The sequence below is a fragment of the Carex rostrata genome, chromosome 14, assembly GCF_964058835.1.
Source record: "Carex rostrata chromosome 14, lpCarRost1.2, whole genome shotgun sequence".
NCBI lineage: Eukaryota > Viridiplantae > Streptophyta > Magnoliopsida > Poales > Cyperaceae > Carex > Carex rostrata.
Window position 1 is genome coordinate 9,043,222 of NC_135931.1, and position 143,027 is coordinate 9,186,248.

The window sequence follows — 143,027 nt, forward strand, 5'->3', positions numbered from 1 at the left end:
CTGTGCCTGTACAGGTAGGATCTGCAGGAGCACGCTTTGCAAGGCGCTCTCTTTTGTGTGCGTTTTGGTGGCCCCCAAGGGCTTGAGAACTGGTGAATACACGCGAGCAGTAGCGACATGAAAAAGTCTTTTGATCGGACGGTTCGGGAGGTGGAGAAGCTGGAGGAGTGGGTGCTGCCACAGGAATGGCTGCACCGATTGACCCTAGTAGATCAAGTTCTAAGACTGGAGGTGCAACTGCACCTTCTTGTGTCTCTTCTTGTTTTCGCTGCTCCTTTTCTGTTGTGTTGTATTTGTCATCTCGCTCAGGTGTGAGAGAGATTGTTGATGTCTCTGAAATTGTGTTGGCTTCCATTATGAGATGTTAATTGAGAGTTGGAGACAGAGAGATGGAAAGAGAGAAAGTGAGTTTGAGTTTGAGGGGTTGTGATGAAGAGTTTATAGGGAGATAAGACCGACAGCGAAAGGGAGACATGCATAAAAGGAAAGGAATAAATGCAAATTTACTGAATTGGAAGAGGTGACCCGGTTTGGCGGTTTAAATTGTTGTTCTATTTGTAAAGGAGAGAGATTTAAGGTTTTGAAAAAGGATAGTACGACAGAAGGGATTAATCTCTGCCTTTCTTTCTCAATTTGTTTCTCTCTCTCTTATTTAAGACATGCTATGTATGCAAGATTTAGCAAATTTTAAGGAGAAGTATACATGGAATATGATTGAAAGGGAAAAGATTTTAAGTTACTATAACAAAGCATTTATTGCAGATCGATATACATGATACTTCAATGCATGAATGCCAGCATGCGTTAGAGAGGTTATTTTCTCCCTTTCCTTTTTCTGTGTTCTCACCTATGGCCGGAGTTTGAACTCTTTATTAGATCAAGTTCAAATTTCAAATTAACCTTTTATCTGGAGTATTAATTACATATTTGCCTACAGACATTATGTTTGTATGTATGGAGTTGTGCAATGCAAATTAATTAATCTGTACATTTGGCACCGGCTGTAAATTAATATTAGGGTTCAGTGATATATAATTAAATCGAGAGTTCAAATCAACTCTTGTTGTTGAGAATAAATTACCACTAGCTTCCATGCTAGTGATGTTGTTATGATGTATGGAGCTTTATATAGTGATAAGTAATATGCATCTTCCTATATATTCAGAATGACAATTAAATTTCGTACCATTTTGGACGTTGGCTCTTGAAATTACTGATTTAAACAAAGGTAAAATTTAAATAAATTCTTGGAAGTGACAATGATATATCTGCAGGTATCTAATGCACCTTGTGTTATGTTTTTCCTTGTTGTTTTCTTATTCTTCTTTTCTTTCATTGATACAGGCAAATCCACTCTGGCTTTTCCTTTTCCTTGGGACAACGTAAATCGGAACGAAACATATGAGTGAGGATATGGTAGTATCCATATAGCGTGGATTGGTTCGTACTACAGATTAATATTTTTGTTTTTAAAATTCTAACGGTCGATCCGAACCATGAACATATACTTGTAAACTAAAGTTTACATTTTTCTTAGAATCTTTTTACTATTTTTTTAGATGGACAGAAAGTCACTTAATCTGAAAATTCTGAAGTGTTTTTGTCTAGAATTTTCTAATCAATTGATTTTCTGTCCATCTAAAAAAATAGTAAAAAGATTTTAAATTATGTAAAATTTAGTTTATAAATAATAATGTGAAGACTATGTTGAACTTGGATTGATTGATAAGACTTTTAAATCAAAATTTTGAGTTCATAGCGTGGGCCAATACGCAATATATGTAGTTCGCTGAAATAAAACAAGTTCTGCCAACGGGTCCAGCCCAATCTATTAACCCAACAACCAATTTATGAAGTCAAATTTGGTTCGAACCTCTTGCTTTGGTTAAGAATGAACCCAACCCAATTACAATTTTTTTCCTTTTTTTTTCCTTTTTTGATAACAGTGGCACTATTCAACTTGCAGCTGGTACAGGGAGTCCATTATGCTAATAAGCCATCTTTTGCTGGTACGGCCCTCATCTTAGTGCTACAGCTTTGGTGCACCGTCATTTCTGCACTTGAAACTCCCTCCTTGAAAAGTACAGCTTCATTACACCATTTTTATAACGGTGGAGCTTTGGTACACCATCTTTTATACTCACATGCAATCTTCTGTCAGTCCAGGTCCCAATTTTCAACTTTGGCGTGTCACCTTTCTGCTGGGATGTCCATCTTTTTTTCTTTTTCTTGTTTCTTCTGGTATGATCCCAATCTTCAAATGGTACATCATGGTACACCTGATCTTCAACAGTTGGCCACCCTCATGTTTTATGCTGCTTTCTTATTCACTGATTTGGGTACTGGCTTCTCCTTAAGGATTAATAGCTATTAATGTTAAGAGGTAGGCTTCCACGGCAAAAAGTTACTGAAATGCCCTGTTAGCCAAGTGTTGTGACTTGTGAGAGAACAGGTAGAATATATATCTTAAAAATCATCCCTGTATCAGGAGCCAGTCACCAATAGAATTCTAGATATAAATAGAGTTATTATTGTTATTGGTATCATTATGAACATTAGTTCTTGGGTACTTGGGTCACAGAGCAGTGATTGTTTGGGTTTTCCCAGAAAATTGGATCAAAAAATTCTATTGTTGCTCCAAACATACCAGATAATAGCATAAAGTAGAAGTCCCAACCAAATTACTTCTAGAAAAGCTGTCGGTAAACTAATTCATTTCATTAATTGGATTAGGCAATACCGACTCTTCTCAAGTACATGTTACATTCCATTTAATAGCTTGTTTCTCAGGTCTTCCTCTGCACAACCCAAGAGATGAAAATCTGAGATAGGTTTCACTAAAAGCACTCTCCAAACAAGATGTTGTTCCAGATTTAGAAGTTGTGCCGTCTCTGGCCCACCAAGCACCACTTTGCTCAATTAAAGAACTTCAGACCAGAATTCAGAAGCATTTTTACCCCTAGAGTTCTGGCTCCCAAGCAAATGAGCCCAAAACTTCAGACCAGTACCGACTTAAAGTCGCCCAGTTCTGGCTCATAGAACTTAATTCATGTTAAGAACCTCCCTAACTCCAGGTCTTAAGTATCAATATTTTTACAAACTCTCTACCTATTTACAAACATATTTTATTTTTCTTCATCTACCCCTGTAATGCACTAGTTATTTTATAAGAACCATACCAGCAGCTAGATGTTCAAAAAAATGATTAGATATATGAATGACAGATCAACTGATTATATCAACAGTCTCACAGTTGACAAGATGTATTGAAACAGATGGATCGTTATGTACAAAGCCAGAAGGTCAGAATAAACAACATATATCATCTTATCGACTTTCAGATTTAAAAAAGGAAAGAAAATGAAGAATGAAAAGTGAATATTAATCTAGTCTATCGGCAAATATCAACATAAAGGCCAGGATTAAGCCTCTGCTTATAGGCAAATAGCCACAATGTTTTTTGAAAAAAAGAAGAAGAAGAAAACAAGAAGTGTGATTACTTCTTAGTGCTGCTTTCACATATTAACTGTTTTTGGGGCCAGGAATCTGCTCTGCTGGTTTAGAGGGAGAGGAAGACTTAGGCGATTGGTTTTTTTCATGTACGATTTCTTTCACGACCTCCTCTATTGCATCTAACCGCTCCATAACCTTTGACAGCTTTTTGTCAGAATCTTTTTCAATGGATTCCAGCTCAGCCAGCTTTGCCTTTCGTTCTTCCTCAGCCTTTTTCTTGTTCTTTGCTTCTATCTCCTGATTTTTAATCCAAAAGACAAAAGACGATACCTCAATGTATAAATGTTATAAAGCCTACTTCCTCAATTTTTGAATGTATAAATGTCATAAAAATAATAAATAGGAGATTGGTTGCAAATTCCAATTATACAAGTTTCTTTCTTTTTTATTTTCTATATCCACACATTTGTTTATTTTTATCTCATAGATTGAGGCTCTAGATCACATCCTGCCTGCAATAAAGTATAACCAAAGGAGGCTTAAAGACATCTGTACCGCAGCGGTATCTAAATTGATGACATGGATGTTATATTATCCAGATTATTGCAAAGAACCGCAGCACTTCATCCAAAATAAACATACAAGTACGCAAGGACAGAACTTCCATTTTTTATGTTTATTTGGTAATTAATTGACAAAAAAATGCCGTAAGCAAAAAAGTGTTAAGGCAATTTGGATACATTACCTCCTCAAATTTTTTCATGTCCTGCCGTGCATATTGAGCCACGAAATACACCGCTACCCCCAAAAAGAGCAGTGCAAATTAATACAGGTTCTTCATAGAGAAAATAATTATCCATAAATCACACTAAGCAAGTAACGTACCTAAAGAAGGTAGGCAAGCGAAGAAAAATTGCACCAAATGGAAATCAAGCCTGCCATTGAAAGAGAAAACAATAAACAATAAAACACTTCTACTTAACTGCACAAGAGGTGAAACAGATCATTAAGGGTTATTATCAAGTTCATTGCATAACTGAGGCCAAAGAACGAAAAATATACTGCTGGAAATTGAGGTCTTCTTGCACAATCAGGTCCACCGCTGGTATACACTGCGACAGCCTAGTCCTGTACTGGTATGTACCAGCACCCGGTAGTTTACTGGTTTCTCCTAAGACTATATTACTTGCTCTATAATCCTAAAGTATAATACTTAGTCATAAAGAATCAGCCTTAAACCTTAAACCCTAAACCCAAAAGAAAATAGTAAATTCCATAAGTTTTACCCAAATTTCTTGCGCTTGGGAGGGGCGGTAAAGAGAATCTTGGCAGCTTTCATGAAATCAAGGTTTTCAAGCTGGTTGTAAGCATCTCTCCTCGCCTCCGCCTCTGTCATTGCCCCATTCGTGCCACCTTCATCGCCTCCGGCGCCACTGTTTCCGACATCGGAGCGAGAGGAGGAGGAAGAGAGGAGGCGGAAGGGGGGAGAATAGACAAGTTGGCGAGGCTGGTATGAGAGGAGGCGAGAGAAGGTCGTACGAGGTCGTGAGAGTATCATGGTTTGGTTATTTAGTGCAGATCGTAGGGGTTGAATGAGGCGGATTGAGTGGCAGAGATCATGGTGGCGGGACGGAGCGACGAACGAGTAAAAAGTGCGGGGGGAGGTAGAAGAAAAATAATTCTCTACTATTATTATTTATTTTAATTACAGTAGGGGTGGCAAAAAAGCTCGTAGCTCGTGGATCGATCGTGACTCCCATCTGGCTCGCTCGCTAACAACCCGTTTGTTAATGGACCGAGCTATTAACGAGCCACCTCATCACTAGCTCGACTCAAAATTAACAAGTTTGAGCTAAGGCCTAGCTCGCTCGCGAGCTGGCGAGCCAGCTCGGTCCAAGTATGAATTTATATATTGGTATAAATTTGTGTGAATTTAGTATGCATGAATTTATTTTGTGAACTGTGTTTGTATGAATTTGAAGATTTAGTAATTTAATATGTATGAATTTAGTTACAAACTTAATTTATGACAGTTGACTTTATAATATAGTATCTAAAACATTTGGGCTTTTGGCCCACGAGCTTTCACGAGCTGGCTCGGCTCGCTCGTTGTCAAAATAAGTGAGCCATGAGCCACTATTTCAGCTCGGATCCAAATGTTAGCTAGCTCATGACTCGCTCGTTGCTAAAACGAGCGAACCATGAACTTGGTCTAGCTCGGACTGAGCCGGCTCGTTGCCAGCCCTAAATTACAGTATTACACTGTAACCAAACAATATTAGTTTTGTAATGAAGCTGATGGATTTCCCCCACTTATTTCCAAAAAATATATATATACAGAGGAGGGATCTGAGTTACAACATTTTTTGAGTTACAACAAGCATTTTCTATATTTTGAAAGTCCAAATCGTCGATCCAAACCGTTAGATGTGATCTCTACAATAAAATATGCTCAGAGACCAAATTTTATATTTTTTGGAATTTTTTTACTATTTATTAAGATGGATACAAAATTCAATGGTTTGAATTTGACTAGTTTTTGTACCCATCTTAATAAATAATAAAAAAATTCCAAAAAAATGTAAAATTTGGTCTCCAAGCACATTTTATTGTAGAGATCACATCTAATGGTTTGGATTGACGATTTGGACTTTCAAAATGTAGAAAATACTTGTTATAACTTGTTGTAACTCAAAAATTATTGTAACTTGATCCCTTCTCATATATATATTACAATATTACACTGACACTTTAATTATGTGGAAGTTTTTAAGCTTATTAAGTCTTACTTTAAAATTCATCAAATTAATTTTAAAGAAAATATTTTAATTGTTGAAATCGATTTATTAACAGATAATTATTTACATATAAAATTTGTATTTTTTTTAATTAATTTAGTATAAAGTTAAGTGGTCAAACATAATTTTTTTTATCACTCGATTGTATACTAAATTATTCAAAAATTAATAAATTTGATATATAAACACATTGTTAGCAAAAAAAAGATTTTTTTTAACAGTTTAGATTCATTATTTGAAATTAATTTATATATTTTAAAATTATACTCACCAAAAAATTGATAACATAAAAACATCCTTATTTTGCTCCGAATTTGAATATGTACACGTCAACCTTTCGTTCTTTCAATACTTGACAGACTGTAATCATTATACTTATTTAAATCGAGGAGGATTCAAATGCCTCCATTTTCTATGCCTCTATTTTTAAAACATTGATAGCTCAAAATTTTAAACTTAAAAGTCAAAATAAAATCGTTGGATATGATCTATATCATTTTATCTATGCACGTGTAAAAAATACACTAATGTTGTTTTGTTTTGATTGTCATCAAGAGCTTATAAAAAACACACTAATGTGGATAATTTCTAAACATTAATTTTTCAACGTATCTATTCACATTTAAACAAAATGAACGTATGATGAAAGCACAAAAAATAGAGGTATTTGTACCTTCTCTTTTTAAATCAGATGTGATATTTCATTCCATATAGGACCAACTAATTTGTGTTTGTACATTTGATTGCTTTACTGGTTTTTATCACTTGTGCCTCGGATTGTGGTGGTGTATTAGTGTGTGTGGTACCAGTCTGAGTTTACCAGTGTGATTTTTGGTTTAAAGAATTATGATTTTAAATTTTGCTAGCATGTTCACGTAATCACGTCTGTACTGCAAACTGAATTAGAAAAAAGTGACGCGCGTGGCTGAAGTAAAATTGATGCATACCAACAGAGTTTTTTCTAGAAAAATTCAAAAAGTTTATTGTGTTTCTCTTAGTTTACAGTCATTAAGTTGTAAAAAAAAAAAATTTTAAAGTAATATACCTGAACTATATAATTTTCTAATAAAAAAAACTAATTATATATATAGATTCACGGTTAGAGGAAAAAGCAATTAGAAGAAGGACATACATGATTGAAAAATTAGCCAATAAATATTTTAACTCAGACTTCCTAAGATGCGATGATATAAAAAAAAAATATTAGCCATAGTCGTGTCTCTTTTTGAAAGATTGGCCAAGGACGGGAGCGAATAAGAAGATATTCAATTTGGCTACAAACAATTGAAAATGACAAAATGAAAGCGTTAAGACATCGCTTCTGGAAATTCATTTTCATTTTCTGCCACTCGGGCGGAAAAGAAAAAAAAATGAAAATTGCCTTCGTAATCCGAATGCGCTTCTTTAATCAAATATAAAACAAAATACACAAACCTACAGGGATACCAAACATACCTAAAGTAAGTAACTAATAAGATGGATTATTATTTTATACACTTTCACAAGCAATATAAGGCCCAAAAAGGCATTACTGGGCTCGGAAGGCTGGGCCGATTTACCCAGCCCTTTTGGTATAGGGTTTGTCAACCGCTAGGTGTCATTATCGATTCCGTCTTTTTTTTTTTTTTTTTTTTTTCTAGTATAAATACCCCAGGCCTGCCTCGTTTTTAGATTTTAGGGTTTTTAGCGCGCCGCCGGGAGACGAGACGCAACAGGAGCGAAGATGGTTTGCGCTTTCTCTCTCTCTCTCGCTCCTTTGCATTCTTTGTTGAAATTTACAAATCTGATGATTTGTCTTTTCTTTGAATATTGTCCTGAACGAAAAATTACAGCCGTCGCACAAGACATTTAGGATTAAGAAGAAGCTTGCGAAGAAGATGAGGCAGAATCGCCCCATCCCGCACTGGATCCGCATGCGCACCGATAACACCATCAGGTACTTTATTTGATCTAGTTTTCGTTCTAATCTCAGGCCTTCATATGATACTTTTTGTGAAATTGAACTTTGCATCACCTTCCTTGCGAAGTTTTCCACTACATCTATAATATTTTTATTTTAGTCTTTCATCATCCGGTGCCATAGGTTGCGGGTTACTAGTCTAATGTTCTTATCACTTAGTTGTCGAGCTATCCCTCTGAACGAACAACTGACTGTCATTACTTTGATTCGTATTGCAACGGAATTAGATTATCTCTTGGTACTGCAGCACAATGCAGATGGGTACAGATTTATCAATTTTCAGTATGCAGACCTCCATTTAGTCACAATCAATGTAGTGCATAGGTTGCGGGTTACTAGTCTAATGTTCTTATCACTTAGTTGTCGAGCTATCCCTCTGAACGAACAACTGACTGTCATTACTTTGATTCGTATTGCAACGGAATTAGATTATCTCTTGGTACTGCATCACAATGCAGATGGGTACAGATTTATCAATTTTCAGTATGCAGACCTCCATTTAGTCACAATCAATGTAGTGCATAGGTTGCGGGTTACTAGTCTAATGTTATTATCACTTAGTTGTCGAGCTATCCCTCTGAATGAACAACTGACTGTCATTACTTTGATTCTTATTGCAACGGAATTAGATTATCTCTTGGTACTGCAGCACAATGCAGATGGGTACAGACTAATCAATTTTCAGTATGCAGACCTCAATTTAGTCACAATCAATGTAGTGCGATCATGAAAGTATCAGTATCTTGTGCATAGATAATGAAGTTTTCCTTCTTGGTTTCATTACAGGTACAATGCTAAGCGCAGGCATTGGCGCCGCACCAAGCTTGGGTTTTGAGGTGACGGTTGGATTGAAGCTGTTAGGTCTAGATTTCATGTTGGTTTACTTTTGTTTAGTCTCAGCAAATTCCTGTTAGAACTTGATAGTTTTGAATCAGGATGTCTGGACTATATTTGCTGGATGCCTCATGAGACATGCTGTTTTGTATCCTATAATTTTTGGCTTACCAAGATTTTTGTTCACTTTTCAAACGAGATAATCTATTAATTTTGTTAGATTATTATGTTTCATGTTGAATAGTATCTTTCCCTCGTCAGGACCTAATATTTATTTAGTCAGAGTAATCCAAATTTATTTAGTTACCATCGTAATATTTCAAAATTCTGACCTTACCAGGGCTTTTGTGAAAATTCCGAAGTTACCATCGAGAATCAATTTGACTAGAATCCAGGATTCTACTCGTATTGAATCTGTGTAAAATCCATGACTATTTCTATTACTTCATCAATTTCGGCTTGACGTTTATTTTCAACTGGTTCTATGCCGATTGAATCTGAGTAGAAGCCTGGTAAGGTCAGAATTTTGAAATGTTAAGATAAGATGATAGTGAAGAAGATCCATGTATGTTGCAGAATTGTAAAGAATATGAATTGTAATCTAGCACACCTTATCAGTCAAAAATACATGAACAAGAACCATTCACTTTGCATAGTTATTACGAGTGGTTAGATGTTATTTATTTTCTCAAGTGAGAGTAACTTGACTACTATACTCGTGACTAGTGCAAATGGGTTTGGAGGATGTGATAACATCGATGAAGAAAAGAGGCCAGTAAAAGCGCTTCTCTATGACAAGTATTATGCTGTACAGATCAGGGATATAATGGTCCTAAAAGAATCTAAATTTGCTCTAAGGAGGGCCTTAAGGCTGTGCTCCACAGGACCACAAATTCATACCCTCCGATTCGGGGTGTAGACAGAGTAATACAGGTGCGTTCTTCTTCCTTGGTCTTTTGTCTCCTTCCTCTACGCGACAAGGAGAGTGAAATGTTGAGGAGGGAGAGGGGCTGGCTTAAGAAGGGTCTTAAGGAGGTGCGTTTAATCCAATGTAAAGGGGTGATGTTGGGTTCATTTTAGATGGATTAAACCCTGAAGGAAGGGTTGTCGAACACGTACCTACATCTTAATGCAACTTGAACAACATCTCCCATAGACGATGAAAATGTTTGTTGATGCGGTAGTAATTTAGCTACTTCCGATATAATTCGTATTGCTTATTGATCCTCGAGGCCAATGTATTCTCTTGGATGAAAAAAATTAGAAAAATTCACATGAGAAGGGGGTGATGGAAATATCTTATTCATAAAATTGCCGAAATAACGAAGACTATGAAATAAATTATCCAGAAATTGTTTTTTAATCCATCAATTTGTCAAGTCACATTAACATAACTTTGTTGCTGTAATTTTGTAACATGATTTTTACATGCATGGCGTGGGCACATAACAAGCACTAATTAAGTAACGAATACTAATATCCATTAGACTGCAAGCCCAAAGCTGGAGTTGAAAGATGTTGATCAAAATAAGTTTCTCTATAAAATGTTGCTACTGAAGTAAGATCAAAAAGCAACAAAAGAAGTCTCTTGATATTAAAGGTTACTACAGCAACAGTCACCTCCGAAGGGCAATGATCTCTAACCATAGATAACAGAGTAACTTAAAAAAATGTTATCCTTTTCCCTTAATATACACAAAAAAAAAAAAAAAAAACACTACTTGAGATACCCAACACAGACATAGAAACCTTTACATTTTTGTCCAGAGATAAAGTTTACCACCTCCAGCACATGCAAGATGACCCTCTTTATAGGGATGGGTTGCAAACACGCAAGGGATATTTGTCATGTATTCACTTCGGAGAGGGGTTGTGATATTATCCTCTATTGAAATTACATCTACTGCTCTCTGCATGTTTCCTATGAACATATAAGAGTCATTCCAGCCCCATATTGCCCTGTAACAAAAAACAAAGAGCAAATGTTGTTTCAAACAAAATCAACTTAGGATACAGATTTCGTAATTGCACTCGTTAGCATCCAGTAGTATTTTATGAAATTGATCACATTAATGGGGATCGTAACTAGTGTTTTGGATGGAAAATAGTTTTAAGTCTTATTAAAGCTCAACTTGATCAATTAAGTGCAAGTAAACAAGCAAACAAGAAAAAATAATGAAATGAGATCAGCAGCGAATCAGTGCCAATTTCAGTAATGCAGGCCTTATCAACCATATAATACAAGTCATGGTCGATTCCAAATTTTGCCTTTTTAGTTTTACTTTGAGTGGTCTGCACCAATGCACACCTGAATTTTGATAACCAGCGTCCTGTTTGATTGTTATGCACAATTATAGATGAGTATTCAAATTGGGGACCACTCTGAATACGAACAGTGTCATCCAAACTGCAAAAGGAAAAGAAACAAACTGAGTGATGATAGGTATTAGAAATATTGTCAAGGCATAGCACATCCAGTATTAGAGCATTCTATAGTACATATGGGTGTATCTTACATATATAAAAATCAAATCTCTATAGGTTTGCATATCAATTATAGCCTTAGATCGTATATTATTGTAGATTACACCCAATATATGTCAGTATTTGCACAATTTTATCCACAACCACAATTAATTGCAAACACTTCTTGATTTAATCACCAAATGTGTAACTAATTACTCTTTTATCTTTTTAGTTCAAGTAAATCACTTCATTCCAATTTACTCAAAACTGGAAACCTAACATTTTGATTCGGAGGTTGGTAATTTTATCTACTACAAAAATTCATATTGCAAGCATACCTAGTTGAAACTATGCTATTCCCAGTTGGTGAGAAATAGGCTGAATGCACGGCTCTATTGTGTGATACTTCCCTAATAGACTTCGGCTTGTCTTTATCTATACATCTCAAGTCCCATATTCGCACAAAGTTATCTGATGAACTAGTAGCAATCAAATTCGAATTCTCTGGATGAAAATCAATGGTGTTGACCCTTTGTTCGTGCAATTCCCACTCGTAAATAATTTTACCAGCTCTTTCATCAAAAGATTTTACCTGTTTCAATGTATGAAAGAGGACTGAGATTTTCTTATGCTGGTTTCAGCATGTCCAAGGACTCCTGATAGTTCCAGCTAAGATGACAGCATAAAGGTAAAATCATCCATTATACAAAGTACTTGCAAAAATAATCACTATCGTTTCTATTGGCAAAGAACACAGGTGATCAAAGTTAATTTTCCTCTTATTCAATCACTTTCCTTCTGTTTACTTCTGTCTTATTCTTTTATCATATTTCTATGAAAATAACCTATTCAACAACATGAAGACCAAAACAGGTAATGGTATTGTATAACAAGTAAGAAAAGAAAGTACTTTATGAAAAGACAAGTTTATAGATAGAGAGAATATATCATCAGATTACTAAATCACTGTTTGCAGTGCAAAGCTAGTATTGGCTTCAGTTCACCAAGGTAGTCTTAGAGTTTAACTCAAATTTATTGGACAGGCTTCAAAATGACGAGTCCAAACTGTTCAGACCAACCCACATGGAATGATGTGTTTACATCCAAGTATGCAAGTTTATTTAGTATATACTATGAGGTCAAATGGTCAAAATATGACAAGAAAAATAAATGCATCAAAATTAACTACAAAACCCTTTTTTTTAGCTTGACTTTATACTAAGAGTAAGGCTTAGGTGCTATGGATAGCATAAGGCCTTCCGTACTATTGCCTGAAAAACCTATCGTATAAACTTCAAACTTCGATCTAAGTAGCTCACTAAATCGGTTATATAATGAACTTGTAGAATACCAATTTTTACTATTTTTGGAAAAAATTGCTATTTGTTTTATCTATGAAAGATGGCAAAAAATGGCCTAAAATATTGGCAATTTTTTTTAATATTTAAGCCATTTTTTGCCATCTTTCATAAATCAAGAAAATAGTAAAAAAAAAAAAAAAAAAAAAAATAGTAAAAATTGTTATTCTGCAAGTTCATTATATAACCAATTTACTAAGCTACTTAGATCGATGTTTGAAGTTTATACGATAGGTTTTTGAGGCAATAGCACGAAAGGCCTTATGCTATCCATAGCACCTAAGCCTTACTCTTATTATACTAAATAAACTAAAAAATTTACAAATTTTAATGTAAATGCATCCCTAGTGAAGTGGACCGGTTCTATAATACTTTGGATTTATCATTTGAAGCCAATCAGATGGATTTCGTGGTAAATCTCCCATACCACATGGTGAGCTTCTTGTGTTAGCTTCACTCTTGTTTGCAACTAAAAGAAATTGCAAATGTCCTCTCAGACAAGGAAAAGAACCCGACTAATAATTTCTGTATTTCTATTTTTCAGAATTAGTCACATAGAAACAATAAAATGGCTGCCTAACCGTGCCCCTCTCGCCTAGAAAGAGAGAATTGTTATCATGTGGTGATTGAGAGAGCGAGAATATGGAGTCATCGGAAGAGTGGATTATTTCGAACATCTCTTTTTCCATGTCCACCAGACAGAGATCTCCATCATAGCATGAACTGTAAATCTGCATTTAAAATCGGGAAAATCCAGTATCATTGGGTATTAAGATGGTAGTACAGTGTTCACATCTCAACAAATTAGCACTCTGTTACTTTTGTTTTTCTTGGCTATAAGGGCTTGTGGCATTTAACACCTAACCCGGTGATATATTGAGAGAAATATAATGATTTTATAAATGAGAAGATGCTAAACTAGAAGAATAACAATTTAAATTCTATTTTGACAGGTTTTTCTTGAACACATTAATGAGAAGATGCAGACAGTAGACATGCTTGGCTAAAGGATGAATCAAATTGGGAACAACCGAACAAGGGCACATGGGACTATTAGACCTGGAAAAACACCAACTGAGATAATTCATTAGAAATGAAACCAGGCCCAAAGCTGAATCAAAATCAACCAGCAGGTGATAATTCTGATGATCCCAATCCAATCTTTACTGGAGCAATTCATAACCAACAGAACAAAACCTATTGATCCATAACCTACAGGTTGTACCTGGCACAAAAGCAAAACCTGAGGCAGCCAGAAAAATAACCTGAAAGTGCCAGTAAAAAAAACTGGCTATGGCACAGAATGAACTTGTTAAGATCAGAACCTCAATAACCCAATTCCTGAAGCAGAAAATTACCAGAAAGAAAAGAACTTCAACTAAATCTGAATTACATAAATTAACCAGAACCAAATTATCCAAGAGACGAAATTAACCTGAACCCAATGTTACACGTTCCTGAAAATAAACTGACTACACAAGGGATACAATTGACCCAGACCAGATTTGACTTGCATAGAACCCGCCACACCCTGCCATTGTAGCAATGGATTACATGCTATTATAAGGTTTTGTGACGATAACAAAGACGCAAAAATATGTTTATCTTTAACATTAATAACTTACCTTTCTGACTGAAGAAGGGTGAACTGAAATCCCAGAAACTGGACTTCTATGAGGAAAAAACTTAAAAAGCCCATCTGAAACCCCTTCTCCATCTTCTCTGTTACGATCCGCATCCCAAATTCCCAAGTAACCTTGCTTGTTCCCTGATATGACAATCGACCTACTTAAAACAGGCAAAAAACTTACAACCATGATCCTCTCTCCCACCACCTTTCTCACATTTTCCTTTTTCAAGCGCAGCTCGACTCTTGCATCCAAACTCAAATCGACCTCTTTTTTAATATTTCTGAGTTCTGTCCTCTCTCCAGCCCAACATGTCGTCTCTACCAGAGGCCTGTACGAGCCAGAATCTACAAATGCATCTGTGAAAGAAAACTGACCGGTGGGGACCCGTGGGAAAGAAGGAGAGGTACGAGTAGAAGTTGAGGTTGAGTCAGGAGGAGGAAGGCCGCGAGAGCGAAGGGACCGGCGCAGCGTGGTTAAAGGAGGGTTCGGTTTTTTAGTGCGCTTATTTATCGGGTTTTTGTTTGCTTTGGGAGGGGACAGAAGGGAGGCGAGTTGAGATTTCTGGTGGAGGATAGAAGCTATCCTCTCTCTGTTGCGTTTTATGTTCTCTTGGCGCTGCTGTTCGTAGTCTAAACCCATGGCCTTGGTTTTCTTGGGAGGCGCCATTGACGGTGGTGCGAGTCAGAAAGAGAGAAGAAGAGGGAGACAGGAATATGTAACGAATCCGTATCCTCTGAGATGTAACAGCGGTGAGAGATCGAACCGCGAGAGGAGTTGAATTTCTCTGCCCTAATTTCTGTGTGTTTATGTGTTGCCAACAGAGGTCGAGAACAGCAGGAGATCAGTGTGGATGGGAAAAGTTATAACAAAAACTGGAGCACGGAAGCATGACTACTCCCGATGTATTTATCAATTGACTAATTGAGAGTTGAGACCGTCTAAAACATCTGTGTCAGAGAAATGGTTCATAGACCGTACGCAACGATCCTGATCTAACAAGTCCTGAAATCATATAATATGGCGGGAACAGGTGGGCGGGAACGGAGAGCGGATAGATTATTTGAGACATTTATGTATCTTAATATTTGATGATTTAAGTATTTATTTATAAAAAAAATTATTTACAGTAAATTTATTTAATTTATTAACATCCTTATTTATTGATTGAATCAATTAACAAATGCATATTAATATTAATAAAGAATAAAAGGACAGTTTTTTTTTTTTTGGAACCGAATATGTTTTTAAAACATGCTCATTGAGTCTATCCGTTGGCAGCACTTCATAAAATGGACGAAATATTCTGACCTTGATTGAGTCTATCCGTTCAATTATGACCATTGATATCATTCTATCTTACAAGTAATGCATCTACGTGCAAAAATTTAAAATTTTAAAATTAATTTTGTATAGTCAAGTGGTAAAAAAGTTCAAAAAATAAATGCATTAAAATTAATTTATAAACTTTCTAATTTTGACTACTTGACTTTATACTAAATTAATTTTAAATTTTAAAATTTTCGCATGTAAACGCATCACTCGTAAGGTAGAAAGGTATCAACGGTTCAGATTTGTCGTTTGAAGTCAATCTAATATATTTTAGAGTGAGTTCACAAAGAGGCTTGGTGAACTTAAGAACACCCTAGTTCTACTCAACGTTCTCGACTTCTTTCTTAAGTTCACCAAGCTTTTTTGTGAACTCTAAAACGTATTATATTGACTTCAAAAGACGAATCCGAACTGTTGAAACTCCTTTAACCTTACGAGTGATGCAGTTAAATGTGAAAATTTTAAATTTTGGAATTAGTTTTGTATAGAGTCTGAGGGTATGTTTGGTTGCAACATTATAATAGCTAGAATAGCAAAATTGGTGTTTGTCTTATTAGAATAGTTTGATTCCGAATAGCTTGTTCTCATTGCAACTAAACATACCCTCAAGTGGTTAAAAATATATTCAAAAAATTAATTTTCACATGTAGACACATCACTCGTGATATAAATGAGTTCAATGATTCAAATTTGTCGTTTGAAGTCAATCCAATAAGTTTTTTTGATGGTTGGCGGCAAAGTGCCGCCAATAGCTTTATTGATATTAATAAAAAAGAGTGATAATTACATAAATACTTTTAGAAAAAGAGAGAGATATACAAAAAATCTCCAATAAGTTTTAGAGTTGAGTTCACAAAAAAGATTTGATAAACTTAAGAACACCTAGTTATACTCATATTAGATTTTGGACAAATTTATAGTTCAAAGGAGCTTGGTTGCAAGACAAATTTATAGTTCGTGGTTGCTCAAGATAGACTCAACTCTAGTTTGAGCTCGGATCGCTCGATAAGATTTGGGTCAACTCAAACTCGAAATCATTTTATTTTTGTTTGCTTGAGCTCGACTCGAAAAACTCGATATCTAATTATATTATTAAACCAAAATATCTAGCCATTAATATAAGACACTGTACTTAATTAAAAAGTAAATCAAATATAATTTTTTCCAAACTTCATTATTATACATGTTGATTAGTTTTTTTTTTTTTTGGAAATCTTTACTGATGCAGTCAAGTGTTAATTAAAATCCACTGTTTTGAACTTTACGTTCCTCCTGATTAATACCGTTCCCACCCGGTACCCTTAAATACCTGGTACCTCCTATGGATAAATTGAAACCCGCTAACCCTCAATTAAAGGATCCAGATCCACTAACAAAATTAAAAGATTACAATCTATCAACAGAACTCCTCCCACAGCGCACACTCCTCCACTATCCTGTTCGCCAGCACCCAAGGCGGCACCATCTCTCCCCGGAAAATCTTGCTGTTTCTGTGCTTCCAGATATGCCAGCACGAACAGACTATACATGTTGATTAGTTAAAGGTTATACGAAACAAAATATTAATAAATGAGCTGGTGTTGAATTCAAGTTCGATATGACATTAAATTAGCTCAAACTCGATTGATTTCTGGCTCGACTTAACAATTGCGTTAGAGATCCGAATCCAGTGATCCGGGATACACATCCGACTATGGTTATTGTGCAAGTTCTACCCTTTCTTATTCTCTTTTCATTCCTGTCTGTTTTAAGCTTGTACAGCCTTACCAGAAAAGGCTATATCTCCAACGTTACCCTGTACCTATACAACTTTTCCTTTCTACACCCATTCCAACGGCTCTAGGCTATATGCTTTCTCTATTAATATTTATTGTAGACTACATTGTAATTCTGACAAATACTCAATAAAGCAATTAATCAATTCAATCATGTAAATTTAATACTGGTATCAGCGCTGGGATTGATCCCAAATCAAAGAAATCAAGAAATTTGCAAAATTTGCTCTTAAAAAAGACCAGTAACAACTCTTTTTAGTCGATGAAAAGTATCCATGCAAGAATAGTGATTTCTAACATTGCCGAACGACTTTTTTTTTTTTTTTTTTTTTTTTTTTGAGAAAGTGGGTGAATCCCACCGATTTTATTAAGAAACCAATATTGTTCAAATGCTGAGAGGCTCCAACTAGCTAGAGCTTTACAGCATGTTTTACATTGCCGAACGACTTAAAAAGAATAATAATAAAAACCATTCAAGGTTGCTACTGCTACAGTCACCTCCAAAGGCCAATGATCACTAACTATAGCTACGAAGAAAACTGAAAGGTTGTATTTTTCCCTTAATATACAAAAACAACCACTAAAAATTTTGAACTTGAGATATACCCAATTACACAAACACATAGGAAGCCTTTACATTTTTGTTCAGAGATAAAGTTTAGGACCTGCAGCACATGCAAGATGCCCCTCTTTATAGGGATGGGCAGCAAACCGGCAAGGGATATTTGTCGGGTACTCACTTTGGAGGGGAGTTGTGATATTATCCTCTGTTGAGATTACATCTACCGCTCTCTGCGTGTTTCCTATGAACATGTAAGAGTCATTCCAGCCCCATATTGCCCTGTAACAAAAAACAAAGGGCGGATGTTGTTTCAATCAAAATCAACTTAGGAAACAGATTTTGTGATTGTACTCACTAATTTCCAATTTTATTTTAAAATTGACCACTTTAGTGGGGATCTTAACTAGTGTTTTGGATAGAAGTTGTTCTAAGATTTAATATTAAGCCCAAACTGATAAATTAAATGCAAGTAAACAGGCAAAAAAGAAAAAAAATAATGAAATGGGTTCAGCAAAGAACTAGTGCTAATGTCATGGTTGATTACAAATTTTGCTTGGAGCTCATCTGCACCAATGCATACCTGAAAGATGGTAACATGCGTCCTCCTGTCTGATTGTTATGCTTAATTATAGACAAGTGTTCAAAATGGGACCACTCAGAATACGAACAGTGTTATCAATACTGCAAAGGAAAAGAAACAGAGTGATAATAGGTGTTAGAAATATTGTCAAGGCAGAGCACAGCCAGTAATAGAGCATTATGCAGCAAATATGAGAGGGGGGGGGGGGGGGGGGGGTATCTCGCTTGTATAAAAATCAAATTTCTGTAGGTTTGAATATCAATTATATTGCTTACTATTACATATTACACCCAATATTTGTCTGTATTAATGCAATTTTATTAACAACCAAATTAATCCCAATACTTATTGGTTTAATCACCAAATGAGTAATTATGAACTCAAGACACTAAAATACTCTTATTTTGTTAGCTCAAATCCCTTCATTTCATTTTACTCAAAACTATAGAACTAACATTTTGAACCAGACGTTGGTAGTTTTATCTACTACAAAAATTCATATCGCAAACACACCTAGTTGAAACTATACCATTCCCAGTTGGTGAGAAATAGGCTAAATGCACGGCTCCATTGTGTGCTACTTCCTTCAGAGACTTCGGCTTGACTTTATCTATACATCTCAAGTCCCATGTTCGCACAAATCCATCTGTTGAACTAGTAGCAAGCGTACTTGAATTCTCCGGGTGAAAATCAATAGTGTTAACCATTTGGTCATGCAATTCCCACTCGTAAATAATTCTACCGGCTCTTTCATCAAAAGATTTTATCTGTTTCATTGTATGAAATAGGACATGAGATTTTATTATGTTGATTCCAGCCAATGGCCAATGGTCTCTGATAGTTCCAACTGAGAGAAAGGCATAAAGGTAAAATCATCCATTATACAAAGAACTTGCAAAAGAAATATATTATCGCTACTATTGGCAAAGAACACTGGAAAAAAATATGACCATCTATCCTGTAATGCAACCAGTTAGAAATTTTAACTCATCTAGAGCCAATGTTGATGGAAGTTTATTTTCCTCTTATCCAAGTACTCTCCTTCTGATTCCTTCTGTATTACTTTTTTATCACATTTATATGAAAATAACCAATCCAAAACATGAAGACCAAAACAAGCAATGGTATTGTACAACAAGCAAGACAGAAAGTTTCTCAAGAATAGTCTACATATAGAATGAATATTTCATCAGAATATTGAAGCACTGCTTGCAGTGTAAAGCAAGGGCGAGCTTAAGCTCACCAAGGTGGTTCCAGAGTGTAACCCAAAAATGTATTGGGCTGCAAAACGGCAAATCCAAACTATTCAGACTAACACACTTGCGAGTTTGTAATTTACCCGTTGATTTAGTATAAATTGTAAGGTCAAATACAAAAAGGATGAATTTATTTTTGAAAATTATGTTAAAGCAACAATATGATAATCAAATACTGCATGTACCCTCTTATTCTGATTCCCAAAGTACTCAAACTCAACCTCATTGTGAGCAGAACGTAGACAGAGTTGGGTAAAGGATGAATAAAATTGAGAACGATGGCACGTGAGACTATTAGAGATGGAAAAATCTAACACCAATTGAGATACATTAGAAACAAAACCAGACCCAGATGTGAATCAGAATCAACCAGGAGGTGATTATTCTGATCAACCCAATCCAGCCTTAACTGGAACAATTCATAACCAATAGAACAATTACCTACCGATCCATAACCTGCAAGTTGTACCTGGTCCTCCCATGAAAGCAAAACCTGAGGCCTGAAAAATAACCTGATATTACCAGTAAAACAAACACAACTATTGACACAAAATGAACTTGCTAAGATCACAAACTAACACAGAGAAACACCAAAAAGAAAAGAATTTAAACTAAATCTGAATGTACATAAAATTACCAGAACCAAATTCTGGGTTTCTATTTTTGTAGGGGTTGGGGTGGGGAGGGGGGAGCAATGTATGAAAGAGACCAACATCAAGGGTATAATGGGAAAAAAAAGATTCTGAGTATACTTAATTGTGGATAATTAAATAGAAAAAAATAAACATAGTTAAGGGGTATATTAGACATAATGAAGAGTGCAAGGGTAATTAAGAAACCAAAGAAGTTTTAGAGGGTAAATAGAAAATTAACCCTAAAAAAAAGGTGATTTCTAAAATTAGGGAAAATATTTAAAGAAGAAAATGAGAACAGAAGTCTCTCGCTATTCCAAGTTTACTACTGCTACAGTCACCTTCAAATGGCAATGATCACTAACTATAGCTACAAAGCAAATTGAACGGTTGTCTTTTTCCCTCAATATACAAAAACAACAACTTGTAATTTTGAACTTAAGATCATACCCAATTACACAAACACATAGGAGCATTCACAATTTTGTCCACATATAAAGATCACCAATTTTACCACCACCGGCACATGCAAGATGACCCTCTTTATAGGGATGGGTTGCAAACCGGTAAGGGATATTTGTCATGTATTCACTTCGGAGAGGGGTTGTGATATTATCCTCTAATGAAATTACATCTATTGCTCTCTGCATATTTCCTATGATTATGTACGAATCATTCCAGCCCCATATTGCCCTGTAACAAAAAACAAAGAGCGGATGTTGTTTAAACAAAATCAACTTAGGATACAGATTCTGTAATTGTACTCGCTAACTTCCAGTAGTATTTTATGAAATTGATCACATTTTTTTTTTAAATTATGAAATTGATCCATTAATGGGGCTTAACTAGTTCTTTGGAGTTTGGATGGAAATTAGTTTTAAAGTTTAATATTAAGCCAAACTTAATTAATTAAGTGCAGGTAAACAAGCAAACAAAGAAAAATAATAAAATGGATTAGGTAGCAAACCAGTGCCAATTCCATATAATATTATAAATCCTGATGCTTGTAGCTGGTCTTGCAGTAAGCTGCCCGAATTCAGTATTGTAAACCTTACCCATACAGTGCCAGGCATGTTCAATTCTAAATTTTGTTTCTGTTGTACTCAGAGTTTATCTACATCAATGAATACCTGAAATCTGTCTGATTGTTATGCTCAATTATAGACAGATTTTCAAATTGGGGACCGCTGAAAATGCGAACAGTATCATCAATACTGCAAAGGAAAAGAACAAACTTAAGTTGTCATAAGTATTAGAAATACGGTCAAGGCAGAGCACAACCGGTACTAGAGTATTGTACAGCAAAAATGGGTGTATTTTTACATATATACAATCAAATATCTACAGGTTTGGATATCTATCAGCTATAGAAATGGATAGTTTATTCTTGCAGATAACACCCAATATATGTGTACGCTTGCGACAATTTTATTGACAACCACAATTAATCCCAACATTTCTTTGTTTAACCACAAAATGAATAACTAATAACTCCAGGCTCTATCATGCAAAAACTGGCTCACCTCAATTCAATTTACTCAAAATAGAAACCTAACATTTTCAACCTGATGTTGGTAATTTCATCTAACTACAAAAATTCATATTGCAAACATACCTAGTTGAAACTATGCCATTCCCAGTTGGTGAGAAATAGGCTGAATACACAGCTCTATTGTGTGCTACTTCCTTCATAGTCTTCGGCTTGTCTTCATCTAGACATCTCAAGTCCCATATTCGGACAAATCCATCTGTTGAACTAGTAGCAATCAGATTTGTATTCCCCGGGTGAAAATCTATGGTGTTAACCCTTCGTTCATGCAAATTCCACTCGTTACTAATTTTACCAGCTCTTTCATCAAAGGATTTTACCTGTTTAAATGTGTGAAAGAGGACATGAGGTTTGTTATGTTGATTTCATGGCCAATGGCCTACAGAAGTTATAACTGAGTATGAAGGCATAAACGTAAAATCATAAAATGTAGAAAAGTACTTGCAAAAGCAATTCACAATTGTTGTTATTGGCAAAGAAACCGGTAGTTTTAATTTAAAAGAAAATAAAACAAAGACCTTTCACCCTCTTATCCAATTACTCTCCTTTTGGCTCCTTCCATAAAAATTATTTTATAAGCATTTCCATGAAAACGAACTCTTCAATAACAAGAAACAAAAACAGGCAACTGAATTATGCAAAAAAAAAAAAAACAACTGTTGTGTATTATACATTTGATCATATAACAGCTCACAGCCCATATATTCCCTTGCTCTCCTAAATTTGCAGCGGTATCACTCGAGCACTTGTTCGAGCAAAAAAAGAAATGATAATAATAACAATAATCGAACTACACCAAAAAAGGATTCAATATTTATTCTAAGCCACCACATGGGGCTGAAACTAAACCGCAACAAAAATCTAAATATACTAGGAGCAATAACTTTTGCCCGAGCACTCCATCTAGTGTTGTTCTTCTGCATAGAGGACCATCTGGTACCCGAACTCAGCAGAAGAAGTCCCTTCATTCTGTTCCACTACGCCATCGTCTGGGTGCCAACTAGCAAGGGGGATAGCATCGATGTCCACTGGCATCCAAAGAGACATGTATTCCTGTACCTGCGGCTTGACTTGACCTGTCCAATAATGAACCAAAGATATAATTAGTAGAATAATCGAACTGTCTTAGGAAATATGCTTAAAATCATATACAAGAGTAAGTTTTGACAATGGATATAATTCAATTTCAAAGTTCAAACAATCGATTTATATCTCTCGACAGAGTCCATATTTCCCCAGATATCTAAGGTACAATTTTATACAAACAATCTCCCAGATTAATAATAGCCAGATCAAACTCAATCTGATATCTCTAAAAACTAAACAGAGACCTCATTGAGATTCGTGTCAAGTTAAAAGAACATTCCAGATTTACTTATCACACCTCTAGGGGATCCAAATTCCCTCTCAACATGATTTCTACATGAATTTCATTCCTGAATACCAAATTTTACATTTATTTTAAATTCTTTTACTATTTTTTTAAATAGGTACAAAATCATTTGATCTAAAGATTTTATACCATTCGAAATAATGATTTTCTACCTATCTAAAAATTAGTAAAAAATCTTTAAATGTTAAATTTGGCCTAAAAGTACATTTTCACACAGGATCGTGATGAATTGTTTACTTAAACTTTGAAAATAAAAGATGAGGATTTGTAGTACGGACTAAAGTGCAATATGCATAGTGAATTTGTATCCTCTGCATTAACTCAGATTTTGAGTTAAAACCTAGACCGTCGGATTTAAATCCACACTAACATTAAAGGACCACGTGCGTTATAGCCTTCTAGGCGTAAACCGAATTGATCCGAACTTTGATATCACGGGCCAGAAATTAATCCAAACGGTACCTTAATGCAGAGGATGCGGACTCATGCATAGTACCGTAGCATCCCTCGTCACATAAATAGTACAAAAATAATACTGCTTCGAGTTAACGCGTTAAAATAATATAAAAAGAGTGGTAATTCAAAAGAGCTTACGCGTTAAAGGAACCGAATCTCCTGCCCCCAGAGTCACTGCGGGGTGGAACCAGTTACTGTTAAAGAGTTTAATTACTGTTACTGTTTTTAAATTTGGGCCCACCCGCAGTGACTCTGGGGACAGGAATTTCCTGCCCCCAGGAGGGCAGACGATTCGGTCCCCGCGTTAAAGGAGCGGTAATTCCAACGATGTAAGTGCTACTTGCATTAGATAAATTAAATATAGTGCTAATTAGAAAAACTCGGTGCACTATTTCAATGAGAAGCTGGATTTGCCTTTTAGCACTTGAATAATTGTAAGTGAAACTGTCGTGAAACAAAATAGCAATGCTATTTTAACTAAAAAAATAAAACCATTCTATTCCTCGATAAATGATAATCCAAACGTAATAACATTAGAACCCGCAGGAATGGAAATGAACCGTACCACAAGATCACAAACCAATACATGATCACAAATTTACCAAAACTACAGCACATATCTATAAGCCCCTGCGCTTTCGCTATTATTTATAACTGCATTGCCCGATTGAAGGTTTTTTTATTTTAATTCACTGTCTGACCTACAACAAATGCAGCAATTGGACTTTCTGGACTTTCTGACATCATCAAAGACCAAATTCTAAATGATGTCAACAAATCGGTCTGGCACCTTTTTTTTAAATCAATATCACATAAAACATTGAAACGGACAAAAATGATTTGCATAACAAATCGATCATTCCTGTACTGATTTATGCTCACTGCATATACTAACACTGAACTAGTGCCACCTATCTGTTGTTATAATACCATCTAGAACAATAAATTATAAAGTTAATTTCTCATATATCTAGGAGTTGTTGAATTTCTTATTTACTCCTCTACTTTTAGTTATATCTCACATATCCCTCAACTCTTATTTTTCTTTTCTATTTACTCTTTGAATTAATAATCCACAATTAAATATTATCTAATTTATTTGTTTCCTATTATACCCTTATTCTTTCTCTTTGATTTAAATTTTGCAAAGAACATTATTGTTGTGCATTCTCATGGCTCTTGAGCTGAAGTTTCAATGAGAGATTTATGTGCCAGTTGCAAGAAAGATCGGTTGCAATTTAAATTCAGAGCTTGCGCATAAATCTTGCAACAATGCATTAGACATATAGTTATGCATATACGTTCAGACTAAGTTTCCAGATTTTAAATAAGGCAAACTCATCGATTTTTCTTGAATGCTAACTATAAAAATTCGTCAAGTTCAAACCCAGCTCCTTGACAATTTACTCTCCACTACATCTATCTATCTTCAACTACAAAACAACCATATCGCACAAATTAAAATGAATTCTCATCGTTTCGCACAAATTTATTTGTTTACCATTATAAAAATTCATCAAGTTCAAACAGGGATTGAGATCTCTCTTCGCCTTCAAACCTCCATCTAAGAGGGGTTTTCGGATTAGGTTTGACCTGGTTAAAGGGCAATCTATTCTTCATTACAGGCCCGGAGCTGTTGTGTTCTTTGATAGTGAACCTAAGGTAAATTTAGATGTTATTTCTCAGAAGTTGCTTTTCCTATCTGATATGCTCCTATTTTGCTGGTATATACTTGCATTTGTATTCTTAACGTGAAATTTGATAGAGAACTTAGTATAAAGAAATAGGGAAATTTGCTTATTGGCTAGATGATAGTGTCCACGGTACCACCTGCAATATATGTCTGTACCAGTCTCAGTAGAAATGGTACCTATAGTATGATAAGACGTGAAAGGAGTGTTTGCTATCAATATCTACTTCATTGGATTTCGTTACTGTGAATCTTTGCAAAATCAAATAAATTAGATAATAATGGTGCTCTTTGCAAAATTTAAATCAAAGAGAAAGAATAAGGATATAATGGGAAATAAATAAATTAGGTAATATTTAATTGTGAGTTATTAATTCAAAGGGTAAATCAAAAAGAAAAATAAGAGTTGACGGATATGCGAGATATAACTAAAAGTAGAGAAGTAAATAAGAAATTCAAAGAGTACATGAGAAATTAACCCTAAATTATAAAATATTGAACGTATTCTAATTAGCAAATAATAAACACTACTTGCGAATATATTCTAGTCAGTAGTTAACCTACTTGACAGTTTAGCTTACCACTCTCCATACAAACCCAACATGATAGTGGAGTCAACATGCTCCGTACCCACCAATAATCTGAGCATATTTAAGTTCCTAAGAATAATAATAACAATCCAGCCAACATCCACTAATTGTCAAACAAAAGAACTGAGGTTAGGGCTGAAATGCACCGGCACTGGTTTAACTTGACAATCATACAAAAATATTTCTAATTTTCAAATGCAGCATTTGGAATGCAATACTTTGATACAAGTTTATACCATTCATCACACATAAAATCTGCAATATTTATATTTAACAGCTTCATTGGAGTGACTAATGGCACTACAATTGTATAAAGTCTGATACATATTTGTTTCTATTTTTAAAATTTCTTTTGGATTGATCTGAGAAATACTCTACAATCATTCTGAACCCTAAGAAAAGTCCAGCCAAGTAGCCAACTGCCTAAAGTGTACAGGTTCCTCCCACTGGGTACAAAACCTATTACCGGTATCCACCAGACAATAAATTTGTTAAAAGCGTTAACTGGGAAAAGGACCTTATAGAATACTATACTGGGTAGAGATCTAGCTTTTATACCATATCTCCCAAGGGATACCATACATTCCGAGGAATTTTAAGCAAACCCTGACCCTAGCTTCCAGGCTTGAAACCCTCAATTAATCCCTAGCAAAGCTAAACCAAGGAGAAATTACCCCAAATGAAATGATGGGTCTGCGATGTAGCAGTTATACCTCTCCTGAGTTGCAAGTTTGAAAACTACAAGTCTAACAAACCTTCACAGTATAAAGATACCTAGACTTAACTGGAACCTTAACAATGCAGCATTGACCATGAAGTTGCAGGAAGAAAAAAAAACACAAATCAGTTTCCAGAGTACACAAGTGTTGTGGGCTAGAGTGTGCCTAATTACATATACTACAACCCAAACATGCCAGAAACCTTTTTCAGATGGCAATAAAAAAAGGTATACACTGGCTGCTGCCGGGGATACACTTGCTGTTATTCATCAGAAGACCTAACAAATATGATAGTAAAATTGGATTACGGAGTTCCCTGTTGTGGTGTTATTAGACCCATATCTATGTGACCATTTCTTCTAGCTAACAGAACGCCCACTACATGTGCCAAGCTAAATAGTGCAATGAACCTGTGGTGTTAGATCCAAAATATTAGCAACCTTTTCTTCTAGCTAACTAAGAAAACCTATTACTTATGTTAGCAAATCTAAATAATGCTATACACTTGTTGCAGTGTCATTAAAAATCTATCCCACCTTCTCCTTTGGAATTGAGGAGACTAATACTTAAGCTAGTAAAAACCTACACTAAACCTATTCTAATAGCAGAAGACAACAGTCCCCACCCCCCACCCCCAAAATGAGAAGAAAAAAAAATAAGAAAACTTCAAACAATAAAAGAAAACAGGCAAGGGCAAGCAACGGGCTAAATCAACTCATTGAAATTTATTACTAACATTAGTTCAGTTACTTTGCACATCTCAGACTTTGAGCACCTGCAAATAGTCATCCCCAGTACCATAAAGCACACCGGCATACTTCTCTAAGGGCACAGTGACATACTTCTTCTCCAGCATCTCAACAAAACACTTGAGCGTCAGAAGCGCATCAGAGCCAGCTTGGTGGCAAATGCCAACACGCTCCACGCTGAGTGCATCAGATAGCCTGTTGAGGCCTCCATGAAAACCTTGGCCAGGGCAGTACCGCATTAGGTGTTTCACATCATAAAACACTGGGAAGAATGTCTTGCTGAGCTCAGCGAATCCTTCTACGGTTTCAGGCAGGTTGCTTGCTGTCAAGCATTTCAAAAGGTAGCCGAAGTCATACCTGTCATGTATGAGGAGTATTGTCAGATTGGACAATGTACTGCTGTAGCACTGTTTTGTACCAATAATTACTACAAGATGACATTGCATGTTTATGGTAAAGACATTGCAGTTTTAGGTTTCAGGTACTCTTTCCAGTCCAATATCACTCGGGTCTCTTTTCAGCATGTGCCATGACTTTAGTCTGGTAGCTTTTTCAGCATGAATTTATTTATAGTTAGATACCTGAAACTTTCATGATTAAAGATACCTTAATTTCTTCTAAATTTTCAAGAAGTTTCACAAACTTTTCTTGAGTATTGTCAAGAACCAGGCATCTAACTTTTTTATTCAGGTGCATTAGCAGGAACAAGGCTATAATTTGACCTTATTCCCTGTAAATACTGACCAAGAAATAACTATAAAGTGGGTACAATAAAATTTTATCTCAAAAGGTTGGTTCAGTTAAAATTTTCAGTACTGGTATAGAAACCCTAGGCAAAACAGATCTATGCAAAACCCATACCCGCCATGGAAGGTAATCCAGACGACAGAATCATTCAGCACCACACCAGACGACATGAACAACTCAGCGAACTGACCCGCATCAACACCGTAAATATGGTGCTTGTAAAGATCGATTCCATGGTCATTTAAAAGCTTGATGGATTCGGGATCGAAAATATCCTTCTCCAGATCGAACTCCCTAAAATTGAACTGCCACACGCTGGGCCTCCCTTCGATAACCGGAAGAGTTCCGTTTTCGTCTGAGAAGGCAAGGCCTAGCTGGATCATGTGCAACAGATCGACGTTGGCGCGGAGGGTTTGGTAGTTGAGGTGCGAAAGCGTGACCGGCGTCGGGAAGAGGACGCGAATGGTGACTCCGGGAAACTCAGTGTCCATAGCGACGAAAGGAAAGTCATCGATCAGATCGCGGATCAGAGAAAATTCCGATTCGAGGTTGTGCGACCAGACCTCGCGGATGTTGATAGAGGAAGGCGATAGATCCTGCATCGAAGCGCCGAGAGGAGCATAAGAGACGCGTCGAAGAGGAGATCTCCAAGATCGTTAATGGCGTATTGGGAGAGAGAAAGGTTGGAAGACAAGAAAAGGGTTTTGTTAATTTTTTTTCTCCTTTCGGAAGTCTGCCTTTTGGGAAAGTGGTCGAATTTACTTTTGGAATGTTTGCGAATGCACCCCGGAAGATGAGCATTTTATAAATATAATTGTGGGTTCTGGAAGTTTAATGTCGGTGCAAATATGTGCAAATAAGCAATGTTGCATCACTGCATCTTTTCCACCGTTTTGTGCGATTTTTTATCCGAATCATGGTAGGTACCGCCGCCCCGATTTTAAATTTCAATGGGTTAATTTCTCACGTACCCTTCAAATGTTTCTTAATTTCTTATTTACCTCTTAACTCTTCATTATATCTAATTTATCCCTCAACTCTTCAAATTCTTTCTTTTTTATCCATAGAGTTAATTACTCATTACTAAAATTTAATTTTTCCCATTTTATCCTTGTGTGGCCCTCTAATTAAAACATATATATTCCTTAATGAATTAGGATCCTCTAAGTATCAAATAAATTATTATTTATAAATCTATATCGTTTTAAAATAGGGAACGATTTAGATTTGATAGGAAAGAAATATCACTTGCTTCTCATCAGACATAACATCTTTTTTTCCCAATTGAATCTCCTTTGCGTCTTTTGCTTATATAAATGAAAATATTGAGTTTAATTTATCATTTTCTTCTATTCTCTTATTCAATTAAAACCAAACAAAAATACAGTAGGAGTCCAACTCCGCTAAATTGGATGTAGCTACCTGATTAATTTATTTATTTTGAGAATGCCCGTTGGCTTGAATTGCATTAATAAAAGTAACCTGTTAAAATAAGGTCCTAATTACCAGAATGAAATTAAAGCTGAAAAATAAATAAGTAACTACCAAACAAGTAAATTAAAGCTGAAAATCCAAAATCTAACTACCAAACAAGTAAAATACGAGACCCTTTACAGGTCCTAATGCTACCCATGTGAACATTTTCACTATCTTAATCTTTGCTTTTTTGCTGATTCTGAAACTGGTACTTGGAATCTGCACCTGGTACGGTACACCTTGATAAAACCTTAACCTGCTACTTGAAATAAACCAGTGTCAATTGTTGAGGTAAGGGGGTGCCTCCCTTAGACCAATCAACTAAAATATAACTTGTAAAATTCTGAAACAACAAATCAACTAAATATTGTTATTAAATGATTAGAAAATTCAAAAACATCCCAGCAAGTCAGAAAACATCAACTTTTGCTCTTTTACCCCTATAAACCAAAAAATTACAAAACATCAAATCCTTTGAATTCAGATCAAATCCCATGAAGCGTATCAAAAACAACAAACTAACAAAACACTTAGCATCAAACTATCAATTCATACGAAAGAAAATAAATAAAAAGCTAGGCAAATGGGAAAGAAAATAAATCAACCAACTTATGCAAGAGGAGAAATTAATGGATATCGCTGCAGCACAATAATTGATGAGGAATAAAACTCTAGAAATATACTTTCGTAACTTCTGTAGTCTAAGATTCAATGGTATTAAAATCACAAAATACAAACGGTCCTTAATGAGAAATAAACAACCTAGCGCGAAATACAAGCGGCCATCTGAAATTCGATGGTATTATTCTAATCTAAACAACCTAACGGGAAATTGATGTTCTGAACACAGAGAGAAATAACAAAAATTCTTACCGAGAAACAAATTTGCAAGGACGTAGAAGGCAAAGAGAGAGCACGGAGAAGAAAAATTAGAAGATATCTGGATAGATCAGAAAAGCGCGGGAGAGCACGGAAAAGAAAAATAAGGTTGAAGAAGAAAAATAAGGGAGTACGCGGGAAAAGGAGGAGACGGATCAACTTCCTCTTAAAGAAAGGATATTTTTGTCATTTTTAATTTTAACCAGCCATTTAACTATGGTTAATTTCATAATTGTTAAATAATGGATAAAAAAGAAAGAATTTGAAGAGTTGAGGGACAAATTAGATATAATAAAGAGTTAAGGGGTAAATAAGAAATTAAGAAACTCTTGAAGGGTATGTGAGAAATTAACCCAATTTCAATTCATTCTAACTCTTTTTTTTTTCTGAATCTCAACTTAATTCTGTTAAAATTTCATTCTAACTTTTTTTTTAATAAAAGACAATATCACTATTTTAGAGAAACACCCTCCTAACTTACATAAATCATGACAAGTCCCTGACGAAAACAATTCCTTGGTCATTTTTTTTTATTGATTGTGTTGACATTATTGACTACTCGAGGGAGATGACTACGTATCCTCAATGCCTCAAGTCTTTATTTTTATATTTTTAAAAGTGTATGTCAGTTTTAATGTATTTTTGTCTAGTTTTAAAGCAAAATAGCACTCTTTTAGACGAAATATCCTTTTAAGTTAACGGAAATGAAAGATCAATTTTCTCAATTAGACGATATTTTATAATATATTGTTAACATAATAAAAATAAAAATATACAATTATTGAGATTACAAAAATAAAAAATAAATATATTGCTTGTGTTCTGAGAATCAATTTTTGATCTAAATAGCAAAGACAATATTTTTCATATAAGAGATTATAATTTTGAAATAAAAAATATATATATGTATGTATATATTTATTTAGATCTTAAATAATTGAGTGATTTAATTTTTAATCTTTACTTCAAAAAATACATTGCATGTGTGCAATTTCAAATAGAATAATATTTTTCTTGACGACGATAATTTGATGTTCGATTTACATGAGCCGTCTTACGTGCGTGAACTTCAAAGAAATGTAGACGTGCTTTTTGACAAACATGAGTTGTGATATGACGTATTTATGTAGAATACACTTTTTTTTTTTTTGAAAGGATATGTGTTGTGACATGGCATGCTCTGAGTGTTGGTTGCGCTTAGGATGAAGATGTTCGTAGCAACTTTTAGCAAGCCTCTTTCCAATAATATATTTGTTTTTTATCAGATCAAGACAGAGGTCATTTTTTTTAATACCCAAAATAAAAAACAAATTTATCAAACTAACCAATTTTTTGATTTTTTTTTTTTTATATCTACCCAAACCGCCTGGCATACTGGCGGTCCAGATCTGTAGTGAACCGCCAGGTGGTGGGGCGGTCCACTAGGAGACCTGGCCGCCCACAGCCCGGGAGGTCCACTATGCATTAATTAAATCTCTCTCGCGATCTCCAGATCTGTAAAACCCTCTAATTTGAACCGCACATCTTAATAGGTAACTTATATTAATCTGGTGCTTCGTAACCTCAGACACCGCTCGTAGGGGGCTGCCGCCCCCCTGCCACCCCCCGCATAACACTATTGTTTTTAAGGAACCTTATGTTCGTACAAAGTAAACCACTTAACATATTAAAATTAAATGTAGTTCTAATTTTGATTGATTCACGGGTAATGTAAATTGTCTTAATTTGCGTATTCCTTGATGTGAAATAAAAATGGATACTGAATTTTGTGATTTTTTTAAGAAATACAAAAAAAATCAGGAAATATGGATTGTTTTTTTGTTTGAAAAATAGACACAATACTACCAACGGTGTGGTTCACCCGAGGACAGACTGATGGAATGGTGCGATTCCAACAGATTTCGAACAAATTGTTAAGAATCAATTTTGAAACAAATTTATGGTCAGGATGGAGTTTACGGTCTGAAAAATAGTGGAACTGTACTAATGTTTCATTTCTTTTTAATTTTTTTTAATTTCTGAAGAATTTAACTATAGTTTCTAAAAAAAAATTCAGCTCTACCATTTTTGGAACAAATATTGAAATTTTAAAATATTGGCGCTAACCTTTTATCTCAGCCCTTATTAACTGTTATATAACTCGTTATAGAATAAAGAGGAAAAGACCCTTCTTGCTTCACTATATCTACAGCGAATTCAAGAGTAAAGCTAGAGTGTGATGTGCTCATCAAGAGAGTTTGGTGAGCACAACTTCAAAAGTTCATCGGATTGACTTTAAACGTCAAATCCAAACCTTTGAAATCCATGTGCTTCATGAGCAATGCATGTGCATGCAAAATTTTGAAATTTTTGAGTTTATTTGCTACACGGTCAAGTGGTCAAAGAAATAATAAAAATTGACTATATAAAATAACTTATAAATTAACTTAATAAAATGTTCATTTCTTTGACTGCTTGACCGTGTAGCAAATGAACTCGAAACTTTCAAATTTTGCATGCACATGGATTTCAACAGTTTGAATTTGGCATTTGAAGTCGATCCGATGTACTTTTGGAGTTGTGCTCACCAAACTCACTTAGTGAGCACATCACACCCTGGCTTTACTCGCGGATTCAAAAATTAGATGGCAGACTTGGAATTTTATTATACATCGCGGATAAATTCTAGAAGTTCGTAGAAAAGGTATTACATAATAACGATGCTATGGTATTTTTTATCGTGCAGATTAATTTACGGATTTATATTTTTTTTTTCAAAATTCAAATTGTCTGTTCAAATAATTCAATATGATCTTCATATGAAAATGTATTTATCGATTAAATTTTATGTTTTTTTTTTCAGAAAATTATTATTATTTTTTAGATAGGTAGGGCGTCGTGAGTTTGAAACCCAGATAGAAAATTCTTTATAAACAATTAATGAAAACTGATAGGCTAGACCTCTACATTTTAATTAAAAAGAAAAGAAAAATACTTACAACTTTTAAATGATCAATAATCTTTAAATCATGTGATTTTCTATCTAAAAACAGTAATTAAAAAATTGTAAAAATTGTAAAATCTGGTTTCTAAACATATTTCAATTTAAAGATTATTTCGAATAATTCGGATCAATTTTTTAAATAAATATATAGCAAGGACCTACCTGCGCTCTGCAAATTACCACATCCTTCACCCCTTCCAATAATAATAATAATACACGGGTACAGAACATAAACAAATTATGTTTTTTCCGATAAAATATAATAATAATGTATGTGTAGTTGTGTACACAACATAAACAAAGTATATCTTTTTTTTCTTTGAGAAAAACAACAAATAAAGTAGGTGAAATATGAACGCGGTAGGCTGCGGCCGCCAGACCGCTACGGCGCTACTGGTCAGCGGTTTCTCTTCTAGACATTTATTTCGAATGAACCCGGAGCATAAACCCAAATGAATACAGCGGAGGCACAGACTTGTTATTGTTCATCGTACCGAGTCCACGTATTCTGCAATTTGCACAGGCAAAATTCCTACCTAGCACGGGCTCGCCAACCTTGCTTACAGGGAACTTTTCAGTATCCTCCTGTTTTTATTAGAAATTGCACTTTCCACCCTTTAAATATCAAAACACTGATTTTGAAAATTTCTAAAGAATTAGTAAAAAATTTCCAAAAAATATAAAATTTGGTGTCCGAGCACATTTCAATATGAAGAACATGTTGAGGAGTTTGGATTGACTACTTGAACTTTGAAACTAGAGATATGAGTGCAAATTAAAACACCCACTTTAATTTACAAAGTATGGTAGCCTATCTCTCTCTCTCTCTCTATATATATACTAGTATTGTGCCGTGCATTGCAACGGAGATATATTTTAAGGTTGAATAGAATGCGAAGAGAATTTTTTTATTTAAAATTCAAACAAAATAAAATTAAATGAAAATAAAAGACAAATTGAAAAAAAAATCAAATAGTAAAAAAACAGTAAAAGAAATAACAATAAATGAAAAAAAGATCAAATATGACATGAATTTTTTTTGAAATATCATTGCAATTTAATATTTAATTTTCTCCACAAACGAGACAAGTCATTAAATGATTTAGAGGACATGATATGTAAAGAAACAAATTTGAAAAATATATAATTAAATGATTCAAATAAGATTTTTCTCTACATATATATTCTTGATGAAAATTATTTTAACAATAAAATTTTCTTTACATATCATTTCTCTACATGAAAGTTCTAAAAATTATTTAAAATAAAGGAACTATTAAAAATTCTTTGTTTGAATAAAATTGGAGTGCGGTGTTTTGAACATTGAATAATCATTTCTGTACCCGCGCTACAGTACCCGCATTTAGAGGAATAATGTATTATGGTCGCCACTAATTATTATTCTTAAAAGATATTATATAGTCTCAACTAATTATTATTCTAAAATTCCAGCAGCACCCTTTCAAAGCCTCAGCACTAATTCTGCATCAATATTTCTCTAACAAAAATAGTTGACCTCATAAAAATAAATACTTCAGTGCATAGATATAAATACTTTCAATACTTAGATATTAATACTTTCAGTGTCATATGTAAAAAGAGGAGGGATCTAATTACAACATTATGGCAATTTAGGTCCCCACAAGCAGTTATGTAAAAATTACAACATTGTTTACTATATAGATATAAATACTCGTGTTCTTTGAACTATATACTTCAAGATTTGACTATTAATATTTTAAAAAAAATTATAGATCTGGAACGATTGCGGTCCCCACAAGCAATTATGGCAGTTTAGGTGCGGGTACGACGTTAGAAATTTTAAAAAAAGGTGCGGGTACGATTATTTAAAAATAATTAATTTATCATTTACATTGTTTACTATATAGATATAAATACTTGTGTTCTTTGAACTATATACTTCAAGATTTGACTATTAATATTTTAAAATAAAGTTACAGATCTGGACAGTTGCGGTCCCACAAGTAATTATGGCAGTTTAGGTGTGGGTACGACATCATAAATTTCAAAAAAAAGTGTGGGTACAATTATTTAAAAATAGTTAATTTATCATTTACATTGTTTATTATATAGATATAAATACTTGTGTTATTTGGACTACATACTTCAAGATTTGACTATTAATATTAAAAAAAAGAGTTACAGATCTGAAGTGCAGTTATGACAGTTTGGTCCCCACAAACAGTTATGACAGTTTGGTCCCCACAAACAGTTATGACAGTTTGGTCCCCACAAACAGTTATGGCAGTTTAGGTGCGGGTACTGTAGCGCGGGTACTCATATCAGCTTCCTTGAAAATTCTGCGCATGTGGGGACCAAACACATATTAATATGGAGAACAGTTATATCAGCTTCCATTTCCTCCTTTTCATTTCCCTGCCATCTATAAAAACAAATTAATCTGCGCATGCCACGTTTTGTTAATATGGAGAACATGTTGAGCGCTTCAGATCAACCATTTGGATATTAGAAATGCAAAAATGAGTTATAAGCATATGCCCACATATGCTTTGTACCATAATAATAGGGGGAGGATTCAAATGCTTTCATTTTTTGTCTCCAACATGTCTCTATTTTGTGAAAATTAATAACTTAAAATTTTAAACTCAAATATCAAAATAAAACCGCTAGATTTGATCTATATCATTTCCTCTGTGCACATTTAAAAGACTACAATATTTTGACTTTGTTTTAATCGGTGTCGAGAGCTTACAAAATACATTAATATGGATAAATTATGAACATTGATTTTTCAATTTATTGTATCATATTAAAATAAAATTGAAAAGTGATATCTTTAATGTATGTAAAAAAGATAATATAAATCTCATCTAACATTTTTATTTTGACATATAATTTTAAAAAAAATTGTTATAAGAAAATTACGAAGTGGAGGTAAAAATATTGGAGGCATTTGAATCCAATACGCTTGATGGAACAAAAAAATTAATACATGTAAACAAAATAAATTAAATAATATATAACTAAGATTTCAAAATTATAAAACTCATGCCCATACTGAATCGTCTGCTGGTGATGTAATTTCTTTTGGAAAGTCAAATACAGAAGTTATCCAGTTCATATAACTAATATTAAACTCTCCTTTCAATCAAAAAAAAAATATTAAACTCTTCTGTTGTGGGTTTCCTTCATATAAGGAATAAAAGAAACAACAAAAAGTAGCAGCAGTTCATGATAACTAGGGGCCCGGGCCCGATATCTTTTTTATTTTATTTTTTCTTCTCGTCTCTTCTCTGTAAGAAAAGGCCTATTTGCTTCCTCAACGCGCAAGTCGCAACAGTTCCAAACAGAGAACAAAGTGTAGGGACTACAAAAATCTCTTCCATTTGAAATTACAAATGCTGAAAACAGCGGATAAAAAAGTTACACAAGCATATTTCCATCTTCAAATACACTACATCAGTGCATAACGCTGATAATAAGATAAGATACCCATTGCAAGAACCCACTAATTTTACTAAATACTCTGCCCCAAATCAAAACAAAAAAAAATCATACACAAGAGGTCGCATACATTTGTTAGAGACTCCTAAGATTAAGTTCACTAATTCCATTTATTACAAAGTATATATTGATTCTTGAAAAAGTTCAACAGAAGGACATTGAGCAACATCATGGAACCAAATCATCACTGGATATCAAAGTAATATTGTTTATGGTACAAAAGTAGTTAAGAAAATAATTAAAAAAAAAAAGCATCTCTAAGGAATAATTATGTTCATAAATTTCCTTTTTGCAAAAGCCAACCACCATTTGTTTGGCGTGCCATTCGGTCTGTATGCACAGCTGAGCAATCTTCCACTGGTCTCCTCCCTTATTTGTTTCAAATAATTTCTAAACAACTCTGCAAAAGATATATTTATGTTCATCATACTTCTTTACCTTTTGAAAATGCGCTACAACTCTCTCTTCAATTGCAGAATAAGCCAACTTTAAATCGATAAAACAAAATTTATGTCTTGTTTTGTTTCTTATTTTTTTCATTAGCATTTTCCATGTTAAAGGTCCAGAGCGGCAGAGATATGGTGAAAATTGATCAACGTAGTCTTTTTTTTTTTTGGTGGAAGACCAATATAAATCCAAAATAATACCAGGAACAGAGGTCCTAAGAAAAAGCTCAAACAAAATTGAAGGGGGCAAAAGCATCAGAAAAGTGATAGGTAGACAAGGTCATATAGGGGCCGGCCCAAAAACTGGTACAAAAATACCGTCATTGTTATCCTGCGAATCACCAATTTAACCAAAGCCAACACTAGGAAATCAAACAATATTAAAGATTTAAAGGGCACCATTTATACCATCACACGATTTGGTAAAATGAAAATAATTGAACCTGCTTCATCTTCAGATTGCGGAAGTACAAAAAGACCAGGAAAAGGGAAGCCAGGTTCGCCTGGTACGGGAACCTTCTCCAGACCCAAATTAATAATTGCTTTAGTACCAACAGCCAGAGTTCTACAACCTTCCAGCCTTTTCAAGGCCACATTTATGTATAATGTCAGATATATGAGCAACTTGTCTGCTGGGCTTTGAATGTCAAAGTTTCTGAAGAAGACATTTGCTCGAAAGAATGTGATTGCTTCATCAACTACATCGACTTTATCTACAAATATAGAAAATTGCAAGTAATTTCCGGTGTTGGAGGATCGCACTAAATAACTAAAATACATTGTCAATCCCTAAACCAGTATTTGCTGGGTGGTGTACATTGTTTTTAATAAGCTAAATTCATTTAGTAAAATCATGATTGAAGAACAATTATGAGAAATCAAAGTTATGTTTCATTATTGGGTGGTATCCAATAACACCTTGATTTGAAACTAAATCAAATAAAAGATGACAAAACTATCCCTGATTTTTTTAAATCAACTCAGTTGAATTAATTTGCAGCCTATCTACAACATTTCAAATTAATTACTTTAGTCAACTTCATTTTTATTCAGCAATGCTTACTAATGAAAAAGGACCAGATACAAGAATTTAGCACAAATGAGAAAATGATTTCATAACAAATTTGCCATGCGGTGTACATTTGGTGCCATTGTGAAACCCAAGCGAACCTATATTAAACACTCCAAGTGTAACACCAAATGCTAAAGGAACACACAAAGGTGGTTAATTACCTGGATCTGAGGCTGGGGCAGGCCCTCTTACATGACTTTTAAGAGGTAGAAGAGGGCAGCCACAAGCTTTGCTGATACCTTCTTCCTCAACAAAGCTTGAGTGATAAACCTACAGTTAATTTAAATTCAATTTTACAAAAGTAAAACTGAGAAATACACCAACCATTCAATTCTGTTTAGCATATCACTAAACCATATCACAAAATAAACAGATTCAATATTTTGTTACATTATATTTACAATACCAGAAGATAACTACAAACATTTGTAAACAACTTGAGCTGAGAACTGAACTCGAAACCAATGAACTAGCACAAATGACTATAAAACGATAACTGTATCAGTTACTGGTGTCTCAGATAATAATTATCCACTGTTGCAGAAGTTCATCAATTGATGAGCTTGCTCTCGATCCTGGTTACAAGTCCAAGGTCAAAATGGGATCTCTTACAATCAGTGACCAAGAAAAAGTATCAGGTTACAAATCTGATCATACGCAAGGTAATCTAAGCTAATACTCTGTATTGACAAAGGATAAAGACAAGTATTTTGAACATTAAGATGAAACAAAATTAAATAAGGCTATTGAAGTAATCAACTTGAACAGTGACGTGCCCCAGTACAGTAAACACATAATTCAGCACACCATTCTAAGCAAATTGGAGGATTAAACACACAAAAATTGTTGTTGGAAGGGAATTTAAGAATTAAAAAAAATAAATGGAACTCTGGATCTAGCCTGAGCCACAGATAGAACATACCAGCGAATTTTAACAAAAATCGAGCATATACCAGATCCGATGGAGAAAGTATCAATAAATGCCTAAAATAGAGAAGAGAGATGGGGGAATACCATGGTTGGTTGAATTTCACAGAGAAAATCTGAGATCAAAACTTGGAGCGTTGTCAGATCACGGATCGGACAGGACAAGGTGTTTGGTGGATTCCCGTATTCTGTTTGGTGAAGGGCAGCAGGTAAGCTGTTATTGGGTGGTTTTGGGTCGGTGCAATTGTCACAAGCTAAGCCCGTTTCAATTATTCATATCGTAAACCCACCAGCTCTTGTAGTTTGATAACTGGGCAACCTTTTAGAGACGTCCGTTTCGGGGATTATAATTTATAAATCTTAAATATATCCTAAATTAATTAAATATTTTGATAGATACATAGAATATGCTGTAACTATATTATAGCAATATTTTGTTCCAAAGATATTAATTGTTTAGAATGAACATAAATGGACTTGTGTCCGGATATTTCATGATATTTTAAGATTTTATGCCAATTTCAGCATATATATATATATATATATATAATTTTAGGATCTAAAATGAGGCTAAATTAGTTAAAAATATGGAAAATAGGTGTTATAATTGTATTCCGAAAGATTTTTCGTTTTAATAGCCGTTGTTTCGTTCAGAATTAACACAAATCAACTGTCCAAGGATCTGATGATATTTCAAGATATTTTGTCAGTTTTTCTGAAAATTTAGCAGAAGTTTACGCCCTTTTTTAAGTGATAGATATTGATTATCAGTCCGTTTTGACAATTGTAAGATCTCGAATAAGGCCCAATTGTTTAAAAATATGAGGTGGTGTATGAAACGTATAGTAGATATATTACAACAGTTAACTTTGCTAAAATCATGATATATTGCTTAGACCTTAGAAGTAACACAAATAGAATCATATTGATACTTCCAGATTATATGGCAGTTTTAATTAATTCAAGATCTTAAATATGGCACAAATCATCCAAAACACTTGTTAAAATGAGTTAGATCAATTTCATACCAATAAATTTAAGTAGAAGCACCGTTTTAATTAAGTCCAAACTGTTAAATGTTATCAATTCCAGCTACCACAGAAAATTGCTAAAATCAAGCAATAATAGTAAGCAGACATGGCAGTGGTATAGGCTTCCATCTCAAGTACAGATGAAAGGAAACAAAAAGTATATCCTGATTGAATTTACTCAAGAAGATGAAATGCTCAAAACTATTTTCCTCCAAGTACCATCAATATTACATCAATGTTTCAAGAAATATACCCAACTTTTGGCTCCATCTCCTGGACAATTTACTTGCTGTTGTTTAAGGGAAGGTAAACGCCTTCTGTTGCCAACCAGACATTGTCAGCTCGCTTCTCTCTGACACCGCACACCTATCAAAACAAGCAAATTGTTATTAAGAAATTATTCTTTATGTCATAAATACATAATGGTGAAGATGTCCCATATCTCCAGGGAGAGTTAGACAATAACTGTACTATAAAATCTTCTTCTTTTTCTAAAAAAAATAAAAAACTGGGAAAAGGCCCTCTCTTCCTCATTCTTTCTCACAAGTACCATCGATGCTATTGATATACGCAAAGAGAAAGAAATGTTACATTTGTATCACATGATTTTTACAAGAATAAACCACAGTTAATCTTGGCTTACAGAGTTGAGGTAAACAGGAAACCTCTCTTAGTCCCTATAACCATCAATCTTCAAAAAACCACACAGACTAAAAAGTCAACAAAATGATAATACAAACTCACCTCCTGTTGACCACCAGCTATGCGAGAGTACTTCTTATCATGACTATGCAAATAACCTTGTGTATCAACATGCCTTAGCCTCACTTTTTGGTCTTGCCTCCATGTCTTTCCACTGCCTTCTATCTCCAGCCTAAAGGGAAACAAATGAAAAGAGAAAACAAAATTTGAAACCAATCACCGGAAAACATTCTATGATATGTCTCAGCTGTTCACATTCTCACCTCCAGTGATCTCCCGTATCTGACTGATGCTCACTTCCAAAACAACTCACCTAAAATAAACAGAAAGTCAATTAAATATATACAGGTAGAATGATACATAGGGCAAAATTGAATAAACACAACATACCTCTAAGTTGCCACTAATTGGGGATGCGTGCAAGTGGCTATGAAGCCACTTGCGGGTTCTCATGTGCTGAAACCTGACGACTGTTCCATGTGTAATGGCATCCCCTTGTTTAGCCGAGGTGTCAGGCACAGGCCTCACAACCTAAAATTTAAAATTATCAAAAGATAATATTAGAAGGAAACTGCAAACATCATTTACTCATTTTGCAGAAACATGCAACTTCTACAACCTTCCAGGGTAGTACCCTAACATTAACCCAGGTCAAACCAAACAACAAGAATGACAAAATCATGTCATGTTATATTACCAGCCCTATTCATAGGTATTTCACATGATAAGGATAATCAACATTAAATTTGGTTGATTTCAATTCAAACCAAGACAATTGTGCATGTGTTTCTGTGTTGGGAGGGGGGTTGCGGACAAATTTGATGACTCTAAAGGAACCTTTAACAGCAATCAGAAATTGGCAAACTGGCAACAAATAGCAATTAATATTTTTAAAAAAATATATATATATATTGTCAAGGGTTAATGTGCTACTCACAATCATGTCAAATGACGGAATACAGTTAGCACATACAATAAAGGATAGAAACTACACAACTACATTGAATTGAAGAGGATAGCAGATTACGAGAGATTACCCAGTAACTATTTGAGTCATCGACGCCTTGAAAGCCGGTCACAGACTGTTGACCACTGCCGGAACCATATGGCACATCATGAGAGTGCAACCGGAACTTGCTTCTGTCATGCATCAGTTTAATTACAGATCCATAGGTAACCTAAACAGAAAAAAAAAAAAAATTAACCTTGCCTCCTAAACATTTTAAAGTTTTAAACTATTTAGTTGCGCTCCTCATGTCATCACATATTGTTGACTTGGCATAAGTGCGTCAAAAGCTGCTTATTCAGGTAGAAAATCGATCTATGTTAATAGAGAGGATCATAACATTTCAAGTATCAATTCCCGAAATATGCTCAATTGAACAATTGACCTTACTAAGAAGGAAAAGTAATTAACTAAAGAGAAAAAGAATTCGAGATCTTACCTCCACACCTTCGGCCGCCATGGCCGAAGAAGGTGAACCATTGGGCAATTCGAGCCCGAGATATAGAAAAACAGCTAGAGCAAAGAAACCCGTGGCCATTATCAAGAGAAGAGCCAAGAACCAGTTACTCTGCCAAAACGGTAACCCGAGTTCCGGGTAAGTCGATTTGCTCACTTTCTTGTCTCGACCTAGGGATTGCTTAAGGAATTGAGCGGGTTCAGTCGAACCAGAGGAAGAAGAAGAGACCTTGCGACGAGCAGGGCCCTGTGTCGAAGCCACGATTGTGATGCTTCTGCGATCTGAGACGAGATCAATGCAACTGAAATTGCCGGACTTCGAGTAACGCGAGGCAGCAAGGGAGGAATCTAGAGAGCTCTAAAAGGACAGATTGACTATGTTTGGAATGGAGACGACTTTTCCAACGGTCTTCTGGGTTCAATCGTGGGACCTACATGCAGGGAAATAATTTCAACTGTGAAATGGACCTTTTCTGTGTTCCAGGTGCATGTAGCATTTGTTCTTCACTTTCCTATAATGTTGCTAAAACCGGGTATTAACCGTAAAAGATACAGAATGGAGCGACCCGTCAATAGGTGTCAAAGTGGACCCATCACTGACTGACATCTATTCTTTCTCTACGAAGTACTCCAGGTCCAATCAGAAATCTAATTATGCGGAGAAAACTGGACAGTGAAACACGTCATCCTGGAGTGTTGCAGCGAATAGGAAACGAAAGCATGGCACACTGGGATGACATGGCAAGCATTTATTGGATAAAATCGTGGCATTAGCAGACTTAATGCTGGTGGAATCCGCATATTAAAAGTTTAAGAGTGAGTCTATGGTACTATGCATATTACGATTTGTTACCGTGCTACGGCTCTATATTTGAGTTTTCAAATTCTAATAGTCGATCCGAACCGTTCATCTTGTTCTCCATATTAATATGTGTTTGGAGACCAAATTTTATATTTTTTGAAATTTTTTTACTATTTTCTTAGATTTATTGAAAATCACTGTTTTTGGATGGTCTAGAATTTTCAGATCAAGTGATTTTCTAAATATCTAAAGAAATAGTAAAAAAATTTCAAAAAATGTAAAATTTGGTCTCCAAACACATATTAATATGGAGAACAAGATGAACGGTTCGGATCGACCGTTAGGATTTTAAAACTCGAATATAGAGCCGTAGCACGGTAACAACCCGTGATATGCATAGTACCATAGACTCACTCAAAGTTTAAAACCGAAACAGTCATCCATCTGATCTGTGCTTGTTTCATGAATTTGTGTAATTTTAATGTAAAATAAAAACAGTAAGTTAATCTGAAAAAAATAAGATTTTAATAATTAGAGTTCGATAAATTCAATTAAAGTAATCGATAGACCTTTTTTTTTTTAAAAAAAAAAAAAGTAGGGTCCAATCTCAAATTTTATTTAAATAAAAAAGATTACAAAATTGTACATAGCTAATAGCTCAAGTCCAAAATTACTTTTATAATCCGATGGACAATCCATACAATATGGCCCACATACGTAACTTGGTAGTCCAAATCAAGGAACCGGATTTATTGTCCCCGGGTGCAGGAAATTCCTGCCCCCAGAGTCACTGTGGGGTGGGATCGGTTATTGTTAAAGGGTTTAACTATTGATACTGTTTTTAAATGAGGGCCCACCCGCAGTGACTCTGGGGCAGGAATTTCCTGCCTCCCGGGGGGCAGACGATTCGGTCTCCCAAATCAAAATATCGGCAAATATTCTCCAAAACTAAAAATGACGAAGAGACAAGAGGAGATCACTGGAATTATACCATATTTGACACTCTCTTATAACTTTATAATAAACATACTGGCCATCTTTTATAGAGTCTGAATCAAACTTTCAAACTATAAAAGTCAAATACATGTAAAAATTAATTATAAATTTTTTGTGCTGATAATACAATATCATAACATTTACTCTAAATTATATAAAAATCATACATAAATAAAAATAAAAATAAATTGAAGATCAATTTTACCTTTCTACGTACATCTGCGCTCCGAGATCCTTCCAACAATTTAATATCATACATTTCTCGAGGCGCGATCCTTCCAATAATTCCATTTTATACATCTCTCTCATGTGTCTCTTGTTGTATTATGCAATTAAATGTTACACAAATATACTTAAATGTACACAAACAGGTGTATACTTAAATGCCTATCTAATTCGAGTATCAATTTTTTTTTTTTATCAGGACTATTATAATAGCATGCATAATTTTTTGAGACTCAAGAGAAGATCTAAGTCGTTCATTCTATAAATCTCAGTCACTCATCAAAACAGATCTCAATCTCAGCCTTTAATAAATTATTTTGATTTTATATATCAGTTCCATATAGTCAAGCGTGTAAAAATCTAAATTTAATTAAAGGTGTATCCATCACATGAAAAGCCGCATTTTAATTCAACAAAGTTTCCACGCGTTTTCTCTTCTTTCCACGCACTCCACGCGTTTTCACGAATTCGTATCCTCTGAGATATCTCAAACTTTGCGTGACATAATGGAAAATCCCAACCGTTTAAATACGCTCCACACGAATCTCAAAACACACATAATACTGACCCCCTACAGCACCCCGAATAGGCACCGGACACGCGTCACGCAAAAGTTGGGATATCTCAGAGGATACATTGTCGGATCTTCTGTGGCTCTGTTTGATGTGGTTGTTTGTGTTTCCATCTATTAACACCTCAGTTGAATTCATTGATTTTTGTTTCTCTCATTATTGATTAATATATTATGACAAAATCAAATAAATATTAATCACATCTAAAAAAATATATTTAATCCCGTTGCAACGCACGGACACTTAACTAGTATACAGAAAATTATACATCTCTAGTCGCATGCGAGTATATTTACTCTCCATAAGAGAGTGGCTGCGAAAAGTTGAAAAACTATTGATTAATTTAAAAAAAAATGCTAAAATTCAAAAATATGAAATTCATTTTTATTGTGAATATAATCAAATTCATTTTTACTTTATTTGATGCACCGAAAAATTTCAAAATATAATTATATTTTGACACATCTCAACAGCATTAATAAGGACAAATTAATTAGTTAAATCACAAAAATAAAATATAATTATGACGTAGTGCATTTTGGAACAAAACATCATCATCTTAAAAAGGATAAAAAAACATTATACATGCGAACAGATAGATTGTTGGAGTTTTGCCTAGTATATACATGAGGCAAAATTGTAAGATCTCGAATAAGATGATGATGTTTTTTGTTAATGATTTTGGAAGAGGGGTATTTTGTTTGATAAATTTTGAAAGGAGGGTAGTTTATAAATTCTCCTGTGGTGGAAAGTACAAATGAGAGAGTACGGAAATCGAGAGAGAAATTAGTGATTTGAGAAAATAGAAATGAAGTGTGAGATGATGTTTTTTTCTTCTAACAAATTGCATTGACACAGTAATCAAGGTAGAGAGTAATATGGGAATAAGTGGGATTTTTTGAGCCATCTGAACACATACATGAAATATAACTCTAATAAAATGAAAACTTCACTAATTCTCATAATTCCAAAGCCATCCGAACAGGGACTACATGAAACAAAATTTTCCAAGTGTCTGATTTGGATTTTAGACACGTATCAGTTTAACAATGAGCCGAACAGGTCAGAATATTTTTTGAACTTATTTCAGATGATGAGATTCACATATTGATTCAATTCTTTTATTGATATGTTCTAAAAAGTTTATTTGTTCTTCAAATATCTCATTTTTTCTTGACAAAATTTGATGGATTTGGCTAATATGCTATGGGTAGCTAAGAGGTCTCCCGTGCTACGGCTCAATATTCGACTTTTCAAAATCCTAACGGTTGATCCGAACCGTTTATCTTGTTCTCCATATTAATATGTGCTTGGAGACCAAATTTTACATTTTTTGGAAATTTTTTACTATTCTTTTAGATTTATTGAATATCGCTGTTTTTTATGGTCCAGATTTGTCTGAAAAACAGCGATTTTCAATAAATCTAAAAAAATAGTAAACAATTTCCAAAAAATATAAAATTTGGTCTCCAAGCACATATTAATATGGAGAACAAGATGAACGGTTCGGATCGACCGTTAGAATTTTAAAAAGTTGAATATTGAGCCGTAGCACGGGAGGCCTCTTAGCTACCCATAGCACCGTAGCCAAGTCCCTGTATAATATCTCTCTTGGGTAAGCTAAAAATTTCGACCCCTATTTAATGGGGCGCTCTTCATTATGCGTTATCAAAGCGGTTAGGGGATCGTGGATGCATGAACCGGTTATGTTCACATTGATGCGGTTATCCCGCATAAAGACAGTGTAATAAAAATGAGTATAAATATTTATAAAAAAATATATTAAATTTGAACATTTCATCTCTCGTGCGAAAAATATTGCCTTAACTACTGTACAAAAAGCTTATTCGTCAGCTTTATTTGAAGTTATGTATGATTTTAGTAGCTTTTAAGAAAAATTGTGTGATGAACTTGATATAACTTCGAATACGATCGTGTGATTGGAAAAGTAAATGTGAATTCTACCTAAATTATACGCGCATAACAAAGATTATGTTGTAATAAGTATTTTATTAATCATCACGATTAGTAAATAAATTTAGTTATTAATTGGACCCGGTACTGTGGAAAAGGTGCAAACAACTGGTTCCAAAGTAGAGGGGCATATCAGATCAGAGAAGGAATATAAGTTAATTAGTCACAGAGATAACCGGGGGGTCTAATATAGCGAGAATTGTTAGGATTTGTTATTGTAATCAAATTTACTAATTCAATCTTAATAGCTACTATTAAGGTTGAAAATATATATATAGATATATATAGAGGTAGGCTAATAAACAATTGATTGTTCCTAACCTCCCTTGCAACCAAGTCATTTTTCGATTTTTAAAGTTCAAATGATCGATCCAAACCGTTAGATGTGATCTCCATGTTAAAATGTGCTAGGAGACCAAATTTTACATTTTTTGGAATTTTTTTACTATTTATTAAGCCACTTTGAAAATCGCTGATCCAACGGTGGCTTAACCAAACAGTAAAATCAGAAGCTACCGTTGGATCAGCGATTTTCAAAGTGGCTTAAGAAATAGTAAAAAAATTCCAAAAAATGTAAAATTTAGTCTCCTAGCACATTTTAATATGTATATCACATCTAACAGTTTGAATCGATCATTTGAACTTTAAAAATCAGAAAATGACTTGGTTACACGGGAGGCTAGGAACAATCAATTGTTTTGCCTACCTCTATATATATATATCTCCATTCTATTATTAAGCACGTTGGGTGTTCGATCCGCCAACGGCTACGATTGAAAGGTGAAACATCGGATTTAATCTCAGCTCTTCAATTACATAATTTGTCTTTTTTTATTAAATACATTTGTTTTATGTATAGAAGTCTAAATTTAGTTAAAAACATACCCACCACATGTGCTGCCACACGATACGTTACAATTAAAATTGAACAAATTCTGAAACTTAGCGATATATTTATCTGTTTCCATATTTCTTCTCTTCAATTGAGAGGACTTCACCTTCCATTTTCTTATTTCTTTGTTTCCTTCTTCTTCATTTCTCTTTTTTTGTTTCTATACATATTGATGTGGGCAATTTAGAATATATCAATGTGTGTGTATGTATATATTCTATAAATTGGAAACAAATAAGAAGAAGAATATAAATTAGAAACAAAGAAGAATATAAATTAGAACGTGTGTGTGAATATATATTTATCTTATAATGTGTGTGTGTGTGTGTATATCCTATACATACATACGATAACACTTTTTATTTATGTTTTTTGATATCATATTATATATTGATATTGAATTGTTGTATGATATTTAATATTAGATTCAAATCGATTTATTTGATACCATTGGTACTTAAAAATAAAGAATCATCACATCATCAAATTGTTATCAGAGGTCACGATTAAAGTTAATTAAAAATACATAATCATATAAATTTTCTATTAACATGTGTTTTAATTTTTAAACAGTTATTAGTTTTATTAATATATTTGTTTCTTATAATATGTCCCGTTGCAACGCACGGGCATGATGCTAGTATAATTATATATTTCTTCGTCTCCTTTACCGTCATCGGTTGACGCTGTTAACTTCTTCTGTCTCGCTGTTTCTACAATTTTAGACACAAGCATCAATAGGTCATTACTTAGGCCCTGTTCGGTGTTCTCATGGGCTGGGGAATGGATGTGGGTTTTGAACTGATTTTTACTGTGCTCGTAGGAAAAAAAAAATTCAGTCTGAGTAAATTTTTTTTTTCCCACGAGCACAGTAGTGCGCCCAAGAGGGCCTTAATTGTTTTCAAATACAAAATTGACTTGCGTTCGTGTCAACACGTAATTGCGCCAACTTTAAATTTACCTTGAATCAATTTCATACTTAATTATATTTAGTCCGCCACATGAATAATATATAACAGACGCTAGTATTTACAAGCTGTTGATATATATAAAAAATGGATTCATATTAATGTCTTCATTGCTCTATTTTCAATTTTAATTAGTAAAAAAATAGTAGAAAACACTTATCTCTATTCTTATATTAGTCAGTAGATCTTATGATCAGATAACAATTTTAATTAAAAAAATAAAATTTTGGATTGAATATCAGCCATCTAATTAAATATTTTGATTCTATGTATCTTTTTGATGTGTTTTTCTGCCTGTAGAAGTCTAAATTATTTAGACATGTATTCACAATATGTACTTGCCATGTGCAAATTGTATCACCTTTGTGATTGGTCTTGATTTTTTTATATTTTTTTAATGTAATTTAAGGAATTTTTAAATTAATTGGTTATGTCTTTATTTCTTTCTATTTTTTTTAAAATAATTTAAAGAATGTTATTTGTCATTTAATATGTCATCTTGTTTAAGATTTTTATGAAATATGTCAAAAAGATAAAAAAAATGTCATTTAATGTGTTATTTAATATGTCATTTAAGAAATGTTATTTACGTGCAAATGTCATTTAATATGTTATTTAAATTATGTTATTTTTTATAAAAATATGTTATTTTGTATAAGTTTTTTTGCATTGTTGTAACATGTCTCCATTGCAACGTACGGACACAATATTGATACATCACTTTATCCATCTACACATAAAATATTATGATAATTAAATATGTTTTGATTGACACCAAGAACTTATAAATATTTACTAGATATATTTCTGCACTTTGATTTTATAGATTCCCGATTCTATCAAAATTAAATATATGCCGTAATATTTTGTGTGTATACAGAGTTACAGACTACAGAGGCAGTAATATATAAATCATGTTTAATAATTTAAATTACAATTTGGTGTTTTACAATTTTGGTTATTTACAAAATTAAAAAACAAAAGATGAAAAATAAAAATAATTAAACTCTCTTTATACGAAGTTAGATATTGTTTTTCTTATTTTGATTTATTGTCCAGGATCTAGCTTCTGGAATCAAGCGAAGTTATCCTACACTAAGACAATTATCCTCACAATTTATTATTGGAGAACAAAAAATAAAAATTGACAAAAATAAAACCTATCCTACATAATTTATCCTACACTAAGACAATTATCTTACACTAAGCATAACGCTGCATAACAAGTTTTTTTTATATTTTTCTATATCTTACGGGTTCAATCTAAAAAATACTATACACAGTGTCTGGTAACCTGTTCAAAATTGAACTTATCTTTCTTGTAAAGATGGGATGGACATTTTAAAAATAGATTTAACTTGATCTAAAGTTTGAAGTTAAGAACATATGTTTAACAAAAATAATAATTATTCCATTATCAAGATTTCGGACAATTAATAAATTTTACGGTGCATCCTGACAGCTCCTGCTACAGAATTAAAAAAAGAGAAAAGATTTTTTTCCCCCAACTTCAATCCCCCGTTTTTCCCCGGAGTTAGTTAAACCCTCTAACTAATTTAACTGTCAAAGTCGTTAGACTTTCTAAATTGTCTCTCCCATTAGCGACTTTCTAAATCGACTCTCACCTCCAGTCGGCGCGCAAGCTACCTCTGATAGCGCCAATTCGATCTCCCTTGCTCAAACCCCCCCCCCCCAAATTCTCCCTCTCAACGCACTGTCGAATTTCCTCTGTCTACCGCTGGAGACAATGAGCCTTGGCTAATAGATCTACTCGGTCGAATTCTAGATCAGAGTGACAAGTCAGGCCATCGGTCGGCTAGGATGTCGCCTGCAGGGAAACTACCTATTACAGGAATAAGATATGCTCTCTCTCTCTCTCCAGTTCTAACCGACCAGTCCGCCTTGCCTCTTCCCTGCTCCTCCACCACGTCTCCGCCTTACCTCCTCCACTGAGGCATGATACTACTTCAATAAGGTTTTTGATGGAGACTGGGATATCACTATTATAGCAAGTGCCTCACTTTAGTTTTGATTATGACATTTCTCATGTGAGTCTGGATTCTTTAAACCAGACTAGCACTGTTCTAGATCTCATTAAGTTTCTCTAATTTTATCTTTAAAAACGTTGAATTATGGTGAACCAGCTATTGGTAAGAGATTTTCTGAGCATTTAAATTTTTCACTTTTCATTTATCGATGCATTGGCTGTACCAGTCTTTAGCATAGGATTTTCTATTTTTATGAGATTTCGTGATGTATTCTATATGACTTTATATGATGTATTCTATATGACTTTTCATGATGTATTGTATATGACTTCTCATTAATCACGTTTATGTCTTTAACACCTTTTTAGGAAGCTGTTTAATCCAATTAATGGTGAAAGTTGCCTAAGATGTGTTCGACGCAATTCCTCAGTGAGCAATAAATTTGTTGTTACAATTGGAACCTCACATATGAAAAGGCAGTGATACTGGTAGATGGTTCCTCAGAGACCAATCTCAGAAGGCCGGGGTAGGAATGCTCAGATTTTTATCCGCCATCTCTCATCTCCCATTCATCCCCAAAGTCATTAACTATCTAACTATCTCTTTTAGAAATATATTAGATATCTTAGGTATGAATACTTGCATTACGAATGTATAAATATTTGCTCGATGTTGTATGAATACTTATATTTTAGATTTTTAAAAATTGTCATATCGTCGTATTTGTATTGTATTTGTATCGTATCTTATACAATATCCGTACCTGTATCCAAGCAACATAGTCTACAACGTAAATATTAGTACATAAATGCACATATGTGAATACTTTTCATATTACTTATTAATACAATCAAGCACCAAATAGAGTAATTTGTAAAAAAATATTAAATTAAGATACTTTTCAACGTAACAATTTATACTTTAGTTATAAGTATGAATACTGACATTATGAGGTACGAATATTGACAATACATAATATTAATACTTTCAAATATCATATAGCGCCACAAGTAAAAAAAATAGAGAATATGTTAGATACAAACACTTGATACACGAACTATTCACGCTTGCATGACAATGTATGAATACTTGCAATACTTTATATTAATACTTTCATATATCATCCAGTGCCATATGAAAAAAAATAGAATTTGTTAGATATATATACTTGATACATGAACTATTTACACTTACATGAGGAGGTATGTATACTTGCATACATTATATTAGTACTTTCAAACGTCATATGATGCTAAAAGAAAAAAAAAAAACGTTGATAAAATATTTTAGATAAAACACTTGATACATAAACTATTAATATTTGCATGACAAGGTATGAATACTTGCAATGTTTGAAATTAATACTTTCATACATCATCACATGCCATATGGAAATAAAAATAAAAATTTCATAGATTATGCTAGTTACTAACACTTGACATATGAACTATTTACACTTGCATGACGACATATAAATACTTGCACTACTTAATATTAATATTTTCAGATGTCATCCTCTGTCATATGGAAAAAAAAATTGATAAAATATATCAGGCACAAACACTTCAGACATGAATTATATACACATGCATTGTAAGATATGAATACTTGAACGAGGAGGTATGAATACTTGCACGACGGACAACCCGAAAGTATGTCATCATGGATCTCATTTGAAAAAGAAAATTACGTAGAAGACGTTCATGGTTTTAGATTTGCAAATTTCCTCACAGATCGTTAGAAAATATTGCTGAGATTAAACGGAGAAAAAAAATCCAACTCTAAAAACATGTAGAAGATGTGTGTAAGATGTGTCCAGTTTTTTTTTTTTTTAAATACTTGGTATCTTAGGTATGAATACTTAATATATTATATATTAACACTTACGCGCATAGATATTCATACTTGCATGCGTCGGTTATAAAATATATCAAATATTAAGTGGTCCCCTGAGTAATTAATGAAGTACAGTTAGTTAGAGCATCTCCAGCAGTGATTGTTTATGGATTGCTTATGCTGACGTGTCAATTGTTTTTGTAATTGCTGGGTTGTATGGCTATTGCTTATTTAGCAATTGTTGGAAAAAATTGCTTAATAAGAAATCATTTTCTAAAGATGAGTTGGCCAAATGTTAAATTCTTATTGGTCAAATGTTTAATTCTCAATTGTTTGGTTGATTGCACCAATGTAAGAGTGGATTGCTTAATTTTTAAAATTTCCATAATTGTTAATTTAGCAGTTAATTTCAATCAATGTTATCAGAACCGGACCGGACATCGACCCGGTAAAGCTCCGGTTTAACGGTTCACTGGTCAGACCGATGGTTCAACCGGTTTGACTGCTGATTTTTTAAATACTTACATATTTATTTATAAGATATAATTATTATTATTATAAATAATTATGTTTTATGTAATAAAATTTTCAATATACATATTAACAATGTACTATAAAAGTAAATTTATATATTATAAATAATTATTTTTTATTAGAAAATAATATATCTATTGTAGCTCAAATGTAGAACTTATTGTTAGAATTAGTAAAATAATTAAATAAAATATTATGAAATATTTTTTTATCGAAATTTTTTTATATTTTATACTTCATAAATAAATTGAATAACTACATATAAATTCTTTAGTTTTTGTGATCAAGTGAACCCCTAATGATCCATATTAGAATTAATATTTAGTTTATAAAAAAAAATATTGCAACAAATGTTGGATTATTCTTAAAGACATAATTGTTTACAAAAGTATGTTACAAAATATAAATGACTACACAAAGTTAGTCACAGAATAATACACATTAGATTCCACTTTTTCTCCTAAAAAGTTGTTCCTTTCCATTCAAAATTAAAAATAGTCACATGACAACAATGGACAAAAAACCAATATAAAACCGGATTTTTTTGCTTTTACTCCGGTTTTTTATAAAAAACCGACCGGTTTAATTAAATATATCTGGTTCTATTGCATATCCGGTCCAAATAGCGAACCAAACCGTAAACCTGTCCGGTTCCGGTTTATTCCGGTCGAACCGGCCGGTCCGGTCCGGTTTTGATAACAGTGATTTCAATTGCTGGATTGGAGATGCTCTTAATGGTCCCCACAAGTAGTTATTGATTGAGGGATGAATGAGGGAAATTGAGTGGGGGATAGTTAGTCGATCCCTTAAAAAAAAGAAATAAAATAATTACGGTGGCCAATGTGAAAAGTTTCGAATAAATTATATCAATTACGAGTTCATCTTGCGTTGTTAGCATGTTACAATGCTCTGATAGTTCCATTAAAAATGGATGATTTTGATTGTTAAAGAATTATGGCAAACCTTGAAAGAGAATCCAAACTCGGTAGGTGTTAGTCTGCGAATTCCACTATGCAGATGAAAGCAACAGCAAGTCAAGTTTTCTGTGGTAATTTAAATTTGTTTCTTTTTATTATTTAATATTTACCATTTTAATATTATCTATTGCATGATACATTGTATAGTTTTTGCCACTAAAAAGAAAAATAAATTTTAGACATTCAACTAATACAATGCATATACTAGATACAAATCAAATGACAGAATATTTACGGAAGATGAGTATTAAGAACGTTTAATTTCGACCACTTTTATGGAATATGTTTATCTTCGGAACCCAAATATGCAAATTCAGATTATATTTTAATTTTTTTGTTGTTTAAGTAAATGGAGTAAAATATTTAATTAAATGCCTATATGTAATTTCGGTAAAACTAAAATAAAAATTGAGGAGGGATCTAATTACACTATTTTATGGAGACACATCTTGACACCATATACTTATATGTCATTTTTACGATTCTAAAGTTCAAATAGTCGATCTAAACTATTCAACATGATCTCCATATTAAAATGTAGTTGGAGACCAAAGTTTTCATTTTTTTTTAAAATTTTTTTTAGTATTTATTAAGATACGTACAAAATTATCGTTTTCAAACAATTTAGACTATAAAAAAACATCAATTTTAATTTTTTTTAAAATATAATAAATAATTTCAAAATAATGTAAAATTTGGCCTCCAATCATATTTTAATATGAAATTCATATCAAACAGTTCAGACCGACTATTTAAAATTTGAAATTATAAAAATAACTTATAAATTTATAATATTAAGATAAGTCATCATAAAATAATACAATTGAATCCCTTTCTCATAAAAATTATAAATGTTCAAAATATTTATCTCACATAAATTTCGCTAAAAAGGATTTGAGGCCTCCATTTGTGTTGAAATGGAGAGAGTGCTTATTTCACAGGTCGGGTCCGATTTACAAATCTCTGCTCCTCCCCCGTCGAAAATAAATCTGCTGCAATACCGTAGGATCCAATCTCAAATCTAAACGTTGAATTTCTATCAAAAACGCATCTTGAAACAGTTTGTTTTTACTTGCACGCATCTCGAAATAATTCGACGGCTGGGTTCGGATTGCCGAGATGGCCGTCTCTTTCTCACGTTTTAACAACAGAAAACGAAACAAACCGGAACGAAAACCCCAGCAAAATAAGGCTGAAAAGAAAATCTTCGAAATGCCCCATTTTTAAATTTCATCTGCAGCTACTAAATCCCCAAAAGCAAAGAGGGAACAGCAGCAGGCTTTGCGATTCCTTCAAGCGGAGGCAAAATCTATAACGCTTCCTGTTCTCACACTCGCTTCTGAAAAAATTGTACCCCTTTCCCCTTTTGCTCCCCGTAGCTTGCCTAATTTCTTCAATACACGGGATTAAAGTTGAAAACCGAGGAAGAAAGAGCTCATTGGAGCTGCCGCATTGTAAGTTTGCGGGGTTCTGTTTGCACAGATCTGAAAAATGGCTTTATTTCGCAAGTTCTTTTATCGGAAACCTCCCGACGGGCTGTTAGAGATCTCCGAAAGGGTTTACGGTGCGTTTGTAATATGTTTTTTTTTTCCTTCTCTTTTTTGCACTCGAAGTTAAGCTCATTATTTTGGTATATATTAGCTCTTAATGTATGAGCTGGGCTTATTGAAAGGAAAATTTCAGGATCGTTACAAAGCTAGTTACATGTATAGCAGGACCCTATACTTCTTCTACTATTCTTTTCTGTTGACTGAAATGTTGTAAGCAAAGCACAATATCACTCTAGATGAATGTGAGCTCTAGAAAGAGCGATAGTGGTATAGTACAGATTGTAGAGTTGACTTGTCCTCAACTATCTCTCCGTTTTTTTTTCTTTATAAATACAATAGTAGATTCTGCCATTGATAGATTCCATATCTATTTTTTTATTTGAAACATATTAAAACTAATTTTCAGCTCATTCAATTATTAGGTATACAACTGCCATGCAAAGATGCTGGGATTTTTTTTTTTTTAATTTTAGTTTATTTTTATCAATGCTAGCTCTGACCTACACCTACCAATGGACTTAAATTTTTCTGATGATTGTTTTTCCTTTTTAGTATTTGACTGCTGCTTCACCACTGATGTATTTGAAGATGAGAAATACAGAACCTACATGGGGGCCATTGTGCACCAGCTGAAGGACCACTTCCCCGATGCCTCCTTCATGGTCTTCAATTTTCGCGAGGGTGAATCCCTAAGTCAGATTGCAGCTGTACTGTCAGAATACGACATGACTGTAATGGACTACCCGAGGCAGTACGAGGGATGTCCCTTGCTCTCCATAGAAATGGTGCACCATTTTCTACGCTCCGGTGAGAGCTGGCTTTCTTTAGGCCAACAAAATATTGTATTAATGCACTGCGAAAGGGGTGGATGGCCTGTGCTGGCATTTATGCTGGCTGCGCTCCTGGTTTACCGAAAACAATACGGGGCTGAGCTGAAGACACTTGACATGATTTATAAGCAGGCCCCACAAGAACTGTTGCAGCTGATATGTCCACTGAATCCATTGCCCAGTCAGCTGAGGTACTTGCACTATATTTCTAGGAGAAATGTGGGATCTGAGTGGCCCCCGCTTGACAGGGCACTTACTTTAGACTGTGTTATATTGAGGGATATTCCAAGTTTTAACGGAGAGGGTGGGTGTCGGCCTGTTTTTCGGATTTATGGGCAGGACCCTTTACCTGGTTCAGATCGAAACCCAAAACTTCTCTTTTCTACCCCAAAGAGAAGCAAGTTGGTTCGACTTTACAAACAAGTAAGCCTTTTTTTTCATTCATCATGACTTTTTCGTGGTTAACTAAAAGATTTCTAGCAAACTAAAAAGCAAAATAAGCAAATTAAATTTATTCTGGTAACAAAGAATGAATATCCTCACTTGTAAAGACACTAATATTTTACTTGAACAATTTCACCTTTCAGCTAGATTGTGAGTTGGTTAAGATAGACATAGGCTGCCACATCCAAGGTGATGTTGTGCTGGAGTGCATAAACCTGGATGGAGACCTGGTACGTGAGGAGATGATGTTCCGTGTCATGTTCAACACAGCCTTTATTCGGTCTAATATCTTGATGCTGAATCGTGATGATATAGATATCCTTTGGGATGCCAAAGAGCAGTTCCCCAAAGGTTTTAGAGCTGAGGTGAATCTCCCTCCTTTTCTCTGAGTTCAATACTTGGTTCATATGCATACATTCATTTATTGCCCAATGGAGAAATCTCAAATTCATAGTGTTTCCTGCTGGTACTTACCTCACAACACGTGTCTTTTGAAACATATCATGCTTTCCACCCTACGAAGACAAACTTTGTATAATATAAAGAGCAATTTAGTAGTCTTACGGTATGTTTGAGAAAAGTATGATTAGTGAGTTAGTGAGCTAATCCAGCTGTTCAAGATAGTCGAGCACCTAACCTTTGGTTGGAATAGTGGAACAATGGGGTTAGTGGCTATTCCGAACAGCTTCTCACCCATCCGAATGTGGAACAAGATTGAAAATAGCTTGCTAACCTGGGTTAGTGCTATTACTCACCCATCCAAATACACCCTGAGTGTGCTTTGAGATGCTCATATAGTGTGGAATACTAGGTGCTTTGTCTTGATTAGTAGTTCAATACCTGGACTAGGTCTGAAAAACTTTTGTTTCAGTTGTTTCACTCAATCCTTTTCTCCTCACAAATTAAATGCAGTCTCTTTCTTCTCTTAAATTATTGCTAGACTCTAACCGATACTTATCTTTTACCTCATGCAACTTCAGGTGCTCTTCTCAGAAATGGACACTGCAAGTAATGTAATAACCACAGAGGCATCATCATTGGTAGAGAAGGAAGGTCTCCCCATGGAGGCGTTTGCGAAGGTTCAAGAGTTTTTCAATGATATCGATTGGTTGGACCATCATGGTGCAGCACAACATATCCTCAGAAAAATAGGTTCAACGAATTCTATGCTGGAGAGACGCCGATCGTGCTCCCCACAAAGAGAGTTGATTGGTCAACATGAGAGACTGCAGTTGGAGGAGGCTAGTGCAATGAAACCTATGCTGGAGAAACACAACTCGCTACCTCCGAGTACTAACAGGAGGGTAGAAGTGGAGGAGACTAGTACATTGTCATCCATGCCGGAGAAATGTGGCTTGCACCCTCAGCATGCCTGGGATAATGTGGAGTTGGAAGAGAAGGGTGCATCAGGATTTCTGCAAGATAAACGTGGCCCACTCTCTCCTCTCAGAAACGTAGCTTTTCCTAAGGAGGGAGACGAGTTGGATTATAACAATACATCAGGATATGTCCAAGAGAAGTATGGGCCTGTCTCTCTGAAAAGTGAACCGGTTGTTCCTCATGAGAGAGTTCATTTGGATAAGAGTAGTGTTCTGGGACATGTGCAGGAGCACAAGTCGGATTTTAGAAATGAAGTTATGTCCATTCATTGGGAGAAAGTTGCAGCAGAATCACTGCTGGATAAGCACTCCTCACTATCTCTTCATGAAGTACATCTTGGTCAGACCAACATATCGACATTAGTGCTCGAGAAGACTGAATCATTGTCTCCCCAAACTAAAGTAGGCATTGCTTCTGATAAAGTACAGTGGGATGAGAGCAGTGCATTGAATTCCATTCAGGAGAACTCTGCCTTAGTCTATCCGCACAAAGAAATGGCTATCCCTCAGGTCAGAGTACTGTCAGATGAGATGCATGCACCAGATCATGTGCAGGAGCAGCATATTTCAGCCTCTTCACGTGGGGACTTTGAGATTGGTCCCTCAATGCATGAGACAATGGAGTCAGAAGAACAGCACAAAGGTGTATTTGAACCTGTGCAGGAATACATGCCAGTTTCTCTGTTGAAGGATGAAGCTGAGGTCATATCAGAGCAAGCAGTGCGAGGAAATAAGATGACAGCAGAGGAATCTGTGAAGAGAGTTGCATCTGCTGAACAGCAGAAAGTTGAATTAAAATTGGCACAGGAGAAGCATGAGGTGGTTTTTCCTCACAAGGAGGGAACCAAGGGCATATCCAAGCATGTATTGCCAGTTGAAAAACAAAAGAGGGCATTGGCAGTTGAGCCAGACACGCATGAATTGGTTTCTCCTTGCATGGATGAAATTGATGTTGTACCAGCACAAATTGTGTCCAATGATCTGCAGAAAATTTCCCAATCAATGCAAGAGAAAGGTAATTTGGTTTCTTCTGATCAGGCTGCAACTGGGGAGCTGGGACCCCCAGTTCATCAAGATAAGGTAGTGGTGCAGAAACAGCAGACAATTTCATTAGATTCCATGCAGGTGAGACATGAATCTGTTTCACCTCAGAAAGATCAAGAACCAATCCAGCTGGCAGAGAATATGAGACCCACCTTTCCTCGAAAAGAAGCAAAATTAGATGATGGAACTGTAGACAATCAGACAAACCCATCAACTTCCATTCAAGATGAACAAGATGCTTCTATGTCCAAAGCAGGAACCAAAACTGCTTCTGACAAAGAGCTGCCTCACTCCATCAACTCATCAAAATATGTGTCAAAGGAGCCTGAAACAACTTCTCAGAAAAAAGAACCTGGGTCACCATCTGGTTCCCCAGGCTCTACTTGCATATCACCACCTGCTGATATAAAATCTGAACAACAACTTGCAAAGCAACAACCTAACCCCAAAATAATCTCACAACGTATCCCCTTGTCCCGGTCGACCCCAGCTCTGGGCATCACTGACCTCTTACAAGATCATAGCACAGTTTCTGTTGGCCATGTTCAGAAAATCTCAGTTGTAACTGCTCCAAGGCCACATTCTCCTACTGGTATTGCAACTCCAAAAGATAAAGTAAATAGTATTATTGGACCTCAGTGCTTACAACCACCACCACCACCACCACCACCACCTTTTCCACATAGACTTACACCTCTGACACCAGGTCAGCTAATATCAGTTGGATCCATACCTGTATCACCACAACCACCATCAGTTACCAAACCCCTGCCACCACCATCAGTTGCCCCTCCACCACAACTACCATCAATTTCCACTCCACCACAACTGCCATCAATTTCCACTCCACCACAACTGCCACATCCATCAGTTGCCCCACCACCACCATCGCCACTGGCATCAGTTACACCTCCACCGCGACAGCCATCAGTTGCACCTCCTCCACCTCCCCCACTGCCGCCACGATCGTCAGTTGCATCTCCACCACCACCGCTGCCGCCGCCACCATCTCATTCAGCAGCAGCAGCAGCATCTCCACCTGTACCACCGCCTCCTCCATCTCTTTCCCCCTTGTTCAAGAGTACTCCTGCCAAGGCACCCGCCCCGTCTCCACCACTGTCTCCCTCCCTGTCCCCTCTGACCCCACCAATTCCAACATCTGCACATCCTTCATTGAAACAATCTCCCATCAGTACAAATAAACCATCACCATCACCACCTCCGCCACCACCACCTGGTACAAAAGCACCTCCTGGTCCACCTGCACCACCTCCTCCAGCTGTACCGGACTCACCCCACTTGAGGCCTGGTGGAGGTGGGCCCCCACCACCTCCGAATGGTGTAAAGGCACCTTCATTCAAGGGGAAGTTAGGTTTTGGTTCTAGAAGTATGCAAAATGCTCAAGCCAAGAAGAATTTAAAGCCGTTGCATTGGGTCAAGGTCACCAGGGCTATGCAAGGGAGCCTCTGGGCTGAAGAATCAAAGCAGTATCTTTCCTTGCTATCTATTATTTGTTTTGTTTTGTTTTTAACTTTCTATTTCTTTATACCCATTTTGCATAGTACTCCCATTACCTCATACTTGCAACTTATGGCTAACATCCCTTTGCAAATGATATCAAACTGTTAAAACAAACTTAAGTTGATAAACATTAACCAAGTTGTCCCTCACTATTTCATCTCAACTCAATCAAATCAACGTGTCTTTCAAAATTACCTCTGAACGTGCAACTTAAATTACAAATAATCTTTGTTCTATTAGACTTTATTTGGATTATGGGGAAATGGTTAATTTAGCGGGTTTTGACTGAATGTGGCTTTTGATGTCATTATCTATCAAATAAAAATAAAAGAAAGAAAAAGCTTTATATCAAGCTAAAGTTGAGTCTCAATTGCAAAAACAAGAATTTGGTGTCATCTTGAAATATCAGTGATTGTTGGTTTATCCTTTGAGAAAGACCTTATTTTTTTAGATTGTGCTACCATTCATACTGGCATGTACCAGCCACGGATTATCAGTGTTTTGTTTTGATAGCCAGCAGTTTCTGCTGCAGTGTGTGTTTAATCCCTAATTTGTTAGTTATCAAAGTAATTTCTAATTCATTCTGTACCCCAAATAAGCAAAAGTAAATGAATAATGTGCAATTGACAACAAATAGTAAATAAATGTATGAAAAGGCTTGAGTTGTTAATCAATTGTAAATGACAAATAATTAGGTTTACTTCTATTGTGTTTATGATTAATGCTCTCAAGTTCTGTAGAATTTTTTTTCAATTGTTCTCGTCCATCTTGTCAACCCATGTGGGTAACTGATCGAATATTGTTTTGATCTTGTCTAGTAAAGGTTCCTTTGATCTCTTTGTTGGACCTGACTGGTAAGATATATAATTCCAACATTGCAATTGTTGTTAGCCGTTGCATAATTGGTTTTCTTGATATGTCAGGGCTCCAGTAATTGACATGGCAGAGCTAGAATGTTTGTTTTCGGCAGTGGTCCCCACCTCTGACACCAAGGGTTCTGCTGACAAATCAGGCGGGCGTTCTTCTGCCCCAAAAAATGAGAAAATTCATCTAGTATATATCTGTTTCCTTTTTATGACATAACTTGGCTTAATTTTTACTGAAAATATAGTCAAATGTTATCAATCCAAGGCAGCACCGAACTTCGCCTGTTCTTATCTATGTATTTGTTTATTTATCTCATTGGTTACAGATTGACCTTCGCAAGGCCAATAATTGTGGGATTATGCTAACAAAAGTTAAGATGCCATTATCTGATTTGATGGTAAGCGATTGATCATTTATATGTTGGATGTTTAGTTATATTTTTGTTGATAATAATCTCTAACAAGTTCTATATAACTATGACAATGTGTTATAGGGAGCAATTCTTGCCTTAGATGATACTGTTCTGGATGGAGATCAGGTTGAGAACCTTATAAAATTCACCCCATCAAAGGAGGAAATTGAACTTCTGAAGGTAACACACTGTACCCTGGCACGTATTCTCTTTAATGCAAGCATTACTTGCATTGTTTGAGTGCCAGTAGTATGATATAGCGACAAGTTCAATTGATGGGCAACTCTGCTAATGTAATACTAATCAAGAAATAGCCTTTTCAAATAGTTTTTCTAACGCTCTTATTTAACTCAGGACTTCAAGGGAGACAGGGAAAGCTTAGGAGAATGTGAACGGGTCAGTATAAAGCTCTTGAAGGCATTTTTGCAGAAAGCATTGATTTGGGAAATAGCTGTGTTGATAATTACCTATTTTTCCCCCCTTCTTATCTTTACTAGTATTTTCTGGAACTTATGAAAGTGCCACGCGTGGAATCTAAGCTAAGAGTTTTCTCTTTCAAGATTCAATTCAGATCTCAGGTTCAACTACTCTTTGTCTCATTCTGTACCAAGTGAGAGAAAACTGTAACTTAAAAAATGTCCCAAAGAGTACAAAAAATATTACTTAATGGAGAATTGTTACAACTTTCTTTCTGAAAGACACTATTACAACTACTATTTTTGATCTCTTTGTGTATTTTTTATATTCCAGATTTCTGATCTTGGGCGAAACTTGAACATTGTTAACTCATGCGCAGAAGAGGTTCATCTGTACTTCTTTAGATATTGAAACATTATTATTTTATATGGATTGTTTTACCTTTCTCATACATTGTATTTATTTACAGATAAGGGGTTCTGTCAAATTCAAGAGGATCATGCAAACAATTTTGTCCTTGGGTAATGCACTCAACCAGGGAACTGCTAGAGGTAAGCACTCCAATATTCCACATACTTTTTGACAGGAATGAGAGAAAGAGGTTTTACCTCGTTGCTTTCTGGCAAAATGTAAGGAGAGTTTGTTACTCCAATGCGTTGTAGGGTACTACACTCGAGGGGCAGTTAGGTCATTTTTAATCTTTCTTCATATCACAAGTATTCATATAAATTACTAGGCACTTATATATGCAGGCTCTGCTGTTGGATTCAGGTTGGACAGCCTTCTCAAACTAAGTGATACTCGTGCACGGAATAATAAGATGACCTTAATGCATTACTTATGCAAGGTTGATTACATTTGTCTCTTCTTCTTTTGTATTCTTTTTGTACTTTTATGTCAAAAGAAGTGTCAACAAGGTTTTATTTTTGGTGTAGGTTCTAGCTGAGAAGCTTCCAGAACTACTAGATTTTCATAAGGATCTAGTTAGTGTGGAGCAGGCTGTCAAGGTAATGTTATTAGTGGGTTCTGGTGCCAGAAATTTGGGTGGCACAAGTTGCCACAAACTCTCATTTGCGTTGATTTATAATTTTTTCTGTTGTTTCGCAGAAAATCAAGTCCATAACATAAATGGATTGATGTGTAAACTGTAATATATAATTTTGGCGCATTCATATCTTGACTTGTTGTTAGGACTTTTGGGTTTTTGAAACATTAATGCAAAAGGGAGGTTGTGGAGCCAGAACCCCCCTTTTTTTATTTCCAATACTAAAAATTATGAACAGATGGGAAAATTAGGATAATTTTATGTGGGGTCTGCAGAAATCATACGATGGTGTATAGCCTGATATATAAGAATGATAATCTCCCTACTCTTATATATATTTTTTTGTTTCTCAAAAAACAGAAAAAAGAAAAAGAAAAAGAAAGACAAGATACATCTTTGTTCATCTTGTGTAGAAATAATAAAGGTGGTGAATGAACTTTTTTAATGTCATAACGGTGTGGATGAACTTTTTTAAAGTTTGGTAAAAATAATTCTACATTGTGAATTATCACCATTGAATTTCAATGTCTAGATGGTCAAGAAAAAGACAATACTAACAAAAAACTTATCTATGATTATGTAGATACAACTGAAATCATTGGCAGAGGAAATGCAAGCTGTAAACAAAGGGCTTGAGAAGGTTGAGCAAGAACTATCTACATCTGAGAGTGATGGGCCTGTTTCCGATGCCTTCCGGAAGGTGCTATCTATTGTGCCATTTTTAGTCTAATATGTGGAATTTGTTGTTGTTGTAACTGTACCAGTTACATGCTTGTACCAATTTTGGTATGCGAAGTATGGTATTGTACCATACCACTGCAATGGATACCTTAATTGTTTTCAAGATGTTATGGGCATACTTTGCATAAAGAAAGTTCTTTACGGTAGTGGGACCGGCACCAGTTTAGAACCAATTAGCTGACCGGCTGTTGGAACTGATACTCTACTGTTAGAGATCATTAACAACTTAAACTTCATATGCTTCAATTTTTCAATATTTTATTAGTCTTCTTCTTTTGTAGACACTGAAAGAGTTCCTTCATGGTGCTGAGGCTGATGTAAGGGCTTTGGCACAACTTTATTCGACTGTGGTATGCATCAGTTTCTGGTTTCTCTCTTTTTGCTGCCCATGAAACCTTTTCATTTATCTTTCTTCAGCAAAATGACATTGATAAAGCTATTGTACTTGATAGGGAAGGAATGCAGATGCATTGGCTAGATATTTTGGTGAAGACCCTGCCCGGTGCCCTTTCGAGCAAGGTGCTTCTATATCCTTATATTGTTTTTGAAAAAAAGGTTCCATATCCTTATATCTGTCTGGACCTGTACCTGCTTTGGTTTTAATACATCAGTCGAGATGTATACTACACCTGCTAATATAGAAGTACTGACACCCTTGGTATGACTGTCCAAGTACATTAACACCAAGTAAATTCATGATATGATGGTTTTGTTGAGCAAACAAAAAATTGTGTTGAAGTTGCCAAGTGCTAATACAAGGGTTGTTCTTTTGTATCCAATTTAATTTCAGTTGTCTCGACAATAGTAAATTTTGTCAAGATGTTCATTAAGGCCCATGAGGAGAACTGCAAGCAACTTGAACTAGAGAAGAAAAAGGCTCTCAAAGCTGCCGAAAATGAAAAATTGAAACCCAGTACACCTACAAAAGAGCTGTCAAATCATCCGTTTCGGTCACCGACCAAACGTTCAAACCGATAATTACCATACATCTTCTAACAAGCTATTGAAGGAACTAACTACTGGAGAATACCTATTTTTTTTCTTCTTTTTTCCGAATGATATAGTGATCGTGCTTATCAATGTTAGTTAAAGGTATGTTGTGTCTTTTCACCTTTGCATTTGTTTTTTTTTTTTTTTTTCTTTTCTTATACATGAATGTATATATCTGTATTTCAAAATTTCAACAATATTTGTGCAATTTGTTAGAAAACAGGAAACAACAATCATCTTATCTGCATATAAGATACAGGGCCTACCGTTTCTAGCTTATTAACAATTTACAGAAGTTTCAAATAGTATATTATGTCAGATTAAAAGTGATTAATTGCTGCTAGATTGTCCTGTTGACAACTAGGTTGCTTCATTGTCAGTTCACGTGGAAGTGGAGGTAAAGTTACCTATTGCAATGAATGATCAAACTGACATAATGTTTAGTGATGTTTGTAAAATTAAAAAAAAAATCTAAAAAATGAAAATATATATTAGTTAAGTGGGGGTTAAAGTTACATATTTGGGTTTATATGTATCATGCTCTCTTTTGTTGCAGGTTTGTATCTGGAGGAAAATTTTAGATAAATTTCCTCGGTGAAATTGTACAGATCTAATGCGAAGCAGTGTAGCTTGTTGACTGTAGATTTTTGTATGTGTAACCTTTTCTCTATTTCTTTTTATTATTTTATTTGTAGATTTTCTTTATGTTGTCTCTAGTATATATATATATATTAGAGTTGTTGGATGTAATAGAAAGATGAGTCCTAGTGATATAGAGTGCGGCATGTATATTTTCTAGTTCTATTATAATCATGACTATCTTTGTTATCTCTATGGTTGATAGAGCTGTTCCAACTAATTTATTTATTAATAAGAGTAAACACATACTAGAAGGAAATGATGTAACACATGACTGCCTACAAATCTTATAATGTAAATTATGTAATACATTAAGCCAACCGAGCTTTTGATAAGAATAAATAAATCCCTAGGTCTGATTTTCGGTTTTGGTTGCTTACATATCTTATATGAACTAATATTATACAGTAAGCTAACTGATCGTTAGTATACTAACCAGCATCTGAGAATTTTTCAAATGGTCTTAATTTTGTTGAGAAACATTTTTAATTCCTGCAGTAGAAGTTTCGCAAGTCACAACATCGTGTTAACAAATATTTATTAATATGTTGAGACTTGATCTTTGATTCATAATTAGGTTGTAACCAACATACGAGCTAAATTATTTTAATTTATATTATTTTGTATTTTCTTGCACTTTATTACATTTGAGTTTGGCGCTGCATTAAACTGGGGAAACTTTACATAAATTTGTTAAGCGACACTCATATTTTATGTTTTATGCTGCACTTCAACCAAACACAGGAAAAATTCCACTGATAACATCAGCAAGGCATGATTGCTTTCGCATCTCCAACTAGTCTATCTCCACTAGGCTAAATAAATTATTCAAACCTCTAATTAAGTAGTTAATCTGAGGGCTGAACCAAATAATTAAAAATAAGATAAGGTGAGCTACTCTAACCTACCATTCACATCATGTATTCAATGGTTCGTGCACCTTAATTGCTGGCTTTAAGAATAAACGGCACTAGCTACTGTCTAGTACGTACGAACCAAATTTTTTAAATATACCATAACTCCAAAAAAAGATAAATCAAATCACCACATTTTTTAAAAATTTCGAATTTTGACACGGCCGCATCGCCTAGATGCGGCCACTTTTTTGCGGGTTGCATCCAGGGGATGCGGCCCCTTTTTTTTTGGGTCTCCTTCTCATGTGGCAGTTCAATCCAAACGAAAAAAAGGGGTAGCCGCACCTTGGGAATGCGGCTGTGTCAAAATTCAATTTTTTTTAAAAAACATGATGGTTTGGTTTATCTTTTTTGGGGTATGGTACATTTAAAAATTTCGGACGTATGAAATTGATAATAATGGAGCCAGACTTCCCAATTATGAGGTTAAATACATAATGGGAGTCAAATATATAACATTTTTATGTGAAAAATGGAGTCAATTTAAAGTATCTATGAAATTTTACTCTAAATTATTTAAAAAATCATACATAAATTAAAAAAAATTACGATAAATTGACCTCAATTCATATAACCTACCTCCTCCACTGGTAATAATCATAATTATTTTTAAAGAAACATAGAAATCGTATTTAAAGGTAGCACCCATGTCATAATATTTTTTTTATCATTAGTTAAATTCGATATTTACACTTAATATATTTTTTTTTCTAAGTTTTACATCTCTATTCCTTTTTTCATCCATAATAGTGGTTTTTTCAAGAACATATAACTCAAGCAGGGGCAGAAAAAGCTGGAGGGGAAGGGGGCTAAGGGAGGCAGATCACCTGCCCCCGGGGTGCAGAAAAATCCTGCCCCCTCAGTCACTGCGGGGTGGGGCCGGGTTTAGGGTTTAGAGGTTTAGGATTTAGGGTTTAGGGTTTAAGGGTCCATCAACAGTGACTCTGAGGGGCAGACGATTCAATCTCGGGAGCTAAGCTCCCTTATTAATTGAATTCAGGTCAAAGAATTTGATGAGTTTAAGAACACCCAGTTCTACTCAAAATACACAGCCTTCGAGTTAGTGCGCTGATTAAAATGCAGAGCTATCTTACTCGTAAAGAACTGAAAATTTTGTCTCGTAAACTGTAAGTCAATTAATTACCTTGTAATAAGTGTATGCATTGCTTTGGGATCTCTTCCTTCTCTCAAGTCTCTTCTGGAAATCAATGCCATAACGGAAAACAAAGCCAATATATAGGAGACATCAAGCACTGGTCTCCTCTCCATTATTTCATAATTCATACCAAGAATGGATCAATAAAAATGAGGAAAAAAAAAGAACAAGTTTTGAAGTCGAAGTACGTTCAAAGTTTTTCTTTGGAAATTTGATTAGTCTATTTGTCTGAAATTTGACAAAATGCATACATCTGGAACATATTTGCTAGTTGCATTTTGAGTTTTGAAAAATCATGTAGAAGTTATTTTGGTACGGAAGTGCTTGAATATATTTTTATTTATAAAATATATTTAAAAAAAAAAGGGCAATCGACTAACTATTTTCGTAATAGTCAGGTGGTCTCCTCTTATGGGTTTTAGAATAATGAATATGAAACCAAATAACACTAAAATAAAATTTCGCATAATGTATGTATCTAGTTATCATATATTTTAATAGTATAAGATGGAAGTAAAAAATTTAACCTCATCTCTAGCGTATAGTTATCATTCTTGTGATTTTTTTTTTGAGTAAGATTGGAGGTTAATCCATCCGACTATTTAATATACACAAGGGATTTCTTTATACGGCTTTTGAATCTGCAACTTCTCACACGAAGAACATTGTCTTTACCAGACCAAATATTAGTTCTCTTATCATTCTTGTTTTTTTGGTATAAATTTTGAGCAACAATTCTCAATCCGGTTGCTTTCTCTGAATGTCCATTTAATTTTGCATTAATTTGTGGTTGCTATACAATTTTCCACACAGAGAGGGAAACATTACACCTAAAAACTAATAATTTGAACGAGCATGAACATAATAGCAGATCATCCTTGCAAAAAATAAAAGATTATTTGTATATCAGCTATATCATATGTAGTGGTCTCCTCTTGTTTTTATTCATAGTACCCTAGCTATCACCAATCAACATGATTGTCGCTTAAAAATTACAAACTTATACTGAACATTTGAATATAATTTAATTACATATACATGCATAAACATGAGCGGAACTACATATGAATTAAGGTTGGAACGTTGAATAAATTACCGTAGTATAATTTATTTTACAAGATAAGTACTTGTAAAAACAAAATTACAGAATATAAAGATAAAATGTTAATTTTTTAATTTATAGACAATCCCTAATTAAGCTTTAAAACAAAGAGAAAGTACAAAATATAACATACTGACATTCCATTACTAACTATAACTCAATTTTGAAATTTTTTGAAGGCTAGATCTTAATTTTTTCTTAAGAACATATCAAGTCAACCAAGTCACTAAATGTTGCTAGTCCTGTTACCAACTTCAAGTTTGTATCTTTATTAATTAGAGTAATCTATGTTATAAATTCCGCGGTAAAATTTCAGAAAATAAATGCCAATCTCCATTTCCAAAATAGAAACATCCGAGTTCTTGGACACCACTTGGTGGGGTTATTATTCCTTCAGATCCAAATGAGCCATGCCATAAGGTAACATAACATAATATTTCTGTTTAGATCTGAACCATCCAGTCAGAATCCGCGCGATATTGAAGGCCTCGTGCAATCCATTTCGAATTTTAGTCCAAATTTTAATCGGGCAGTTCGGATCTAAAGAACTCATATACAAGCAACTAGATGTCATATGCAATTTGTCTTGTTATACAGCAAAGAATTTAACCACATCCTTTCTCAAAAGAATACAAAAAAAAAAAAAAAATCAACCACCACCACTAAGAGCATTATGTCAGATCCACTGTATTACAAATTTTTTTTTATAAAAAAATTAAAGGAAAATACAGGACACATAAAGCAAAATATTATGTCAGAATGTGGTCCCAATCGCAGAAAAATTGCCGATGCATTAAACCTCTCGGTCCAGTACCCTAAATTGGGACATAATACCCCAAATTGCAATTGCGATTGGCACAGATGTCGGTAATAAAAGGGTTGTTTGATAAATTGAACATGTAATTATTATTTTAACAACACAGGCATGCTGTATCATCGGTGCAGAAAATAAAAGAGACTAATGTTGTGCTTAAGTAGAGATGAAAATAAGAAAAAGAGATGGATTAGAAGGGGATGTATTTTTACTCTCTATACATAGAGATGGTCCGATGGATTAGAAGGGAATTTTGCTTCATTTTAAAATTTTGATGATATATTATGACCTTATTATTTCTGATACGATCAACAAAGAAATATTAAAAAAAATGAGGAATTTTAATTTGTTTCTGGCATAAGGCAGATTACATTTTTCCCATCCCAACCATTAACATCAGAATTTTCTATGATCATGAGGCGTGTCGCCGAAAAACATACAGCGGTTTGCTTTGCTTTATGACGGAGATGGAAATTTTTTATTTCTTTAAATTTTCCGATTTAATTTTCAAAATTAATTATATAATTAAAAAAAATAGATACTGGGACTACTTTTTAGTAATTATTTTAAAATTTGGTTCTCCTAATTTATTTTTTTGCTGTTGGATTTTTCTTTTTGTGTTTTTAATTTTTCCAGTACTGGAATCTGGAAACCATAAAAGCTGGGTTCAATGATTGCTGATCCCGACAGAAATGTCCACAAACAGTAATATCACATGCTGATCTAGTCGATTGTACCAAAAATATAGAAAAAGCAAATTTTGTACAATGTACAAAAAATAATTAAATATTGTGTGGTTTTCAATAGATGTCCTATGTTTTCTTTATTTATTTTTTCTTGTAAGAATATGCCACTCGTGATATTTTGCTGGCACTGTGTTGTGTCAGATTGTTTTGTGAGAGGATTGAATCGTCTGCCTCCCGGGACAGAAATTTTCTATCCTCAGAGTCACTGTTGGTGGATCTCCTAAATTCTAAATCCGGCCCCACCCCGCAGTGACTGAGGGGGCAGGATTTTCCTGCACCCCGGGGGGCAGGTGATCTGCTTCCTTTTGTGAGGGAGTTCAGATCTCCTGTCCCCTGGGGTGCAGGAAATTCCTGTTCCCAGAGTCACTGCGGGGTGGGCCCAGTTACTGTTAAAGGGTTAAAGTTAACTGGTCACTATTTACTAGGGACCTACTCTGCAGTGACTCTGGGGACAGGAATTTCCTGCCCTCAGGAGGGCAGACGATTCGGTCTCTTTGTGAGGGAATTACTACTGAGTAGTTTGAGAATTAGAGTTTTATTTTGATCCGGGTTAATTAGGGATGTGAACAGTATGTAAGTTAACTTTTGTTTCATGTTATATGAAATAAGACTTGTGCTTTTTATCCCTTTTTTTATTTTCTTGTTCTACTGACTCAATTATTGAAAATCTTTTTTATTGTCAAATTATTGTTTTCGTACTTTAATTATGTCTCACATTCTTTTTCTTTTTTTTCAAAGTTCAAACAAACAATTCAAACTATTCAACGCAATCTTCATTTTAAAATGTGTTGAAAGATTAAATTTATATTTTTTGAACTTTTACTATTATGTTAAATAAGTAAAAGATTATTGTTTTTGAATAGTTCCGAATTTAAAAATAATAATTTTGTATCCATAACCGTATAGGTCAACCCGTAAAAAATGAAAAGGAGAAAACATGAAGCATAACACATGGCATAAGCCATGACAGGTGCAGTATTCTCAAGTCTCAAGTCTCAAGTCTCAACCCTGTCCATCCGTGCCAATCTGTCATCGCTATAGGACAAAATGCAATTAAAACGCGGTCCTCAATGACACGTGTCCACTCGTGATGCATGTGTGCAGTGTCCCTCATGCATCCTGTAATGAATTACGAAATCTCTGCGATACTATGATCACCAATTTGTATAATTGCTAGCTATTATAAATTCTACCCTACAAGAATACAGATTAGAAGGTCCAGAACTCCAGATAACAGCAGAAAGAAATCAATAATTTATGACGACACAATTTACTGCATTTCATTTGCCACAAAAGACCTTTTGCAAATCTTTTCTAAGAAGTAAGAAGAACTGAGCAGAAGGCCAGAAGCTGCATGGCAGCAAATCTACTGAAAGAATGTTACCAGAACAACAAAGAGCAATATGGGGCTGGTCTAACAGCTACTTGGAGTGCGGATCCTCTGAGATATCTCAATTTTTGCGTGACCGACGTGTCCGGTGCCTATTCGGGGGTGATGTAAGGGTCAGTCTTATGTGTGCTTTGAGATTCGTGCAGAACGTATTTAAACGGTTAAGATTTTCCATAAAGTCACGCAAAATTTGAGATATCTCAGAGGATACGAATTCCAGCTACTTGGACCGTAAATTGCTCGGAGAGATAAACCGGACTTGAAGGAACGGTTCTCTCAAGTTGAATTGTATTGCAACATATTATTACATTTTTATTTTTTGTACGTAATTAGTCGAGTAAAACTAGAGTGTTTTTAAGTTCACAAAGTCTCTTTATAAACTCAATTTTAAAATTTATCAGATTGATTTTAAATAATAAATTCGGATTGTTGAAATTTATCTATCTTACGAATGATGCATCTACATGTAATAATTTTATATTTTTGAATTAATTTTGTATAAAGTCAAATAGTAAAAAAATAAATACATTAAAATTAATTCATAAACTTTATAATTTTCACCGCTTGACTTTATAGTAAATTAATTCGAAAGTTTTAATTTTTGCATGTAGATATATCACTTGTAAGGTAGACAGGTTTCAACAATTCGAATTCGTCATTTGAAATTAATCCTATAGATTTTAAAATTGAGTTTACAAAGAGACTTGATAAACTTATGAGCACCCAAGTTCACTCTAATTAGTCAATTTTCCTTTTTGATATGTTGCCATCATCATAATAACACATTTGAATTTGCAATTCAGAAATGTCTATTTCTTATTCTGTCTTTTTGAGCTATTATTGCTCAATAAGTTAATGTGGTACATTTTTTTATAGAGAATGTGAAATTAATAATTGTTTCACATTTTTACAATTAAAATTACAAATACCACATCAACACTATTACTTTGCAAGTGGCATGTAGATGATCTAATAAAAAATATAAGTTAAAAGTATTTCGTTATTTTTATAATACAAAAATGTTAAGATATTGATATTTATATAAAACGAACAAAACGATCGTAATTTTCATGAATAATATGAAAAAAATAGCGCGTCGTTCATGCAGTTTGCTGAATTAAAAAGTTGCTAAAATATAAATATTGAAAAAAAATAATTGCTATGGCCTGAGCCCTGAAAAATATAATAATTATTCAATAATTATAAAATTATGTTTAACAAGCCTGAAATTTTCCATTTTTTGTGACAATTCTTGATATATTTGTTTTCATCAAATATATAAAATAATAATATTTGACAAGCTAACGGATTTCACATAATAAGAAAGCTAGCTTTTGTCCCATACTCGGTTTTTCTGATCAATAAATTTGACTAAATTAACCAAAAATAATAATATAACAACTGTATTAATTGGATGTCAAAATTTTTTATTCCAGTTGTGAAATTGGAGAGGAGGTAATCGTAATCTCTCTCTCTGAAAAAAAAAATAGAAGTCGGATCTCGCAGGTACCTGAGGTACTACGTAAATTTGGACCGTTATTTTAACTAGACACGAATCTCAAACCGTACCCCCATGGTTTCTACGGAGTGCGTATCCTCTGAGATATCTCAACTTTTACGTGACCGACGTGTGCGGTGCCTATTCGGGGGTGATGTAGGGGGTCAGTGTCATGTGGGCTTTGAGATTCGTGCAGAACGTCTTTAAACGGTTGGGATTTTCCATAAAGTCATGCAAAGTTTGAGATATCTCAGAGGATACGAATTCGTTTCTACGAGCATTGAATTGAGTTTTGCCCGGCCGGGATTAACCTGAGGAGATACGGACTCGAAAAAATAGAGATCTCGCCCCGCTCCCAGATCGCTGCTACAGTACGTCACTGCCCACTGCTCCTTTTCTTCATAAATAAAAAGAGAAAACAAAAGAGAGCAGTAATACCAACACAAATCTAATCTCTCTCTCTTAGCTTTCTCACCGAATGCTTCAACCCCACCAATTCCTCTCTTTTCTCCCATCGGTATAACCTTTGCCAAAAGAAAGGAAGCAAAAGAAGCAGAGAAAGATAAAGAGAAAACATACACAGTGAACAGTAGGGAAACGGAAACGGAAACGGAATAGAATTGCAAGGCAATCCATCTCCCTCCACTTATTGCGTTTGCATCACCACGATATAAAGCAGTGTAAAAAACAGAGTAGTCTAGAGAGAGAAATAAGAGAGAGATAGAGATAGAGATAGAGATATGAGTAGTAGCACCACCACTACTCCTAGAAGGAGAGGCGTTATAGCCAGAAATGGCGCTCAATCTAGTTCAATTTGGGAGACGCGAATCAAGATGGACGAGGGGAAAGGGGGAATTAAGGTCTTCAATGTAAGCGAAAACAGAGACGATGAAGAGGGGTTGAGGGTTTATAGAAAATTGAGGAGAAATCAGAGCGAAAGTAACGCTGAAGGAAAGAAGCGAAAGAGCTGGAAATCAACGGCTGCGATTAATCCAGCTCAATTGAGAAAGTCTCAATCAGAGATCTCAAATGCTCAACGAATTTCTATTGAGAATCCAAAGGAAATTGCGGGTAGGGTAAAGGAGGTCGTAGCAATTGGGAATGGAGAGCAAGTGGAAGGGGAAGAAATGGAGGTGGAGAAGCAAATTGATCAGGAAATGCAGAGAGAGAAGAGCGTCAATGAGAGTCATGAATTGGATAAGGTAGAAACTAGTAAACAAGAAAATGGGTCTGTGATTGCACAGGAGATAGATCAAGAGGAAATGGATGTAGAAAATGAGACACCGATTCAAGGTATGTGTTAGCTAAGTTTGTGTTTATTCTAAATAAATTTGGACAAGCAAGATTTTTATGTATGTATTTTATATATGTATTAGAGGAAACATTTGTTCTGGATGTCAATGTTCAGGCACTGAACCAGTATCAAGCAACCCCTGCACAGGGTAATTCAGTTCAATTTTCTGAATTAAGATTATGATTTTTCTTTATCATTTTATTTTTTGAATATTATATATTTATTTTCTTATGATTGTAGAGAAAGTAGTAGAGACCAGGGAAGTGAGTCAAGAGACAATAAAATCTCCTCCAGGTTTGTTTGTTTTTGTTCTTTTCTTCTAATTCACAATCTATTGATTTCTTATTTTTTGGTACTGATCAAATTTGTATTTGATTTAAAGCAGAGAAGAAAACAGGTCCAGTGAGGAAAAATGATGTATTTCATTTAGAGCCTACAAAACCTTCTCCAGGTTAATTTAACTACTGAAAACACATTATGTTTGATCAAATTGTTTTGTTTTTTCATTGTTTAATTTAATAAAGGCTTGTTGTCAACTTCACTAGAAAAAAAGCCCATTGCGGCAAACGACCGTTCAGTAAAACCAGAACCATCACCAAAAGCATCACTAGGTAATTTTTTTTCTTATGACTGACTGAATTTTTTTAGTCATTATTAATTGTCATTTCCTGAACTGATGCCTTTTATTTAATTTTGTTTCCTTCTGGTTTTACTAGAGAAAAAGTTGTCTTCCTTGAGTGAAAGCCGCTCAATTAATCCTGAGCCTGTTAAACTAACTCCCACAAAACCTACAGGTGTGCAACTACTAGTTTTTCAAGTACTTTTCGGGTTCTGTTGTAATGTTTGCTTATTTTGAACTTTTGAATAACATTCAGAAAAGAAGGTTACACTGGTAATTAATCATCGCAGTGCATTTCAGTCAGAACCGAGGAAACCAATCCATGGTATGTCACTTCCAAATTCAAATAATATTAACTTTATTAACATGGTGAAAATTTGAAAATATTTAATTTTGTTGTTAGTTGAAGTACCATACGAGGAGGTGCACCGTGCCACATATAGAAATTACAACAGGATGCAGAATATGGGTTAGTATTTTCTTAGTCTTTCTGGTAAAACTATTTTTTAGTGTAATGGTCTTTTATTTCCTTCTTTCTCGGAGGTTATCTATGAATTATTCAATGTGCAGTGGATTTGGTGATGTGGAGGGATGTATCAAAATCCGCGTTTGTGTTTGGTTTGGGCACTTTCATGCTCGTCTCCTCTTCCTATGCCAAAGATTTCAATTTCAGGTAAGATAACATGATCATGCTTCATTTTTCTTATTTAGAAACTAATGGGATTTTCTCTATTTTATACAACTACTGGAAACCTCTTCCATATGGTGATAATCTCTGCTTAAGTTTTGTTTTCTTTTATGTTCCCTCCATTGGAGGAAAGAGCATCCTATTCTGAATAAAAGCTGTCAGAATGTTCTTTGTACTAGCTTTTCTGGATTTATATTATCACTCTTTTTATAAATTATAACTTCCTCTTTTTTCTTTTTCCTCCTCATCTTTTGTTGCAGTTTAGTTGCAGCAATTTCCTACATGGGTCTGACATACCTGGGCCTTATTTTCACCTACAAGACAATCCTTCAAAGGTACGTATTCTTCTACAAAATTGTGCTATTTGCAACTTGATGCCACTTTCAGATTTGTACTCAAATGAGCAGGCCATTTGAAATTTACTAGGACGAAATGACAAACTACCAATTTATTAAAATATGATATGGATGTTACAATATTACGTTTGTACAGAGGTGCAAATATTGAAGCGGATGAAGGAAGAGACCAGGGATACATTCTAGTTGGAGAAGAGGAGGCCATTTGGCTTTTAAGGCTTCTATTACCCTATATAAATGAGGCTCTTTTAAGGCTCAGAGGGCTCTTCTCTGGGGACCCTGCTACTACTATGAAGGTAAATAGAAAAAAACATTTCAATATAGTAAAAACTTTCCAAACAAGAAATTGTAAATAAATATATATATTAAAAAAGAAAAACTAGAAATTATTCTTGTTTCTTGGCAAGGAAAGAAGATTAATATACTAATAAGAGAATTTATGTTTAAATGTCAGTTGGCGTTACTACTCTTTGCAATGGCTAGGTGTGGAAGCTTTTTGAATATCTGGACTCTGGCCAAACTAGGTACTGTCTTTCAAAAGAGAATTCTCTGCTTTCTATGTTACATACTTACATTCCAAATTGGCTATACTATTTATTTTTGTTATATTTAGTATCACTAGACAAAACAAAAAACTCTGTGCATACCAAAATTGGGATGCAGAGAGGACTTGGACACTTCACTTTATAACTTGTCAATTAATGCAGTGTTCTTCGGCGTCTTCACCATCCCCAAAATATGCTCCTCTTATTCCACCCACCTTGCAAGATATGGTAAATTTCTTATCACTTCTCTTATGTTATTTTTTTTCGAAGTAATTGAAAACTAATCTACCCTTCTAGATAAGGACATATCCTTTTCATTGACTGGAATCAGACTACGTGGACTAATTTAATTAAATGGTAAAAAATTAGCTGCCACTGTCTCTTAATTTAGAAAAAGAATATATGATAGACTTTTTTTGCCACTTACAATGTTTGCGGTAGTTTAAAATTGCAGAATTTTTTTGTCACCTCTCTGCAGTTTTTAACATTCTGAAATTTTTTTTGACATGAAATAGCATTTTTTTTTCTACTCATATTTTCTTGTCAATGGATTAATGTTTCCAATTCAATTATTTTGAAAGCAAAATGGATTTTATATAATTTTTTTTTTTTGTATAAATGGAGAAGGCTCGGGAGTGTATTAAATTACTTATAATGTATCCAGATAAATTTCGTCTGTGAAAAGTGCTTGGCAAAATCATCATAAATTAACTGTTTAATCCAACTTAGACATTAGCTCCATAGATTAGAAAAAAAATTTAGCTAGACTATCTTTTCCTTAACATATTCGGTAGTTCCAGCTTTCAATTCTTTTGAGATTTGATGGCAATAATTTTTTATTTTCTTGGCTCACCTACCAAAGCTACCAACCTCTAAACTTTCTGTTCAGTCATGTGGTGTCAGATCACCCAGTAAATAGGTTAGAGAAAGGGTAAATTCCAGGTAAAAATACAAAGGTAGACTGAAGGCAGAATGGCAAATGCTCAAGGACTGATTCCTTTTTGCCTTTACCACGTGTCCACGTGCACTAGGCTTGTAGTAAATTAGAAGCAAGCCAAGAATTAGATAGGCTTTGCGCTTCACCAAAAGCTTCCCCACATCCCAATGCATCGTTCTAATCCTAATCCATGCTATATTAAAAGTAAAGAAAGTTGATATTCACTGTCTTATTGTTACACATATCCTGTACATAACTGCAAAAACAAGGAATTTTTAAACTATAATCTATTTAATATTTGTGCAATGAAGATGATTTATTTTTTGTCATGAGATTTCATGGGAAACTAAAATTCTTCATTAAGTTCTGCAAGTTTTTTATTATTTTTCTATAAACATAAATTGATTAATCTGTAAACATCCAGCGAAGTTCTGGGTTGAAAGGTTTAGAGATGGATGGGAGGCTTGCACGCATAAGAAGGCTGTTGCTGCAGCACTTTTCACGCTCTTTTGGAATATCTCTTCTACCACTGCTCGTGTTTGGGCTGGTACATTGCTTAATCTCTAGTCTTTGACTGTTTAATCAAGACTAATAAATAAATATCTGAGCATGTTGAATGCCTAGAAGTGGAAGTCCCAGTTTCTAATACCGCAATTGGTGAAAAAACATATATTGGGTTCAATAGCTGAGATTCCAAATATGAAGTTTCCTGGCTAGTGTTATTAACTCATTGCAATTTTTTAAATTAATAAATCCATGAGGGTTACTAATGATGCACCCAAAAAGGAAATTGTGTAACAATGCAAGTTAATGGAGATACATTGGGTAAAAAAAATGCTGCTGAAGTAAAATTTATATCTATAATTGGTCATTTAATTATATATATATTTTCTTCGTAATATGATATGACAACTAGAAAGGTTTTCTCTTTTGTTTTTTTGTTGTTTTTTTAAGAGAAAAACAGTTCCCTAATTTAAATAAACTCAATGGGCTTTGTAAATTGTCTCTTTGATCAGTGTTCATGCTAGTGGTCGCATTCAAGTACTACCAGCAGAGAATGGCAGAAGAATGGAACGAACAAGATGAAGTGGAGGTTGATGAGATGCAAGAAAACCCCAAAAAAGCTAATCAAGCCCAAGGAAATGGATTCCATCACCGACAGAAAAGTGGGCCCGTTTCATTTGAGGTCAATAGAGAAAGGAGAACAAAAAGAACACTTTAAAAAAGAGAGTTACTTTTTTGTACGACGTTTTCTTTTGTGGTTTTCTGTGTTGCTGTAGAAGTAAGAGACAAAAATGAACCAGAATTGCCTAACAGGGGTGATGGATGGTATTGTATTTAGCAATAATAGGGCAAATTAAATGCGAATTTTCGCGATATCCAGTTGGGTGAAAGGAAAAAAATGGGCTGGAAATTAGTATTGATTTGTATGGGGGTGGAAACTGGAAAAAGAGATATATGGTTTTTAGAATGTAACCTCTTTGTTCCTTGCTAATGAATTGGGTAGTTTTAATTGTTAATCCAGATCCACGGTCAAGACAATCACATAATTATACGGTGGGGCATTTTGGGTCATTGATTCTTGACCCGTTTTTTTGGGTTGGACCTGACATGCTGACTAGAGTGGAAAAAACGTAACATGCTGTGTCGTGTCGTGACTAATACGTCGTAATTTTGGTCTCGTGTCATACTGTGATCAAGTTAGTTTTTCACATGCTGTGGCTAAAATGTCAATGGGTGGTCACAGTGCATGAATGGCCATGCCACGTGTTGTGCTTAAATGTGTCGTGACTCGCGTGACTCGCGTGGTCATTTAATCATAATTTAAATTAGTTTATTCAATTTACTCAAAAAAAGATTAATTATTCAAGATTTACCATTTAATCAAGATCTAACGGTCCTAATTGCACGTGACTCGCATGACTAAGTGCTCTGCAGTCAGTGACTAAATATTTCGCGTGTCGTGTCGTTACATGTCAAATTTTCTAAAATTGGTCACGGTAAGTAAATAATCACAGCGGCACAGAACATGCAAGTCATAGCACGTAACCGATACACATGCCGTGCCGTTTTGTGCTGTAACCGTGTTGTTTTGTGACAAAGCCGGTCCTGTCGTGCCATTTTTCCATTCTACTGCTGACTAGTTGAGAGAAAAGTAAGAGAATTTAACATATCATAATTACTTTAATTTTTAATTAAAACCTGAAGTGCAAATCAAAACCGACAAATTTTTGGTAATGTCGAGATCTAATAGGTCGACTGGCTGATCAATAAATAGGGAATGAGATCCGCTGTTATTCTTTCCATGCTCTTCTCCCTATCTCTCTCCTCTTACTCTCTCCCACGTGATGTTCTCTCTCTCTCTTCTCTTCTTTGAAGAGAGAAATAGAGAGGAAATGAATAGCAGCATGCTGCTATTCTCATTAGAATAGCAGCAGATTGGGATCCAATAAATAGGACGATTTGAACTGACATGTTTTTTTTTTTTGGATATTTTTGAAGTCTAGTGCCCACATCTCGCTTCATTATCATTTTCATGGCTGAAGCCTGGGTAGTGGATTGCAAATGCACGGCGCGTCGGCACGTACAGCTAAGGGTAAAGTAAGAGTAAAATTAAGGTGTGATGTGCTCACCAACTTCTAGTAAGAGCAAAATTAAGGTGTGATGTGTTCATTAAAAGAGGTTGGTGAGCACACCTTCAAAAGATTATCGGATTGACTTCGAACTGTGGATTCAAACTGTTGAAATTTAAGTACTTTGTAAGTGATGCATGTACATGCAAATTTTTTAACGTTTTGAATTTATTTAGCATATGGTCAAGTGGTCAAAACAATGAACATTTTATAGGTTATTTTTTAAATTGTTTTATGTATTAATTTTTTTATTATTTTTTTGACCACTTGACCATATACTAGATGAGTTAGAAACTTTAAAATTTTTACATGTACATGCATCATTCACGAAATACTTAGATTTCAACGGTTTAGATTCGTAATTCAAAGTCAATTCGATAGTCTTTTGGAGGTATGCTCACTAATCTTTCTTGGTGAGCACATCACACCCTAGTTTTGCTCATATAGTATATACGGTGTGTTTTATTAAATGTTTTGTGATAAGATGTGTCTGTTTCGTATTTTTAGTCGTGTTGTGTTTTATAATTTGTAAATCGGCACGTTTAAACATGATATGTTTAGACACGATACGATATAACACGTCTAAATACTAGCACGTTAAGTCTAGACACAAATAAGGCACGGTATGTTTCAGAATTTTCTTTAAATTTTTTAGTCCTTGGAAATATTTTCTTATGTTATAACAAAACATAAAATTTTATCCGAAAAAAAAATATAATTTAATTTGTTTCTGATTTATTGAACGGTAGCGCATATTTTTAAAATAACAAATTACCAAGATCTAGAAAAAAGAAAAACTACCACGGTACGCCTAAATATTGATACAGAACGCCGTACCAAATCTTATTGTGCCGTGCCGTTAAACATGTTGTGTTCATCTCTAAACTCCGATACTGTGTGACACGGTACGTCTAAAAAATTGGATGTGTTAGCACAGCGCGGTCTGATTTCAGATATGTCAAAGATACGATACGCCAAAACACACACAGCACGGTACAGTCGCAATACCCTAAGCCTGGGGTAGATATCATGCTGATTTACCAAACGAGTTGTTTATGTATGGTAGTCATAATAAAGTAATATGCTAATAGTCCATAAAAGGTCAATGATAATAGAAATAAAACAGCATAAAGGAAGTATGATAATTCGACCAACATTTCGGCCTATGGGCTGGTTGTGTTGGGCTCATTTCGGGCTCAAAATTAAATAGGTTAACAACTTTTAAATTCAAGTGAATTATTTCCTCCGAATTTAACAAACACGTGCACATACCACATGATTTTCAATTGATAATATATCAAAATTTAATTATGTAATTAATTTTATGCACACTCGTAATTATCGTATGTGTCAACTTTTGTCAGGCCAGAATGATTATATTATGATTTTTTTTTATAAAGTACGAATTCTTCTATGAGAAGTTGAGAACGAACTACTATCTCACAGCTTAATTATTTTCATTTAATAAAAGTACTTTCCTGTACATTGTTGGCGACACAATAAAATGCTAAGAGGGTTGTTAATTTTTTTATTAATGTATAGTATATATATATTTTTTAAATATCATTCGCATCAACTTAATAGCAATGGTCGAAACGTCCATACGAAATGAGCAATTATTGACTAGATAAGAGTTTATGGTTAATATTCCTTTTACATAACCACCAATTAATCCGACATTGAACCCTTTATTAAGCATACATATAACTCAAATATCCAAACCTTTCGCTATTATCTGATCTTTATGAAAAAAGTTCAAGCTCCACTTCTATAATAAAGCATAAAAAAGTTTAAACGTGATGCTAGTGGATAAGTTGGCATTAAGAAATATTCTTTACGTGAACACAAATGCATAAATGTTCCACCAAAAAGGTATCAATAAGCGCACACACACACACACACACACCCACTTGAGAATTGGAAGCCTTTAGATATCTCACCACAACATAGTGGCGACAGCATAATGTGAAGTAATATTAGTTAGTTTATGGGGTGCAGACGCCGGTTCCTATTACTTCGTTGCATTGGACTCTTAAGTGTGAGCAAATTCTCTCCTTTTTTTCCACATGAATCAAATGAATTTTTTTTATTGTTGGTCTTCAGTTTGGTGATAAGAGTACCTTGTGAAGTTGTTATTACGTAATCTGTTTAATGTCTTTGCTCTGCGGACAAGTAGCATTTCAACCTTTGTCAGTTAAAATGTATTCACAAGAGTTTTTTTTAATCTGTCCAAATAGATGGATCTTAGGCAAAATACATGAAGTTTACAAGAGCTAAAAATTACAAGTTTTCACAATAGCGGTATGTGAGTAAATTAGATCAGAACACACGGGGTAAAAGAAACCCGGCAAAATCAGTGTGTAGTTGTTTCCTCTCTGTTCATGTAATAAGAAAAAAAAAAATCCAGTGCTTCTTCGGAGCAAGCAATGGTTACAATATACAAGTACCACATACTAATTCATAAACTTGCTTAATATAAAAAACCTACCATTCATGCTCCGGTTACCACTTGTATGTAGAATGTATAATAATGTTGAAAACTTTAGACGTAGTACTCCACCCATTAAAAGTAAAACCGACGTAATAATTTTCAAAAAAGAAAGCCATGTTGGAGAATTGATGAACTGCATACTGGACTGTAGAGGCCTTAGCGTTGTGTATTCACATTTGTTTCATATTTTGGAAAATTATACTGTAACTATGCATCTTCATGATTGGATAGTGCTTCTCAAGTCTTTTCAGGAAACTTGTCCGTTCAAATGTTTGTGGCCTCAATATTGCATGTTTTAGATGGTACATTGGCAATGTTGACCTCAGTTAGCAGGGATAATTTTTGATAAAATTGACACAACAAAATTTGAAATCTAGATAGAAAATGCAACTGAACAGCACATTAATGCCCAGTGCATTTAAAAAGAGATCTATATTTAAACACATGACTAAATACTGGGAGAAAATTGAGATATAATTTTGAGAAAAAAATGTTCAACATCTTCCTCTTTTTTTTTTTTGTTTTGCTTATGGCTTGGTGTGATCTAGAAGCTCTTTCACATAAAAGCTCTGCTGATCTTGGCACAATTTCTTCCACTTCTCTGCCATTTCAACCAACTTTTTGTTTTCTATGCGCAGTCTCTCTACCTCCATTTCAGCCACAGCAGAAGAATTATTCTCCTGCAGTAAATTAATAGCATATAATGCAAATTAAAATAATTTTGTATGTACCAAAATTTAAGCAAGAAGATCCAAAACAACAAGAATGTTACCTGAAGCTCTTTCAGTTGACGACCCATCAAACCAGAGCTTAAAAAATTGGGCTTCCAACAAGGTTGGGGCAAAATTACAGTATTTCTTCCCAAATCACCTTCTGATGAATCTACATACTTGCTTAGAGGCAGTTGATGTGCTAAATTAGTACCCTGCCTGGTTGGCTTAACTAGTAGTACATTGCTAATAGGAGCTGCAGGAAATAAGCAGACAGATAAAAGGGTTAAAGTGGAAAATATGGGGATATATTATGTGTACTAAATAGTAATGCCTTTTTAAGTCCCTGTTTGTTGAGTCATTGACTTGATTCATTTATTTATTCTTTATGACTAACATTTCTACAAATTTGCTAATGATAAATTATTGTTCAATGCAATCTTGGACATGAACAGAAACTTTGTATCGGTAAGACCTGATTAGCAGCTTTTGACCTGTAATAATGTTAAGAGGACGAACATATAAGCATTAAGCACTAGTGTTAATACCAGGACAAAAAAGAAACATTTTTCTGATCATGTTGAAGTAATCAAACTTTATAAGATGAACCTACATCATATAAGGACAAAGAACTGGCATTTCTTAAACAAAATTTCTAAGGAATAAAATGTGAAGATATAGTAGAGAGTCTGTGTCAGAACCTTTGGCGTGTTTTAGCACGCGTACCACATGCTGGGTCATAATGTCCCAAATTCGAATTATGCCATCCTCTGATCCTGATACTAGTGTGGTTCCATCCCGACACGCTATGCTTGTTACAGCCACACTACATTGTAGAAATTCATAGACACGCTATATACATTAACTGAAGTGCTGAAGCCAAGTAACACACAGAGGTGACAAGTGCTGGGTCATGTCAATTTTGTATTTATGCATCCACATCGATGAAAGGTTGATTGAATTTGGGTAGGGATGGATCTCGGTCAGATGTGATTGTAGGTTAGGCTAGTTGGGTTACAGTCTGATCAAGTTAGAAAGGCAAGCTCAGGTCATGGAAATCTGTCGAATCTTTAGGTTGGGATGGTTTAGGTAGATCAGGTGGTACATTGTGTTGGGCCACTGGCCCACTGCATCTTACAGGGGTCAACATATAACATTTCTGATGATGACCCTAACCTTGTTATAAACAAATCCATGGAAAAAAAAAAAATACCACATGCACAAACTGGCAGGATAATCACTATCTTTCCATGATTATATCCTTCAGATAAACTAACCTTTAACCCTGTATTAATCATGCATATGTTTATCAGGCATCCTGAAGTTTGGATAAAATCATAGGCACACAAATAAAATACTGAACTAATATTGGATCCCTAAAGCTCCAACAGAAGATAAGTTCCTAAAAGACACACCCAGAACTGCCAAAAATAAATGAATACAATACAGGAAACATTCTACACGTGGGACTTGAAGTTCTAACTTTAGACTAAATTGATGAGGATGTAAAGAAGACAAGAACCTGTGATCGAATAGTATGCCTATCGTGGGGTTGTTTTCAGCATTCAGGGATTTAATGTAAATTTTGCCATCCCTGCAGCCGGCATAGAACCTATGTTCCCCTGGATCAATTGCAAGAGCATCTGCTACACTATCAAGTGGGATGCTCCTCAGAATTTTACCCTCTGACAAGCTAAATATCTGTAACCAACAATTTTAATCAATCTGCAAAAAGTTTTGGGCATGAGAGAGCAACAGGTAGCAAACATGGTGGTAGACCAGTGGCTATCAACTACCACCAGGGTTTCTACACATACAAAAGCACAGACCAAACTGGTAAAATAACAACCAAATCCAATCTGGTGGACATGAGAAAGGAATAGGTAGCAAAGTATGGTGGTGAACCAACAGGCATCACATACCAGCCGGGCTTCTACAGGTACACAAGCACAGATCAAACTGATACAATAACAACCAGCAACTACCTATTCTAACATGAAATTTTATTTTGGCTAAGGACAACATTTAAGGGTCATTGTTGCTTCATAAAAATGAATTTGTTGAGCTGTTACCATACCACCTGTGCAGATGCATGCAAATCCTGAGTGAAAATGGTATTCTACCAAAAGCCATTTTGTGCCAAGTATACCTGGCTACACTGACCTTTAGCCAGTACTAGCATTCGGTCCTCAAAAGCTGCCTTAAAATCTAATTTGACATGCATCCCAAAAAAAAAAAAATCTGATATCAGCAAATGAACTGCACCTTACAAGTACGATCTTCAGATGAAGAAATGATGATAGAATTAGACAAACCACGGCCCACGACTATGTCAGTAACACGTAAAGCATGTTCAGTCCAGCTATACAAGTATGATAAGCCTGACTGAGCCTTCAATACATCAAATATCCTATTTCCAAGGTTTAAATCATGACAAAAAAGTTATTAACCAAAAGAAAAATATTACCTATACCAAAAACAAGTAAAAGTCCTATTAAATATCCAACAACCTTTCTAATATCTCTTGATCATTTGAAAGGAATATTCATCTTTTGGTGAACATATACATGACTTGAGCTATCTCTGGTTGAAGGAATTTAGAATAGACTTGAAAAACAAGCTAACAAATTAACCATGCCCATCATGTATATCGCAAGTGTGAGAAATAACGATAATAATATATATGCAATTATACATACATAATTAGGTTCCAAACCCTGACACATCCATCGTCTGATCCAGATATCAATAGAGAATCGTCATCTGAAAGTGCAAGACAGGTCACTGATCGGTAATGTGCATGCCATTTGTTTAACAGCTTTCCACTTGCTACCTACAGTAAAGGACAAAAGAAAATTAGCATCAAATAACTTTTTAACATAAATGCGTGAATCACCTCTAGATATACAATACAAGTTTAAATAGAGCTCTGAAAATAAGAACCAAATGAACTGCAATAACTTCACTAAAATAAAACACTAAACCAAAACAAAAGTTCATGCAAAAGGTAATAAGCACAGATGTGGTAGCTCAGTAATATGTTACTCTGGTAGTCAGATATGGTGCGGTGTATCCAGTACGCTCATATTAATGGGTACCATTTGATTGTACCGGTATAGAACCTTGTCGCTTAGTATATGACTGCTGGAAGTACTCTAAAAGAAATTATATATTTATTTGATGAAAAAGAAAGAAAAACTAGAGTTACCTCCCAAAAGTAAATAGATCCAGAAGAACCACCTCCTATTAAATAGGTACCTTCAGAGTTTGCAGTAAGAGGCCCAATTGGTTCAGCTGGGAAGCTCTTCACCCCAAATTGTGGCTGAAATTATGTAAGCCTTGACTAAATAAGTCCAAATTAACTTGCGATTTATAACTTAATCTAAAAACTTTACAAAAACAGAACCCACAATTTCTTTTAATTGCAAGTTGTGTCGAAGCTTTGTCTTCCATGATTCAGAAACAGTTTGACAAACATTATTATTGCTAACACTTTTCTTTCACTGGCTCAAACTGAACTGAATCAAGTCATATGGAAAGAAGAAAAATGAAGGTATTGGTAAATTATATTACTTGACTTAACCTTGTCAAATAAGATTAGTTGAAGGAAGACAATATTTTCCTGCCGCAATTTGCAATTAACGCTACATCACGAGTTTAAGTGAAGCACAACAAACAACTATCTCATGTTTATTTGCAACCAGTGTAAACCTGTGAGACTTTCAAGTATAATTCACCAAATTCCCAAGAAAAAAAGCAAAAGGAAAGAAGAAAAAAAAAAAAAGGAAATTGACAATCGTTGAAGCATGCCTTGTCCCAGGACCAGAAGTAAATTGGAGCAGTGGATGCCGACCGAGAGGCAGGAATTTGAGAAGAAGCGATGAAGCGGGACCCGACTGAAGTAAGGCCATGACGAGGCGACGAGCACGCCTTGTAATTTAGTAGTTTGGTTCCTGAATTTAGACCCCAACTGTTAACGCCTGTATCCACCGGAGACGAGGCGATTATGATTTCTCCTTCCATCGGTGGCGGTTAATTTAACAAGAGAGAGCGAGGGAGGCTGGGAAACTAGGAAAAGAAAGAAAGGGTTCAAGTTCCTTAAACCCTATAAACAGCATTGAATTGCTGCAGTGTCGAAGCTAGTAATTTTGTTAAAAATAAGTGAACATATAGTTATAAAAACAAAAAAATAAAACAATATAAAATTAGAGTTGAGTTATGGTACTTCGCGAAGTAAAGCGATTGTTTTATTTCATATTTGTATTTTTAATTTTAGAATTCAAAACTTCAAGTCAAACCGTTCAAATTGATCTCCGTATTAAATTGTGTTTGGAGACTAAAATTTACATTTTTGAGAAATCTTTTTACTATCTTTTAGAATTTTTGAAATATTTTTTTTTTCTTCATAAAATTCTAGACCGTCAAAACTTGCCCAATCAGCTCTAACCTGCTAGAAACATTGAACCAAAACTTGCCCAAATTTTGGAATATTTTGGAATATTCTCATTACCCAATCAAACACAAAAAAATAGCAGCTCCAAATAATTTTTTTTTTCTTGGTTTTAGGGCTGCACAAAAAATTTGTAGTTTGGGATTCGATTCGAGTTTGATTTGAAAAAGTTCGTAAAAAGTTCAAATTTAAATAGTTCGAAATTAATTCAAACCAAATTCAAACTGGACCTGGTTCATTCGAAATAGGTTCGCGAACTATTCTAGTTCGAAATTCAAAGTAATGTGAACCGTTGATTTCTGCTGATGACTTATGTTCGCTGATGAGTTAAAAGTTAAAACATAAGGCCGCCCAACCATAAGTCAAGTCATAAGTCATAATCCTTGCTCTCAGTTTTAAAACCCTAGACGAATTTCATCTCACGCTTTCGGCAACTACGATCACTCTTTCTTGTCGTAAAAAAGTTCGTAAAAGATTCAAAATTGAGTTCGTAAAAAATTCGATTTGAAATTAATTCAAATCAAACTCAAACTCGGGTAAGTTCGATTCGGTTTGATTCGTTTGTAGCCCTACTTGGGTTCAATAGAACCCAACACACAATTTTTTCTTGGGTTACGGTGCTCTGCATAGTAAATGAGTATTTATTTTTACACTCATATTTTGCGATTTTAAAGTTCAAAACGTCGATCCGAACCGTTCAAGTTTATCTCCATATTAAATTGTACTTGGAGACCAAATTTTATATTTTTTGAAATTTTTTTACTATTTCTTTAGAATTTTTGAAAATAGTTGTTTTTGACGGTCCAGAATTTTTTGAAAAACAACGATTTTTAAAAAATTCTAAAAAAATAGTAAAATTTTTTCAAAAAATGTAAATTTTAGTCTCCAAGCACAATTTAATATGAAGATCAACTTAAACGGTTCAGATCGATGTTTTGAACTTTGAAATTGAAGATATAGACGTGAAGAAAAATACTCGCTTTACTTTGCGAAGTACCGTAGCCCAACTCTTTCTCAATGAGTTGGGATACGGTGCTTCGCGAAGTAAAACGAGTATTTTACTTCACACTCATATTTTGCGATTTTAAAGTTCAACACGTTGGTCCGAACTGTTCAAATTGATCTCCATATTAAATTGTGCTTGGAAACCAAATTTTATATTTTTTGCAATTTTTTACTATTTCTTTAGAATTTTTTAAAATAGCTATTTTTGACGGTCCAGAATTTTTTGAAAAACACTGATTTTCAAAAATTCTAAAAAAAATAGTAAAGTATTTCCATAAAAATGTAAAATTTAGTCTCCAAGCACAATTTAATATGGAGATCAACTTGAACGGTTCGAATCGATGTTTTGAACTTTGAAATTAAAGATATAGACGTGAAGTAAAACACTTCGCGAAATATTGTAACCCAACACACTCTCTCTCTCTGTGTGTATATATATAATACTCTAAACACAAAATAATATAATAAAAAATGAACACTAATATTCTTCTCCTTTCTCCTTACCATCACTGAGTGTTAAAAACAGAACTCCAAAGCTCCTGCTTTAGTAAACATGTTCGAGTCAAGTAAGTTCTGAAATTTAAGTATTGTGTTAATTTTTATAATCAGAAATTTTATCTTTAAGATAAACAATTTTAATTGAAAATCAGATAACTGTGCTTTTTAGTAGATGCATAGGATATTGTGCAAAAAAAATTATGCATTTACTGTCGACACGAAGGGCCTGTTCGGCTTTCAATTAGGAATGGGCATAGGAATTGAACTGAAAAGTATTGTTTCCGTGGGAAAAAAAATTCAGTTTTTTTTTTCCCACGGGAACAGTAACGCGGCCGAACAGGGCCCAATTGAGATATATATATTTTTTAAATCGAGAATTATGCTTTTGATTAGATGAATAGAGTTTTGTATATTGGTTGTTTTTTTAGTTGGAGAATAATACTTAGGGTCTGTTCGGCTGCTCTCTACAAAATACTGTTCACGTGGGAAAAATAAAATTCACTTAGACTGAATTTTTTTTTCCGACATGAACAGTAAATTTCAGTTTAAAAATTTCCTATTCCTATTTCCATTCCCACTGTGCAGCCGAACAGGCTCTCAGAGTGGAAGAACTGTACCTTTTTGAATTGAAGAATTTGTATTTTTTTTAGAACATAAATTGCTACCTTGTCGTTACATTTAGCTCTTCAGTTAAATCTACTTTTTCAAATAAGAATTTGTTGATCTCTTAATAAATCAACATAAAATATCATTTTATTAATCTGGCTTCAAAATAAAACAATTCATATGTAAGCTAACATTTCCGTAAAATCACAATAGATGAAGTCTTTTTTTTTAGAAAAAAAACAAGGCAAAAAGCCCATTTCATTGCTGAAATTGAGTTAAATACAAACCAAACTGATGTTCTTAAGTGGCCAGTATCCTGGACCAACTACCAAGTGCAAAAGAAGTAAAATATACCAAATCATACATCAACATAAGCATAACAGATGCCAAGTGCCAAAAGTACTTAAGAGTTGCTAAAACTAAGCCACTTAGTAAAGGGCTGAGACTATTAACACTACTTGAGCAAAACAAAATCCTGAGCTTCATCATCTACCTATGGACTCTCTGCATCTGGTGCAACCCCTGTGGGCTGATACACCACCATGGGGAGTGGCATGTACTGACTAAGTGGAATGACATCCTCAATTACTGGAAGCCAATTGCCCAATGCATCATTGAATCTTTTCTTCATGTTCCCTGTCCAGTATATACACAAAGATTTAATTGTTAGTATCATGTTTCTAGCATATTTAATGGGAGCATTATTAAAATAAAGATAATTTCTATGTTTCCATAGAGACCAACTAACTGCACTAAGAACTATGAGAAGACCAACCTCATCAGTGTGTTCAAGGGACTTAGAATATACTAGAATATCTTTCCAAGTGTGCCATTGGTGCATTACATCTTGGCTTTTACCTAACCAGAACCAAACCTGTTGTGCTAATGGACATAGTAAAAACAAATGGTCTATTGATTCTTGTTGACAGCAAAATTGGCATTGGGTGTTACCAGTCCACCCTTTCTTGATCAGGTTGTCTTTAGTTAGTATAGTATTATGAGAAACTAGTCACATAAAAATCCTAATCTTAGGAGGAATTGGTAATTTCTACCATAGCATAGAATTTATAGGTTGAATCCCCCCTCCCCCCCCCCCCAAAAAAAAATTAAGAATTGTATACATAGAGTGAGTTGAAAACTTCCCTGAGCTCGCCCATTTCCATTCTATTTTATCACAATCCAAAGTGAATGAAGTGGAGTTGATGAGGAACAAAAGATCCACCCACTCCTGAAAATCTACCCTTACTAAGTCTATCCTAAATTTTACACATTGACCTTGAGAATTTATAACATCAGCTAAAAATATATCTTTATTTGTACATTTAGAGAATAAGAAATAGTATTTAACAGCCAGAGTACAATTTTGGAACCACTGATCTAGCCAAAATCTAAGCTGAGTGTGAACACCTGGAGTATAGGATGTATTAAAATCCCCTATATGACTAAGTTTGAGCAAAGTAGACCAGAAATGAGATATGTAAGTAGAATGATTCAAAATGTATTTATGCAGTATAAGAGTTTTTCAAGGACTAAGATACTCATTATTTTTAAGTTTCCACCACCATTTGAGTAAGAGAAAGATGTTCATTTGTCTAAAATCTAGAATTCCTAAACCTCCAAAGGCTTTTGCTAATCTAGATGCATACCAGTCTATTAGAATGTATTTTTTTTCTTTTTGGAATTTCCTTGCTAGAGGAATCTTCTTCTCACTTTGTCAATTGCTTTGATGACTGTTAAGGGAATTTTATAAACAGACAGTGCATACAAAGGTACTACAGAAAGGACTGAGTTAACTAGAGTTAGTCTACCTCATATAGATAGCATATTATTTTTCCAAAGTTGTAGTTTACTCTCTATTTTATCAACTAGAAAGGCCCAATCAGACACTTGGAGTTTTTTATAATGTAATGGCAAACCTAAGTATATAATTGGGAATTCTCCCCAGAAGCATCTAAAGATTTGATCAAGAACTAATGTCCTATCTACATTAAGGTCATACATTTCAGTTTTATCATAATTAACTTTAATACCAGACAATGATTCAAAAGCCAACATGACCCACCATGTAGCTTCCATATTATGTTCATGGGCTGCCAGGAACAAAATTGTGTCATCTGCATAATGACAATTAGTAATTGCTCGATTATCTACACATAGAGGTCCTAATCCTGTAAGAACATTAGCTATTCTACCCTTTGAAATTTTTTTGCTAAGTGTGTTAACAGCCAAAATATAAAGGAAAGGGGAGAGGGGATCACCCTGTCTAACTTCCCTTTTACAATAAAAATAATCTGTTAGCTCCCCATTAATATTTAGACAAGATTGAGAACTTTGGAGCCAGTGGGTAATCCACTGGATCCACTTAGGTCCAAAATTTCTACTGTGCAAAATCTCTAACAGATAATCCCAATGTATCTTATCATATGCTTTTTCAAAATCTATCTTAATAAATACTCCTGATTGTTTAGTATAATAGCATGAGTGTAATATTTCTTGACTAAAGATCATATTGTCTAAGATGTATCTATTTTTGATGAAAGCAGCTTGACTAGTATCTATTATTCTATCCATTACTACTTCTAATCTAAGAGTAAGTAATTTAGACAGTATTTTAAAACTACAATTAACTAAACTAATTGGCCTAAACTTCTTAATTAGTGTAGCATCTTTCTCCTTAGAGATAAGACATATGCATGACTTATTAATGCAATGTAAATTTAACCTATTTTCATAAAAGAAATGAGTAAGGATCATTAAATCAGATTTAACTAACTCCCAAAAGAACTGGTAGAACTTAAAGGTGAAACCATCAGGGCCAGGAGCCCCATTTGGTTCTGAAGCAAAGACTGCTAGTTTAAGTCTGCCTCTGTGAAAGGTTGTTCTCATTTTCATTGTCAATAGATGAAGTCTTAAAACATACATACTCAGAGACACGCATAATAGTGTTTTTCTATGGAGATGGAAAATCTATCCACCTGTTTTATCAATTTGCAAATTCTTACTCGGTTAGTTCAAACTTCAAAGAATGAAATTGGTTGATATCATGATGATATTAGATAGTATAGATATCATTATGAGAGCATAGATAATTGATACGATATAAGTACAAACTATCAATTTTTTTCTCTAGTAGTATTAGATAATTGATACAATGTAAGTATAAACTATCAATTTTTTTTTTTTACATTAGAATTTTTCAAAGAAGTTTATAGACTGATATATATTGTATCATATTGAGAATCACAATATGAATTGTACCAAGACAAATTGCTACCTGATATAGTAAACTTCTAAAAAATATACTTATTTATAATAACTAATATAAAAAATATAACTTGCACTTTTGTGTAACTAAACAATTAAGTTAACAAAATTTTAACAATAATTATATCCAAAATAATAGAAGAAAAAAAAGACACATCTCATAATAGGTGAAACCACAACAGCAGAGGGAAATTCCGATAACTCAGTTCATGTCTCAATTTTTGTTGAGAAACTTCATGAGATGTGCAATACTGCACACCAGACAACCAGATAAACAATTTGCTTACAAATTACAACACTTGTTAATAAATATCGATCACATACTATTACTGCACTAATACACACAATGCAGGACAAAAACCATACCCACTAAACCCTGAAAACTTCAAATGTCCTCCTTGCTCTAATCTAGGTTCTAGGCAAGAAAAATTCAAAAATGAGATTAGAATAAATTAAGATCTACTCTTACACAATATATATTAACAACCATTTAAAATTAAATTAAACTGCGTTACGTGACACTTTCGCATGTTCCTGCTACTTGTTCCTGCTACTTCCACTTTAATATCTAATTTGCTCTGAATATTTTACATATTATAAAGTTAGCAATAGCACATTCCAATTTTTAAAATGAATAATCATTGAAATTGTTCTCATTCGTATTTATTCATGCAGACACATTTTAATCTATTGAAGAGTGTTCTTGTAGACTGCACACTTAAAATTCTCTGAATGAGTATTAGTATTGCAATTTCAAAATCTCTCTTCAGAGAAAGCATACGGGAAAAATTGGAGCAAAAAGAAAAAAAAATGTCCTCTTTAATAAGATTTATGTTGGCTAATATATGAAATAATTGAAATCAACATACAGTTGTTGCGTTACTGAAATTGTTGGATGTTATGGCTAATGTACATTTTCAGAGGCTATGTACCAGTAATTTGGTACTAGACTTCTGTTGAATGATTTAATTTTTATTGAAATTGGTGAAACTTACCCACTTTTATCAAAAAAAAAAAAAAAAAATGAAATCAACATACATCACAACACTTGAGAAAATGATCACTTAATAATTAATATGCATCACAACATTTATGAAAAAATATCACTTGGCTTTTATAATGGTTCCAAACAATTCTGCTTTTCTAACCAATTATTGTATGTCGACATCTGATATTATTAAAACTTCAACAAAAAAAAAACATTTGATATTATTAAGAGCAGCCAACAATTGAGCAATTGAAAATAAGATATCAGAGAAAATCAAACCATTTTTTTCTTAAAAAAACAGTGGTTTGATTTTGTATGATTCTCAATTTCAAAACCCAAAAATCTTGTATATAAGAAGTAAAATAATAGCAAAGAAAAAAAAATATTGGAAAAGAATCAAGCTTAGTGAAGATAAGATATTGGAGAAAACTAAACTCTTAACAATATATACTTGAAAAAGTTTAGTTTCCTACAATTCTTACATTCACTGCCAGACTTTATAAATATATCTATTGAGGTCTAAATATTTGTATGGTTCTTAATTATTTATAGAGAACCTGATCTTGAAATGGAAAACATGTGATATGTTACTTTTTGAGTGAAGATGCCAGTGGTACCAAGGCAAAAGAAGCATGAATTCTCTGAGTGAAAAAAAAAAAATCTTCTGTGGCAACTGGTAAGAAGTATCACCTGATCTTCATTCAATAATTTTTGTTATTTCCTTTTAATTAGATAATTAATTGTTCTAATATTTACATGTACCGAAATTCTGACATTTTTTTTTTCAGCTCCGAGAATCGTTCTTCATATACCATATACCATATATGCATCCACAAAATATATATTGGATCTTCACCCTGTTATGTAGTTAATATTAATTTATCACGAGTTATTACATTAACAGATAAATTTACACAATGATTTCTATTTGGTTAGCCATCATGTGTTATTATATTTTTGGAGACATGTCTGTTCCAACATTCTGGCAGTCGTTCTTTGTCAAATAATAATAATATTAATATTAATTAATAACATTTTTAACATGCACTAAATATTATAAACTAATATAAATTTATAATAGGACCGTTGGCATGTTTTTTTAAAATTGCAAGGTCTTTTTATGGAAAAGAACTTTTAGCGGTTTATGAACTTTGATTAAGAAATGAACAACACAATTGGGTTCAAATCCAGTGCGGTACCATACCGTGTAAAATGAATTTTAAATCGGACTTTCTATAATTTAAAATAGTCACTAAAATTTATTTTATCCTTACAATACAGCAGCATAACACGGTATATTAAAGGACTCAGATCCTAAAAAACAACGGACCAATTCAGGAATTCATATCTGCATTAAAGGATCCCGTGCATTGTAGCCTTATAGGCATAGGCTGGATCCGTCCGGATTTTAATCGAACGGTTAGGAGCTAAACTTAACGGTATGCTAAATAGATGCGGTCATGCGGACTCCCAACTCAGGGGATCCGAATTCTTTCTGTGGTGTGTCCCACCACGTGGGGTCCTGGTTTTTTAGTAGGAGGTGTGATTCGTGTGAAGTTGAATGGTGCTGATCAATCAATGTTTTATTTTATCCGGAAATTTCTAAATTACCATCCTAAACTTTTATAATTCTGATTTTATCACTGTTTTAAGAAAAAATTTAAAACTTGACACATGCACAGACTGAATCTGAGCACTAGTTTTGAAGTGATTTTTGTGGGTTTTTCTTTCTTTCTGTTATGTTCTCTTTTTACAAATTCAGTTTACGCACATGTTAAGTTTTGAATTTATTCTAAAACGGTAGTAAGATCAGAATTATAAAAATTTAAGGTGGTAACTAAAAAATTATCGGATGTTTTATATAGGCTTAAAGCCTTAAACTGAGAATAACTGTGCTGCACGATTGGTTGTATAACAAGAGTTGCATAAAATATGGCTAAAATATCAAAATGATTAATGATCAGACTTCGCCGACCTAGATCAGATCTACTGATTGGTTTCTCTTTGATCCAACGACAGAAATCACTTTCATTTCTTCAGTAATGCGCGGTGGCAGTCGTGTATTACTTGGAAAGGAAACAAATCTGTTGTGATTTTTTAAGAATTACAAAATCCTGCATAGAAAATAATAGCCTTTAAAATTTGTGCATTTCAGAAAGAAGAAAGATGGATTCGAAATAACAAGGTCGATTCTCAAAGAATTACAGCAGAGTTATTTCCAGTTGAAAGGTTTGAATCATAGTACCCAACAAAAATACAAACATGTTGCGTCTTATAAAATGAAAGTTATGAATATATTTTTTTTTGATACCTATTGTTCACTATTAAATACATCATAAGTAAATCTTCTTTCTCTTAAGAAATTTTTTCGCATAAATAAAGATTTAATTCAATTATTTCTTTAATTATTTCAAAATAAAGATTTAAACAGTAAACTGATTTTCTTATTTTGTGCTATTTTATTTTTAAAATTATCAGCTCAATATTAAACAATACAATAACAACAAATGTTTTAGTTCCAAATAAATTAGAAGCTAGAAATGAAATTCAATCGGAATCACAAAACTAAGGTAGATAACAACAACAAAAATAGTAGTAATACTAATAGTAGTAATAATACTAATAATAGTAATAATACTAACAACACTATTACTTGCATTATAAATCATAGAGGTCAAAGTCCTAAACCCTACGTTATTGGTTTTGTCTTAAAAGCCTTAGGACCTTAAAGCCTATAATACTACCCCTAAATCATGATTCCTAGGTTATGGTTCTGGTAGATAGATCACTAACTTTCATGCGCTCTTGTTTAAAGCCAGGGGCGGAACTAGAAAATTTAGATGGGGGGCTGAAAAATAAAATGTAAAAATGTATAATGTGGGAGTTGGGATTTGAACCCAAGTTCTCCCACATCCTAACGAGCAACTTTAACCGCTAGGCTATAAGTAAACATTTGATTTTTATATAACGGGGCTAAACTATATAAAAACGTAAAGAAAAGAGAAAATTAAATTAAATTTTAACATACATAATAAAAAAAAAATTAAAATCATGGGGGTGGCTTAGCCACCTTTGGAGCACACTAAGATCCGCCCCTGTTTAAAGCTAACTTTTTAGATACATGTTGGATTGTGCTATAATATAATTGTTTGTTTGACTGGATTTGTAAAACATATATTTATTGAATTTAATAATTTTCTTGAGTTGAAATATGTGCAGGTTCATAAGATTTAGAATTGCAACAAGACTATTGAAACTCTTTTATTTATCTTTGAAATAATTGACTGTATCATTATTCCAATGAAGGCTTGGACTTCAAAATCAATATCTACTCTTCACAAACTTTTCGAAAAGTGGTAATATGTCAAAATTGGACACTCGAGCTCCGAAATACGTTAGTTTGAAGATTACTAAAATTTCACAACACTTGATAAGTATTGTAACGGCTTCCTCAACGGATGTCTCTGAAAGGTTTGGCAAAAATTTGGATCTCCGAAATAAATTAATTCATTGTACAACGGTTAGCACTTTCCAGCACTATGCACCTTTTGTACTTTGGCATCCGTTTAGTCATACAAACTCCGATTTGAGTGAATCAAAGCTTGAAATTTCTAAGAGACTGAGATATACAACTTTCATGTTTTAACTTTATGAAATTATGAAGTGATGAGTCTCTATGGGCCATAGAAGGAAGACATCAGATATAGTAATGTTTATAAACTTAGATTTGCTTCTCTCTCTCTCTATATAACAACAAATATTAGTTTTTCATTTGATGCACCAGCCGCCAAAACTCTTATTTCTTGCTGAAAAATAGAGCCTATTTGGTTGCTTGATCTTGAAACTTCAATACTCATTCAACAACCGAAAATCTTCTCCGCCATACTCTATCCATTGTAAGAATTAGAGTGATTTGTGAGAGATCTTTTATTTACTACAAACACTAGAGCGTTTGTTGCTCGCTCCTTCTACTTTAAGTCTTTGTTGCTGGCCTTGTTCAACCTTGAGCTTTTAGTGCTTGTGAGACATTTATATGCTCGAGCCGTGTGATTTCTCATGAGCTTTGTAAGGGCTCACTGGTTTACACCTTGTACTTTCTTTCTCGTTGGGTAAAGAAAGGCGTGCTATCTCGAAGGTCACAAGCCCCGGAGACGTAGGCGTTAGTGCTGAACTCTGTAAACAACTTTCGTGTCAAGTGTCTCTAAACTCTACTATTTATTTTTCATACACTTGTTTAGTTTAAAGTTATTCTTGTTTCCGTCAAGAATAACACATATGCACGTTAGTTAAAAGTAACTTAGTTTAAAATTAAAAAATACCCATATTCACCCTCTCTAGGTGTATTTGGGATCAATATTACATTCTGAAATTTTCGCAAAAGAAAAATACAATAAGAAAATATATATACTCTCAAGTTGGAATATTCTTGCAAATGTAGTTTTTACAATACTTTTTTGTTCAAATTGGCTACCAATTTTTTTTTAATTGAATTTTTTTTTCAAATTTAAATTTTTAGAGAAGTTGACAACAAATTTTAATAATAGAAATCATAGACTGGACAACCTTTGTCCAAATGAGCTTTTATTGCGTCAATCATAAAAAAACAAAGAGAGACAAAAATGAAATTTCGATGCCAAGCCTCTTAGAGCCAGAATCTCAGGAATGAAAAAGCAGCAAAATTGCAGCCTTCAATCGAATATTTCAAATCTTCATGAATATAATTAGAGCAAACTTAATTAAAAAAAATACAAGATTTTATTTTCGTCCCAAGATTGAAATCGTGTTTAAAGATGGCAAATACAAGATTTTCTCCGAAATTTTTATTAATATTCAAAAAAAATATATAATTTCAGAAACTACCCAAACCGTAAATTTTTTTACAGGTTTTAGTCTTAACTTTATGCAAAAATTTATACCGGTTAGAAGCCAACTAAAACTGCAATATTTTTTCTGTCCGAGGCTATATATCACACCCCAGCGCCATTTCTACCTCTAAACCCCTTGGCCCTCCTCTCTGCTTGTTTCGGATCTCTGACGGTCTAAATCGTCTGATTGATTGGCTATTCAGTTAAGGTATTTTTAATTTTTTTAATTTTAATTTTAATTTAGAATATAATAAATTTGTTTATTCTAAATAGTTTAGAATATTGTCCGAATAATTTAGAAATTCCAAAATGGTTTAGAATAATTTAGAATATTCCAAAATAGTTTAGAATATTGTCCGGTTAATTTAGAAAATTCCAAAATTTCAAAATTCCAAAATGGGTTGAGTTATGGGTTCAGAGTTCCAACTGGTACTGGATCGGGATCGAGTCTCAGGGATCTGACTGGGTGCAAGGGTCTGACTATTCATGTTCAATTTGGAATTAAAATCGATATTATTCGGTTCCAATTCCACAAATAACTCAAGAACATGTAACCTTTGTGGGAAAGTCGCCACAATTCCTAAAATAATTTCGAACGATTGCTGATTTGTTACCGGTGCTAATTGGTAGTCACGTTGGCCATCGGTAGACATATTAAACTGGCTTGGATTTCTAAATTTGCTTCACTAACATTATACCAAACCAGTTTATAAATCTCATTCTAGAGAGAATCAAAGTTATGATTCACAGTTAGCGGTAATAAGTATTTAGCCCGGATACTATAAAAGATCCTCTCATCATTGTATTGGATTTGTCGGAAACATATTATAAGATTGAATATAATATAAAGAAACCATTTATTTGACATTCACACAAAATTATGAAAAAATATATTTAAATAAAAATAAAAGACACAAATGAGAAAAAATAGATATCCAAATAATAAATAACAATAAAAGAAATAACAACAAATGAAAAAAAAACAGATCAAATATAATATGAATTTTTTTTTGAAATATCGATCATTGCGGTTTAATATCTAATTCTCATAAGCAAGACATGTTATTACACGATTTAGAGGAGAAATAATATGTAAATAAACAAAATTGGGAAAGATATGATTAAATGATTCAAATAAGGATTTTCTTTACTGATGTGGTGTTTGCAATACAAGCAATAAATCCTAATTTACGCTGAATTCGGTTGCAAGTGTACAACCTTGTCGAGTAGTACTTAGGGATCGTCTCCGCAGGGACAAGTTGGAATATCAAAGTCTAACCTAACAATTTAATTTAGTAAAAGAAAGTAAAAAGGTTTTTGTTTGTTCAAAGGTTGGTTTGTTTGCGATTAAACTGAATTAAACTAAAGTCTTTAAAGCAAAATCTGATTTTTAACAAGTATGAGAAATTAGGGTTTCTTAGGGTTCCTATCCACTAGTGTTACGACTAATTGGTTTGCAAATTTTGTTCTTATATTTATGAAGGCACAGTTGGATGTTGTAGGTACAAAGTGATATCTCTATATTAATACCATCTTTAAATTAGAATAAACGTCACCTCTCGGTACTTGGCTACTCTAATCTAAAGTCATTAAGTTCTTACTGTCCCAATTGATATAGAAAACTATCTTTCACCTCTCGGTACTTGGCACAATTTTCTAAACTATTAGGTAAAGCCCGTATAAGACAAGCATCACCTCTCGGTACTTAGCCTATCAAATACCTTATTCCTTATGGTCTGGACCTAATATTTAATTTCTCAATTGCAAATACAAAATACTAAGATTTCATGCGATTTCGATTAAGTCTTCACAATCAATTAAAATAAATAATAGATCATAACAAAGAACAAAAACATATGAAACAAAACCAACTAAATCATAACAAAAGTTTCAAGTACAACCCTAATCAACCCTAGAAAAGCCCTTAGCCAGTCATGGCTAAGACACAAATGAAATCAAAAGAGTAAAAGAGTTCCAAAGGAAAGAAAATATTAAAACCGGTTGATCAATGGTGTTCTCTCCTCCCTTCTTCTCTCTTCCTTGCTTTTCCTTGCTTTTCCTTGTTCAAAACCAGAAATTATCTCTAAGAAAAACGTCCTTAATCTATTCTACAGGTCTCCTTTTATACCCCCTAGCGAAACCTAGAAATAAATTCCTAAAAATAGCAAATTCGGGCTCTGAACCGCCTTATTGCGGGCTGCAATAACATCTATTACGGGTCGCAATGAGTGGAGGCAGTTAAAAATTTGTCGCGCAGAAAAACTGTAAACTCATTTCGGGCCGCAATGGATTTGGTTGCGGGCCGCAATGAAAGTGCAGGAAATGAAGAGGCTCTGACTTGTTTGGTTGCGGGCCGTAATAGGTTCATTTCGGGCCGCAATGAATGTTGACAGTTGCTCCAATCTTCGTGCTGACTCACCCGTTTTACTTCGTTAAGCTCCAAACACTTGATTACCTGTAAAATAAACATAACTAGGGCAGTAACTTGAACTTTTGGACATTTCTAACCTAATTATACCTAATTTCAACAAAACTTGGCTTAATTTACATACCTAACCCTAGGTTTCAATAGATACAATTTTGGCTTATCATTTACATATATATTCAGATCGGAAAGATATGATTGTTTCCATCAGCACAAGATCTATTATTCATCTATTCACAAATATACAGTAGCCCTAAACAAAATCCGAAAATATATGATAGTTTCAATTTTCATTGTCGAAACTATGGATGAAGAGGAGAAATGAAATGGAGGAAACAATTTAATTGCAAGAATTGGAGATAGTTATAAAGAGAAATAAGGAAACAAATTGTTAGGGATTCATTCAATTTTAATAGTGACAAATTATGTAGCAGTTCTTGTGGCGAGTTTGTTTTTAACTAAATTTAGAGTTCTATAGATAAAATAGATGTATTTAATCGAAAGAATATATATTATGTAATTGAAGGGCTGATATTCAATTTGAAAGTTCATCTGTCAATCTCAGTCGTTGGCGGATCAGGACAACTACGTGCATAATATAAGAATGGAGATGTTTGATTTATATTTGAAAAATTAAATATAGATATTCGATATCTAAATATCTATGTAGATAAGAATACTAATATGATTTTATGTTTCAATTATTTATATTTGAATAATAGAGAATTATTTTTATAAATTATAATTAGAAATTTTTTTTTTTATGAAACCAACATGATTACTTTTTTTTTTTTACAAAAATCATAAGAACCGAAATGTCTTTTGGGTCCCAGCCGTTTTCACAGATTTTGAGAAAAAAATACGTTGAAAAATTGTAAAAATATATGGGATCGAATTGTCATTTTGGTCTTCAAAATTTTTTTTTTGAAACCGAAATGACATTTCAATTCTTATGATTTTTGTAAACAAAAAAAATAATCATGTTGGTTTCATAAAAATCTTTTTTTTTTTTTTCTAATTATAGTTTATAAAAAAATTTCAATAATAGATATAAAAGATAGTTTTACCACTGGTCCACTACTGTATGATCCGTTCCCTTTTCATCCCTAATTCCTTTCTTTATTTTTTTTATTTTTTTTGCCATTCAATGCCCAGGCTTGAATAGAGGTTTGCTAATATACCCTAAACGGGTTATCCGAACCCGGTCCCCCCATACCTATTATCCGAGGTACTCGTATCTGTGCCCGGGTATAGGCGGGTAAATGGGTACACGGGTACGGGTTTGAGATGGACCGGACACCAATATTTGGGAAAAGAACCGCACAACCCGTACCCGCCTTATCTGTACCCGAAACTCGCCTACCCGAACCTGTTGTACCCGTATCCGCACCCATTTACCTGAACCCGAATCCTTTACCCGTTCTACCCGCACCCTTTACCCGTTTAACTCGTACCCATTAACCCGTTTAATTTTAAAATACAAATTAAAAAAAAAAATTCCCGCCGGTAAAAAAGTAAAAACATAAAAAAAAGAGAAAAAAGGAGTAAAAAATCAGAAAAAAAAAACACAAAAAAACACAAAAAAAAACACAAAAAAAAACAAAAAACGGTAAAAAAAACCAGAAAAAAATCCATACCCATACCCAAGGTACCCGTTACTCCTACCCGAGACGGGCACGGATATGAAACGAATAAAGTAAAGTTTTTAAAAAAAATACCCGTTCTACCCGTTAGAGGTACCCGTACCCTACCCGAGAGCACAACACTGGGCTTGAAGCACCCTTTTCTTTAGTTACTTTCTTTCTTTCTTTTATTTTTTTTATTTTTTTTTATGAGAAAACTTTTAGTTACCTTCTGTGCAAAGGAACTGTCCATCTTCTCAGTCCACCACTCCTCACTAGGGGTGATTAATGAGCGAGCATGAGCGAGTTAGGGTATGCTCATGCTCGCTCATTAAGTAAATGAGCGAGTTGTTAATGAGCGAGTTTAAATGAGCGGATAAATGAGCGAGTTGTAAATGAGCGAGTTTTTAATGAGCGAGTTATGAGCGGCTCACGAGTTATGACTTATGACTCATAACAAAATTATATAGTGTGCCCACGCATAACAAAATTTGTTAAAAGTCATCATAACAAATTGTTATAATTTATTTAAAATAAAATATAATAAAAATTCAACAAAAATATAATTATATTACAAAAATAGAATAATCCAACAGAAACTAATAAAAATTCAACAGCTATCGTCTTGTCGATTTTGACGGTCCTACTTGTGACATACGGATAGATATTTCCTTGTCACATACCTACAAATTTGTATTATGAAAACAATAATGAAAATTCATCTAAAACAAGCAACAAGGATTTTAAATTGCTAGTTTAGAATTAAACCTTCATCTTAAACAAGCAACCTTGGTTCTGCCGATTTACAAAAAAATAAATATGAAATCATGAATATTAGTATATTACACAAGATTAAATGTTACATTGTGCTCACTATATTACACAGGATTAAATATGAAACTATGCTCACTATCTATCAATCTTAATGAGGCAAGGTTGATGTTACACAGAATTACACATGATTAAATGTGACAGGAATTAGATGTGACAAATTCTTAATGAGCGAGTTGAGTCATGCTCATGCTCGCTCATTAAGTAAATGAGCGAGTTGTTAATGAGCAAGTTTAAATGAACGGATAAATAAGCGAGTTTAAGCGAGCTTTTAATGAGCGAGTTATGAGCGGCTCACGAGTTATGAGCGATTTACTCACCCCTGCTCCTCACAACGCGCAGAAGCAACTGTTTAGTGTATCACGCCCGATAAAAGAGAAGGAGAAAACGAAACAAAGAATATAATATTGGTCTGGTCGGAAGGTTGGTCCATTGTTATTGCACCATTTCCAAACAGACACAAGCTAACATGGAAGATTACGCGGCGAAAGGTGATGAGTTCGAGAAAAAAGCTGAGAAGAAGCTGGCGGGATGGAATCTCTTCGGTTCCAAACAAGATGACGCCGCCGATCTGTACGACAAGGCCGCCAATCAGTTCAAGCTCGCCAAAAGATGTAAGCGGATCACTGGCTCAGATTCTACTGTTTGATCATTTTCATCTGAAATTTTTATGCGATTGTTAATCTGAAGGGGGAATGGTTGGAAATGTCTGGATTTCCCTGTGCACTGGGAAATTGATGGAAGTGAAACCACTTTGTTCGCTCAAAGTTAGGGCACCGCTGCAAATTTGGCGTCTAAATTTAAGATAAAGCTCACATTTTTATGGAGAACAGAAGGCATTTTGCAATCTCTATCCTCTACATTGTTATTTTTAATATCTAATAGTACTTCTAGTTAATTGGAGGAATGATTTTAGCAATCTTTCTACATTGCTATTATCACCCTCAGATTGCCCACTATCCAGAGTGCGACTTGTGTTAATTCTGTTATGTAGAGTGCAAAATAAAGTGTGTACCTTGTGCAAATTTCTCTCTAGTGTTAATCCTGCATAAATTTGAATTTCTGCATGTTTAACAATTGTAGATAAAAATGCTGGACAAAGTTGTATGCTTTGGTTGGTGGGCAATCGAGGGGCAAAGATCAGGGGCGGAACCAGAATTTGAGTATAGGGGGTGCTAAATAATATCATTATTATTTTTTGGAATCGATGCTATAATTTGTAATATGGAATTGTTGTTTTCAATTTAGGAATTGTCTGATTAGTCGGTGCTATAATAAAATACCATTTGTTTATTGCAATTTCTAATTTGGAAAGGATTTTATTTTTGCCATCTTCCAATGCGCAAAGACGGAAGGCCCACTAGTCCAAATAGAAATGAATTTAATTATATTTTTTAAAATTTACATTGAAGCCATCTAATTTTGAATATTTTTATAGGGGGGCTTATACATGTAAAATGAACAATATAATACAATTTCTATATACTTGGTAATAAAAAAAATTTAAGTTGGGGTGGCTTAGCACCCCCCAGATACACCTATGTTTCGCCCCTGGCAAAGATGCTCTGGGTGACTGTTGCGTGTCATTTATGTCTTTAGTATGATCAAAATGCTATTACTTGAAGAATATCAGAATTAACTGAGGCTCAGTTGAGGCTTAATTTACCTGAAATATAAGTTCCTTCAATGTAAAACTGAAAAATTATGACATTCGGATTGGTGTTTACCTGCTTGTTAATTAGCGGTTTGATTTTGTGATCCTTGATCTGCACTTAGTATCGAGAATTGAGAAGGGGTGGGTTTGCACGTTGAGACAAATTAAATGAAATAAGTTAGATATGAGATTTAGTGATGGATCAACTGACTTACCTTAGTTACCTATATTGTTACTTCACTTTTTAGGGGAAAAGGCTGCTGCAGTATATATCAAACTTGCCAAATGGCACTTGAAGGTCAGTAAATTCAAAATTATTTTCATAGTGATTATGATCACAAAAATGTCTCTTATAGACATCTCAAGGTGCAAAATGCATTTTTTTTAATAACTGTTTAGGTTAATTTATTACAACCATAAGATAGAACCTAGGATATTCTATTCCTGTGATAAATCTGTTTTCCTTCTTCATTTGGACTTCATATGTAGAAGTTTACTAGATTTTACACTTTAAACGGAGTTCTCGCCTTCAATATCAGTTATTTTGTTACCAAACGGATGTTGTAGTTTAGTACAGATTGATATTTTTCTGTCTTTTTCTGCTTGGAAAATGCTATGGTGATTTGAGTATGGAAACACTAATTGTTTTATCTTGTCTTAGATCTATTATTGCAATAAGTGGACTTATTTGCCTTTATTTCTTCTTTATGTTTTATTACGCAACAGATGGAAAGCAAGTCTGATGCTGCCAGAACCTATGTAGAAGCTGCAAACTGTTATAAAAAATACTCCATTCAAGGTTTTATTTATATTTTTTAGTTAATTACTATAGTTTCATTACAATAAACGGTTCTCAGATTTCAAAATAAAAAATGTTTGGCTAACTACGGGCAATCGCTTTTATCTTGGCCTTTTCCTTTTTTGGAAAATCAGTCTGATATCTTGCTGTATTGTTACTATTGTATAATATACCCCACATTTTTCAGGTTTTTAATCATAACTTACCATATTTTTGGATTATATGCAATTAACACTTCATCTTTTGGGTAATTTGCCAACATAAATTTACCACTGGAACTTGTGTTTACTCGAGTGCGAAAAAAAGAAAGAAAAGAGAAAAACTAGATCTCCTAAAATTTGAGAGTTCTGGACTTGGTTTATTTGTAAAAAAACGTGTCAATCTGAAGACTAGTATTCATGAACATTATCCTTGATTTTGTATTCAAATTATGCTTAGTAACAAAAAAGGAAAATGAGTGTAACACCAAAATAATTAGCATTTGCAGCGCATACCCATACAAACACACTAGCTAACTGTAGTTTGCTAGTTGCAAGTATCTTAAAATTCTGATGTTGTGAGATATTGTCAGTATTATTTGTCAGTAGAATGCTGGTTATTATTTGCAAAACAACATTATAAACAATTTCAAGTAAGTTTGGAACTTGAAAATATTTTTTTTTTCCTTCTCTTTTAAAAAAAATCTTACTGTCTTAGTGGAGATTGAGGAATTCTTTGTGAAATTAGGGTCAGAAGTTTCAGTAACAACTAATGTAGATTATACATCAGGTTTTGCTAATGGTTCGGTGATAGATGCAAATATCTTGAAAACATTGACTGTTGGTTGCAGTCAGTCAAAATTTTGGGTATTGTTCAAGAGTATTGTAGGGGTAATTCCTTATTCTCTCTTAATTATTAAATCAAGCTTAATAGTAGGGTTAATGCACTGCACTATTCTTTATAGATGCGGGACAAGCTCTCAGTCAAGCTGTTTCTCTTTTCTTGGAACAAGGCAGCTTGAACATGGCTGCCCGTTATTGCAAGGTACCATAACTCAACAGTTCACTGATTATTTCCACATAACTATAATATTCTTAAACCTTGTTGGGTTTTTAAACTATCATTTGGGTGGATCTCAGAATTGTTATTTCTTCCCCGCAAACCAAAAAACCCATTGGAAAAATTGAGTTCAGTTCGACTCGAGATGTTATGGTCTTGCGAATTTGTATTGTTTTTTTTAAACTTTACTATTTATATAGGAACTGGGGGAGATATATGAGCAAGAGCAAGACTTGGAGAAGGCAATGGATTTCTTTGAGCGTGCGGCTGATCTGTACATAAGTGAAGAAGTGTCATCCTCTGCAAACCATTGCAAGCAAAGAGTCGCACAAATTGCTGCCCAACTTGAACAGTAATATTGTCGCACAAATTGCTGCCCAACATGTAAGATGCATTTATTGAACTTTCTTACTAGCATGCTAACATATCTACAAATTCCCCCCCCCCAAAATCTGTCCAGGTATCCAAAGGCAACAGAAATATTTGAGTCAGTAGCAAGTCAGTCAATGAAAAATAATTTGCTGAAGTATGGTGCCAAAGGATTTCTCCTCGATGCTGGTATCTGTCAGCTATGCAGGGGAGACGTTGTTGCTATCCACAATGCCTTGGAGCGTTTTCAGGTTCTTCTTTAAAAATTTTCTTTTACTTCTTTGGAAAAGGTAATGTTGTTGTAGGTAATAAATCATTTGTGCAAATTTTACAGGATATTGATCCTACCTTCTCTGGCACGAGAGAGTACCGCCTTTTGTCTGTAAGATCTATTATCCATCGGGCCCAATTACTTTTGGACTTCTGTTGTAATGTAATCATGATCAACTGAGAATTTAATTTGTATGCCAGGATCTAGCTGCTGCCGTGGATGAGGGAGATATTACCAAGTTCACTGATGCCATCAGGGAGTTTGACAGCATGACCCGTCTGGTATGATTTTCTTTTCTATTCCTTTTTATATATATATTTTCATTGTTGTATGGCAAATCTGATTTGCATTTATACTTATTTATGATATTTCTCTACTTACCGAGTGTTGCGTGACAATACACTGATTAGTTGATATAATGTATGTTGTAGGATCCTTGGAAGACAACCCTTCTTCTTAGAGCAAAGAATACACTTAAGGAAAAAGAGGAAGACGAAGATGATCTTACATAGATATCATATAATATTGAGTTAACAAAAAAAATCTATCCTCTAATTATGGCTGTTCTACATGTGATTTTTCCACGTGTGATACCATTTTATTATCTGATTTTACATTTCTTTCTTCGTTTAATTCAGCTGTTCTTTCTGTTCTAATTATGGTTGTTCTTCATAGATTTTTACTGTTTTTTTTTAAAATTAGCCTATACTTTTGCAAGTTGTCTTAACTCAATACTTGCGTTGTCCACAGCTATAAGAAATATATCTTTTAAAATGTCCTGTATACATGTTCACTGTATAGAATAAAAGGCAAGAAATATGTGTTCGTCTCGATTACGAATATAATTGATAGAACAACAAGAAATAAGATATATTTTGCTTTTTTATATCGATCGCCTACAGAGCATTTGCCTTTTCGTATTCTTCGCTCCATCATACGGTACTAAACAAATGGTCATACAAAAAAATATGATCCCTGCGTTTTTTTGTTTGTTTTTAAACTTAAAAAAAAAAATTGTAAAACAGAAAAATAATACATTCTTTTGTAGTTTGATATTGATCGTACGACATAAAGCTAGATTGAAGAAATTGGTTTACGGTATTTAATATAGAAACAAAAATATAACAATCTTTTTTATGCTGATTAAACAATACACGAAAAAAAAAATTCAATTAATGATTTCTTTTCTATAAATTTAATTTTTTATATATTTTGTATTTATTCAAATTTTTTTCCACAATATTGACGAGAAAATAAATAAAAATATTATTTATAAAGATTTTTTTTTCTTCATGAACTTTAATGACCAAATACAAACAACATAAATTATTTAAAAACGTAACAATTGCATAAAGTTAATGTTAAGTAGATAGACATTTTAAAAACATAGTTAAGACAAGCAACATCAAACGAAATATAATTATGTCATACTGAAATTTTAGTGCTCCCCTTATCAGATGGCCTCGCATATCGTTCTACAGCTTGCTCCCCTTATCAGATGAAGACTGTTGCTCTTCTCAATGCTGTTCAGGCTGCTCATGGCCTGGGACAGTCCCAATGGACTTCTTTGTGGATTTGAGATGCTGGTAAAAACACTACGAGCACCGGATGCCTTACAGTTTGCGGACTGGCACGCTTACACTGAACTCATGCCACTCGCGCAGCTTTTAATCACACGCCCCCAATACGGATGCGGCTATATACCATGGGAAGAGGATTGTCTAGCCCACAAACTCGCTAATCGGGCATGAATAAAACGATTCGACTACATCGGATGCACTTTCCCTCTCTTCTCGATAACCTTAGAGGTGTGATTGTAGTTCAAAGTCAATCCGATAGCCTTAGAGGTGTGTGTTCACCAACTCTTCTTGGTGAACACATCACACACTAGTTTTGCTTTTTCTATGTGTGCGCGCGCTCGCCTAAGGGCTTTTCACAAAAAAATAGTGCTTAATAAATTGTGCGGGGTTCAATGTAAAAATGTTTTAATATTTATTTCAATCGTGAGTTTATATAATGAGATGGGCTACGGTGAGTTGCAAAGTAAAGCGACTATTTTACTTTATACTCATATTTTGCGATTTAAAAATCCAAACGACCGATCCGAACCTCTCAACAAGATTTTCATATTGAAATGTGCTTCTAGACAAAATTTTACATTTTTTTAAATTTTTTTACTATTTATTAAGCAATTTTGAAAATCGCTGATCCGATGGTCGAGAAATTTTTACTTTTTTTTTTATTGTTCACATCAAAACAGCACTTTTCAAAATTGCTTAATAAATAGTAAATTTTTTTCAAAAAATGTAAAATTTGGTCTCCAAGCACATTTCAATATGAAGATCACATCTAACGGTTCGGATCGGTCGTTTGGACTTTCAAAATGAAAATACGGGATAAAGTAGAAACACATTTTACTTTGCAACTCATCGTAGCTCATCTCTTATATAATATCTAATGATGCAATATTTTATTGTGAGGTTATAATATTTTATTACAATTTATCTCATCCAAATCCGGATCCGTGCCTATTCGGGGGCAGCGCAGGGCCCAGTATTATTTGAGCTTCAAGATTCGTGCAGAATGTTGAACGGTTCAGATTTTCCAAAAAGTCACGCAAAATATGAGATATCTCAGAGGATGCGAATCCCCCCCACCCATCACCACCCACACAAACTGCTGGATGGTGACTGCTTCTATATAAGAAAGTCTTATGTAACCCTTAAACAAAGAATGTAAATACAATTATTGTCCCTTTATTTTGATCTCTCTTTATCTTTCAAGCGGCCATTTTTATTAATATTCCTAAAACAAATCAAAATTTTAAAAATGTCCCTGCTCCCAATTTTTTTTTAAAAATGCCCTGACCGCCTGGGCCTAGGGCGGCCCAAAATACACAGTGAGGCGCCATGGGCTGTGGCGGCCCATACCACAAGTGAGGCGCCACAGGGACTGGCGCCCCATATCCCATGTGAAGCGCCCCAGGGACGGGCGCCCCACTGCCCAGGTTTATACACCCGTGAGCACCCTTCTTCCCCCTCCTCTCTGCCTTCATCCACGCGAAAAAAGAAGAGAAAAAAAGAAGAAGGAAGCCCTGCCGGCCGACTCCTCGCTGCCTCGCACCACGCTCGTCACTGCCTCGCGCGTCGATTCGCTTCTCTCTCGATCGAACAAGTGAGTTCTCTTTTTTTGATTCGATTAGGATTTAGGGTTTGGGTTAATGTGATTAGATGGTGTAATGTGATTCGGTTTGGTTCGATTCGATGTTTAGGATTAACCGTGAGTAATTAGTTGAATTGATTGAATTGGTCGAATTGGTTCGATTGGATGCTTGAATTGTGGCAATGACATGAATTGGTTCGGTTGGTCGAATTGGTTCGTTTGGTCGAATTGGTTCGATTGGATGCTCAAATTGGTTCTATTGGATGCTTGAATTGGTCGAATTGGTTCGATTGGTCGAATTGGTTCGATTGGATGCTTGAATTAGATGGTAGAATTGCTTGATTGCTTGATTGCTTGAATTGGTTGAATTGGTTTAATTGCTTGAATTTAGGATTATGATTTATGGTAAAATTGTTTGAATGTCATATGGTTTATAGTTGTGAATAAACATCTTTTTTTAAAATTTAGGGTTTATAATTACATTTAGGGTTTGTGTTTGTGAATTACTTAAAAATTTAGGGTTTACGGTTCAATTTAGGGTTAGAATTTATGGTTCAAATGGTTGAACTGTTTAAGAATTTAGTTATTGGGGTTATGATTTAAAAATATGCATTTACACAAAAAAAATAAACCCAGAATTGTATATGCAATTTTTTTTGTAAAGTTTATTTATTTTCAACAAAATTAATTTTTGTAAAAAAAAAAAATCATATGCATGCAATTTACTTACATGCAAAGTGTAAATTAATTGTATATACATGCAAATGCATATGCATGCAACAAAATTAATTGTATATGCATGAACATCATATACATGCAATTTATTTACATACAATTATTTTGGGATTATATACATGTAATTCTTATTAAAAAAAAGTATATAAATTGTATGTTTGCATGTATATGCATTTTTTTTGTTTAAAAATTAATTTTGTTTTTTTGTAAAGTTTATTTGTTTATAAAAAAAATGCATGTACATGCAAAATTAATTTTGTAAACAAATTGCATATACACCCAAAAAGTAAACCCAGAATTGTATATGCTTTTTTTTTTGTAAAGTTTATTTATTTTCAACAAAATTAATTTTTGTAAAAAAAAAAAAAATCATATGCATGCAATTTACTTACAATTATGGGTTTACTTTTGTTAGATTTATTGAAAATCATATACATGCAATTTATTTACATGCAATTATTTTGGGATTATATACATTCAATTCTTATTAAAAAAAATTTATATAAATTGTATGTTTTGATTAATATTTTTTGGCAAATGTAGTATGCCTAGAGTTAGACGGTGGGGAGTACGAGCTGAGCCTGCAGAGGGTGCAGATGCTGTGGATCCGAGTGGAGCTGGCACGGCAAGGGCGTAGCGGCTCCTAGGTTGTCTCTATCCGGAAGGAGACGAAGATGATGATTGTAGAGTTTTTGTTTATTGTGATATATTTCTGACTGTAGTATTTTGACTATGGGACTGCTGTATTATGTTGACATTACGTTTTTTTATTTTATGTTCATGTTGGTATTATGTTGTTTGCACTTTACATTTCATTATTATAACACAGTTCAACAATACAATTAAAGTTCAACAATACAATTAAAGTTCAACAATACAATTAAAGTTCAACAATACAATTAAAGTTCAACAATACAATTAAAGTTCAACAATATAATTAAAGTTCAACAATACAATTAAAGTTCAACAATACAATTAAAGTTCAACAATACAATTAAAGTTCAACAATATAATTAAAAGCTTAACAGTATAATTAAAAGCTTAACAGTATACTTCAAGTAATTACATTCAAACTAAGAAATTATATTAAAGTAATTACAATTTCTTCACTATTTGCGACCCACACTCCCAGCAGACCGCCTGTGACAGGGGCGGTTTGCTAGGGTCCTGACCGCCTGGGCCACGGGCGGTCCACTAGGGATGCCTATTTATTCGTTTTTTCTCTCTCTCTTCTCACTCCAACATCAGTCTACCTTCCACCTCAAAGGCAGAGAGAAGGGAGAAAGCGCTCAAGGCGATTTCGGGCGATTTTATGGGCGACTACAGCTACAGGTAATTTAAATATTTTTTTAATTATTTTTTAAATATTTTTTGTAATTATTTTTTAAATATTTCTTTTCATTATTTTTAAAATATTTATTTCAATTATTTTTTATATATTTTCTAATTATTTTCTAATTAGCCGTTGATTACTGTACAGTTAGTATTTAATTACGCACATAATTAGCCTTCCTAATCAATTGCTGTCACTTGAAACCCTAGTTATAATGGCACCCAAAGTTGGAAAAAATAGAGGAAGAATTGAAACCGAACGCAAAGCAAAAAGAGCACTCATTAATAATTTTTGGACGGCTGAAGCCTACGCGATGAGGAATTTGGAAAGATTGTTTTCACCCAAAAATAATGAAGAATTTATGAGCACTCTTGATCCATCAATTAGAAAAATGCTGATGAAAGGCTGGGTGGACAGGGTCCCTCCACCTAGATGGGGACAGTGCTGCTTATGTGAGCTGAACGGAGATATGGTGGATATGTTCTTCTGTTATAAATGTGGCAAAGCTGTTCATCCCAATTGCATGGACCCGCATGCAGATTTGCTGAATGACGCTCGTCTCACTACGTGGGAGTGTCCTGCGTGCGTCCGTCGGGCTGAGGAAAAAAAGGGAGCAAGCTCCTCGTCTCGTAAGGCTTAGACCCCAATTGTATGTTGTTGTAGTATTTTATGTTTTAACTGTAACGGTTTGTATAATTGCTATTTGAACTGGTTGTTGCTGTATGAATTTTATGTTACCTTATTCTATGGACTTGACGGTACTGTATTATTTAGTAATGTATTTGGATTTTATGAATTTTAAATTCCTGGTATTTAGGTTGAACATGGGCTTTATTTTTTAATATGCTAGAAATTTTTGAACATAGGCTGTATGTGTGTATGTGTGTATGTCTATGTATGCGGGGGGTGGCAGGCTGCGAGCGGTGTCTGAGGCAACGAAAATCCTTCAACCGACGGTCCAGATTAGTCAAATTATCCATTAAGATGTGCGGTCCAGATTAATCCGTTTTTCTTCACAAAATTCTTCAAATCAAAATACTAAGATCTATATAAAAAAAAAAAAAAAAAAAAAAAAAAACACCATGGGGCGCCCTTAGGGCTGGCGCCTCACTTGCCTTATGGGGCGCCCCAGGGAATGGCGCCTCACTGAGTATTTTGGGCCGCCCTGGGCCCAGGCGGTCAGGGCATTTTTAAAAAAAAATTGAGAACATGGGCATTTTTTAAATTTTGATTTGTTTTAGGGATATTAATAAAAATGGCCATCTTTCAAGGCACCAAACTATATACCACCTACCGGCTACCGCGAACGTTTGACTGGCGGTAGACTCACTAGTCCCGTATAAAACATTTAATAAAAATATTTGGATGTTTCTTCCCTTTTTACTCAGGATGGATGTTAACGATGCATGTCTGTGCACATTCAGGAGTCACCTAATCCTTATTCCAGAAATGTCTATTTGGTGGGCTAACGCTGAGCAGTACAGCTACTAACTAAGAAAAAGCTTGGGTTATAGTATGCATATATTGTATCGCTGTTTTTAAAATTCACATAGTTAATTAATTTGAACGGTTCAACATAATCTCCCTATAAAAGTACGACTGAAATGTACAACTGAACTTGTGTACATTTTCTATCTATATGTAGCAAAATTAAACTCATTACAATAGTTAGTTAGGTTGGTAGTTAGCTGACCTTAAATAGAACATTTAATTATTTGTCAATTGCTCTGGTCTCCTCTTCGTGTTAATTTGTCATCGTCAATTGATTTAATACCACTAGAAGTTCTTTTTTTTTTTGAAAAACCGGGCAGTACTTAATATTACTAGAAGTTCACCAACTATTTTGAATATAATAAGAAACTAAGAGTCTAAGACATCTACATCTCAGTAACTCAAATGTGTTTCTAAATAACTGTTAATTACTATTTAAAAATTAATGTCTTTAAAGCTTCTAAACTTTCACATCTATGAAATTAATTTTAGAGTTTCTATTAAGTTACGTCAGTAATAAATTAAAAATGAGAAATAATTTGAGTCAATTATTTGACCAGCGTAGAGTTTATTAATAATTTCTTAATAATAAACTTTCATGCATAGTTACTAAATAAGAAACTCTTTATATTTATAAAATTAGATTAAATTCTGCCACCTCATATTAGAAACTCTAATAATACCATAGAGCATAGATATAAATGTAGATGCTCTAATAGTTACTGATAAAATTATCAAAGGCGCGATTGGTGTTTGCTTTTCGTTTTTTTTTTTTTTTGGCTAAGAGGAATCATCATGTTCAAACTTCATACACATGAATTTTTTGTTCGGAGGTTAGTTGGAGATGGCCAATAAACATTTTATCAAATCACTATAAAATATCAAAGTGATTACATTAGTTCACATAAAATTAAAAATAATAATAAAACAATAAGACCAGAAAAACTACTCTAATATAACAAAAGAAAAAATATAACTTATAATTCAATTGTAATAGCAATTCTTCAACTAACTTTCTAATTTCGTTTTTGTATAGAAGTAGAATTAGGAGATTATTGTAGTTTGAAATATTTCATTAGAATAAAAGAGTAGAGTTTGGAACTAGAGTTAATTAACTTGTTGTAAATACGTTTTTTTTAATATAAATATTAGTAGACATTTAAAGTCACTAACTTAAAAAAAAGTAGTCCAATACCATGTTTCATTTAAAAATATTCTTCTATTTCTCTCCTTTCATATCGTCCAATATCTTGAAACCAAGTAATTAAGTTTCATTGTATGTTTTGTTTTGCAGTTAATGTAATGTTTACTTATTTATAAATCATCCTTTAATCTAATATAACAAAGATAATGTTTCTGTTTCGTGTGAGAGGTCGCAAATTAAAAATCCATATAATTTTTTTTTATAAATATTAAATAATTAATTGACTTGAATTCTAATCTTTACTAAAAAAAAATATACTTACTAGTTCATCAACCAAGCTCTAAAACATCATCAAAGAAGGAATAGATGTGAATTGTTTTGCCGAACATCTAAATTCTAAAGTGTTAGTACTGTTTGAGCAAACAGATAGCCCAAAATAGATGATTAACCGACTCAATGAAAGATTTTATCCTTCAAATAGAAAAATCATTATTTTGTCACAGTTTGAGAACCCATTTAAAAGTTTCATTTGTTCCTATACGATCCTCTGCTCCAGCAGGACGCATATATGGTTGTGAACACACCTAATATAGATAAGAAAATCAGATGATTTTAAGGAAATATAGGATTTTTCAGTAAAGATTGAAGAGTAAAGCTAGCGTGTGACATGCTCACCAAGAAAGTTTGGTGAGCATAACTCCAAAAGTATATCGGATCGACGTCAAATGTCAAATCCAAACTATTGAAATCCATGTACTTCATGAGTGATGCATATATATGCAAAATTTTGAAAGTTTCGAGTTTATTTGCTACACGGTCAAGTGGTCAAAGAAATGAACATTTTATTATAAGTTATTTTATATATTCAATTTTTATTATTTCTTTGACCACTTGACTGTGTAGCAAATAAACTCGAAACTTTCAAAATTTTGCATGTATATGCATCACTCATGAAGTACATGAATTTCAACGGTTTGGATTCGTCATTTGACATCGATCCGATATACTTTTGGAGTTATGCTCACCAAACTTTTTTGGTGAGCATGTCACACCCTAGCTTTATTCAAGATTGAATATCAATTAAACCACCAAATTATTTAAAAAAATTATTCGATTTTGAATATGTGATCTCTCACACATAGAATATTGCTTTTGCCACAAAAGTCAGTTCTCTTAGAAAAGAAATTTAAAAAAAAAAAAAAAAGACTTAGATCAATATTATATTTTGTTACAAATCTGTCTGGGATTCTTTGTTTGGAATTTTTGATAGGGTAAACAATGTAATGAATTAAAAAAAGAAGATTAAGATCAATCTTATCGATTAATCTTATATTTTGGTTACGTAAAAATCTGTCCGAACTCGGAAAATTCTTTCTGGGTCTAAATAACTCAAAGAAAACCCATAGTTCTTTTTTATATCTTGATAAGATGAACTTTTTTTTTTTATTACTAATAAGCTATTTAGACCCAGAAAGAATAGAGGATATGATACGACTATTATTTATATTTTTTTATTTCATTATTAATTCAACACTTGTATTACAAGTAAAAAAAATGATAATTTTGTCAATGATATATGTACACATTCACATCATCCAAATTTATAATTCATCTAAAAAACTAATTTAAGTTTAACAATTGCACTACAAATGTAAAATTAATAGTGAACATTATAATATCAAACAATATGTAGATTCCTTGAATGACGCATTACAAAAATTGCAAATGAACACCTTATTACCTCCAGAATCTGACCTCTCTGTCATCACCACATATTCCAACAATGGTATGGAATCATTAACTGATATTGAGGCAGTACTACCTATACTATCCGGGTTTGAAGACATCGAAGTACACTGCATGATGTTATCTATTTTAATGAAGAGATTACATACAAATCAATTACAAAGAATAATAAGATAAAACAATGAACTAAAATGTTTAATAAATGGTATATACAATACTAATTAGATAAAACATCAAACTAAATAAAAACAACTTCAGATCATACAAACCATTTTGACTAAAGCAATTAAATCTTAGGAACTGGTAAATTTGATCAACGAACAAAACAATTCCCAAATAAAATACATGATATAGAATGCAACAGGAATAAATTTTATTTTACATAGAATGTAAACAAATTGAATTTAAGTTCACTCATTTAATTAAATTTACTACAATGATACAATCAGATTACAACAATTTCAATCCGTCAAACCTTAGAATTTTGGTGCTTCATCAATCCATGATTTACTATAAAAACAATTCAATCTGAAATTGAATTCTCAAATATTAATCAAACAACAGAGGATATACCTATTTTTTTTGTCACTTTTTTTGTCCGATATAGCTATTTAATGCTATCAACAATGTTCACAATTCAGAATTCCTCATAATAAATTTTCACAATTGAGTGTAGCAAGCCAGTAACAATTTTGTACCATTCTCTCATCTTCCAAAAAAAATGTATGATCTAAGCTAATCAACACCAACATTTTGTCAAATTGAACCAAACAGAGGACTGTGATTAGCCAGTCCTTTACTCGACACTCAATAGAGATCAGCGGAGGATATACGGCGGAGAGTCGGAGAGTCAATTGAAAGAAAAGAACTTACCCGAAAAGATGAGACAAAGAGTGAAGGATATATGGTGGAGAGAAGCCGAGCATCGAGCGGAGGCAGATAGAGGAGAGTGCCGTATTGCGCCGAGAGAGAGACCGAGTAGAGTTTTTTTTGTTTTGGTTGCGTGTCCAAGACGAAGAAAATTGAAAACCTAAAAATGTGAAAATGTATGTATCTCTGCCGTATCCTGTATTGTATCGGGGGGGGGGGGGGGGGGGGAAGGGATATGCCAGCTGATGTATCAGAGCTGTATCGGGTGTGTATCCATATCTGATATGCATCCGATACTGGTATGGGGTCTTCGGTAGAATATCAATATAACATCAGTGTTTTAAAATGCGATTTTGTTCATGCATGCGGAAGGCCACTGCATACCGCATATGCAGATTTGTATGCGGAAGTACATATGCGGTTTTACTATGCTTTGTTAAAGAAATATAAATAAAATAAAATTAATTTATATCTAAATACTTGTTTAGTCTAGTGGTTTGTGCTCTTTATCATATTATAAAAGTTATAGATTATAATTTCCTTCACCGCAAAATAACTTTTGGGCTTTTTTCAAGTCCGCATGGATCATATATGTGCCCGTATATTCAAAACCACATGAATTTGACTGCATAAGATTCTGTATGCAGAAGACCACTGCATAAGCATATGCGGTCCATGTGGCCGCATTTTAAAACACTGGATAACATAGTCGCTTGATTTTATACTAAATTAATTTGAATGTGTATAAGCTTGACATGTAAATGGATAGTTTTTGAAATAGATTAGTTCTAACCGTTTGAATTTATTGTCTAAATCAATCTAATAAATTTTAAAATTAAGCTTAAAAATACTCTAGTCCTACTCGCCTTGAAAACTGTTGTGCAATTTGAAACATATTAACGAAGTTAATTAAGTTAGTTTTCCACGCGAATGACGTTTGAAGGAAAGTGCTCTTTGTCACACATGACATGAGGCCGTTGAGGGAACCAAGAAGAATCTTATTAGAGAATCCCCACCAACTATTTGTGAAATTCAGAGCATCTACTCTCTTGAATTATTTTTTCTCCACTCACGTTTTTCAAAAGATGACTCCTATTCTTTAATACCATTCACCTGGTCTCGAATTAATTCAACAAAAGAAGGAATAAAATAAGTTAGAGATACTCAAAGAACTAATTTTATTTTGGTACCTTATTTGTTTTTTCTTATGGCTCTTGCCCGGGTCAATTGGTGTTGCCTAGATAGGAGTAGATTAAGGGTTATTTTTAAGCTCACTAAGTACTTATGAGTACAATAAATTATTAATAAACTTCATAGAGTGACTTAATAAACTTCATGATGTACTTATATACAAAATTTATAAATTTTCTAGTTAATTTTGTATAAAGTGAAGTTGTAAAAAAATTATGAGAGATGAATACATTAAACTTAACTGGTGAAAGAACCAGCCTAGCTTTAGTTTAGTGACATAGACACATGTTTTTCCGAAATTTTTAAAAATACCATTTCCAATAATTATTAAACTAAAACATCATTTTCGGCTGGATATTTTAAATTTCGCATGGCCGCTTTTGAGGGAAGCGGGCACCTGTAGATGGGCCGCTTCTGAGCGAAGCGGGTACATTTTTGGGCCGCATTAAAGCCCAGCGGGCCAGGCCGCATTGGAGGGCAGCGGGCTGGCCGCTTTGGGGCGTAGCGGCCACGCCTCAACCCAGGGCAGCGACCATGGTACCATATAAATTCCCAGCGTTACGTTTTTTTGATATCAATCCTCATTCCTCATTCCTCATTCCATCCCTTCAAATTAGGTAATTTTCTTCTTCTTTCTAAATTTAAATTTTAGTTTAAAGTAGGAGTAGGAGTAGGAGTAGGAGTAGGAGTAAGGTAAATATTTAGGGTTTAGGATCAGGTAATTATGAAATTGTACCAAAATAATTATGAAATGGTATGAAAATTGATTATTGATCAAAATAATTGTAAAATTGTACCAAAATTGATTATTTGACCAAAATAATTATCGCATTGTACCAAAATTGATTATTTGACCAAAATAATTATCGTATTGTACCAAAATTATGAAAATTAGTTATTGACCAAAATAATTAATACCCAAACTATAATTATTTTTTGAAATTTAATTTGAAATCCTAATAAGACCAAAATAAATACAGCATGGCATCTATGGGATCTGGACCGTCTTCTAATAGGGATGTACCTTCTTCCAGTAGAGGTGCACCAGTACCCACTCCATATCAGATGTCACAGTATGTCGATGCGGCATTGACATCTGTGGTCCCCGGTATCCGGCACCGCACTGATCGGGTATCAGACTTTCTCTAGTACCCGAATGCGGAGCACCGTATCTTGGAGGCTGCCACTGGAGTAAGTTTTATATTATTAATAAAATTATAATTTTATTTCAAATTTTATTAATAATTTTTTTTTAATTTAGGGACTAGATACAGTTACAGTACGCCACAACAAAATGTGGCTTAAGTACCAGAAGGCCTATGCAGGGACGTTGCGTGGCATGGGATTGTACCAGCTATCCCAGATGGCCGAGGAGATTGCCGATCCGGGATTGTGCTCTGGGCTCATTGAGCGATGGCGTCCCGAGACCCACTCATTTCATCTCCCCCACGCTGAGATGATAGTCACCCTACAGGATGTGAGTTGTCTATGGGGCATGACCATTGTCGGGGAGCCTGTGACGGGCGTCGAGTATGGAGATTTCAGATCCTTGTGCGAGGACCTGCTGGGGATACCGCACGCTGCTTTGCAGAAAGAGAAGAAGAGAGGCTCCAAGACACAGATCTCCCCAGGTATCATCAGCTTGGCAAAGTTGAGAACCGCCTTCAAGGAGTTTCCAGCTGCTAGTAGTCGTCCCCCTCAGGTATGTAAATTTTATCTTATTTACTTATACAAAATTTCAGTTTTCTTCTAACTAATATTTTAATTAAAATAAATAACAGGCCACCATTGATCAGCACTTGCGTGCATACATTTTGGAGATGATCACAGTCAAATTGTTCCCTGATTCGCACGGAGATCAGGTACGGCTGTGCTATCTCCCATTGCTGGCTGATTTGCCCAATGTGAGCAAGTACAATTGGGGGGCTGCGACTCTCGCATGCTTGTATAGGTGTGTGACTTGAAATTATTGTTTACAAATTTCAATATGAAAAATATCATCACTACACCGGTTGTTGACACTAACATTGTACAAGGGTCTTAATCAAGCATGTCTGAAGAAGAACAAGACATTTATTGGACCATGCATGTTGTTGCAGCATTGGTCCTGGGCGCATCTGATTGTTGGCCGTCCGACAATCACTTGCAAGACAGATGTGCCAGATTGGGGCAGACCTGAGCCAGACACATGCCCTGTATATGCGCATATGTGGAGCTATCCGAAGACCTATATCGGGGCAGGTCATGGCGGGACTCTCGGCATCAATCACTGGAGACAGAAGATCGAGCATCTCAGGGATGATCCTATCGTGAGAGCTTCCTACGGTATGTTTCCGACTCAGGAGTCTGGACACACAGTAGCATTTGGTCCTGCAGTCCAGCACTCAGCTGAGATTGAGGAGGTCGAGGCCGTTGAGTCAGATGATTCTCTCGACCACACGCCACTCGCAGTGCGGATTAAGGGTTTGAGGACTAGGAAGGCGAGGCGCCCATTCACTCCTTCTGACTTTTAGGTTGTTGTTTGTTTTTGTATTTTTTTTTTACTCTAGTGTTGTCATATACTATGATTTGTTATATCAGGATGCTTATCTTTCTTTTATGTTGTTATTTATTGTACTATTTTGCTTTTATCTTTCATTATTTTTCGTCACAGTAAATCCGAACGTAACGATTTGTAAAACAAACAATAAAACAACAAATAAATCACAAATAAATCAAAACAAACAATAATAGTGCGCCTAAATAGGTGTCTGCATGTTAATACAATAAACCAGTAATGCTTGCCTAAATAGGTGTCTGCATGTTAATACAAATCTAAACTTGACCGTCGGATAAAAATACATTGCTTGCCTCTTTCTCAACCTGAAAATTTAATAACAAAAATGTATTGTTACTCCTCTTTCTCAACTTGAAAATTGAATAACAAAAATGTATGAGTTAACTACCTCGTGCATCTCGAGCAGCTCTGTTTTGTTGTTCTTGTGTATCCCGGCGAGTCTGATGTCCTCTCCTTCTATTATGAAGTAAATCAAGCCACATCGGAATCCTGTTAACTCTCATTCGACCCAAGGTAATATTTTTGTCATTTGGAACAAGGATTGGGCCTTCATTTTCCGGCCAATCAGACTGATTGTCATACATATGCCATTCACCCAGCCATGTGTTGATAAGTGTTTGTATGTGGTAGTAGTAATGTACAAACCTTCCAGGGTCAATGCCTCGGAGACGACACACTGCCAGAACATGAGAACACGGTATTCTGTTTAATTGCGGCTTCTGGCATGTGCATGTAACCGTGTTCTCATCCATGATTACCACGGTGTATTTATAATTCGCTTTGGTAAACCGGCCAGAAGCGTCTTTCATGTATGCATTAACTTTCTCTTGTGTGGATGTTATCTCAAACTCGTTCCAGTTGCCAAATCCACCGAGCATCGTCATAGATTGTGACCTCCCGCACCGTTTGTTAATCAACTACGAAAAATACATTGCTTGAAATTAATAAAAATTACAAACAAAAAAATAATTTAATGAAAATAACATACCTCGTGCACACGGCATGAGAACTGTTGACCCTGACTTGCTTCAAATTGCGCTTTTGCCCTCCTTTGAGCAAACCATTGCTGACATTTGTAAAACGTGTCCTCAATTATTGCTGCTACCGGCAACCTACGAGAAGATCTAAAAACATTATTGAGCGACTCGGACCCGTTCGTCGTCATAATTCCCCAACGGAAACCCCCATCCAACGCCTGGAATATCTTCCATGGTTTAGGACATTCGTTCTCATCTTGATCTAGATACTTACCCACACCGTCCAACCAATTCAGAGCCCGATCACATACATCTCCCATTGCTTGCATTCCTTGCTCATATCTCCTCATCTTTCTCTTCGCCACACATATCCTGAAGTACTTGATTGCTTCTTCATTGCAATGATTCTTTTTCATATTTTCTGCTATGTGAGTAGCACAAAGACGGTGAACGCACTCATCCTCATCTTCCTCATTCCATCCCAGATCATCCTGTCGAAACACCTTTTTTATGCCCTTACCCCTATCAGTGATGACACACACAAACCTGGAGCGAATTACATTGCGCCTCAACCATTGCATGAACCATGCACAATCTTCAAAATTCTCTGTATCTACCAATGAAAAAGCCAACGGGAGGAGCTTATTTTCTGCATCGTACCCGGTTGCAATCAACATTTTACCTTTGTACCGGCCTGCTAAGAAACAGGCATCAACAGTGATGACAGGTCTCAGGTGTTGGAAAGCCTCTATACATGGTCCAAATGCCCAAGCCGCCCTATTAAAGTACCTGTAAGGTCCAGGCTCACCAGTTGGATATGAGGTAACATCAAACAATGTACCTGGATTTTTTCGCTTAATTGCCTCAAATAAGGGGACTATAAGCGCATATGACCCCTCCCAACTACCAAATTGGCGGGCAATTGCCAACTCCCTTCCACGCCACAATTTATTGTACGCTGGTACCTGACCGTTGTACGTTTGTGCACAAGCTATTCTGACAGAAGTGATACTTAAATCTACGTCATTTCTCATGTGCGCCGAGATGCAATCGGCAACCATAGCAGCGGTCAACTGTGCATGATCTATTCTTGTGGCATCCGCATGACAAACATGTTTTGTTGGGCACTTGGATACTTTCCATTATGTACCAAAACCAGTGACCCTTGCATTAATGTACCAACCACATCTGGGGTCCTTGCACTTGAACCTAATCCGTTGTTTGTCACTGTGCGTATTCTTAATCTCTTTATTACAAAGAATGTGAAACTTGTAAATTGCAGCTTTCATTTCTTCCTTTGAATCATAGGTTTGTCCCTCTGACAATTCATTTTCAAACTCTGCATGTCTACCAAATAACCCCACATTTGCTTCCTGAAAACCTGACAGGTCATTGAAAGCTGCAATCGGGTGCTCAACCCCGCGACCCATTAACCGAAACCCTTTATCAACCTTGAATTTTTTTGTCTACCCGAGCACAGGCCTCGTATCTGCTGTGTCACTGTGATCGCTCATGCAATCAGGATCAACATCCCCCCAATTTTCCTCTGCCTCTTGTATTTCCGGATCCACCGTCTCCTCAGTTTCCTCCGGATCACAAGGCTGGGCTCGGGATCGATGGGAGTGCTGACTATTAGACGGTCGGTTCCTCTGAACTGGGGCTTGACTACTCTCAGGCATGTCAATCGGCAAAGGGATTCGGGACCGACGGGAGGGCCGACTAGTAGACCGTCGGCCCTCCTGAACTGGGGCATTATTACTTTCAGGCATGTCAATCTGGAAAGGGGGTTGGGACACTGGACTTGAGGAGGTTGAGGCATTAGCCCGAATAGCACCCCGGATTAACCTTGCAAGGGGGTTAGGACGCTGGACTCGGTTAATCTCCACAAAGAGTTCAATTATCTTGTATCCACCCCCAGAAAAACTAATTGTCTGGTTGTACAGTATCTGCCAGACTCCATCATTCTGAACAGGAAAAAGTTGGAACCAAGTTTGGCCTGAACCAGTGGGCATGCTAATTTTGGCCTGAATATCAAGGTCATATCGATCATGATTCAATCCGAGGTTCTGAGAAATAATCAATTTCAGAACCAACAAATCAGTACCCGAGATTACAGGTATCACAGAAACAGGCCCGATACTGTAATAAACCCCATTAGGGCCTGTTAAAATCTCACCACCAGTGTAAATAGATACCATAACAGCCATTTGGTATGAGTATAAGAAAACCTAAAATTAAAAATTAATTAAATTAATTATAAATACTAAAATTTTTTTTAAAAAGAAAGAAAATAAAATACTTACAGCTGAAGCGGCACTAGTGACATATGACCTCTGTGCGTCAAATGAATCTCTCTCTGCTTCTTTGCTATCTGGTTATATAAAATGAATTTCAGGGTGCCCTCTACCCCGGAAAGCGGCCTTGGCCGCTACCCCCCAAAGCGGCCAGCCCGCTGGGCCTAAAGCCGGCCCAATATAGTGCCCGATTCCCACCAGAGCGGCCACGTTCAGCCTACCCGCTTCGCGCCAAAGCGGCCATGCTATTTTTATTAAATCCAGCCACCGATGGTGTTTTGGTTTATTTATTTTCTTAAAATGGTATATTTAAAAATTTCGGCATGTTTTTTGATGTGAAAGGTCATGAGTTCGAAATTGAATAGAGGAAATTCCTTGTTTTAATCATAGAGGTTTTTTAAAGGATGTTGGGTGGCTTGATCCCCAACTCTCTCATTCAAAACACTTGATTTTTTTTTTATCGCTTAGATTTCAAAATTTATAAATTTTATATGTAAATGTATCATGTGAAGTAAATTGGTTTTAATAAATTAAATTTATTGGTTGAAATCAATTTGATAGATTTGAAATTAAAGTCTTTAATTTTTTTGATGAAATTAATTACCCTAGCTAGTTGAATTGTTGCCTAAACTCAATGACATTGACATATTTTTTGATAAAAAGAGTAGGGTCACGCCCTTACTTTCATTAACCATGAACGGTTACAGGAATAGATCTAGTTTCTGAGAAGAAACCCTGATGACATTGACATATTAAAACTGAGAACTTGTCAACATGAGCTAAAAGCGGTTGCTCCTTGTCGAGTCTGGAAATCTGAATAGGTTGTACTTGATCCAGTTACAAAATGCAACGGTATCCACTTTCAGAATCAAATGGAGAGGATAAAACAAATTGGCGGTTATAAATAGGCATACACAGATGACTCCTTATCTCAGGCAACTTTTCATTTTCAGGCATCTACAACAAACTTTGCAACGTCTCTCTCTAGCTCTCTAGCTCTCTTTCTAATTCTAATCCTCTCCACAAAAAAGTAACAAATTTCATAAAATATGCCTTGTGAGACAAAGGCCATCACCAGCCGCACTGTGTGTGTCACTGGAGCTGGTGGATTCATAGCATCTTGGCTTGTAAAACTCCTCCTCGAGAAAAACTACACTGTCCGAGGCACCGTGCGTAATCCAGGTGCACCTTCGCTCTCATTTTGCATAACAAACCTTTTGTGTGTAAATTAGATAACATTTTTGCTAGATAAGGTTAATTTTTGTGAACGTAGATGATCTGAAGAATGCACACTTGTGGTTGCTCGAAGGAGCCAGAGACCGGCTTGAGCTCTTGCGAGCAGATTTGTTAGACCCTGAAAGTCTCAGAGCAGCATTTGCCGGGTGTGAAGGAGTGTTCCACACTGCTTCACCTGTCACTGATGATCCTGTACGTAAAACAACATAATTAATTTATTTAGCCATTAATTACTGTCTTACGTTCCAATCCATCTCTGCATTGCACTTGGCCTCATTTCTTGTTAATTAGGAGGAATATTATTTCCTCAGTCTAGATATATCTTTAGAACTGTTATTTCAAGTTTTATTTCCATTATTCATGGAGGATTGCCTTCTACACAATTGTCATTGTTTGTGCTAATATATATATGAGTAGAAGAAGATCATTTAATTAGTAGGCCTTAAATGTGCAGATGTGCTTAACCAATTAAGAACTTTCTATAACTTGCAATTTATTTTGACATAAGTAAGAAAATGCAATAATCAGGAACAAATGATTGAACCGGCAGTGAAGGGAACGAGAAACGTGATTAATGTGGCCGCTGATGTAGGGGTCCAACGTGTCGTATTCACCTCCTCTATAGGCTGTGTCTACATGAACCCTCACTACAACCCCGGTTCTCTAATTGACGAGACATGCTGGAGCGACCTTGAATACTGCAAGAACACAAAGGTGCCTATTAACAAAGTTTCAAACCTCTTTACTCTCGATCTCTGGAACTACAATCTCTGCTACAATTAATGTTGACGTAGTTGGAACTATATGTATATTTTCTAACAAGTTAGTTAAACCATGCAGAATTGGTATTGTTATGGCAAGACAGTAGCAGAACAAGGTGCCTGGGAAGCAGCAAGAGAAAGGGGCCTAGACCTAGTGGTAATAAACCCGGTGCTTGTACTCGGGCCGCTGTTACAACTGACTGTGAATGCTAGCACAATTCACATATTGAAATACCTAACCGGCTCAGCTAAGACATATGTGAATGCTTCACAAGCATATGTTCATGTGATGGATGTGGCAAAAGCACATGTGAAGGTCTATGAGACACCTGAGGCTAATGGAAGGTATATTTGTGCTGAGAGCACCATGCATAGAGGCGAGCTGTGCGGAATGCTTGCCAAGATGTTTCCTGAGTACCCTATTACAATGACGTACGTAGTTTTAACTAAACTTATTGATAAAGATAATTATAAGTTAAATGAATCTTTTATTGATGAAGTGTATGTGTAAACACAGGTGCAAAGACGAGAAGAGTCCAAGGAACAAAGGTTTTAGATTCAATAATCAGAGACTGAAGGATATGGGAATTGAATTTACGCCTGTAAGAGCATGCCTGTATGAGACGGTGAAGAGCCTCCAAGAAAAACAAATGCTACCTGTTGTTTTATGATTCCTTTTATCTAAGATAAATGTTGGTTTACAATTTCAGAAGCACAAATAAGTAATTAATTAATTATACCACAAAGGGGCTACTATAATAGTTGTTGCAAAATATATAGCCCCATATTATGTAAAAAACATTAGTACTTTTGATCTGCAATTAAGAGAGTAATTCCTTTGTGCTCCGAGTTCACATTAAAGACGTACAATGCTTTTTCTTGTTTCTTAATTTTTCTAATGACAATTGACAAACAGATGGTTTAATAACAAACAATAATGTTTACAGATATACTTAAAATTATAGTTAGTATGACGAACCCTCTAATATTCATACCTACCAATATCTATATATGGATGAGAACGGAAATCAAATAATTAAGGATGACATTCTATGGCTTTCCAAATCTTAACCAGGCTATACAAAATCTTAACTGAACTAAACAAAAGATACCAGAATATATTTATATATTAATTAATTAATGATGGCAAAAGCCAACAGATACCCCATTTTTGATGAAGTTATTCTTAAGATTACCTTTTGCTAAATGCAATTTACCATTTATGTTATTAAACCTGGACGGCTGGACCAAACACAGTTCGATACATCAATCATTTTTATACTTTGAATAACGGAGCTTTCTCTCGATGTCTCACCAAATTCATCTTTCTGTTTTCTTTCTTTCATGTCAAATTTCGCTGTACACTACACCAAATCCTGATTGATATTTATCAGCAAGGCAAATTAAAGGACATCCATATCTCAATCAAGAAGATCCAAACCCAACACCAAACTCGGTAGTCAATCTCTAGTTTTTCTCTAATTGTACCTGTTGGTGTAGGAATCATTCCAGCCTTCTCCACGATTGGAGTACAGCACAAATAGCAGTTCGCATGAGACTGGTGCCACGTGTTGATGCAATCGACATGGAACTGGTGACCGCATAGCGGCAAAGTCCTGACCAACTTTACTTTTTGATATATTTATTGTAATAATACAAAATCAACTGGTTACAAGAATTTCTATTAATGAAGATTACAGCTCAAAAGGATGCAAGAAGAAGTCCTGAAAATTAAAGAAATCACGATCAAAGAAAAGTTATTTTCAACATTGGAAGTCTTTAAATAATTAAATCTTTGAAGTCTGAAGGGAATCTTCTAAATTGATTTGGTTAGTTATATATTGTCTCTATCAAAGGAACTAAATAGAAAACATTATTTTCTCCCATCAAGGTCATTATTTATCAAAGCAATCACGCGTGTTCTCTTAACAATAAATAATGAAAAATTAATGCGTTCATTATTTTATTTTCATTAAGGTGGTCATTGCTTTTGGAACGTGCACTATCATCCAACAACTATTATTTCTAGATAATAATGTTTCTGGTAGAATACTGGGCCGTGCAGCATGAGATCAAGCCCAGTGTGGCCTCCGGACCGGGCATCCAATGGTAAATTGCGTAGTCCCTAGACCTATGTTGCATGGATACGGATACGGGTATCGTATCGGATACGATACGGATACGGCGATACGGTAATTTTCAAAAATCCCGGATACGATACGTCTATTATATATTTTTTTATTATTTTAATTTTATTATTAATTCAGCATTTGTACTATATAAATTATAATATCAGAAATCTTCACTAAAGTGTTTTATATATATTATATATAATGGATACTACGTCAAGACAATAAAGTTGAGTTATAGCAATGGAAAAGGCGCCTGGTGCTTTACCCACCAGCCTTGCTTCGAATCCCACTGTTGGGAATCAATTTTGCTCATTTCGCTGCTCTATTAGAGGTTGGTCCATGCGCGGCTCACAGGGGTGCAGGCATATCTCGCGGTCCATGCGCGGCTCACAGGGTGCGGGCGTATCCCGCTCCGTATCCGAGCATTGAAGAGCCGTATCAGCGTGTGTCAGAGCGTATCATTTACCGTATCAGTGTTAAAGATACGCCACGTCACCGGATACGCCAGCTGGCGTATCGTACGCGTATCCGTATCGGATACGTATCGGATACGAATACGGGATCCAATATGAAGTATCCGAGTATCGGATACGGATACGGATACGGGATCCAATATAGGGGGGAGGGGGTGAAGAGTAAGGGTTACTGTGGCTATTAATGTAATTATGAGCATGGCTACGGTCTCTCTCATTTCAAAAACACTTTTGTAAATCATCTTTTATTGATAAATTCGAAAAAATAATTACATTAGGCATTTCCTGGTATGAGAAAGAAATGCCGATACTATAGGCATTTTGTGCGTATGGTGGGCTCAGCCATAATAATCTTCTCATAAATTGCATGTATCCATCAAAACTTAATGACGCACTGTAATTATTACCAATCCATTCTTATCCCTACCCATTCAACTAAGACAGAACGAGGTATACATCAATCAAAACTTTTTATTCAAATATTAATTTCTAGATCGGACTCTAAATTAGATATGTACATATTAATATTTATGCTTGGTTATAAATTAGTTAAATGAGCAAATGAAATGAGAATTTTAAAAACAAAATATCTCGACCCGATATGCACATAGATATATACACAGTTAATTAATAAATGCTAATCTGATATGATTTTTCACATTTACGATATTAACTTTATTCACCAATTTAGAAACCATGCAAAACATATCTACAGCACAAACTCAATTACTTTCCATCTCGTGAATGTGTGATTAACCAATAAACAACTCAACACGTAGGACCACACGAACGCAGGCACATCTCGTGACTGTTGACATCCGTGTCGTGCTTTTCTAGGCCCGCAGAAGCCTTGTAAGTAGAATTTTTTTCATAAACCATAATTAAAAAAAAAATTCTTAGGGAACCGATATGATTAATTTTTTTTTCAAAAACCATAAGACCCGTGAGAACGCCACGGTCTGTGATTTTTTTTTTCCAGACCGTGTGGTCCTCACGGTCTTGCAAAATAATTTTTTTGATTTCTCCACACTTGCACGAAAATTGCCACAGAAAATCTGGAAAAAAATTCAAGACCTTGGGAAGCTAACGGTCTTAACAAATTCAATTCTCAAGACCGTGGGAAGGTAACGGTCTACCCAAAATAAACTCAAGGCCGTGGGGTTCCCACGGTCCGGTCTTCATTTTTCTTTTTCCCTACTCGAGACCGTGGCCTTCTTCCTCACGCATCCCTTCCCCATTTTTTTCCTTCCCTCTTCTTTCTTCCTTCCATCATCTAATTTTTTTTTTTGTACTATCATAATTAGAGTGATTTTTATTTTAATTACATAAGTTTGTATATTTTTGAAAGAGGAACAAAAAGAGCTTCAGATCTACAAATTTTGTTAGGTATGTGTTTAATTCTTTTATTTTTGATAAATAATCCGCAATTATAAATAAATGAGTAGAATAAATTGTTTATGTAGTATAAATGGTTTATGTAGTAATTGTAGTATAAATAAATGGTTTATGTATAATTTTTTTTTTTGTAGTATAAATAGTTTATGTGTAATTTATTTGCATGTAGGTTTTTTTAGTATGCATGTAGTAATTGTTGGATGATTTATTTATTTGCATGTTTTATGTAGATGCATGGTTTATGTGCATGTAGTTTTTTTTTAGTGTAGATGCATGTAGTTTTTTTTAGTGTAGATGAATGTAGTAATTTTTGAATTATTTAGTTGTGGTTTATGTAGTAATTGTAGTATAAATAAATGGTTTATGTATAATTTTTTCTTTTTGTAGTATAAATAGTTTATGTGTATTTTTTTATTAGTATAAATGGTTTATGTTGTGATTGAAGTATAAAAAAATAGTTTATGTAGTAATTTATTTGCATGTAGGTTTTTTTAGTATGCATGTAGTAATTGTTGGATGATTTATTTATTTGCATGTTTTATGTAGATGCATGGTTTATGTGCATGTAATTTTTTTTAGTTTAGATGCATGTAGTTTTTTTTAGTGTAGATGAATGTAGCAATTTTTGAATTATTTATTTATGGTTTATGTGCATATAGATTTTTTTAGTATACATGGATGTACTAATTATTGAATGATTTATTTATTTGCATAGTTTATGTAGATGCATGGTTTATGTGCATGTAGTTTTTTTTAGTGTACATGCATGTACTAATTGTTGAATGATTTATTTATTTGCATAGTTAATGTACATGCATGATTTATTTGCATGTAGTATAAATAAATGGTTTATGTTTATTTTGTTTTTTAAGTAGTATAAGTGGTTTATGTAGTATAAATAATGTAAAGTAATAGAATGAATGTGAATATTTGATTGGGTTTGCATGTTATGCATGTCAATATTGAATGTTAATTTTTTTTTGTATGTATTTATTTATATTGCAGTGAAAAATGCAAAGAAGTGAAGAATCTTTATTGCAGTTGCCTCATGCACAACATCAATCACATGCGACATCTGTAAAGGTGTTTGTTTAATATCGGTTTAGATTTAAATTTAATTTTTGGTTAAACTTTTTTTGCATGACAATTATTGTTCCAGCCTGATCATGCACTGCGTCTTGGAGCTTTGCAAATGCACATTGACTACCATGAAACTATGAAAGAAGGTTTGAAGAATTTAGGATTGTATCATATGGTCGAAGTCCACCACTGCCAGGTTGATAAAGAGTTGATCACTGCTCTCGTGGAGAGGTGGAGGCCCGAGACAAATAGTTTTTATCTTCCAGTAGGGGAGTGCACAGTGACATTAGAAGATGTTAGCTGTTTGTGGAGCTTATCTGTTACCGGTACAATATTTTTTGCTGCTAATTTAAACTTTTGTTATTAAATGAAATTTTGTACTAGTATAATTTTGTTTAACATCTATGTTTACAGGGAAGGCTATCTCTGGATGTACCGATGATAATTGGTCACAATTGATCCTAGATTGCCTATGACATGAAGTGTATGATGGTTATGAATGGGATGATAAGGATTTTTATCATAAAAAGGTGGAGAATTCGGGTCAACCCAATGAGAAAATATCAATCTTACAAAACTATGTGCGTCTTGCATGGTTGAGAATTTTTTTTGCAAATACGGATTTGGATAGAGAGGAGGACCAGGATGTTATCAATCGGCACACACGAGCATATGCAATGGAGTTGTTCGGGACTATAATGTTTCCTGATTCGAATTCAAGCTCCGTTCGATTAATGTATTTACAATTCCTGGAGGATTTGGGACCTCGAGGTGATAATTATTACAACTGGGGAGGTGCTGTATTAGCATGCCTAACGAAATTTGTAGATCTGAAGCTCTTTTTGTTCCTCTTTCAAAAATATACAAACTTATGTAATTAAAATAAAAATCAATCTAATTATGAGAGTGCAAAAAAAAAAAATTAGATGAAGGAAAGAAGAAAGAAAGAACAGCGAAGATGAAAAAAATGGGGAAGAGATGTACTCACTGGATCAAGAAGAAGTAAGAGTCACGGTATAAAAAAAAAAAAAATGGAGGCCGGACCGTGGGAACCCCACGGTCTTGAGTTTAATTTGGGTGGACCGTTCCCTTGCCACGGTCTTGAGAATTGAATTTGTTAAGACCGTTAGCTTCCCAAGGTCTTGAATTTTTTTCCAGATTTTCTGTGGCAATTTTCGTGCAAGTGTGGAGAAATCAAATTTTTTTTTTTTGCAAGACCGTGAGGACCACACGGTCTGAAAAAAAAAATCACAGACCGTGGCGTTCCCACGGTTCTTATGGTTTTTGAAAAAAAAATTAATCATATCGGTTCCCTAAGAATTCTTTTTTTAATTATGGTTTATGAAAAAAATTCTTGTAAGTAGGGGTGCAAACAGATCGGATAGTGGTAAAATCATATCCGTATCTGTTTTTATTTTTCGGATACGGATCGGATATTAACTGGATACGGATACAGATATCCGCTTTTTATAATAGTGAATAACATAATTTTTTTCATAATTCATATTAAATTATATAATATATATCTACTATTCGGATACAGATAATTAAAATTTAAAACCATATCCGTATCCGTATCCGTATCGGCACGGATATTCGGATATCGGATATCCATATTAAATTTTCAGATACGGAGTCGGATACGGTCGGATAATATCCAACCCGTTTGCACCCCTACTTTTAAGGCCTAATGAGGCGGGATAAGATTTGAACAGAGTATTTTTAGCTCCATGCAGCGCACAAACCTATGCACCGGCACCGCTATTTTAATTCTACAGTCCGTGCTCTTCATGAAGGTAAAATTGCTCTTTGAAAATATTTACTCCAATGAGGCCTAGGGTCTTCGGACTTGGCATCTTTACCCCAATGAGACATGTACAACCTAGTGGTTTGCTAACGGGTTACCCGTGACCCGTTCCGGGTTACCCGTTAGGGGTAACGGGTAGGACGGGTAAAGGGGTAAGTCGGGTACGGGTAAAACCCGTAACGGGTAGACGGGTAATTTTTCCAAAACCTCTATCCGGTCCGTTTATTACCCGTACCCGTTGCGGGTTGACGGGTACGGGTACCGCGGGTACGGATCCGGGTATCCGGGTACGGGTCTGGTCCGCCCGGTTTTTTTTTTTTTTTCTGTTTTTTCTCTTTTTTTTTTTGTTTTTTTCAAAAAATTCAAATTTTTTTGAAGTGAAATGGGTCGGGTACGGGTACGGGTACGGATATGCGGGTAGATGGGTACGGGTAGGCGGGTAGACGGGTACGGGTATAACGGGTTTTTTTTCAAATTAGGTTGTCCGGTCCGTTTATTACCCGTACCCGTCTACCCGTTTGTACCCGGGCAACGGGTACGGGTAGCTCGGGTAACGGATACGGGCCGGGCAAAACGGGTTGAACCCGTTAGGAGTTTAGCAAACCACTAGTACAACCTTATTCCGGACTAAAAAAATATTCCGCAAAAAAAAGAAAGATACCTCATCAAAAATCGTACTTTATTGACATTCGTGCCATCCAAAATTTTTCCTTGAAGAATTCAACAACATGTTGACGCGTTGTAAAATTTCCTTCCCTTTCAAGGATATGCACTCATCATAACCGAGAATTATGACTTTATTTCAAATAAATTTATTTGTACCATTAATAAATGTGTACCATTAATGCTGAAATATCTTTTTTCATATATAAATGCAGATATTTTTTCTTGACTACAAATTAGGGATCCAAATTTGCTCTTTCATTTTTCTCTCTCTTTGAAAGAAAGAGAGGAGATGAGAGAGAAGTGCGAAAAATAACAGAGATTTAAAAAACAACGGATCTCATTCCAGAAATTAGTTGAGAATATTATTAGTAAAACTGTCAAACTCGAAAACTCATATGTAGGTGGCATTATTTATTTCCAAATTTTTTTACACATTGAATATATTAAGTATTATTTATTTATTTATTTACCTTCAAATATCTTATTAACCCTTGAAACCCGTTTTAACAGAGATTTGAAAAACAACAGATCTCATTGCAGAAATTAGTTGAGAATATTGTTAGTAAAACTGTCAAACTTGAAAACTCATATTTAGGTGGCATTATTTATTTCCAAATTTTTTTACACATTGAATATATTAAGTATTATTTATTTATTTACCTTCAAATGTCTTATTAACCCTTGAAACCCGTTTTCATCAACACACTACGTATCCAAATGGGGGAATTTTTTTTTAAAAATATCCAGCCCAACTGTTCAAAAATGATAAAAAAAAAATGAAATAATCAGTGAACCTATAAAATACGGCCCATTAAGCAATACTTCCTAACGGAAATAAAAATAAAATGGTTTTCCCTTTCCCTTTAATTGCATGGAATAACTAACAGGATTTATTAGGCTCCTATTTTCTCTTACCTGGAAAAGAGAACCTATACAAGCGCTACAATTGACTGTTCATATTCTAGATTAGTTTTCTTGTACTTTCTGACATTAAGAAAATAAAAATAAAAATAATTTAGAAAATTTCTGACATTAAGAAAATAAACAATTTTCTGTTCCTTGTCGTGGCAAGAATTAGTTTCTTGTTTTGTCCTTTTTCTTCTTATTGTCTAACCTACTGAAAGGTTTTAGTTTCGTCTATAACAACCTCGCTTTTCTTCTCCATTTGTTTACAATGTTTGGCAACCAAACAAGCTCTGAAATTCAGCTTAATTTGTGAATAATTGAAATGGTCAGATCGATGATTATAATTACAGTACTTGTTAGTGCATATAATCATTTCATCTTTTCAAAGACAAATATTAATGAACACCAATGGTGCTTATATTCTGTACCCATCAATTTATTATTATAAATGATTTGAAGCAGAGACATGAAAACCACACATCCTCTATATATAATAATAATATATATACATATAACATTATCCATGTTATGCCGCCGACACGTGTCCACAATAGGAGGCCCGGAATTTTCTACTCGTAAATTATATAATTGTAATCACAATATAGGTAGCTTACAGAGCATTTTATCAGGGCTAAATAAATATTAGTACAGATGATTAATTAATTCCTGGATATAATTGGAAGCAATCCTTTCTCCTGGAGACTCATGACAGTGTCATATAGACATTGCCTCACTGGTGTAAATTCAATTCCCAAATCCTTCAACCTTTGATTTGTGAATTTATAACCTATTTTTGGTGGATTCAGCTCATCCTTACACCTGCACACACACAAAAAGGAGCATAGTCAATTAAAGTCGTTCATTTGACAAAATTAAAGATGAGAAAATTGTTTTGACTACGTACAGATCAGGCTGGTATGTAGATCAAGAGTGGTTCGTATGCTTTCGTATTTAAGTTGGTGTCACCGGTTTTTACTGGACTAATTAATCATCAAAGGGTAGGTGAAAGAAAGAAATAATGTTTTCACACTAAGGGTAATTAATTAAGTAAAAGTGTACAGTCATAGTTTCATATTATATTCGTTGAAATTCGGTATAGTGACCTATTTGAACAACCTTTATTTGGTTAGCTTTTGCAGTACAGATGTTGACATATTAATTGATTCATTAACAAGTTAATATATAAACTTAATTTGTAAGCTACACTAAAATTCTATAGCTAAGATTTAGCTAATTGACAGTAAAAATATTGATAACCGGCCTGTTTCTTGAATTATAAAATTACTTGTTAGTAATAGGGTATTCAGGAAATAGCTTTGCTAGAATGCGGCATAGCTCTCCGCGATGCAGAGTGCTCTCAGCACAGATGTACCGGCCATTTGCTTCAGGTGTCTCGTAGACCTTAACATGAGCCTCTGCCACATCCTTCACATGCACGTACGCCTGGGATGCGTTAATATATGTCTTAGCAGAACCAGTCAGGTATTTCATTATGTGAGCCGTGCTTGCGTTAACGGTTGGTTGCATCAACGGACCGAGCACAAGAACTGGATTGACCACCACTAAATCAATCGCCCTTTCTCTTGCCGCCTCCCATGCTCCTTGCTCTGCGACGGTTTTGGCGTAGCAATACCAATTCTGTTAAATTAATAACAAACAAATCATAGTATTTTTTAAATATAAGATTAATTACATTAAAATTGATGAATCAGGTATAAAATTAATATTTCGACTTGAGAAATATAGACAGACGTGATGTATAATTTAGAAACCTTGGTGTTCTTGCAGTACTCGAGGTCGCTCCAGCAGTTCTCGTCAACGGGCACATCCAGGCTGCGTTGAGGGTTCATATAGACAGTTCCAATAGAGGAGGTGAATATGACACGCTTCACACCAGCATCAGCTGCCACATTCATCACATTTCTTGTGCCCTTCACTGCTGGTTCTATCATCAGCTCCTGCATGTGGAAGGGGCATCCTTTGGCATATTAGTATCTTTTTACTATATATATCTTATATTTTTATTATTACATAGGTGCACATTTTTATCGAACCATTATTGATTTTTTTATAGTCTCAACCAATCCAACATGAACTAGCTAGCTAATAAATCATCTGCTGACTGTTGCACGCATGGCTCTGAGTTTATTTAATGACAATGTGAACGCAGAAGCCATGGTCTTAAATGAATCCACTGAATGTTGTGGACAGTTATATATCATAATTTTTTTAATTTTAGATTTCAATCGATAAATCGAAAACATTGGTTTAGTCTTCCTCAAAATTGATCTGTGCTCATTAAGTTTTGTAATGTATTTAGTTCTCTGTGTACAGTATTGCAGAATCAGAAGATGAATGCACACAAATTAATTTACTGAAATGAAATTTATCTATTTATTTCATGGGATCTTAATTTTCAAACTTTGCATGGACGTGTAGTTCACGTAAGAAAAAGAAAAAGAAATCAATGAATCAATTTAATCCTTTAAATTTTAAATTCAAATATTAATTAAAAATCTATATTGATAATTTGTTGCATCAAAATTTATGGCACTGAATCTCCTCTTCAATTATTGACTAAACCTACTCCTCATGATTCCATTTTTTTTTATATCAACATGAATGTTTTGGAATTTGGAGCATGAGTAAGATAGGGAGCTACTCTCTAATTTATACGTTATATATATTTTTTTATTCCGTCCCCATTTAAGGCACGCCCTGAAAAACATTTGACTTTTTGTTTCCTTCTGCGACCAAAACCATTTGCCATATATCAACTTTTCTATTTGAATATTTATTGTAAATGCAGTGGTTAATGCTACTCTCAAATGAACAGCATTCCTTCCAAGTGAAGTTTTCATAGGCCATGCATGCAAGCACAGAGTAATTCTCCATTAATGCAGCTCGACCAATATTTTATATTTCACATGCAACAACAAAATTTAGCAAGCCCAGCAGGCTAGCATAGTAATTAAATAATTAACATGCGTTCAATAAAACATAAGGATTCAAATCTTTATTCATCAGTTGAAACAGGAAGACAGAATATGCATGTAAAATAAAACCTTACAGGATCATCCGTAACTGGAGAAGCAGTGTGGAAAACTCCTTCACACCCATCAAATGCTGCTCTCAGACTTTCAGGATCTAACAGATCAGCCTGGAAGAGCACAAGCCTGTCACTCGCACCGATGAGCGATCTCAAGTGCGCATTCTTGTCATCATCTGTAAACAATCAAAAGCAGCTGGAGGTCAATTGTGAACATGACAATACATGCACTATTTTTTTTGTCATAAGCTAATTTATTTGATAGGAGGATTACGGCCCTGCCAAGTATGTTTTCTGTGAGTAATTCTAGTGCCTATATATCAATTCTTATAGTATATCCATCTGTCTTTGATATATATATAATATTGTCCAAATGAAAAATAAAATTTGTAACCTTGTACTTTATTAGTTAGAAAGAGCATGCATGTATTACTTAAATATATGATTAGGTTCAAACTATTTTTTCTATCAATCAAACAAGTTAAAAATTTATAATCTTATAACATTAACTAGTATATATATGACCAAAAAAAAAAATTCAATTTGAAAAAATTGAAACACTCTTACGTTGAAAGATGGATGAAATATAATTCAACATAAATTTTTTTCATAATTCCTTCGAATGATACATTAAAATAATTAAATAAAATGATATGATACCGCAATTACTCTTGTGGGATTTAACTGACCAGGTTTACGGACAGTGCCCTTGACAGTGTAGCCCTTTTCAAGGAGGCGTTTGACTAGCCATGACGCGATGAATCCAGCTGCTCCGGTTACGCACACTGTGCGACCAAAACCAGCTGGTTGGTCGGCGGTAATTTTCTCAATTGGCATTTTGCAAAAGTGTGTGCTAATGAGTTTGTTGAGAAGGTGTGGATACTGTGGAGAGATAGAAACAGAGGTTGATGCGAAGACAAAGTGGTTGCTAGGACAGTCTATTTATAAAGACAGGATCTTAATAAAAGGATTTTTCAAGTATAGGCACGGTAGGTAAACATAATTAGATAAGTGGAATACCTATGGTGACACGGTATTTTGTTTCTCCAGTACCTATTGCACTGGAGAGACTAGAGTTAGTTGTTCTTTGTTCTATGTTCTATGGGCTATGGGGATTTTCTTCAAATTGAAGTAATAGCAATTTCTTTTATTTATACTTAACCAAATTACGCTAACTTATTTAAGTTTAACGAGCTAAACTTTTGAATTATGAGGATCAAATACAATGGTGATTAATAATATAAAAAATTTATATTGAGAATAACATTAATTTACAATATCAATAACATTTTATTCTAAATTATATAAAAAATTATATACATGACTGTCTGATTTATATTGACTGTCCAATTTATGTGATCCAATATTAAAGAATATGTGATTCGAACTACGTGTTTCACTATTAAATAGCCGTCTATGTATGATTTTCACTTTTATGAGATTTTACCAAATATTTAAATAGCGTTTATCGCATTATAAGAGAATAACTAAAAAAAACGACGTTATTGTCATATTAAGCCGCTATAACGCGCTATAGAATGCTATATAGCGCTATTTAGAACTCTGAATTTTACTCTAAATTATATAAGAAAAACATATAGGACTCTCAAATTTAAATTGACTCAATATCATCTAATATCATCTTTGAATCGAATAGAAATTTTGAGTTTAAATCTTGACTATCCGATTTGCTTTGATATCAATATTAAAGAGCTCCGTACATTCTATTTCAGACCGAATCGGTCTAGATTTTGATCGTACGGACCGGATCTTAGGAAATAAATCTGCTGTTATTCTTGGAGAATAACAAGAACCTACGATTGCAATCCCATCCGTTGATAACTTGATATTGATTGATATTCGCGTCTGAAAAAAGCTTTTTAATTGAGATTCGCGCTTAAAAAGATGTGAACAGTCGAACAGATGAAATTGGAATCGCATGTTCCTGTAATCCTGTTATTCCTCAAGAATAACAGCAGATTTGTTTCCCGAATCTCAACTCAAATTTTCTGTTACCTCAAAGGATGCGGACTCCACATATATCTCCATCCCATTTCGGCCGGACGACATAAGTTTATATGCATTTGGACATGACACAAAGTTTTGACTACGGTTTGTATTGCTGTTTATTAAATGATCGATACGATACAATTTTAAAACTTTTAATCACGTATTCTTACATGTTGAATAAGTCAAATCTTTTAATTGTTTGAGGAAGAATTAATTTTGCTAATGTATAAATATAAGCATTTTGGTTCAAGCGCTAACTGTTTAAACTATGTGTTTTCATATTTAAACTGTGGATCCAAATCGTTTATATGATCTATACATATTAAAAATATTATATTGTAAGAAATCAAGTTTTTTGTTATGCAAACATTTGTAATTTTTATTATTCATCTTTTAAATTCAAAAATATAGTAATAGTTTTTTAAATAATAAATGTTGGTTCCTATGATATTGTAATATGTAGATTAAAATGAATGACTGGAACTGACAGTTCGAAATATGAAAAATTATGATTTAAATCGTTAGTATTTCGGCCAAAGAAATATTATATTGTAAGAAATCAAGTTTTTTTGTTATGCAAACATTTGTAATTTTAATTAGTCATCTTTTTCATAGTGAGCGCTAATTATTATTATATCTGTTCAGAGAGATATACTACAACATATATATTCTTAAGGCCCTGTTCTGCAGGCTCAAAGGAATGGGAATATAAATGGGCTGTGAAAATTTTGAACTGAATTTTACTGTTCACGTGAAAAAAAGAAAATTCAGTCAGACTGAATTTTTGTTTTATTTTCCCA

General features: G+C 34.4%; 13 protein-coding genes and 1 long non-coding RNA gene across 18 annotated transcripts; 5 read left to right on the forward strand and 9 right to left on the reverse strand.

Moving 5' to 3' along the window:
• Positions 1-3,471: 3,471 nt before the first annotated feature.
• Positions 3,472-5,113, reverse strand: LOC144565610 (uncharacterized). The gene is made up of 4 exons (XM_078315406.1): positions 4,740-5,113; positions 4,339-4,388; positions 4,199-4,251; positions 3,472-3,750 (listed from the first exon to the last, which is right to left on the reverse strand). The coding sequence occupies exons 1-4, from the start codon at positions 5,009-5,011 to the stop codon at positions 3,523-3,525; spliced, it is 603 nt and encodes a 200-aa protein (XP_078171532.1). The 5' UTR covers positions 5,012-5,113; the 3' UTR covers positions 3,472-3,522.
• A 2,781-nt stretch (positions 5,114-7,894) lies between these two features.
• LOC144565460 (large ribosomal subunit protein eL39) lies at positions 7,895-9,269 on the forward strand. Its single transcript, XM_078315222.1, has 3 exons — positions 7,895-7,977; positions 8,084-8,187; positions 8,998-9,269. The coding sequence occupies exons 1-3, from the start codon at positions 7,975-7,977 to the stop codon at positions 9,044-9,046; spliced, it is 156 nt and encodes a 51-aa protein (XP_078171348.1). The 5' UTR covers positions 7,895-7,974; the 3' UTR covers positions 9,047-9,269.
• A 1,294-nt stretch (positions 9,270-10,563) lies between these two features.
• On the reverse strand, positions 10,564-15,228 carry DRS1 (DROUGHT SENSITIVE 1). 2 transcript variants are annotated; one of them, XM_078315223.1, is made up of 5 exons: positions 14,495-15,228; positions 13,451-13,600; positions 11,850-12,103; positions 11,354-11,452; positions 10,564-11,004 (listed from the first exon to the last, which is right to left on the reverse strand). In XM_078315223.1, exons 1-5 carry the CDS (start codon positions 15,164-15,166, stop codon positions 10,797-10,799), a joined length of 1,383 nt encoding a protein of 460 aa, XP_078171349.1. In that variant the 5' UTR covers positions 15,167-15,228; the 3' UTR covers positions 10,564-10,796. The 2 variants fall into 2 exon arrangements, with proteins under 2 accessions (XP_078171349.1, XP_078171350.1); XM_078315224.1 differs by lacking the exon at positions 13,451-13,600.
• Positions 15,229-18,079: 2,851 nt separating this feature from the next.
• On the reverse strand, positions 18,080-20,090 carry LOC144565463 (uncharacterized). Its single transcript, XR_013514899.1, has 3 exons — positions 19,260-20,090; positions 18,747-18,847; positions 18,080-18,445 (listed from the first exon to the last, which is right to left on the reverse strand). It is a non-coding gene; the product is annotated as an uncharacterized LOC144565463 (long non-coding RNA).
• A 7,647-nt stretch (positions 20,091-27,737) lies between these two features.
• On the reverse strand, positions 27,738-29,313 carry LOC144565330 (putative CCR4-associated factor 1 homolog 7). Its single transcript, XM_078315054.1, has 2 exons — positions 28,642-29,313; positions 27,738-28,137 (listed from the first exon to the last, which is right to left on the reverse strand). The coding sequence occupies exons 1-2, from the start codon at positions 29,127-29,129 to the stop codon at positions 27,792-27,794; spliced, it is 834 nt and encodes a 277-aa protein (XP_078171180.1). The 5' UTR covers positions 29,130-29,313; the 3' UTR covers positions 27,738-27,791.
• Positions 29,314-37,437: 8,124 nt separating this feature from the next.
• ARPC3 (actin-related protein C3) lies at positions 37,438-40,065 on the reverse strand. Its single transcript, XM_078315324.1, has 4 exons — positions 39,884-40,065; positions 39,031-39,139; positions 38,241-38,510; positions 37,438-37,751 (listed from the first exon to the last, which is right to left on the reverse strand). Exons 1-4 carry the CDS (start codon positions 39,884-39,886, stop codon positions 37,609-37,611), a joined length of 525 nt encoding a protein of 174 aa, XP_078171450.1. The 5' UTR covers positions 39,887-40,065; the 3' UTR covers positions 37,438-37,608.
• Positions 40,066-40,982: 917 nt separating this feature from the next.
• Positions 40,983-43,433, reverse strand: SDF2 (stromal cell-derived factor 2-like protein precursor). The gene is made up of 6 exons (XM_078314874.1): positions 42,975-43,433; positions 42,567-42,707; positions 41,920-42,060; positions 41,793-41,842; positions 41,572-41,701; positions 40,983-41,193 (listed from the first exon to the last, which is right to left on the reverse strand). Exons 1-6 carry the CDS (start codon positions 43,071-43,073, stop codon positions 41,110-41,112), a joined length of 645 nt encoding a protein of 214 aa, XP_078171000.1. The 5' UTR covers positions 43,074-43,433; the 3' UTR covers positions 40,983-41,109.
• A 12,443-nt stretch (positions 43,434-55,876) lies between these two features.
• LOC144565092 (formin-like protein 6) lies at positions 55,877-66,823 on the forward strand. 2 transcript variants are annotated; one of them, XM_078314726.1, is made up of 18 exons: positions 55,877-56,319; positions 56,858-57,558; positions 57,723-57,944; positions 58,560-61,489; positions 62,447-62,576; positions 62,716-62,787; positions 62,884-62,982; positions 63,157-63,198; positions 63,300-63,380; positions 63,553-63,603; positions 63,689-63,770; positions 63,972-64,066; positions 64,155-64,226; positions 64,848-64,964; positions 65,287-65,355; positions 65,458-65,524; positions 65,796-66,097; positions 66,552-66,823. In XM_078314726.1, exons 1-17 carry the CDS (start codon positions 56,247-56,249, stop codon positions 65,981-65,983), a joined length of 5,091 nt encoding a protein of 1,696 aa, XP_078170852.1. In that variant the 5' UTR covers positions 55,877-56,246; the 3' UTR covers positions 65,984-66,097; positions 66,552-66,823. The 2 variants fall into 2 exon arrangements, with proteins under 2 accessions (XP_078170852.1, XP_078170853.1); XM_078314727.1 differs by lacking the exons at positions 65,287-65,355; positions 65,458-65,524; positions 65,796-66,097; positions 66,552-66,823 and having other exon boundaries at positions 63,991-64,066; positions 64,848-64,915.
• Positions 66,824-74,683: 7,860 nt separating this feature from the next.
• Positions 74,684-80,213, forward strand: LOC144565464 (Reticulon family protein). 3 transcript variants are annotated; one of them, XM_078315225.1, is made up of 15 exons: positions 74,684-75,547; positions 75,631-75,696; positions 75,789-75,842; positions 75,934-75,999; positions 76,094-76,159; positions 76,265-76,342; positions 76,424-76,492; positions 76,571-76,636; positions 76,738-76,840; positions 77,116-77,190; positions 77,348-77,507; positions 77,666-77,735; positions 77,919-77,984; positions 79,118-79,240; positions 79,710-80,213. In XM_078315225.1, the coding sequence occupies exons 1-15, from the start codon at positions 74,995-74,997 to the stop codon at positions 79,913-79,915; spliced, it is 1,821 nt and encodes a 606-aa protein (XP_078171351.1). In that variant the 5' UTR covers positions 74,684-74,994; the 3' UTR covers positions 79,916-80,213. The 3 variants fall into 3 exon arrangements, with proteins under 3 accessions (XP_078171351.1, XP_078171352.1, XP_078171353.1); XM_078315226.1 differs by having other exon boundaries at positions 75,795-75,842; XM_078315227.1 differs by lacking the exon at positions 75,631-75,696.
• A 3,932-nt stretch (positions 80,214-84,145) lies between these two features.
• On the reverse strand, positions 84,146-88,644 carry LOC144565465 (protein ROOT INITIATION DEFECTIVE 3-like). The gene is made up of 8 exons (XM_078315229.1): positions 88,338-88,644; positions 87,736-87,849; positions 87,227-87,360; positions 86,793-86,937; positions 86,050-86,228; positions 85,229-85,353; positions 84,590-84,783; positions 84,146-84,497 (listed from the first exon to the last, which is right to left on the reverse strand). The coding sequence occupies exons 1-8, from the start codon at positions 88,548-88,550 to the stop codon at positions 84,345-84,347; spliced, it is 1,257 nt and encodes a 418-aa protein (XP_078171355.1). The 5' UTR covers positions 88,551-88,644; the 3' UTR covers positions 84,146-84,344.
• A 16,854-nt stretch (positions 88,645-105,498) lies between these two features.
• LOC144565291 (alpha-soluble NSF attachment protein-like) lies at positions 105,499-109,994 on the forward strand. The gene is made up of 9 exons (XM_078315004.1): positions 105,499-105,695; positions 106,984-107,033; positions 107,462-107,534; positions 108,478-108,557; positions 108,773-108,924; positions 109,033-109,192; positions 109,276-109,323; positions 109,413-109,493; positions 109,644-109,994. The coding sequence occupies exons 1-9, from the start codon at positions 105,551-105,553 to the stop codon at positions 109,722-109,724; spliced, it is 870 nt and encodes a 289-aa protein (XP_078171130.1). The 5' UTR covers positions 105,499-105,550; the 3' UTR covers positions 109,725-109,994.
• A 13,793-nt stretch (positions 109,995-123,787) lies between these two features.
• LOC144565021 (uncharacterized) lies at positions 123,788-125,479 on the reverse strand. Its single transcript, XM_078314629.1, has 3 exons — positions 124,430-125,479; positions 124,087-124,358; positions 123,788-123,791 (listed from the first exon to the last, which is right to left on the reverse strand). The coding sequence occupies exons 1-3, from the start codon at positions 125,477-125,479 to the stop codon at positions 123,788-123,790; spliced, it is 1,326 nt and encodes a 441-aa protein (XP_078170755.1).
• A 2,185-nt stretch (positions 125,480-127,664) lies between these two features.
• Positions 127,665-129,553, forward strand: LOC144565282 (cinnamoyl-CoA reductase 1-like). Its single transcript, XM_078314993.1, has 5 exons — positions 127,665-127,894; positions 127,986-128,140; positions 128,477-128,662; positions 128,789-129,141; positions 129,227-129,553. The coding sequence occupies exons 1-5, from the start codon at positions 127,762-127,764 to the stop codon at positions 129,378-129,380; spliced, it is 981 nt and encodes a 326-aa protein (XP_078171119.1). The 5' UTR covers positions 127,665-127,761; the 3' UTR covers positions 129,381-129,553.
• An 8,034-nt stretch (positions 129,554-137,587) lies between these two features.
• On the reverse strand, positions 137,588-141,142 carry LOC144565744 (cinnamoyl-CoA reductase 1-like). Its single transcript, XM_078315568.1, has 5 exons — positions 140,907-141,142; positions 140,239-140,393; positions 138,941-139,126; positions 138,454-138,806; positions 137,588-137,987 (listed from the first exon to the last, which is right to left on the reverse strand). Exons 1-5 carry the CDS (start codon positions 141,052-141,054, stop codon positions 137,828-137,830), a joined length of 1,002 nt encoding a protein of 333 aa, XP_078171694.1. The 5' UTR covers positions 141,055-141,142; the 3' UTR covers positions 137,588-137,827.
• Positions 141,143-143,027: the final 1,885 nt, after the last annotated feature.

What these genes read in the sequence shown, in the direction of transcription:
- LOC144565610 (XM_078315406.1), bottom strand. Translation starts at nt 5,011, where the DNA reads ATGATACTCTCACGACCTCGTACGACCTTCTCTCGCCTCCTCTCATAC. An exon ending in CCCAAGCGCAAGAAATTTGG is followed by an intron (nt 4,389 to 4,739) that starts GTAAAACTTATG and finishes TTTCAATGGCAG; the next exon opens with GCTTGATTTCCATTTGGTGC. An exon ending in ACATGAAAAAATTTGAGGAG is followed by an intron (nt 3,751 to 4,198) that starts GTAATGTATCCA and finishes ATTAAAAATCAG; the next exon opens with GAGATAGAAGCAAAGAACAA.
- LOC144565465 (XM_078315229.1), bottom strand. Translation starts at nt 88,550, where the DNA reads ATGGAAGGAGAAATCATAATCGCCTCGTCTCCGGTGGATACAGGCGTT. An exon ending in ACTTCTGGTCCTGGGACAAG is followed by an intron (nt 87,850 to 88,337) that starts GCATGCTTCAAC and finishes ACATAATTTCAG; the next exon opens with CCACAATTTGGGGTGAAGAG. An exon ending in AGGGTTTGGAACCTAATTAT is followed by an intron (nt 86,938 to 87,226) that starts GTATGTATAATT and finishes CCTTGGAAATAG; the next exon opens with GATATTTGATGTATTGAAGG.
- LOC144565092 (XM_078314726.1), top strand. Translation starts at nt 56,247, where the DNA reads ATGGCTTTATTTCGCAAGTTCTTTTATCGGAAACCTCCCGACGGGCTG. An exon ending in TAATGCATTACTTATGCAAG is followed by an intron (nt 64,067 to 64,154) that starts GTTGATTACATT and finishes TTTTTGGTGTAG; the next exon opens with GTTCTAGCTGAGAAGCTTCC. An exon ending in CCGGTGCCCTTTCGAGCAAG is followed by an intron (nt 65,525 to 65,795) that starts GTGCTTCTATAT and finishes ATTTAATTTCAG; the next exon opens with TTGTCTCGACAATAGTAAAT.
- LOC144565291 (XM_078315004.1), top strand. Translation starts at nt 105,551, where the DNA reads ATGGAAGATTACGCGGCGAAAGGTGATGAGTTCGAGAAAAAAGCTGAG. An exon ending in TTGCCAAATGGCACTTGAAG is followed by an intron (nt 107,034 to 107,461) that starts GTCAGTAAATTC and finishes ATTACGCAACAG; the next exon opens with ATGGAAAGCAAGTCTGATGC. An exon ending in ATGCCTTGGAGCGTTTTCAG is followed by an intron (nt 109,193 to 109,275) that starts GTTCTTCTTTAA and finishes CAAATTTTACAG; the next exon opens with GATATTGATCCTACCTTCTC.
- LOC144565744 (XM_078315568.1), bottom strand. Translation starts at nt 141,054, where the DNA reads ATGCCAATTGAGAAAATTACCGCCGACCAACCAGCTGGTTTTGGTCGC. An exon ending in GGGCACTGTCCGTAAACCTG is followed by an intron (nt 140,394 to 140,906) that starts GTCAGTTAAATC and finishes GATTGTTTACAG; the next exon opens with ATGATGACAAGAATGCGCAC. An exon ending in CTCCAGTTACGGATGATCCT is followed by an intron (nt 139,127 to 140,238) that starts GTAAGGTTTTAT and finishes TTCCACATGCAG; the next exon opens with GAGCTGATGATAGAACCAGC.
- LOC144565282 (XM_078314993.1), top strand. Translation starts at nt 127,762, where the DNA reads ATGCCTTGTGAGACAAAGGCCATCACCAGCCGCACTGTGTGTGTCACT. An exon ending in AGGCACCGTGCGTAATCCAG is followed by an intron (nt 127,895 to 127,985) that starts GTGCACCTTCGC and finishes TTGTGAACGTAG; the next exon opens with ATGATCTGAAGAATGCACAC. An exon ending in CACCTGTCACTGATGATCCT is followed by an intron (nt 128,141 to 128,476) that starts GTACGTAAAACA and finishes TGCAATAATCAG; the next exon opens with GAACAAATGATTGAACCGGC.
- LOC144565460 (XM_078315222.1), top strand. An exon ending in CGCACCGATAACACCATCAG is followed by an intron (nt 8,188 to 8,997) that starts GTACTTTATTTG and finishes GTTTCATTACAG; the next exon opens with GTACAATGCTAAGCGCAGGC.
- LOC144565021 (XM_078314629.1), bottom strand. Translation starts at nt 125,479, where the DNA reads ATGGTTGCCGATTGCATCTCGGCGCACATGAGAAATGACGTAGATTTA. An exon ending in TCTCATGCCGTGTGCACGAG is followed by an intron (nt 124,359 to 124,429) that starts GTATGTTATTTT and finishes TATTTTTCGTAG; the next exon opens with TTGATTAACAAACGGTGCGG.
- ARPC3 (XM_078315324.1), bottom strand. An exon ending in TGCCCCAGCCTCAGATCCAG is followed by an intron (nt 38,511 to 39,030) that starts GTAATTAACCAC and finishes CTATATTTGTAG; the next exon opens with ATAAAGTCGATGTAGTTGAT. An exon ending in GCAATCTGAAGATGAAGCAG is followed by an intron (nt 37,752 to 38,240) that starts GTTCAATTATTT and finishes TATCTTTTGCAG; the next exon opens with AGTTGTTTAGAAATTATTTG.
- LOC144565464 (XM_078315225.1), top strand. Translation starts at nt 74,995, where the DNA reads ATGAGTAGTAGCACCACCACTACTCCTAGAAGGAGAGGCGTTATAGCC. An exon ending in TCAAGCAACCCCTGCACAGG is followed by an intron (nt 75,697 to 75,788) that starts GTAATTCAGTTC and finishes TTATGATTGTAG; the next exon opens with AGAAAGTAGTAGAGACCAGG. An exon ending in CTGGACTCTGGCCAAACTAG is followed by an intron (nt 77,736 to 77,918) that starts GTACTGTCTTTC and finishes CAATTAATGCAG; the next exon opens with TGTTCTTCGGCGTCTTCACC.
- LOC144565330 (XM_078315054.1), bottom strand. Translation starts at nt 29,129, where the DNA reads ATGCAGGATCTATCGCCTTCCTCTATCAACATCCGCGAGGTCTGGTCG. An exon ending in TGGATTACCTTCCATGGCGG is followed by an intron (nt 28,138 to 28,641) that starts GTATGGGTTTTG and finishes CATACATGACAG; the next exon opens with GTATGACTTCGGCTACCTTT.
- DRS1 (XM_078315223.1), bottom strand. Translation starts at nt 15,166, where the DNA reads ATGGCGCCTCCCAAGAAAACCAAGGCCATGGGTTTAGACTACGAACAG. An exon ending in TTCTAGGCGAGAGGGGCACG is followed by an intron (nt 12,104 to 13,450) that starts GTTAGGCAGCCA and finishes ACATTGAAACAG; the next exon opens with GTAAAATCTTTTGATGAAAG. An exon ending in AATAGCATAGTTTCAACTAG is followed by an intron (nt 11,453 to 11,849) that starts GTATGCTTGCAA and finishes TTCCTTTTGCAG; the next exon opens with TTTGGATGACACTGTTCGTA.
- SDF2 (XM_078314874.1), bottom strand. Translation starts at nt 43,073, where the DNA reads ATGGCCACGGGTTTCTTTGCTCTAGCTGTTTTTCTATATCTCGGGCTC. An exon ending in TGGCGGCCGAAGGTGTGGAG is followed by an intron (nt 42,708 to 42,974) that starts GTAAGATCTCGA and finishes TTTTCTGTTTAG; the next exon opens with GTTACCTATGGATCTGTAAT. An exon ending in CAATTAGTGGCAACTTAGAG is followed by an intron (nt 41,843 to 41,919) that starts GTATGTTGTGTT and finishes TGTTTATTTTAG; the next exon opens with GTGAGTTGTTTTGGAAGTGA.